General features: G+C 28.8%; 4 protein-coding genes across 4 annotated transcripts in view; 3 read left to right on the forward strand and 1 right to left on the reverse strand.

Moving 5' to 3' along the window:
• The first annotated feature begins 734 nt into the window (after window positions 1-734).
• Aos1 (SUMO1 activating enzyme subunit 1) lies at window positions 735-17,278 on the forward strand. Its single transcript, XM_016075412.4, has 9 exons — window positions 735-996; window positions 4,338-4,449; window positions 5,892-5,951; window positions 7,392-7,648; window positions 9,379-9,418; window positions 12,270-12,363; window positions 15,209-15,353; window positions 16,941-17,010; window positions 17,087-17,278. The coding sequence occupies exons 1-9, from the start codon at window positions 881-883 to the stop codon at window positions 17,180-17,182; spliced, it is 990 nt and encodes a 329-aa protein (XP_015930898.2). The 5' UTR covers window positions 735-880; the 3' UTR covers window positions 17,183-17,278.
• Window positions 17,279-17,823: 545 nt separating this feature from the next.
• Window positions 17,824-61,951, reverse strand: LOC107457268 (Golgi resident protein GCP60). The gene is made up of 8 exons (XM_016075398.4): window positions 61,736-61,951; window positions 56,102-56,243; window positions 53,045-53,185; window positions 50,147-50,281; window positions 30,695-30,782; window positions 29,586-29,775; window positions 20,766-21,050; window positions 17,824-20,173 (listed from the first exon to the last, which is right to left on the reverse strand). Exons 1-8 carry the CDS (start codon window positions 61,917-61,919, stop codon window positions 19,953-19,955), a joined length of 1,386 nt encoding a protein of 461 aa, XP_015930884.1. The 5' UTR covers window positions 61,920-61,951; the 3' UTR covers window positions 17,824-19,952.
• Window positions 61,952-67,895: 5,944 nt separating this feature from the next.
• LOC122273899 (uncharacterized) lies at window positions 67,896-75,225 on the forward strand. The gene is made up of 5 exons (XM_043057878.3): window positions 67,896-68,006; window positions 70,447-70,552; window positions 72,027-72,157; window positions 73,043-73,124; window positions 74,953-75,225. Exons 1-5 carry the CDS (start codon window positions 67,976-67,978, stop codon window positions 75,083-75,085), a joined length of 483 nt encoding a protein of 160 aa, XP_042913812.2. The 5' UTR covers window positions 67,896-67,975; the 3' UTR covers window positions 75,086-75,225.
• A 17,154-nt stretch (window positions 75,226-92,379) lies between these two features.
• The window catches only part of LOC107448012 (atrial natriuretic peptide receptor 1), a 573,894-nt gene continuing 522,094 nt past the window's right edge, over window positions 92,380-144,179 (forward strand). The window contains exon 1 of the mRNA XM_087159148.1: window positions 92,380-93,934. Within this exon, the coding sequence (XP_087015274.1) occupies window positions 93,208-93,934 (727 nt within the window). The 5' untranslated portion in view covers window positions 92,380-93,207. The remainder of the gene's footprint in view (window positions 93,935-144,179) is intronic.

The following is a 144,179-nucleotide window of genomic DNA, read 5'->3' on the forward strand; positions in this document are numbered from 1 at the left end:
GAGAGGGTTCTGCTATACTCCAAGTGTAGCCATTTCGATAGCCAATACTTACTTATTCTTAAAGACATCCTGTCCCGCAGTGAACTGATCGTTAAGACACAGTTCCCAGCAGATCACCGAAGTTAAGCATCACTGGCTGCGGTCAGTGTGTGGGTTTGTGACCACTTAGATCAGTCTGAGTAGGGACCGAGGGTGTGCGGTATTGGTTCTCGTTAAACTGTTCTTTCGTGAAGTGCTCGACTTTGCTCACACGTCGTCAGGCTACCGAAGCGGAGGTGCCATCCTTGCAGAGGATCATAATTGTGATGGTATGTCTTCGGATCATACTCCGGGATGTTTCCCAGACCGTTGCCAATAGCCCATTGTGCAGCTCTAGTGCGACGTAAATTAACAACAACATCATCATTTCTTGCAGTGATTTGTCAAATTTTCATAAATTTTATATTCAATACTCACTTAAATACTCAGTTTACGAGTCCAAAAAATTCTAAAAATCTATATTAAGTACAGTAATGATGGAAAATACTTCCACCATTTACGAATGTTGTGTTTGCAAACTTTAAAGGTATAGAACTCAGTTAAAAAAAAAGGGATCCTTCCCAGACCGTCTCCAATAGCCCATTATGCAGCTCTAGTGCGACTACAACAACAACAGCATCAGATGCTCATTCCTGATTTCTAGTGAGTTAGGTCAAAGTGTACAATGAGATTGTAATTTCTAGTGAGTTAGGTCGAAGCGTGATATAAGATGGAAGAATCTGTTTGAAGAATTTGAGCATTAATGGAATCAAATTTGTTTTGTTGTGCCGGTCTTAAAGTACAAATACAAGTTTGTTGAATAAAAAAGATTATTCCCCTTTACTTAGTTATCTTTTAAATAATGGGTGTAAAGCGTGGCTTAGATTCTAATGAAAATCTAAATGAAAGAATAACTGAAGATGAAGCAGCTTTGTATGATCGACAAATTCGTTTGTGGGGTTTGGACTGTCAAAAACGGTGAGATATTTAAACTTAACTTAAAGTTCGTCAAATGAACAATTAATATTTACCAAAGTAAATGTTTTATAAATAGTGTCACTAATTTTTATGATTCTTATTATATGCGTTGTTGCTATTTTGTATTTGCAATTGTAGGTTCTCTGATTTATTTCTTATTAGAATTTCATTTACTTATTAGAATTTATTTCTTAATAGAGTACCGTCAAATGAGGTCAAGGCCTGATTTACTGATTTATCATAATCCCCTCTTTGTAATTAAGGAAGATGTAAATTTGGTTTAAAGTAGCAACTAGGGGGCTCCTGACTGTTCTGCGTCTAGGGCCCTCGTTTTTCTAGATCAGGCCCTGCATGAGGTTACTTTTACCAGTTTTTAAATTCAAGTAAAAGTGTCGGTGATATTTCTGTATCGTAATCTGTCACGCAAACTACAATTGCCAAAACGTTCATTATTTTGTCCCCAATTGCTTTATATTCAAATGTTCACTTCCATTCTTTTACATTCATGTCTCCCATCAAAATTGGAATATAGTGCTCAGGGACTTTGTCTAATGTTTTTACTTCCAAATCAGCAGCATTACTTGGTGCATCCATCTGTTTAATTGTTATAGATAAGTTTACTACTACTACTCCTTTTTTGTTTGCTACTCCTTTTTCGTAATTTGTTTCATTACCTGAAATGATTATATGGCAATTGGCATTTGTTTTTATTTCACTATAGCCAATTCATCTCAACTCTGCAACTCCCATTATTTCAATGCAATAGTTGCTTATTTCATTTTTGACCTATCTTGTCTTTCCATTAGGAACTTCGTGTACACATTCCATGTTCCAATGTTAATTTGATTTTGGGCCTGATGAGTGTCCTCAACCGTGAGTGAAGGTTCTTATAATTTTTTCTTACTGATATCATAGATTCCTCTACAAGGTCAATAGAGTAGTTGTCTGCAGAGGCATCACAGATTACTGCATCTTGACCTGATGAGGATAGGGCTTTACTTGTGGTTTCAGTAAGTGATGCTTTTGCTGCGTGGATGGGTGTTATGCCCATTGCACAAGTTTTCTCTTTTACCTTTGCTGACAGGGCGCAGGCCAAAGACTTATTATTAGCCAGATATCAAAAGTATAAGCTAATTTTAAAAAGCCTTAACCAAATGCAGATCTTCACAATTTTATATGATAAATTTTTTCCCTTAGAAATAACTTAAAATCAGAATACAAATTTGCTGTAAATTGAACTATTTTATAAAATGAGATTCGCTGGCCAGATGGTCGAGTGGTTAGCGTGCCTGACTGCAACGCCAATGGCTGCGAGTTCGAATCCCGCCCTGGGCATGGATGTTTTTCTCTGTGTGCTGTTCGCTATTGTGTGAATGTGGCCCACCCTATAAAACGGGTATCTGTGGCAGTGTGGCGTGGGTAATGTTGCTCGCTTCCGTGACTTAGGTTCCCACTAGGTCATGTTAAGTGAGTAGCACTTTCGGCATCTTCCTAGGCTAAGAATGAAAGTTCAGCGCCTGCCGTTAAAATAAAATAAAAAATGAAATGAGGTTCAAATCATGATTCAGTTTATAGTTGGGGAGAAGAAAATGAGCAATAAATTAGAAAGAGGGTGATAAATGTAAATATTTTTATTTTTATTTTATCGTTTTTCAAAGGAAATAGGAATGGGTTGGGATTAATTTTTGATAACTTCTTAGACTAGATCAGTAGTAGTATAAGGATAAACTTAAAGAGACATTTCAGATTTTTTTTTAGAGTTTGCCTATTTTTTAAATAAAAATATTTCATTTTAAACAATCTGTTGCATTCTTTAAATTTTATTTTTTAAAAAAATAATTTTTACTGTCTTACTTATTTTTTACTATTGCAATCGGATTGTTATCATTCAGAAAAAAAAAAGGATCGCAGTAGAATATAAGTTATTTAATTCTACTTTATTATGTTTAACACTAGATTGCCTAAGGAAGTCATTTTGACTGCTTTTAATTTCAATTAGAAAAAAAAATTATATATTAATATATAATGACATTATTTTTTAGGCTTTTGTGACTTTTTGTACAACATATTATTTTTTTTATTGTTAATATTTACTAATAACTTGTTAGATAACTGTAAATAATATAAAAAATGTTAAAAATTAATTTTAAACAAGTTTATTTACGCATTCACAATCCAGTCATTTTGACTGCTTTTGGGCAATATAGGTATCAGGGGTCTGTCTAGGTTTTTCTGAGAGGTACCTATTTTGTGAAAATTTAGACATAATTTGTGAAAAATTAAAAATTATATTTAAAAATCAATACAAAAATATGGTAAAAATGTGGATTTATCATTTCTTAAGGGATACAAAAATAAAATTTTAAGAAAAAGTATTTTGTGAAACTACCGTTTTTCTTAAAATTGAATTTGTGAAACTACCGTTTTTCCTAAAGTTGAATTTGTGAAGGTACCGCTAAACGGTAGTAAATTCGGCCTGGACAGACCCCTGGGTATATACTTATTTTCCGTCTTTCTAGTGTTAATTGTCTTTTTTACTTCCCATAGTGTCTCAATTTAGGTGGGGGCTTAACATGTTAACTGAATGCAGGGAGGTTATACTATATATCTTTGTAGATTAATGATCTATAAAGTTAAATATAAAGATATTGATAAACAAAGAACCACATTTTCTACAATAATAATAGGATGTTATTATGCATCTTGCTACACTATCTGTTTTATTGACACAAAGGAGGGAAAAGAATTTCATCACTAGATATCGCGTGATCCGGCAATGAATGTGTTAATCTTTATTTTACGATAGTTTGTATCATGTTTAAATGATCTCTTGTTGCTTACATTATCTGGAGTTAATATAATTTTAATTGGTTAGTAACATATCTAATGTAAAGGGCTGTAGTCGAATTAAAAATATAGAATTTATCCAGAAAAAGTCGTTTTGGCACAATTATTAGAATTTAAGGGAATTTCTTATCAATAGGAAAAATTGTTTACGAATAAATGCATCAGAACACATTTTTAATTTTTTTTCTTTCTTCTTCGTATTTACGATTTTATCGCATTTGTTTTTTAATAACTGTTTCTAGATCAGCTTACTGAGAAAAGCATTTTATCATTTAATCTGTTTTCTCCTGAATATCTACAAATAGTTTTTGTACTTGGTCCATAAACCACCTACCAAATATTTGTACATTTTCCTGATGATCCAATGAAGTCAATTTTATTGTGGGGCAATCTAATTTGAAATTAAAGTTCATTATAGTATGATATGACTCATGATATTATGTCTCATAAGTGTAATTTTGATTACAATTTATTTATTTGTTTTCTTTTTTTAGTTTACGAGAAGCTAGAATTCTTATTATTGGTCTCAATGGCTTAGGTGTTGAAGTAGTGAAGAATTTAACTTTAAGTGGGGTGAAATCAGTTACTATTATGGATGAAACACCTGTAAGTTTTTTTCATAAAATTTTTTTTTGATTGCTTTTGAAATACTGTAACTTTCTATCAATATAAGTTTCTTTGGTTTTTGACTTAATTATCCATTATTTTTTTTTGGTTCTGTGTTGAAATAAAAATAAATGGTTCAAATTCTTAACAGATTATTTTAGACACTAGTTTAAAATACTATTGTCAGATATAGGAATTTTTTAGAGGTTTAAAAAAAATTAAGATTTTTGAAAAGTTTTTTTTTTAACACTGCTTTTAAATGCTATTTTTTGTGAAAACATCGATGTTTCTACTATAAATTTTTTTAAGAATGCTAATGAATCTGGGTTGGGTTTTTGCCATCAAAAACTGGTTTTTGACATGGCAGTGGTAAAAAACCATGTTTTTACCGGTAAAAACAGTCTAAAACCCACTGTTTTCTTTAATTTATGGCATATAGCAGACAATATATTATTTTCACATAATTGCTTTTATAAATGAATGTTGTAAATGATTACTATTGATTTTGCAACTATATACATGTATTCTTATAGAAGGATATACATTCATACAGAAATTGAAAATAGTGATACTAACTTTTATCATTATAGCTTGATTTGCAAAGGATTAAAAACTTTGCACTTCTTAATTGCTAGAAGTAAGCAAACAAGCAAAAAAGCTTGGAACAAGATTCAAGAACTAAAAAGAAGAATTTAAAATTTGGCATTTCTTAAATATTAGAAATAGGCTAAACAAAACTTTCAAAACCTGTAACTACTAACAAACTCTAAGTCAAGAATTACTGCTATTTTGTCAAGTTAAAAACTTTTATTCAGTTGAAAAATCACATTAACCAAAACTTAATTACAAACAAAATTACATGTTCAGTAGTTGGGGTCGCTGTGCCGAAGCATACGATAGCAAGTGACTAATTTTGCGCATTTTTCATTGCCCAGTCGATTTCTGTTCCCAGTCAAGAATCTGTTCTTAAATATCTTTTAACAACTTTTTTTCTAATTTTATTGCCCCAAAATGAATTAATTTTTAATTATAAGCTGTTAAACTCAAATAAAAATACAGTTTTACCAAAACTACGGGTTTTTGACGGAGGTTTTTTTGACATGACGGTAAAAACCGTCACGGGTCAAAAACTTGCCAACCCTGTAATGAACAGTAGTAAAATTAAACTAGTTAATGTTAGATTCTACAAAACTTTTCTTCTGACCATAAAATATTATGACTGGTTGAAGTTATTGTAATGTTGGATATTTTTATCAACTTGGTTTGCTAGTTCCTCCCTTAATTCTGTTTTGTAAGATGTAATAAATGTAACAGTTATAACAGTTTTTTTTTTTAAAATTTAAGTTAATTATGCAGTTTTCAGTATTAATTGAAATCTGAAATTGTTAGTAATATTTGTGCTGGTTTTTTATTTTTCATTTAAAGAATTTTTATTCGTATAGGTGTCTGAATTAGATTACTCAGCTCAATATTTTGTTGTTGGCAGTGCACCTGGCAGTACAGTAAGTATGAAACAGATATCTGTTTGAGTCAATATTAATTTCGCTGTGTTTTTTTAAAGATTTTTTTTATTTTATTAATTCCATAATTACTTATATATAAGCAGTTTTTATGTTATTGAGGTTAATTTTTTCGGGTGTAGATGGGCATTTCATTTTTTTAATAACCTGTGCAAAGTGATTTTAATTGCTTTTTGTTGTGAATTTTAACTAAAACATTTTTATATAAAATGTAATGAAATTAAATTTCTGTCTTTGTATATAAATAAAATGATTGCATTAACAGTTTATCTGTCAGCTATTGTAATTTTATTGTGTTCCATTTTCTTTTGTTAGATTTAAAAAAAATTTCTTCAAATAGATATGGTATGTAGTAGATTTTGGTGTAAATTTAGATAATAAACATATACCCAGGGAAAAGTTATTGATGATGTTCCTATGTCAAATAAAGTACCTATGTTATAAACTTATCTATAACAAAAAAAAATTATGCATTGTGCATCTATCTTGGATTAAATCTTATATTCTGTTTGAGCTCCTCTGGGCGAGTTACCTTCTCCTAGGTAAATACAAGTTTCCTGCCTATGGATGCTTAGTAGTTTTTTCTTCTTCATCAAACTTGACTTGAACAGCCTACCCAGTGTACATAATATTTTATTACATAATACATGTTGTGGTACACATTAAAATTATTAATTGCCATCTATAACACCCTAAAACTAATTAGGCTCATTATCCCATAATGATTGAAAATTAGTATTTATTAAAATTATGTGAAGAGAAACTAAAATCATATTAGTAAATAGATGCAACATACAAATTAAAATTCTGAGACCAAATAAGTAAATAAATGAGGAAAACATAGAATGTAAGAACCAACAAAATATTATGTTAAAAATTAATCAAAAAATTCTAAATAAAGTCAAATTTAAAAGAGCAAAAATTATTTAATTGATTAACAATTATACAGTTAGTACATGAAGGATAAGCACAGTATCATCTTTGACATCACAAGAGGGGGAGTTTTAGAAGAAACTTTACTGACTTCGGTGGCTCTGAACCTGTTCTGTAGGCATGGGGGAAAAACTTCTATGCTTATTTTTTTTATTGTACATTGTTGCTACATAAAACTCTCATGTGTGTAGAACAGTAAAATTAGTATAACATTTTTTTTTAAATGCATGAAATTTCAATGCAAAAAACTATTTTTCCTTACCATTTTGTAAATTACGAGCATATTTCAAGACAAATTTGTCAACATGCATATGATTTTAAAATGATATTTGCAGAACACTTGGGGACAATTGCTATGTTAATAATAGCATGAACCCTATGGATGAGTGACGCTTGATTATGACATAACATTTAAATATGAAAGAGTTTTGAAAAAATTTGTTAATTTTATAATTTTGTTCCTTATACAGTATTTCTTTATTTTTATAGAGAGCTGAGGCATCGAAATCAGCAATTCAAGAACTTAACCCTAATGTGACTATTGTTATTGACAAAGACCCATTAGAATCCAAGGATGCTAAATTTTTTGCTGAATTTTCAGTAGTTTTTGCTACTGGTATTCCTCTAAAAAGCCTTACTAAAGTTAACGAAATTTGTCATAAAGAAGATGTTCTCTTTTTCTGTGGTGAAACGTGGGGCTTTTATGGATATGGTTTTCTAGACTTGCTGAGTCATAACTACTCTAAGTATGTTTGAAAAGTTTTCTCAGAATTTTTTGTTGTTGTTCTCCTTAGTACATGACCAAGAGCTTTGCAGATTATGGATTATTAATTATTTAATTTATTATAGTTTATTGGATTAATTGACAATTCATTTACATATTAAGGAATTTCAATTTATATATATACTCCAAATAAAATTTAAAAAGTATAAAATATATTTATCTAATTCATAAAGATTAGTGCATTTTGTTTATTAATTTAATTTGTCCTTCATCTTTCGAGTTTCTTTAGTTTAAATAAGATAGTCATATCATTGCAAATTATTGTTGCTGTTTTCGCTTGATCATTTTTTTTTTTTAAGTGTGAATATAGTAGTTTAGAGATTTTCAGTATATCTTAGAAGATTGTTGTCCATAATATTGCTCTGTTCAGTATTGGGCTTTATCAGAAAATATTTTGTTGAGACTTTAGTTGTAATGCCACTGAGCATTCCTTAAAATTCTTTCCACCTTTTTCATTTGCATTCCTATTAAGAATCAGATTTTTTCTCTTTAGTATGAGTTCAAATCTTAGCAGTTTATTAATGACATTTTATGTTTTGCATTTTTCCATTTTTGCTGTTATTTTGTATGAAGAATTTAGGATATATTTTTTTCTGAATATTTATTTCACGAACATATTTACATGTTCTAATAAAGGATGTAAAGCATTAAATGTAGGCTATATACAAAGCTACTCATATTCTGTGAAAAAACTATAACAGAAAGTGATAAATATAACTGCAGTTCCTTAATTTTCACTTTCCTTAAATTTCAGTTCAATAATTACGTTTAAATAATAAGATGTGATGCTAAATGCTCACTTGTCAGTTTATTTCTAATTAAAAAAAAAAATTGTTTTTTTTTACAGATTTTTTTTTAGTCAGAGACACTTATTCAAATATATTGAAACAAATAGAGCCCTTGTTTTTTAGATATTTATTTTTAGAAACCTGTTTTTGATAATTTGTAAAACTCTAAACTTGGAACAGTAGGAAACCACTACTTGACATGCAAAGCCCGTTTGACTATTTCATAATCTAATCTGCTTTTCTATGTAATTTAATCTGCTTTTCTATGGGAGAAATAGAAGGTATTTTGCTGAGTAATAAAATTGCTATCATATCAAGAATTTTTTTTTTTTTTTAAGTTTTGCCTTTTTTTTAAAAAAAAATTTTTTGTTGCAAAATGCACCTGTTTTCTTCAAAACGCTGGAGGTTGAAAAATAAATAATGTAACAAATATTATATTATTAACTTGGACTTACAGGCCTGCCCAAACTGTTTTATTGGCCAACTTTAGTTGGTCACTATTCTAATTGAGTGTTACTGTTAACTAAATGTAGTTCATTCTTAATAATGCATGAGTGGAAATATGACTGAAACCAGAAAGTTTAAATTTTCAGAAGGCAGCCTCTGAACAAGGGACCTGTTTAATTACATGAGGTCAACTAATTTTAAACACAGATAATTGATAAATAGATAAGTTCAATAGATACATTTTCAGAAGGCAGCCTCTGAACAACAACCTATTTCATTACATGAGGTCAACCTATATTGTTCCAAATTTTGTTACTGGTACAGTGTTTATTGTGTACTGGTACAGTTTTGTTACTGGTTAAAAATTCAGTGTTTCTTAACAGAATTTCAAGATTCTAATGCATGTATAATTCTTTATTGTGGGCTTTTCATAATTTGAATGTTTTCTTCCTCTTAGGAAATTGAAGAGAGATGATACTGAGGCAACAGTATTTGGAGTAAATATAACTTTTTGTTTTCTATTTTTCAGTATATTGTAATATTTGTAATGAGTTTATCCTATATTATGCCTATTTTTCAGTATATTGTATAAAGTTGATTACAAGATATTTGAAACTATTTGACTTGAATTTGTTATAGCAAGAATGTTGGCTAATTCTATCATCATGATAAATTTCACAATATATCTGATATAAAATGATAATGGTAGCTTAAATAAAGCCTCTAAAATTATATTATTCAGAGTTCATAATTGTCCTGTTATTCTTAATAGAAAAATATTTTGTCTTGATGTTTAACTTGTTGTCTTGATATTCCTGATTTTTTGTGTCTATTCAGAACATTTTCCAAGAATACAAATGTGGATTTTTAAAAATAAACAGATTTGAAGAATCAAAAAATTTAAACTTTTGTTCCAACATATTTTTATTTTAATAATGCGTGTAAAAATAGCAAAATTCAAGCATTCCAATTTAAAGAATATCTACTAATAATATAAATATTCAAGCATATAACCTTACAATATTGTTTCAACCTTTTTCAGTCTTTCATATATGCTTATATACATTATAAAAAAATGCGATCATTTAACACTTTTTAATAATTAAATTTTTATGGTGATGAATTCAGGGATTATATACTCATTTATTATTTTAAGCCAGTGCAGTAACAAATCTTGTAGTTTAAATTTATGCAGTTTTACAATTATTGATTTGTCTTTTTATTTCTATTTTAAAAATAATAGATTCCAAATCACATAATCATATGGTATAATATTCAAACATTAAATTCTGAAATCTTTCACTAAATTAAGTTTTGTACAAAATATTAAGCAGTTTATTGTGCTTTCATTTTGAGATTTTTGAAACAATGCTTTAAAATTATTTGATTAAGTAAAGATTAAGCTTTTATACAAATTTTAATTGTAAGTTTGTGTAAGGAAATATTTACTAATTGATACTAATCATCTTTTTTTTTAATGAAACAGCAGAGTTCTCCCTAGGATTAAAAAAGGGCAGGGGGTTTGCTCACTGAAAAGAGGCATTCCCTTAAAGCTTGCTTCCCCCCCCCACCCTAAAAAATAAATTCAAATGTTTCTTGAAAAAACAAATAATTATAAATAAAAAACTTCAATGTCTAAAGCTGTTGAGTAGGAAAAGAAATCTCACTTAAAATCAACAATAAATAAACAAAAAAAAATAAAATAAAATAAACAAAATGCATATTAATTTGAATGAATATTAAACACTTTTAGCTTATAAAACTGCTGGTAAATATTTCCTCAGAAGATAGAATAACAAAAAAGAAAACTAAGCATTTTCGTTAAGAATATTAATGTTAGTTACAATGCGTTATAATGTGCTTCATTAATAAAATCTATTTCATTCTGTATTGAATATGGCGAATAAAAATTTAAAAGAAAGAAAGGCACTAAAAAAATGTTATTTTAGAAACAAAAGTAATTTTCCGTATAATAGTAATTAAAAATTCATATTATTTTGGTCATAAAAAGTACAGAAAAAACCACTTAGGGAGAACACTAAAAATAGTACTATAAACGTTTCCTATTTATTGATTTGAAAGTAATTAATTATTGATAAATTTATACTGATTACCGTTAAAAACTTTCTGTTCTAAGCAAAGTAATTTTGGTATTTAAAAAAATATATTTTATTATTCTTTTGCCACAAAATTTGCTTTTATTACTCTTAATTAAAGCAAGTTATGTATATTTTTTTCATTTGCCTTTTCTAAAAGAAGTCTGCTGTATGTATACTATTCTAAAAAATATCCTGATTTTGTCTTGAATTTATTTTAAAGCATCCTATTTACTTTCATTATATTATCTTAAAGAATTACATTGAGTATCGCATTGAAAGAATAAAATTATGCTATTGAATAAAAGAAAAAGTATTAAAAAATATCTATTTGAAAATTGGTTAATTTTTAAATTTTTTTTTTAAAAATCACATAACAATCATAGAGATATTATGTATGTATTTAATGCTTACCTTTTGCTGACTATTTCTGAAATTTTTTTTCTGCGTTTGTATTTCTAACCAATCTTCCTGTGTATTTTTAATTTTATAACCTTGGATAGTTCTATAGTGATTAAACAGGATTTAATTATCTTTTAATTAATAAGTATTTCAGATTACCATACATTTATCTCAATGTAATATTTAAAAAAATAACTTGATATGCATAAGCGTTTTTTTTATATAACAATGTTTTTTATAATCATAATTATATTAGTAAAGATTAAATATTGGTGATTTATGCATTTAATAACAGTTAAGATGATATTAACATGATTTTTAAGGTATGTTTTGGTGAGAAATTTGAAATATTTATTTAAATATATTATAAAGCATATTTGCACAGATTAAATATGTTTTAGTTAATAAATATCACATTTAATAATATAGTTTTAATGACATCATTATAAATTTGATATGTTTATTGTAATGTTTATAGCAACATACGTTATCCTGTTAATATGGTTCTTAATTTCTGCATTTAAAGATTATTATAGCATCTTGCTAAAATTTTTGACCTTGATCTTTTCTGCATAAAATTTCCTTGTAATGTTGTTTTCATTAAGGTAGCTGTTGATATTATTTTGTTATTAATCTTTATATTTCAAGCTATATCAAAAAGTACAAAACACTTATGACAAATCTTTCACTTAAACTTTTATCTTTGATTAATATCTTTTAAATCAAATTTATGAATATCATGAAATATTAATTTGCTTTATTTTTTCACGAATCCTTTATTTCACTGATTGAAAAAAAAAATTGTTTTACTTTTTTTTTTTTTAATTTGACTTTTTTTATTCACATTTAGAAATTTGATTATTGTACTCTTGATTCTACTCTCACCCTTAAATTTGGTTCAGGATTAGGTAAAAGAACCAGCAAGATTTTTGTTTTATTTCATTGTAAGTAAAATTTTGTTTTTAGTTTTGCCTATATTTTTAGTTTTAATTTAATTGCTACATAAAATTTAAACTCAAACATTTGTTAAGTTTATTTTAATATAAAAGAAGTAATGTATTAGTGTTTTTCTTAATAATAATAATAATAAAAAAAAAAAAAACAAGCTTGCTCTTAAAAGTAAAATTTTAATTATCACTTTTAGTTTATATTTTTGGATTAACATCAATCATTGACGTTTTGATGAGTTAACTTTATCAAATTGTACTATTCATGTCCATGCAGTACTTTTTATATATAACTAGCTAAGTATTTTGATGTGTTAACTTTTACTTCATCAAATTGTACTATTCATGTTCATGTAGTGCTTTTTATATATAACTAGCTAAATACCTGTTCTTCATATGGGGAGAATTTAAAAGGAAAATAATCAATATTTAATATTTCCAAACCATGGACAAAACTGAAAGATATATACTGACAAAAATAATAAAAATAAATATAATAACAATTATTTATCATTATTTTTTGCCTTTCCTGGTGCCTTTACACCCAGTTCATTCCATCAGAATAAAGATTAATTGTATTCATTATCACTTGCCATGATGCTATTCTTCATGGTTTACTCATAATCGTCAAAATTTACCTAAATCCAGTTATTTTCTTCTATATTTATCTCTTTCCTGGGGCCGTAATACTCCTAATACATTCTAATTCCACATTATTGCCATAATACATTCTAATTCCACATTATTGCCATAATACATTCTAATTCCACATTATTGCCATAATACATTCTAATTCCACATTATTTGTCTTGAAACTGCTCACGATTGGTGCAGTTTTACTAATTACTGTGTCATAATACTTTGTATCTATATTGGTATATTTTTGGTACTGATTACATAACCTTCAACATTTGAATTTTTTTGTGAAATATTTTTATCAGTAATAGCTACCTAATGCTGAAATTTTAGAAACGAATAGAATTCTTATAAGAATTCGATAAGGACTTAAGAGTCATCTCTCTGTTTAATTTTAATATACTGTTTAAAATAGTTTTAAGTAATGGTAGAATTTTTTATATTTTTTAAATTTATATTAATATACTATCTTTGCTACGACTGGAAAAAATATTTTCGGAAGCTACTTAAATTTTTTTGTAGAATTCTTATTAAAATTACACCAATTACTATAATATCAGTAGTACATATTACCAAAATTAATTAAGCCTCATTTGTGTATGGAGATTTTTTAAGATTCCCCAAGATGAATAAGTATCTTTTCTCCATTAACTTTACTTTTTATTGCAAAGCTTATTTTTTATTTCAATTAATTCAGATTATTAGTATTAATAAGCACCTATGTCAATAATGTGTTTTTTTACGGTTTTCCATAATGAATAATTATCTTTTCTCCATTAACTTAGTTTTTTAATTCATAGCTTATTTCTTTTATTTCAGTATGCATCTATTACTTAAATTAATGAAGCATTATTGGTGTGAATAATAGAGTATGGCGATTTTTCTAAAGGAATTAGTACCACTTTCCCATTAATTTTCTCTTTCAATGTATACCAATTTTTTTTTTCATTTCAATCACTGTTATATTAAATTACTTAGTTTTATAGAAACATGTTTTTAAGAATTTAATTTCTATGAATAAAGTAATTTAAGAAATACTAATTTGGTGGTAAGCAAATGCTTCAATATTTTTAAATATTTTTGTTTACATTTTAGAAAAAAATCCAGTTTTTAATTCTTTTAAAACTCTTTTTGTACTCACTTTAGAAAGTATACTCAATATTGTCAGATAATATCTTAAATCATTTAACATGTGGAAAGTTTGAGTGGTTACTTTTTAGGATTAATTGGAGAACTTCTGTTTGCCTATGTATTTTTTTTTCTAAATAAAATTATATTGTTATAATCAATGTCTAAAATGTTAAAAAAAAAAAGCTTCAAGATTAGATACCTTTTTGCCATATTCATTGAGCACTGAGCTAAATTTTAGTTATTGAGCTTATTTTCAAGCTATTGCGTGAAGTAGTAATGCAAAAGTAGAATATCTTTCTTCTTAGTAAAAAGTGTTAGTTCTAGTTAGTGAAGTTTACCTCAATGGAAGTATTAAAAAAAATTTAAAACTAAGATATTTTGTTAACTATGATAAAATTAAATAGATAATACTGCTATTAAAAATTAATTGATTTTCATTCTTTAAATGATGAACCTGTGACAAGAACCTTTTGGCAGTCAAAAATAGATTGAAAGTGTTATCTTAAATAATTACAAATAAAATACCAATAAAATTAATATGACCTGATAATTCAGTTCATCATAACATTTTATTGGTACTTGCAATAAGTTATATTCGTATTTTGTGAATTTTTATAATCAATAGCTAAATTGGAACAAATTTGAAAGCTACCAAAATGACTATGGTGCAGTGTTGGCGAAAATTGTCAATGGGATAATGCGCAAGTTCATTTTCATTCATGTTGTTGTTACATGTTTATTTTTATTCACGCTGTTGTCATATTCGTGTTGTTAAACTTTAAACAATATAAAGCTTTATTTTAAATAATTATTTATTAAATAAAAACTTGTGCATTAAAAAAAGTTTTTGATTTTCAATTATCTCAGTTTAAGGAAATTTATTTAAAATTATATTTTAGTTAGGTATAATCTGTAGTTTTTCTATATTTAATTATATTTAACTTAATATTGAATGATAATCAATAATTCATGCAGAATATTCATGAATATTTTTATTGTTAGATCTAAATTTCCTATGTTCATTTAATTTGTGAAAATTCATTTTTATTATAATTTTGATGTTTCCTCCCTCTAGTGATAAATCATTTCTTTGATGTAAATCAACGATTTCCATCTCCTTTATCTCGTGAAGAAGACTTAAATTTACTGAGAGAGTATAGAGATGAATGTGTACGTAATTTAAATTGTGATGCTGATAAAATTCCAGATTCATTATTAAGGTAAGTAGCTTTTTAATTGTAAATGTTAAAGTCATTTTATAAAAATTTATATATATGTGTGTATACACTCAATCCTTTAAGGTTATTAAAATTTAATTTTTTGTAGTTCTAAATTTCCTTTTGTAAATAATAAGCAAATTCATTTTTATTTCTTTTAATACTTTTCCATTATTTTTCTACCAATTTTAAATTTTATTCTATAATTAAACAAGACTAAATATTTTTAGCATGCATTTTCGGACTGTTTTCTTATTTAATTTTTATATTTTAAGAACTTTTATTTAATTTTTCTGTATTGAAAATTTTATATATCCTTTTATATGCACCAATGTTTGATGAATTCTCAGAAAATTCCTAAAATAGGTTTTAAAAAAAATCCTTAGTTGCCTTCTAGGCCTTTAATTCTTAAAACTGTTTATTTTTAACCTTTCAGACTATGATTTCTATTCACTGTGAATAGAATTTAAACTCCTATTGAATGGAAAGATATTTGATTGAAAATTGTTTGAGTTTTGTGCAACACAACCCTGTAAACTTTCTAAAGTTTAAATGCCATAAACTTTTTTTTGTATATTTAATGTTCTGATAGATTTTATATTAGTTAAATTAGTTTTTAGAGCTTGTAATTTCTTGAACATCTATCTGAAAATTAAATATTTATGATTGTTATAAACATTTAACTAAGACAGTGATTCTCAACCTTTTTTTTGTTGCTGCACACTTTTAACGATTTCGAAATTTGACGGCACACAAAGAAAAAAATTAGATTAAAAGTTGTTTAATTACCTATTTTACACTGTGTTAAATAGTTTGTGATAACAATTTTGAATGTGAAATAAAATAATATGTACTTCAAAAGCACATTTATTAAGGGATTAATTATTTCTTTCGACCAATTTTTTATTAGTTAGTAGCAGTTATTCATTTTTTTGCTAGTTTTCAATTGTTAGCTTTTTTGCTATAGTTATTAACTGTTAGTTTTTTTGTGATTTCTTGTTAACTAGTTTTTTTGCTAATTATTAATTGTTAGCTTAATTTTTGTTAGTTATCCTTTGTTAATTTGTTTTTTATGTATTTGTTTTTTTAGTTATCCCTTGTTAATTTGTTTATTAATTGCATAGCTTATTTTAATGATTAGCTCTTGCAACATTTTTTAAAATTGTGTGTCATATACAATTTAAACACTTCCATCTTATTTTAAGATTGATCAGAGACAATACAATTGCCGACAAAGATGTTCAAGCGGTTAAAGCTCGGAAAAATTATTAAAAGTATATATACACTGTTCTTTAATTTAAACTTTATTCATAATAAAAAAAGCATTATAATTTCTATTGTATCATTTCTAATATTTGGCGGCACACAAAAGTGCCACGGCACAGTGGTTGAGAATCACTGAACTAAGACATTAAAAACTTTGAACTTTTTACTATTATTTGTATACATTTCGATTTCTGGATTCAAATCTTGTTTTACTTTGAATTTTTATTTTCATGTGATAGGACTATATTTTTGTTATAAATAAAATAGAATGCATCTTAGAGTATAATATGAATCTCATAAATATTTTTACACTTCAAAATTTAGTTGTGTATTTGGAGAACTGGCTCCCATATGTGCAGCTGTTGGAGGCATTTTAGCTAATGAAATTATTAAGGTATATGAATTTTATGTATATTTTAGTTTTTCATACGGTGCAATAGAATATGAATGTTAAATATAATATTTTGCAGGGTATTTCAAAACAAGGTGAGCCTTTGTGCAATTTCCTATTCTTTGATGGAGATGAGTGTACAGGAGCGGTTGAACGAATTATGCCAAAACCTTGATGTACCATTTTTTTTTATTAACTTTAAATTATTTCACTTTATAAAAATCATGCATCATTATTATTTTTTCATTAATAAAATGAAACTGTCATTTGATTTTATTATTACTCTAATCTTATACTTAAAAAAATTAATGATAGAAGATTTAGTTTTTGTGGTAGTTTTATTATAATTAAGACTGACAACAATTTTAATACCTAGTTTGAACTCTTAGCATATTTTTGCCCTCCCATATTTTCTTTTATTTTCTATTCTAACAGTTTTGAATAAATAACAATTTAAAATAATGTCTCTTTATAATAGCTATCCTTTTAATGGTTTCTTTAAAATGCTATATATCTTGGAAAATTTACAAGCGAAAAGTAGCTTAATTCTCCCTGGAAATTTGTAAGTTGAGTTTCCAATATTTATACCAATTTTGATGAGATTTTTTTTTTATTTAATTAGAAAAACATCAAAATGTTGCAAAATCTTTATTTTAATAAATTTCACTTTTGCCTAAAGTGATTAATTAACTTTTCACCTTTAACACTATTTGTTGAAACTAGGTTTTGACTTGTATAATAGAAATGTGCAAGAATACCACTTAAACTAAAACTCATTTCTTAAATCTTCTCTATACAGTAAAATAAACAAGAATATATAAATGATACTTTTATTCTTTTTAAAAAGAATCAGCTTAACCAATTGTTCTTCATCTGCACAGCAGATAAAGATGACACAAAATTACATGAAACAAAAATTCCTTACTTGTGCATTTTTTTTTAAACCAAAGATAATATTCCTTCATTTTTTACATATGTATTGGAGTTGTTTTTTATAACAGGCAAATATTAGGTACAAATTTATTAAGGGCATATGTTTTCACACAGATAGTAATACATAAGGTATATAGACTTAAAATACATATTTATTATTTTTGCATTTGTAGTGCCAATTCGATTTTATTTATTAAATTAAAAAAAAAAAAATTCTCGGAACAATATTTAATAATTACAAATAGCACATCAATATTTGACATCTTGTAATAAATACAAAAAAAAATTTAAACAATGATAACATGTACAAGATGTTATATTAGATTTTGCTGAAAAAGTTGTTGCATTTTTTTCCATCACAAATGTCATATAAAGAAATAGTAGTTCAAATACTGTCCACAACATATTTTATGCTTCCAAAGGGGAAAAATAACATTAATGCCACACCTTTTTTTAAGAATTATAATACATGTAAACACATTAATGCATTAAACTAATAACAAACTTAACAAAATGTAAACTAAAATTATATGCCAAATAAATCAACGCAAACAAAACAAGGTTATAGCTGAAACAATTCTGTATGTATAATTTTTTTGTTATAAAAAATGATTTACTTGGATTTAAAGTAGACATATATACAATCACTATTGCAAAATATCGCACACTATGACTATGAACTAAAATGTTAGGATTTACAATTTTACTATGAAATAAAGAATTTACTATAATAAAAATACAAAAATGAATATTAATATTCATTATTTGGTGTAACTAATAAAAATACCATTAAGATTTTTCAGATTGCACTTAGAAGCATGTAGAACTTAATTTTTAATAAAAAGAAAGTAATACCAAAAATATATTTGAACAAAAAGTCAAACAACTGCTTGTCTCAAACTTATTAGATTATATATTCATTGTTGTATCAACAGAAATTGGAGGGAAAAAAAAGAACAAGATAAATAAAAATATAAATAAAAGTAATAATAAATAAAAGTAAGCAAACTGTAGCGTATGCATTTTTAAATTCTTCAGGAGTATTAAAACTACAAAAAATAAAATCTTGGACTGGAATTTAAGGTAACTATAGTAAATAAATAATTATTAGTTTAGTTATAACATCTTTAAAAAAATTGAATTTTTTAAAGACTTTGTACATTTAAATTAAGCATCCTTTTATAAAAAATAAGTACTGAATACCTATGTTTAAGATATTTTTATTTTTTTACCAAGTGGCATAGTATAACATTAGTAGAAAGTAGTAAACATTATACTCAAGAAACACTGTTACAAATCTACACAAATTTGAAATATTTAGGCTATAAAATGATGAATAATATTAATGCTAAGTAGGCTTTTTTGTTCAGATTGATTTTGCACTTAAGGTATTTTAAACAAAAAATAAATATTTTGTTTTGCTGAAAAGGAATTATATATATAAGGTTCACAAAAATAAAAAAATATATTTTATCTTGAATATTCTTAGTTCTATGATATTAGAGGGGAAAAAAAGAATAGACATAAATTACAAATTTTCTATTCATTTAAAATCTCTAAATTATTTAAGGCTTACATATTAATATTTAGTATAGAGTATTTAAAAAGTAATTAGTTTATCTGAAAAGAAACAAATTTTTCATAAACTTAAAATGAATAAAACAATTTGAAATATTTGAGAATTACAATAAATCGAGACTTAGTTTTAAATATTCTAAGTAAGCTTTTATAACCCAAATCAGTAGTATTTTAAAAATATCTGATCTATTTAGGTAATTCATCCATAAATTACGTTATTTTGTTTAAAGCTTAAAAAATATTAAACACACAGAAATATTTCATGATTAATAAGTCTATTATTTCCAAACTATGCAAACTTATTTGATATAAAGCTTTTTATAAAGATAAAATATCTTACAGTGCAACAAAGAAATGCTTCAATCACCATTCAGCAACAAGTAAAAGTGAGATGCTCTGATGATGAAACTAAACATCAATTAGGCAAGTATGTTTCATCGGGTATAGTAAACTCTATAATATAAGGTTTTTGATCTCCATAGAGAATACGAATTATCAAATTTTAAAAGATAGACACCTTGACCTGGATAGTTATGGCTTCCAGCATATACTTCTTCATGGCAGTCCCTTCGATACACTGGTATTATCACACTAAGCGGGGGTTTGTCTTGTAAAGTCACACCTTTTTCTATATCACTTCGAACTTGCTCTAGCTCTAGAAAAGAAACAGAGAGATAATGAACACAACAACTTTCTTTTAATATTTTTTAATTATATTTCTTAACATTACAGTTCTTAATGTATTGCTGTTTTGTAAGTAAAATATTTTAAATGTAAAAAGGAGTGTGGGTAAAGTACTAAAACTAGTAACTAAAAAACAAGTTTTGAATTTTTAAAAAAAAATGTTTTCTTTTACCATGTTGTTTAATTCTAATACCTACGTCCAGGCGTCACATATATGGTTAATAATAGTTTTCATATTGCCTAATTATAAAAAAAAAAAAAACACAAAATGGAAAAATGTGAGTTATCTAGTTTTAGCATTATGATATACTTACATGACTTGTGAATAACTGTATTTAAGCTAAACTTAATCGAACAATAGTGAGACGATCAAAATGAACTTAATTCCTAAACTTGGATAAATGGGAGCAGCACTTATCTTTAAATCATATAGAGAACACAATAGAAAAAAAATATACAAAATTATTAAAATTATTTCGATATGCTTTATTACAGACTGCTTAGTTGCAGAACAAAAATGCATATAAAAATATGTATATAAAAATTAAAAAAAAAAAACATACCATCATCATCATCCTCTTCATCTTCACTCTCACTTATATGAACCGTAACTTGGGCATCTGGACTCCTGGTCCATTCAAAATAAACACCAAATCCTAAATCAAAGCTGTCAGTTGCAAATTCCCAAAATAGGCATGAACCATCATCGTGGGTAGGAACTCTAACAGTAACTGTCTCACCGTGGCCAACTTTAATGATACCATCACCACCTTCTTTACGAATGGCTTCTTTGAACTGTGTTATGTCTTTTCTAGTCCACATATGAGCCGCAGCAACCGGTAGAGGATCTGAAGTAAATTAAATACAAACATTTTATAAACACACTTCAGTTCTTGTATAGAATTAGGTAATTTATATGACTTTTAATAAGCAAACAATCCTGAATGCCCATAAGCAGAATATTTTCAAATGTTCTGCAACAGGACTTATTAATTTATACAAATGTTCTGCAAGCATTTCACAGCGAAAAAAAAAATTAAACTTTACGTTAAAATACTATATTTTCACCTATTAAAATACAAGATCAAAAACAGATACACTACAATATTTTTTAAACCAAGGCAAACATTCTTCATTTGGTACTTTATCAATTATTTTTGAAGTACAAAATTTTGTTAATGACAATGATGAGTTATTAATAGAATAATTTAGCTGCCTTAAAGATCTTTCGAAGGGACAAGTGCCCAGGTGGTGCACCATTTGCAAACACAAACGTTCGGTGGTCTGAGGGCGGGTTCGCAGGAAAACGCTGTCACTTATTCAAGATACAAATTGTTCTGCAGGACTTCGTTTGTTTTGCAGCGTACTTCATAGTTTTAGGCACTTTCTGCTTCTGGGCCTGTATGTACAGATAGCTTTTAGTAATGAAATAATAAATTTTTTCTAAGGTCATGAAATAGTATAAAAATTCTTTTACAAAAGTTTTTAAAAAAAATTAAAATCTTATGTAGAATTTCTTTTTTAAATTGCTGCTAATGTTACCCTAGTGCAGTTGTGTCGCCATGCACAATAAGTGTGCACTAACTCAAATAATGCTGCACACAACCAGTGGCATAGTTTTGATGCATGTTTTCAGGGGGTTATCTTCTGATTTATTATATATATAATTTATTTTTCTCTAAATGATTAAATTACAAAAAAAAAAAAAATCAATAATGAAATTGTTTTTAAAACTACATCCTATTTACTGCACAAAAGCTCATTAATCAAGTAATGTATAATTTTGGAGGGGTTTTTATGACAACGTGCAAAATTTGATCATGTGACATACAACAATTGAACCATCTAGTAGTATTTAAAAAAATATTTTAGAAGTATGGTTATAAAAATAGTATATTTTGAGTTATGCTATTGTTAATAATAATAATAAAAATTGAATATTTTTCCAACAATATACCTTTCTATATAATATAATTTTATATTAAATATTATGGAGTTCTCTACATAGCATAATAAAAAGTTCAGTTTTCCTGCAGATAATAATTAATAATCATAATACTATCTACAAATGTTATAAGTAAAGTAATAAGTTGGCCTCAGAAATTTATCTATCTAAAATATTTTGGTGCAAAAAAATAATTAATATTTAATCTAATTAAATTTAACCTTGCTAAGATAAATTATATTAAATTTAGAATATAGCTCAAGATCCCTTAATCAGGCTAAAGTTAAACCTGACTAAAGTGTACCACCACACGTGGTGGTCAGTCTTAAAGAAAATTTAGTAGTTAGTACATTGTCTCAAAAATTATCTCTGGAAAAGAACAATTAAGATTTTGAATAAGGAAGCTAGAATCAAAATCAAAAAATAATATATTCAACAAAGGAGAAACAACAAATAAAAATTAACTTACACAATCATTTATTTCGTGAAAAACATGTTGAAGGTTCAAATGGTGATCCAAAAATAAAAAAATAAATGGACGGTATAAAAAATACAATTAGAATAATATCTGTTAAACAGATACTTCATTTAAAGGGGAGATTAAAAGGATGTAGTAAGATAGCCATTCCAGCAAATTTTTCATTCCAACAAAACGTTCTTTCAACACACACACCGGAGGCCTAAGCCCTGGTCACCACTTCTCCAGCTAACAGACCCACCTCTGCTTCTCAAATTACTTGCCGAGACGCTACAACAATCGTCGCCATCTTCACTCACAAACGTAAAGTACGGGCCTGTCCTCTCCCACTTGAAATTCTGTAGGTGGCGCTCTCTAAAACTCGTCGTCCAGTCTCTTCTCGGCTGGGATTCAGCACCTTCAGCAGATTTTATCTCTACCATGTATTTCGTGGCAAGTGGTGAAAGAATAATGTTCAAAGTTCATGTAAGTTGAAGAATAACACTACACTAACAAATTGTTGTAAAATGCATTGAAAAAAAATGCAATGTTACTAGTGTAACATAAAGCATGTAATCATAGGGAAACAAATTATCATGCTATGTTTATAGAAATCAAAGAAAATATAAATTATGAATTCATATCCTTAAATAATAAAATAATGCACAATTATTTTTTTAAAAAGATACTATAAAGTCTAAGCTAAATGCAGGATTTCCAACCAATGAGGCTTATGTTAATAGCCTCTGTTGAGGGGGTCGATATGCGGACTGTATATTACGATTGATTAAGTACAAAAGATAACTATTTAACAATTTATTAACGAAACGATGAATGACGCCATTTGAAGACGTCCGACGATATCAAAAGCAAAAACAACAAGAGCTCTTCTTTTCGCCAAATGAAAAGATAAACGAAGCCAAAGCCGATAGAGGCGCCAACATACCGCCCGGCTTTGAAATATCCATTTCAAACAAATACATACACAACAATAAATGACAATTTATAATGCAAATGATAAAAAAAAAGTTCTAAAAATTTATGACTAAATAACCAAATAACATAATATTTTTCAAAAGCAAACTAAATGCATACAATCACATTCTTTATGACAACAATGAAAAAAAAATAAACATGTAAACTAATTACTAGTAGGCTCATTGATAGGTAAAACGCATATATTTGATATGCTGCGTTTAAAGAAACCTTGTGCAGTTTTTACAATAACAACTCGAATTTTTCCATCATTTCCTGGGATAACCTCATGGATACGACCAATAATCCATGAACAAAGGGGTAGATTATCTTCTTTAATTAAAACTAGCGTTCCTGGTTTAACATTGTTTTTTTCGAATAACCATTTACTTCTTTGCTGTAAATTATTTAGATAATCTCTTGACCATTTTTTCCAAATAGTTTGATTGATTTTTTGTATCCTTTGCCACCGAGAGAGTCGATTATCAGGAATGTCTACAACAGGAAATTCCGGAATACTGTTTATGGGTCGCCCAATTAAAAAATGACTGGGAGTTAGGGTCTCAAAATCATTGGGGTCCGAAGAAAGGGGAAAAAGTGGTCTACTGTTTAATACACCTTCAATTTGGTTTATAACCGTTAAAAATTCCTCTAATGTTAATTTAGAGTTTCCAATAGTTCTTTTCAAATGGTGCTTAAAAGATTTAACTCCCGCCTCCCAAATGCCACCAAAATTTGGCGATCTGGGAGGAATAAATTTCCAAACAACGAATTCATGGGATAAATAAGAAGCAAGATTTTCTGAATTTTTAACAAGATCATGCAATTTTCTCAATTCAGATTGAGCACCAGTATAATTTGTGGCATTATCGGAAAATATAATAGAAGGCAAACCTCTTCTCGCAAAAAACCTTTTAAGGGTGGCAATTAATGCTTCTGCTGTCAAATCACTTACTATTTCCAAATGAATGGAACGAGTAATTAAACATACAAAAATTACAACATAGATTTTGTTTAAGATTCCCTTCCGCTGATTTTTATATTTAATAAGAAAGGGACCGCATAAGTCGGTGCCAGTTTTTGAAAAAGGGGGGCTTATGGTAACTCTTTCTTTCGGTAAAGAAGCCATAATTTGCTGTTCTATTTTAGGTTTGGCTTTGAAACATGTTATGCAATCGTGAACGATTTTTCGAGCAGTGTTCCTACCATTCAGGGGCCAAAACTCTTGTCTAACACAATGAAGCAAAGTTTGCGCACCAACGTGCAAATTTTTTAAATGAAAATACTGGAAAATTAAAGTAGTTATTTTATGATCTCTTGGAATTAGCAATGGGTGCTTTTGATCATAAGATAAATTCGAATTGTTGATTCTGCCTCCTACTCTAACTAAACCATTAGAATCAAGAAAAGGATTTAAATTACTTACGTGGCTGTCCTTCAATCTTTTTTTATTTTTTAATGCATGTATCTCCTTCCTAAATACAATTACCTGTACTAACTTTACTAGAGAAAGCTTTGCATGCTGAAGTTCCTCTCTAGTGATGAGACCAAACATCCTTTCCTGTTTCCGACAATTAGAAATGAACCTATAAATGTAACTCAAAATACGAATTAGTTTTACAAAATTATTACTTAAAGTGAGAAAACTATTAACAAAGTCTGAGTTGGAAGACAAAGTAAGAGTTATATTCGATGATTTTTTAAGTTCACGCTCATAAAGTTCACTGTTCAAAATTTCAATGGATTGTTGATCTGTTGGTTGAATGTCTAAATTCGATGGTCCAGAGAACCACAAGTCCAGTGACACCAATTCGGAAGGATCGATTCCTCGCGAAATCAAGTCAGCAGGATTCTCCTCAGATGGTATATGTCTCCAGTGAAAATTATTTGAAAGTGTTTGAATTTTGGATACACCATTTCCAACAAATGTTTTTAATTGGTGCGGAGAAGAGTTAATCCAAGCCAAGGCGATGGTAGAGTCTGAAAATAAAGTGACCTCTTTGATATCCATTCTTAAAGCAGCTATAACTTTTTTAACTAACTTAGCAAGTAAAAGGCATGCACATAACTCCAAACGAGGTACGGATATTGTTTTTAGAGGTGCAATTCTAGATTTACTGGCTAGGATTTTAAAGGCAGAGTTAGAGCTGTCAGGATGAAGATATATCACAGCTCCGTAAGCCAAAGTGGAAGCATCAGCAAATCCAACGAGAGCAATTTTCTTAACTTTAGAGGTTAGAACATATCTGTCGATTCGAATGTTCTCTAAAGCTTTCAGGTTACTGACGAAACGATTCCATTCTCGAGCAATGTGCTCCGGCAAATTATCATCCCAATTAAGGTTTTGAGTCCAAAGTTTTTGAAGCATTATCTTAGCTCTACTGATGACGGGTCCAAGAAAGCCAATTGGATCATACAACCTAGCAATGACAGACAATACATCTCGTTTGGTATAGGTTGATTGCTGGGACACGCATACTTTGAAAGTGAACTTATCTTGTCCCGGTTGCCAAATTATACCTAGTGTTTTTGTAGATTCTTCAGTCTCGAAAGAGAATTCTTCGTTAAAGTTGCTGTCATTGATCAAGTCCCTGGAATTCGAGTTCCATTTGTGCAAGGCCATGCCACAACTATCAAACATTTTTACCAATTGAGTCTTTAACTCTAAAGCCGATTCAAGATCTGTTGATCCAGTAACTACATCGTCCATGTATAAATCAGAAAGAACAACTTCTGAAGCAAGAGGGTAATTCAACTGTTCATCCATTGCTAACTGCTTCAATGTTCTAATGGCCAGAAATGGAGCGTTTTTTGTTCCATACGTAATTGTTTTCATTCTGAATACTGTAGGCACTTCGTCTTCTTGAGTTTTCCACAAAATTCTCAATAAATCTCTTTGAGACGGATCGATTAATATTTGACGAAACATCTTCCTAATATCAGCTGTTAAGGCAATCTTGTGTTTTCGAAATCGAACAATCAAATCAAAAACGTTTTCTCTCACTTCTCCGGTTAACAATATGTCATTTAAGCTTTGTCCTGTCGATGTAGGCGTAGAGGCATTAAATACGACTCTTAGTTTTGTAGAAGTTTTGTCCGGGCGAAAAATGCCATGATGTGGCATATAATATGATAAAGAAGGTGAAACATCATCTACAACCTTTTCCATGTGATTTAAATTTTCGTATTCATTTATGAATTCACAATAAAGTTTCTTCATTTCAGGATTGGTGTTCAATCTTCTCACGGTCTGATTCAAGCGTTTCTGAGCTATATAACGAGATTCACCGATAGTTTCCAGCGCTTCCTCACGAATAGGCATTTTGACCATGTAACGACCGCTTTCTGCTCTTTTATGATTCTTTTGAAAGTGACTTTCGCAAAATGCTTCTTCATCACTCAAAATTCGGGAATTATCTATTTCTTCAATTTCCCAAAATTTCTTAATGCTATTTTCAATGTTTTCTGCACGATAAACTAAATTACAATAATGTTTTGGATTTTTTGATTCATATGATCCACCAGCAATAAAACCAAAAACAGAATCTTGAAATGTTAAGTTTTCTGAATTGCGATATTTATTTTCTTTAATGATTTCAAAAAAATGTTCAGCACCTAAGATCATATCAATTTTTCCAGTCTTAGCGAAAGAGGGATCAGCTAATATTAAATGATTGGGAATAATAATGTTCTGTAAATTCAAAGTGTTAGATGGAATTAAATCCGTAATTTTATTGACTACTAAAAATTCAGTGCGAAGCGAAAACGATGAATCTTTATTAGAAACAAGAGCATTCAATTTATATTTAACATTTGTTTCATTTCCTCCTAACCCACTAATTGGAATATTTATTCTTTCTTTTTTCAATTCGATTTTGTTTGCGAAATCCGAAGTCATAATATTTACCATACTTCCACTATCCAACAATAAATGTCCTTGAACGAAACAGTTACTCACAGGATTCCAAATCCAAGCTAGAGCCGTTGCGAGAATTATGTTTTTATTTCTACAAGTGTTTGTAGTAGCGAACACATGAGATATTAAATAATCATTTGAAACATTATTTATGTCCTGAGAAGTTGGATTACAGACTGGCGCCTGCGATTTTTGCTCTATTAGAGATTCCGAATGAATCTCCGTTTGGCGAAAATTATTTTCCTTGCGATGCAATAAGGAATTATGCTTAGCTTGACAGAATTTGCATGTAAATTTCGATGGACAGGAATTCAGTTTATGTGATGCATTTAAACAATTAATGCACAGATTATTTTTCTTAACAACATCAAATCTGAGTATTGGCGACATTTTTAAAAAAGAGGGACAGTTGTATATTAAATGGTCCTTTGAACACAAATGGCATTTATTGCAATTCGATTTCACAACAAAGTTGCGTGCTTTGTTTTGATGTTGAATATTCTTAGCTTTGTTCACAAAAAAGTTTCCCTGAAGATTTTCTAATGTTTGACATCTTTTTTGAATAAATTCCATAAATGTATTGAATTTTGGAAGTTCAGTAGAAGTTAAACTCATTTCATACTGTTTGCGACTTTCCTTATCCAATTTTTGAACAGTTATGTTAATTATTAATTGTTCAACAAGATCATTACTTTCCAATTTCATTAATTTTAAACCTCTTAAACTTTTATTTAAAGTATCAATTAAATGTCTCAAATCTTTATAAGATTCTACAGAAGTTTTTTCAAAATTCAAAATGTTCGAGATATAATTGTTTACAATTAAACGAGTATTTTCAAATCTTTCTTTTAGGATTTTCATCAATGATTCAAAAGTATCTTCTGGTGTTTCAATATATTTAGCGTCACCTTTTAAAGCTGAACGCAAATAAAACAATTTCTGCATGTTATTTAAAGACTGATTTTCAGTTATCAAATTGAAGCTTAAAGTTATTCCAATTTTCGATTTTTCCATCAAAACAAGGCAAGCAAATATCTGGCAATTTGACATTTATTTTACTAGTACTTAATTGTTCATTGTTATGCAAATGAGAAATATTAGAACTTCTTGAATGAAAAAGTCTTTGTAAGCTTACCTTGCAAGATTCTATCTGTTCTTCCATTTCATCAAAATGGGATTGATAAGCTTCTAATTCTTCATCCTTCAAAATTGAATAATAATCCAGTTTTAAAACTTCAATTTCTTGAAGAATTAATCCTATGCTATCGATACGAGATTGCAGTTCGAGACAATCAGCCTCATTTCCATTTGTAGAAATAAAGCTTTCCAACCTAGTTATTTTGCTTTTAGAGCTACCACGACGACGATTCAATTGTTTTAAGCTCTTTTCATATTGTTCCTCAGTGTCAGTCATTTTTGCAAATCAAAAATGTATCAAACGAAATCCAAAAACGAAGTTATGACGAAACGAAAACGAAAGTTGATCAAAATTGTTATTTTCAAATTATATCAGGTTTGAATTCCGGGTAGACAGGAACATGTTGAGGGGGTCGATATGCGGACTGTATATTACGATTGATTAAGTACAAAAGATAACTATTTAACAATTTATTAACGAAACGATGAATGACGCCATTTGAAGACGTCCGACGATATCAAAAGCAAAAACAACAAGAGCTCTTCTTTTCGCCAAATGAAAAGATAAACGAAGCCAAAGCCGACAGAGGCGCCAACAGCCTCATTTGTCCAGATTTTATAATTAAGTTTAGCAAGAAATATGCAAAACAAGAAAAATATTTTAACAAATGAGGAATTTATTCTTTGTAAAATATTGCATGTTTTCTACTATAAGTGTTGGTTTTATTTTTTATTCATCAAAAAATAAGAAAGATTTAGTTTCAATGTAATTTTTACCAATGTATTGTTTTCTTGAACGGTTATTAAAGTTAGATCAAGTATGTGAAGAAAAGTTTGCATCACTAACTTACTCATGAGCATATTAGATCCAAAGAATTGAACTAAAATTTTCATACAATAGGAAAAGATAAACAAATACATTTTAAAATATTCTTAGTGAAATAATGACCAACCTGCTATTTCATCCTCTGAAGGTTCTGGTGAACTTTCTCTTGTTGGCTGCAGTCCATTGTCTTGTGGCACCTGTGTCATTTTTACCTCACTCTTGTGACTTAATACAGGTGGGGAAAGTTGTTCTTGAAGTACTTGCTGCATGTATTGTTGGTAGTGCTGCTCTTGCAGTTGTCTCACTAAAACAGCTTGCTAGAATAAGCACACAATACAAATAAAGAATCCAAAAACTGTATAGGAAAGATTGCCCAAACATTTCCCCCTCCCCATTAACCCTTTGATGCAAACGGGACAAAGGTGTCCCTTTTATATATTTATATATATATATTTCTGTCACTCGAATTACAAGTAAAAATGTATTTGGGTATTTTTTAATTATAAAAAACAGTCTACTAGTTAACTAAAAAAATCTGTTAGATTATCAATAAAATAAAAAAGAAGAAGCTTGAAAAAAAATTGTTTCATTCACATTCAAAAAATTATAAATAATTAATTTTGTAAAGTTAAGACGTTTCAATTATGAATAACTTTCTCTTATCATCTAAATATCTTCAAATAAGTGCAAATATAAAAGAAAATATTGTTTGGTTAAATGAGCCTACATTTCATAGCCATAAATCATTGCGAAATATACTTTTTTCACATTGACCTAAATTAATACCAAATAAGAAAAAAAGTATGAAAAAATATGTTTAATAAAAATTTAGTGTCAAAGGGTTAGGAATTACATTTAAAATTATAATTTATATCCTACATCTGTGCATTTAAAATTAACCTGAACTTCCATTCAAAGAAAATACTTTTTTTAAAAATAATTTAAATTTGCTTAGTAAAATAATTTTATTGCATCATCAATGCCTCAAAAAAAAAAAAAAAAAAAAAAAAAAAAAAAAACGAAAATATTTAAATAATAGACACATAATAATCAACATGTAACTCACATTCCTCTTTAAAATTTATTTATGAGCAAATAAGTGCAAAAATGAGAAAGATAGTAATAGGAAAAGCAGGAAAACACTATTTTTTATTTACTTGTACAGCTATCATAGAAATAAAAAAAAAAAAAGTCAAATTAAGCATAAAGAACAAAGAAGTAAAAATAAAATATTACTTGTTCTGGATCACCAGGGAATTGTTTCTCAGCATATGCTTTGAATTGTTGAAATGTTTGCCTATTTAAAGCTTCTTGGATAGCTCGTCTAAAAATTAAAAAAAAGTAAACATTAAATAAATGTTTTTAAGCTAAGTTTAAATAAAAAAAAAAAAAAAAAAAAAAAAAAAAAAACAGACTACAGAATATAACTGACCTTGATTAAAAAGAAAAATTAATTTAAAACTGAATTAAAAATATATCGTAAACATTTAGAAGAAAAAGATAAGAAAAAAAGCATACCAGCTATTTTTTATGGATATTTCATTTGCTAAATTGATTAACTCCAGCTTCGGATTTCTAAATCTTTATATTATAAAAACATAAACAATTTTAAAAACACTTAACTCTTATACAGTATTAAAAAAAAAAATTATTCTTAATAATAAGTTATAATATAACTAAATAATAGTTATATTACTAATAATAGTTATAATAATAATATTACTAAATAAAAATTTTTTTAGGCCATTGAATAATAAATAAATTATTTTAGGAATATTTATAAAAGTATTAAGATTTTTTTTTTCTTTCGATGTTCGTTTAATGAAGTTAAATCTATTTCTTAAGTCAAGACGTTCATCATAAACAGCAATCTCTTCCATTTGTAATAGGGAAAGCTCCAGAACATTGGATATGAAATTAAAATATTTTATTCAAAATGAACAAGTAGAATATAATCGAAAACAAAAACAATGATAGTTAGTTGCAGGAGCTAAAACAGATAAAAGGAACCTTTACCTAGTTCGTACGATTCTTTTTTATTTGATATGATTGCGGCAGACACTCCAAAAAATTGAGCATATTGAATCCACGGGAAAAAAAGGGGTCACAAAAGAGCCTTTGTTTATCAAGGCAGTACACTTGTGGGAGCGACTCACAACATTCTCTTTCTTCAGCCAGGGAGAGATCGATATGCAGTTGCGCGGATCAGCTGCTAAGCAAGGTCAGAGTTGTTTTGGGGACTATTAGCAAAATAAAATTATTAATTTAAGAAATGTGTAAGATTTGGGTTGGTTTCAACGTTTTCACTCTTTTTTCTTCCAAGGGACTTAAAAAAAAAAAAAAAAAAAGAACGATGAACAATTGCAATTAAATCTAACGTAAAGCATTTGTATAAATTCATAACATAATGTAATAATTATGAGAAAAGTTTACATTATACTAACTATACTAGAGTTTCTTTTTTCTCTTTTCCTTTAATTAGTAGGAGAATAAAAAATATTTACTAAGTTTGCAAGCGTGACCAATCCAATTAATAGGCCTTCTCTTACCCTATAGTCGAAAAGAAGAAAAAAAAAACAAAAAGAACACTTATAAAACTTAAGAATGGCAGAAAAATGTAAATATTTTTTCTCTTTCAACGGTTTTTGACCCTAAAAATATGGTAGATTGCCGCTACTAGTTTGGTGGTTGAGGAGTGTCTTTTGATCCATTGCTTTGTTTGTAATAATCTGACTATTTGAACTTAAGTTCTTTTTTTCTGAGTGCACAACTATTTTTTTTTTCTGACTGACATGAAACTGACTAAAAAGCGCAATTTACAATCATGCAATGCAGCACATTTGGAACATGGTCTACCTTTCAAGTCTTCTTTCTTTCCGCAAGTTGTTTTAATATGGTATTGTCATTCAATTCAAAATGAGCTGAAGATTTTTTTTTCACCGACTGTATAAGCTTTAAAAATTTGAAAAGATGTTTTGTTAAAAACTCGATGCCCAATTTTTAAGGCATAACGAAATTTTATGGAAAATGAAGAAAGAAAATTTGGTCATTATATAACAGTGGTTACCAACTGGCGGCCCGCGAACTAAACGTTCGCAAGGGGAAAGTTGTTTGGTGGACAATTTCCCTAAAAAATCTAAATAATTTTAAGTTTTATATCTTAACAATTTGATATCTTTTGCACATTAATTGTTTAATACATAGAGTGCACATTAAAGTTATTGTAGCTAGAATTTTAAAATAGGCATTTAAATATTTTTAAAAATCTACTTCTGATTTTAATTTGCAATTCAATACTTTTGTTTTTTACAACTTAATAAAAATCTGACTGTAATATTTAATGTTCCTTCAAACATAAAAAAGTCCTATATAAAATTTTGATAAAATTGCGACCTGCCATTTGACTGGTGTTTTTAATTGCGGCCCCCGCCCTCACGTAAGTTGGAAACCCCTGTTACATAACAATATTGGGGATAATCTTAGAACATTTGAACTGCGTTTTTCGATCGATTAAGATCGCATCTTTGTATGCCATACTCCAGAAATTTGAATAATTCTTTTTATTTATTAATGGCGATAAAAACACCGACAACTTGCTAACTAGCTAGAGAACTCAAACTTTCTGTGCCGGAGGAAAGTACGATTTTCAACTGTTTCTCAGCCTCTACAATTAGAATTTATCGCCATATTATGATATGAAAGAGAATCTATAGTCATTAAATGTTTTAACCACTTTCGGACTAGCTAGCGTGCTTAAATTTCAGCAGGAGCTCTGTGTTGTATGCTTATGCATGTCAAAATTGTTTCATGATAGTTCCCAGTTAAATATATCGTCATATTATCCACAAACGGTTTAAAAGAAAATTTTGATCGACCATAATTTAGATTATCGCTAAAATTCGACCACTTTCCGACTAACTAGGGTGCTCACATTTTCAACTAGAGTTCTGTGCCAAGATGCTAATGTAAGTTAAAAATGCTTCTGAAATAGAGTGAGCAAAATATACCGTCACACATTTTATCTTAAAGAATAAAATAATATCTAAAAAGGATAAAATTAAATAAAAAATTTAGAAATTATGTTTTTAATGAAGACTAAAATCTAGAAAATAGTTTTATTTTAGTTGTACTTGGAAATAAAATAAATAAATAAAAACGTTGGCTATGTTCAATCATAATTCGTCTGATAAAAGGTTAATGTTATTTTTCTCCTTTTTAGCCTCGCGCTCTTTAATCCCTTTTGGTCTGATATTTTTACTTTATTATTATAGTTATCACTTTTATGGTACGAGATCTCATAACATGGAATGGTTTTCGGACCCTATAATGCAACATTACAGCCCAAATACGACCGAAGATAATTGATTCAATTGATCTTCAGAATCAATTAAATCAATAATCTTAAGAAACTGAAGTGGTGAGATATTACTAGACGAACGTTTCCTAATTTTTTACAACTACGGAACCCTTAATGAACTAAACCCTAAATATGTAAATACAATTTATAAGCAGCCGTGAACATATTTAGCAGAAAAAAAGACTTAATTATTTTGATAATATTTAATGAGAAAAATAAAACATTTTTCAATGATGGTATTATCAATAAAACTCTTAAAATATTGTGACTGAGTTGAATTCGTAGGCTTGGAGTGATATCTAGTTTAGTTCTGAATTTGTTTTTGGTGCATACATTAGTTGAAAATGAATAAAATAAGCCGAATTATAGTTTTCAAAAAATAACTTTTATAATTTTTCAGATTAGTTATCAAAGAACATTATTCGTTATCCTTGATTTAACGCAATTTGTTTTGAATTGAAAAGTTCCACGAGAAAAACTGATGTAATTTTTTAAATAAATTTTGCGATTTCTTTTTCTACTGGCATTTTATTTTAATATTTTCATAAAAATAACCAAACTATTAAAGAAATTATGGTTTATTGCTTTGATATAAAGATAATAACAAGTTTCAAAAATCATTACGATTTCAAAAATTTCAACTCTCGAAACACTTGTGACCCTTTTCACGGAACTCCAGGGTCCGGCGGAACACCATATGGTGTACTACACTACTGTTGAATGAAATTTTTAGTCTAGAAATATCAGAACCGATCAGATTTTCCCCGGCAAAAATTTATAATAGAAACAAAACCTTTTACAAAAAAATTACTCTAATAAAACGTTAATTGATTTTGTTATCTATTGTTTGTTGTTTTGTTTTTGATTATTGATTTTTAACAGAATTTAATTGAGAAGAAAGCAATCGATCGTGTATTACATTATCAGAAGAAAATAATGCTAATTTAAAAGTCGCTTATATGTAGTCTAAGTAATGTTTTGTAAATCGTATCTCGGAAACGGTCACCATGCAATTAATATAAGGACTTTTCAAAGAAATAAATATTGATTGAAAGTGATTTCTATAATAAAAGAGGACATTTTTAATAAAAGTGCGCAATCTTAAAAAATACTGGTCAACTGAGATAAGAAAGATTTAAAAGAACTAAAAATGATTTTTGAAGGGACACTTTTGAAATTATAAAAGATTTTTTTGTTGTTGTATTTTAATGTCTTAATTGAGGAAAAAAAAATACTATATAATAAAACTTAACAAGATAACATATAATAGGATAACACATATATATTTCTTTTAATAGTACACTTTTGAAAATATTTTCAAATTAGTACATATAATAAAAAAAATTCTTTTGAGTAAAGTTTGATGTACCAAAAAAATTATAATTATTGATACATACCAAAATTTTTTTCAGATAAGCTGCTGTACAAGCACAGTTTCGAATGACGAAAAATCGTTGCTTATTATACATTGAAGTTAATTATTGATTATTAAAAGAAATCCGGAATTTGATAAATGTCGGGACAAATATTGCCAGGCGGACGTGTTAACCTCCCTGATTATATAGAGTTGGGGAAAAAAATGAATTGGTTTTTTCTCTAGGATTTCCTTTTTTCAGATAAACACTGGTCCCACGACCCCAAAGTGTCCCAGTCACCCTTTTCTATAAATTCCGTTTGTTAGACTTATTTTATTTCACCAGTTGATCAGCTTCGACGATTTAGTTTCGCTCGCAATAGTAAATTTTGGTGCTTGTGGGGAATGGGGGGGGGGGAGACTTACAGCACGATTTTCAGATCAAATTATTATAGCAAAATCAAGAAAAATAAAAATAATATACCAATTAATAGCAACTCAGTCTTAATCAGGGACTTCACAAACGGTAAAAAAAGTCGGGGTAGAGGTGGGACTCTGACTTTTCTTCAGACTAATTTTATCAAAATCCACAGATTTTTGAAACTGCTGTTATAAATTCTACTGTTGATTTTCCAGTTGTGTTATATTCATGCACAAGTATGCGAATTACTTTAAAAAAAAACACTTTCACTGAGGATGAAAATGTGCTACAAATATTTCTTTTAAATTATTATCAGAATTAGTTTAAAAAAGAAAAAAATTTACATAAAGGTATTAACGTAAATAGGAACGAAGAGATATAGGGACAGACAAATTTCTTTTAATATTTATGGGAAATTAAAGTTAGCTGTAAGAGTTCTAGGTAGTTTCACGATTGTATTGGTTAGCTGCTAGCATAATTATCTATGTTCAAATATTGTTTTATTAAAATTGTGGAGAAATATCTGTGATCGTGTTATATTTTCTAGTAAATATTAAATCAAGTGTTAGCTTCAAAATAAATATAATTTTATATGATTTTATGAATTAATATGATTTAAAAAAAATGCATTAACGAGGCAAAAAAGGATTTATACAGTAGAGATACCAATAAATTGAATACTTGAATTGAATTATTGAAACTAATTTATCAAGAATTGCGATGCTGGATTTCAAAATCGGGAGAATATGGATTGCGATATTGTATTTTAAAATCGTATAATATGAACCGTTATATTGGATTTTAAAAACACGGGAATACGAATCCCACTGCGTAGCTTTTAAATTATGTAAAAATGCGAAAATCGATGTTTAATATTGCAAACGCGTAAATACAAATCGCAATAATGGACTTGGAAAACGAGTGAATATGAATTGTGACAATGGATTTTAAAAACGAAATGCAAAATTGATTTTAAAAAAGCATAAATGTAAATCGCGACATTGGATTTCTAAATCAGGTGAATACGAATTGCAATATGTAACTTTCATATTAGATAAATACGAAAATCGATGATTGATATTCAAACTGCATGAATAATGATCGCGATATTAACTGATTCCCGCGCAGTTCCAAAAATTCAAAATGGCGAAAATCCGCCAAATCAGAAGAATCAAATTGGATTTCTGCCCATTGGCCGAAGAATCATGGGTATATAGCGTCTCGCAAACGGGAATTAGGCAAAGTTTCAAAATTTGAATTTTAGATTGCGGAATTTCGGGAAAATTTCGTCGGATCCTAAGTTTTTAAATACCGAAAGTTCGAGAACCAGTGGTCTTCAGAAACGCGGAATTCCGTGATATTCGCAGAAAAATCATATGTCCTGCTCCTAATTTTTAGATCTGGAAGGATAATACGAAAAACTCGGAGTTTTGTACAATAACTCCTGATATGCTTTTGTTCTTGGCAAAATAACTTCAATCAATACAAAACCAAGTTGAAGACGCAATATTTTTAAAAATTTTTTTATAAATTTCACATTATTTTATTCTTCTTCTTGTTGCAATTAAAAAATATTTGTTAGTAATTACTAAAGCGAAAAATGAAATTATTCCATATTCGCGTTTTTCTGATTTCGTAACTTTATTTGAGTATGTGATTTTTGAATTTTTTTTTTATTTTTTTAAATCTTGTAATCAAATTTTTATTTTTGTTAATTTTAAAAATATTTAAACAAAATAAACTGATGGCTATTAGATTATATACAAACAGTAAAACAAACAACGTTAGGTCAAGAGTTTTTTACCTGTCAAAAGTTGCCATAGATTTCACTTCAATCTTATATAGTTAAAGAGAACATATTTTATTACGGCCAACAGCGAAACGCGAAAGTAAATATGAAAAAGTAATTTATTTATCATTATTTTTAGATAAACACGAATTTACATCGATTTTATAAAGTAATTGCAGTTGCAATAAATAGATGATCAGGCACGCACTTCAGAGGTCTTATATCGCGTGACATGAACGGTTCGCCTGATTAATATTAAACTATTGCTCACAGTATTATCAAACATAATAATAAACTTAAAATTATTCATATACAAAGCAAGATACTATGTCAAGGTAATAATGTAAGCGATTTTAAACAAATCTAATAGCCTTATCGACAATGCGAAATTATATAATGCATATTATTTTTTCTTTGAATTTTAGTTTATCTAAATAAAAACCACTCTAAAAAATTATCGATAGAGAAAATGTTTTTCGTTATAAATGAAATCTCGGAAGATAGGGATTTGACTAAACAGGTGATCAGACATAACAATTAAGAATAAAATAATTAACAATAAAATAATCTAGAGATGTAACACTGTTAAATATATTAAGTCTTCAATATTAATATCGTTTTAAAAATATTGAAAACAAATATTTTTGATCCAATTTCCAGTTAACATGTGGTATATTTTGTTACATTGCTCCTACATTTTTTATGACCTCGATCAAGGTTCACCGATTTTAATCAGCAATTTGAATTCCCATGAATTTCTTTTTTTTTAAAAAAATGACCGATTTAAGAAAAATATTTTTTTCTAGTATATAACTAGCTATCATTTTTTTTTCTTCGTAAAATTTCATACCACTTAAACCTATTTATCATTCACATAAAATCTGTCTCTAAAAGTTTACATATTTTTTGGGGAGAAGGAAAACTATTTTCAAATTTTCTACTTTCCTTCTTTCCTATCCATTCTATTTTAGTATCTATTTATTTATTATTCTCTGAGCATAGTTTAGTAACACTCAAAAATTAGAAATAAATTAGTAAATGATAGACCCAGTAAAATAACATCTTCACATTACTTTACTGCATAACTTCCAGAATGATAGAATCTGGCTTGCAGATACTCCAAGCAACTAGGCAATTGTTGAACATTTGTCAAAATCCGAAGTCGTTCATGGTCTAGGCCGGAATTTGTGCAAGCGGCAAAACACCTCTAGTTTTTGTGGATGAGGGAGTTAAAATAGATTAAAAAGTGTACCAGCGGGACATTTTAGAAGCTGGTGTACTTCCATGGGATATAAAGCACTCTGGTAATTTATACCAAGTGCTTCAATTCACAAGGCAAAAGTGACAAAAGTGGTGCAAGGCGCATTATCCGAATATGATGTCCTCTAAAGAATGGCCACCCTACTCGCTAGATCTCAATCCCGTGAATCACAGTGCATGGTCTATTTTTAAAATTAGGGCTACACAACAACGGGCTTCCTCTATTTGTACTTCAGGTCTATCAAGAAAAAAATTTAAAAAAATTGTCTTATATTATTGATGCCAATGATGCTTAATTAATTTTAAGGTACAAATAGTATTCCCTAGTAACAATTTTACATTGGCCCCAAAATTGGAAAATATGGGTCCCATAAGAACGTGCACCAAGGGACCTATATTGTGATGTCTAGATTTTTCAATATTGGTCCTAGAATGACTTTCAATATTGGAACAAGATTCATTTCTATCTAGGACCAATATTGAAAAATCTAGACAAACCAATGCCTACCCAACATTATAAATCTATAAAGGACCTTCATAGAAAATGATATTGGTTCATCATTGAAAGTCATTCTAGGACCAATATTGAAAAATCTAGACATCTCAATGTATACCCAATATTATAAGTTAATTAAGGTGCAACATGGAAAATAATATTGGTTAATTCTTGAAAGCCATTCTAGGACCAATATTGCAAAATATACATACCCCAATATTTGCTTAGAGATTGAGGCACGCGTGTTCAAATCGCACCCATATGGGGCTAGAGGCTAAAGGACCCCCGTTGAGTCAACACCTCCTAGAAGTAGAAAGGCCTCAGCGCGGATCAATTTAGTACCGATGTGACGAAGTTAACTGCGCAGTAGACGAAAAATAAGAAAGATGTCATTACGTTAGGGGTACTAAGCTGCGCAATGGTTGGAAATACAAAATATGTCATTACGTTTGGACTACTAAGGGATATTTATGGTAACCTGTGCTGAGGCCAGGGTTGGGTTTTTGACGTCAAAAAGTGGTTTTTGACATGACAAGGGTATAATACTGGTTTAAACCGTCAAAAATGTCAAAAACTAAAGTTTGCCAAAAAAATATATAAACTTCAAAACTACCAACAGTTGCCATGCATTATATTGAAATTTAATTATACTATAGGTAATCAGCAGGTTTTAAAATATTTTTTAATTAAAATTAAGGTAAAATAACAGATTTAAAATCTCAGAAATTTATATTCAAATGCATGTGCAGAAAAATTTTGCACAAAATTTTTTTAAATATTTATATTTTGAAAAAAAAATTTTTTTTTTTGATACTTAAGAAAATTATAAGTTTATTACTATGCATTTTTGACATATAAGGAACATATAACTAATATTTATAAGGAACTTACAAGTTATGTTGTATAAATACTAACTTGATACAAGTGTTTGAAAAAATTTTTTAATGTTATACCGAATATCTTTATTATCCAGTATGTTAATTTGAATTTAAAAGTAGTTATATTTGTGAATAATGATAAATATAATTCATATTGTTTATTATATTTATTTATAATTATTACACTTATCATTTTAAAACAATTTTCACCTCTTAATTTTTTTCCCCCACTTGTATTAAGAATACAAATAATGCATATCTTGAAAGCAAGAAGTAATTATTCAACAGCTGAATATTTAGATATTCAACAAAACTATGTATATAGTATTCAGCAAATTGAAATTCACAAGTATTTGGATAAACTAAATTTTCAGCATAGTAAATGAATAGGCTGAATATACTGTAAATCGACACTAACTACTCTGTGTATTTAACAGAAAGCACTTAAATTTGTATTGTCCTATGTTAAAAAGATTATTAAGAAGATTTAAAAAAATATTAAAAAGATTTTTCTTTAAAAGATGTCTAATGTACAAAATTGCTAATGTTTATCTTTAAAAATGTCTAATTTTTAGTATAATCTATACTATACACTAAATTTGGTTATAAATAAATTTCTTAATAATATCACTGCAGATTTTCAATAACACATGAAAATGAATACATAATATTACAAAAGATGTGAGCTTTCAAAAGTACAAGATTTTGGTTACTATTCAAAATATAAGTGCTTCTTCAAAATTTTAAATTTATTTTTTCTAGAACATATTTAGAAACACTATCCTTTATAAAAAATATATAAATTTTATGTATTAATTAAATTTCACATATGAATATAGGTTTTTGACATTTTCGACATTTTTGACAGTGAGGTTTTTGACGTGACGGTTTAAACCATGGTTTAAACTGTCAAAAACTGTCACATGTCAAAAACCTGCCAACCCTGGCTGAGGCCTGTTCTTTCTAGGAGGTGTTGGTTGAGTCTGATCTAAATTGAGTAGCAACAGCATGAAGGGGTCAATGTCGTAATCACAAATTGCAAATCAATTGTTCAACTGTGTTCCATTTATCAAAGTACGCGAATTCCTATCGAGGTCGTCATTTCTGTTGAGATACATGTTCAGATCACGTAAGAAAAGCACTTATGTAGAGTGTTTGTTAAAACAAGCTTGCCTGCGAGCAGCCATTATAGAGCTAATATATCGACAATGTCAACCTTCATCTATTAGGAGATAACTCAAGGTAAAATCAAGTTAACATATCTTATATACTAGGGAACTGGAATTTAAACCTACACAGGTCCTATATAAAAATAAATATTTGACCAGAATATAAAGCCATTCTAGGACCTATGACAACACTTATAAACCTTAATCTCGGTCCAATATCGAAAGCCATCCTAAGACCATTGTCGAGAAATGTATAAGATCATTATAGACTTGTAATTAAGGAACAGTCTTGAATTTACATCTATTGAACTTGGAAAGACTTACAATATTTTAATAATATCTATTTCTATATCTAGTTCCATAAGTGATTTACAATACAAACAAAACTACCTGTAACAGATTTTTCTTTTTTGCTCATGAGACATTTTTGCTCATTTTACAATATTCCAAGTACAATATAAACATTCACCTTTTGAAAATAAATATTTTTTCTTTGTTTGTCTATTAAACTTCTTATAGTTCATACAAAATTTTGGTAAAAGTTTATAGGATTGAAAGAAAATTTTTGTTCAGGATTATTTATTGTAAAATAAGTAAACCACTGCGCAATGCTTTGTCTTAAAACTCTCAGCTGATCAAAATATCTTGAAAATTAATTAATAGAACAATCAAACACACATAATTTTAAAAATGAAAAATTGCTTTCACTCATTATACAGCTTTTGGGAGTAATATGGTGCGATTTCGTGTAGAAAATTAAGCGATGTACGGGGCCTTGTTCTTAATATTGCAGGATGTTAAAAAATAGATTGAGAAAAGCGTTTATAATTTACTTTTTAGGTTTTATTTAACAGCTATAAAATATCGGGTTAATCAGTCAATTTTAAATAAGGTCTACATTGGATGAATAACGTCCTTAAAATATCGGGTGAATAGTACAATTCTATATATGGCCTATATTGGTTGAACAACGGCTATAAAATATCAGGTCAATTGGACAATTTTAAGTAGGGGTTTATATTAGCTAAATAACGGTTATAAAACATCAGTTGAGTCGGACACCTCTATATCGAACCGACATATGCTGAATAACTGCGATAAAATATCGTTTGAACTTAAGAAATCTGTATAGGACATACTAAGTATGTCCTATACAGATTTCTACTGAAGTACTGAACATACTAAGTATACATGAATAAAATATTGGCATCAAGACAATTACTATAAGTAGTGTGAAAATAAGTTCTTACGGCCCAACAGAAAGGATAAATATCAGAGAAAAAAGTTGATAATGGTCATTTTTTACTATCCAAGAGTTGACCAGGAGGAATGGCATTATGCCAAATGATACCGCATATAATTAGTTTTCATTTTGTTGCCATAAAAAACAGGTTTTCTTTAATTTGATAATGCAAAGCAACTGGAAAGATCAACAAATAGTTATAGAAAAAAATAGGAATTGTTTTAGCTTAATTGTGTCGGTAAATGACTTTTAGTTTTTTGCATGATTTCATCTACTGATTTATTGATTATTTACTTTTCATCCTGTAGGAAGATCAGGTATTCTGCTAGAGTTGATAATAAAAAATACATAATATATTTAATTTATAGTACTTACATTTACTAGATAATAAGTATGACCTAATATCATGGAAATTCACTTAACAAAAAAAAAAAAAATAAAAAATATAAAAAAAACTTCAATTAATCGCCTTTAGCTTCAAGATTTTAGTTTTCACCAGTAAACAAAATTCAAAAATAACAAAAAATAATATTACAGAAAATAAAAATCCATGTATTTAAAAGAATATTAAATGATTACAATTGGAGCTTACCTCGTGAATTACTTGTCCAATGAGCATGTTTGGATTTGTCATAATTTTCATTCGATTTTAATGCATACCAATACTCAAGAGTCAAACCTTAGAACTCAAGAGTCAAATTAAAGCTTCTCAATACTTATTTACAGAAACCAAGTCTTGTTGTCTAAACACATTGTATCCAATTGTGATATGGCATTGTGTATAAGTGTTTAATGTTATTAAAATTGTTCCCATGAGATTTGGTTCTCGATTTTAATCAGAATTTAATGACTAAATATAATCAATCTATGGTACTAGATTTTTTAGGTAAACAAATAAATGCTTTATGAAGAACGGATCTCATTTCTGAAATGCCAGTTTCCCAGAATCACATTAAAAACAAAAATTCAATAGTTAATTATCTTAATGCTTTAACATATTTTTCAAATATTTGGATAGCATTTAAATTTACTTTATTTTAAACTTTAACTGTCAATTTAATATTGTTACACTTTAACTGTTCAATTATCGTAACTAGTGCGACATAACTTTCGTGGAATTATTTTATCTCTGTTCCACCATTTGTCCTACTGATGACCTGTACCTGCGTTAACGAAAAGCATCTAGGTTTTTAAAAAATATTTTACTACTTCTGATTTTTAAATGTTGTTTTTAATCCATTTCTATCCAAAATTGCTTGTTTTCATTTATGTATTTAACACTCATTTATTTATTTTTTTAATTTAGCAAGTATCATTTTTTTAAGTTAAAGATATGTAGGCTATGATCATCTGGGCTTTGCACACACATAATTAACACACTTGATTAAATTATAAAATACATATATTGAAATATAAAGCTAATAATAATATAAAGCAAAAAATCTAATAATAACTTTACAAATAAATATCTATATGTTGTAGATTTTAATTGTTTTAATAAATCAATCAGAAAAGAATAGAGAAAAGTATGCATATGAAATTGGTGTGAGAAGAGAAATTGGTCAATCAGATTTAAGCCATAAAATATTTATTTAAATTAAAATTTATAAATTATCATATCCTTTGAAAGATCACTCCAAAGATAACTATATTTAGATTAAAATGCTTAAAAAAAAAAAAAAATTCTCTTGGTCAAACACAAAAATTCCACTTAATTGTCTTTTTCCAACCTAAACTAAGTTGCTAGCATTATGTGATGGATAAACTTTGAACAATGGTTTTAATATAAGAGGTTTGAGATATCTTAGATACTAAACTCTTCAATATTTCTTGATAGTGGATTGAGACGATAATCTAAATTGTAGAATGAGAAGGCTAGACGACATGAAGAAATAATTAGATTTTTGGTTAACTTGCATGCTCCCCAAGCACTTAAAAGTATGCCATGTTTCAAATGCAGAAATATCTTCAAACAATTCCCCAGTTCACGAAAGCGGTTGTGGGATGAAGCTAAAGTAAAAGAGCAATTTTCAGTTTGTTGCCTTCTCATATTCCAAGCTTCGTTTACACCTTTTGATGAGGAACAAACGAACCAAAGACCATGTAAAGAATAATTTTCAATTTTATAGCGTAAACATTTCTGTTCATTGTACCAAAGAATATTGCTGATGAAATTAAAGAATGGCAAGAAATGACATCCTATCAACCAGAATACAGATAAAAACATAATAATCTTCACTTCAATAATAAAAAAAAAAATCTTTGAACAAGAGTGGTGCATTGTTGAACAAAATTTTTCACTTGATGTTATGTTATTTTCACTTCTAAAGATGGAGAAAATGTATGTATGTACATCTACATCTAATATTTCAATTTCCAATAAAAATAACTAGTTTTAAAATAAGACTGATAGTATAAAGATCCAAGAACAAGTGTAACTAAAACTGCAAATAAAAAAAAAAAAAAAAAAAAAAAACTTTGAAATTAGTTTTCTCACTCTCATGGAAAAACAAGTTCAAATTGTACATGGAAGTGAGATTCTTATCATAGTACTGATATGAAAATATTAAAAGCTTATTCAGAAATTAGTACACATTATTTAATTAAATTTGAAAAAATACATTATTTTTGAGAAATTAATATAAATTTTTAGATCATCATTGCCTACTACTGCTAGTATTGAACTTCAGAACATTATTATTCTAGTATTTCTTTAAAGTAGTTGTTTTTTTTTATTTAAAAATAAATAAATAAATAAATAAAAAAAAAGTATAAAATTAAGTTAGATATAGGGCTAAAAAAAACTCAGAAATTTTACCCGTCCCCGAGGACGGCTTGTCCAACAATGTACCCGTCCTCCTTCGAAACTAACCCGTCGCTTCTAAATAAATAAAAATATTATTTTTTCTTATTTATTACAAACATTTATATAAATTACATAATAAATTAGTAGCTACTAGGATTACATTATACAGTAATAAAAGAAATACTAAGTTACTAATAGTAAAACCTAGTATTTCTTTTATGAAATAATTTATTTCTCTTATGAAATAATTTAAATGACGAAGGTCAAGTTATCTGGAATGTCAGTTTATCCAAGGGTACTGCGTTTTTTAAAATGAAACAAATATGACGTTTGCCAGTTCCACAATCAAGCCTATAATTTGCAGAGGTTTTTGCACAGAAATCTGAAAGGGGTTTTATATTTAGGTGGATGTTCATAATTGCGTTTAACGCTTACGTAATGTGTTTTTTTGTAAGTTCATTGTTGAAAAGTCCCTTTCAACTGCTGCAGTACTCCCAGACGGAAAAAACATCAATCCACCATGCGCAGTATGTTGCTGTACGGGATTTCTAGATTAGAGGATCATTTCAGAAGTGAGGCCCTAGACTCTTTTAAGATAACAAAAAGTGAAAGCGCATCATGAACATTAACGGGAAAATTGCCATCCGCGCGGACGTCTGATTCGAGAAATTCGTTGTCCGCGGGAAATTTTTGACTGCCGAGGACGGGCAGATATAAAATAAATTTTTGCTTTAACTTTACAAAAGTGAATTTTTTAAAGCACTTGTTATGTTTACAATGATAGTATTTCAACAAATCATTGCAAATGTAGGTCTTATTTGATTAGATGACTTTATCCTTCATAGTTCATATTAAGATACAAGATATTAAAGTCTAGTGAACATATTGTTTTTCCTATATTGTCAGATTGTAATGCACTCTGTTTGGGATCAGAAATAAATAGGTGTACTAGTTTTAACCATTGATAACAAAATATTCCTCAAATAGACTAACAACACACATTCTTAAAACACTTTCACTTGCTACTTGATATAAAAAAAAATTCATTTTTTCGAAAATTAACTATTTAAATCCTAAAAATCTATTAAAAATAGTATATTACATCTCCAAAATGCAAAATATACTTTAAACCCTAACAATTAAGTATTGGAAATTCAACAACTTTGTTCAAAACTAAAAGCAGTTCAATAGATAGTTGTGAATTGGTTAACGGAACAGTAAGCAAAAGTGCAATGAACTGCAATGAGTAGTAGCACAGGGCCAGAATCATAAACTTTAATGTGTAATTTTCTTTATATTCATGTTTTATAATAACCACATAATATGTTTCACTACTTCTGTTATCTTAAAAAGAACTGGGCAGAGAAAATCTGTCACTATTATCTTAAAAAGGACACTATACCATTGAGAAAAAAAACCAAAAAAAAAAACCCTTCAGTTAAAATGAACATAGAAAAACAGAGCTTCACACAAAACTTGATAATAAAGTGTTGTTCGCTGCAGGGTGGCTGGAAGGAGAGATAAAAATGTTCTTATTCATTAGAGTGGAAGTTGATTGAATGACCACACATGTGAAAACTGACAGCCCCCATTACAGATTAAACATGGTCTGAGTGAACCGAAATGCCTATAAGCTTCACAAAAAAATCGGTGACATTACTTTTCAGACACATCCTATAATGTTTATGGATATAGAGTGATAGCTTTAGACGAAATAATTTTTACAAGATTCAAAAATTATTCTATAACAATACCAAAAATAAAACCATAGAAAAGAAATTCTGGATTGATCCTTTATATAATTACTTGAACAATAAATTAGCTAAAAATTTCTAATCTAGTTTATTTGGAGAATTAAAAATAAATAAAAAATAAAGAAAGAAAAATAAAAAAGCAGGGCACCTGTAAGCATCGGCAATTTAAAAATATTTAATAATTTTAACATCTAAACAAGGCTTTGGATCTAAATTTTGAATTTTTAACCGAAAAGTTGAATATTAGAAGGAAATTTTAAATTTAGTGGATGAGTCATGGAAGATGAATCAAATACATGATCAATATCTATATAACTAACAATGCATGCTAAGTTCACAAAATTAAATGTAAATACAGATCTAGATGAGCAGAAAATCAGGAGCATCTTTTAATAAAGACTAATTAAAATTTTTGATGGCATAGACTATTTATACTAAACTTTTAATTTCCCCTCAATGCATTAACCTTTGAGTGAACTTAAAATTGTTTGTGCTTAAAAAATTTAATAAATTATTCAGGAATACACAAGAAAACAGTAAAGAGCAATATGATGATTCAAAAAGAAAAAAATATTAATTCGAAATAATTTACCTTTGCAAGCAGAACATAGAAAAGGGCCAAAGAAAAAGATTGTATCACAAACAAAAATAAATGATGCAACTGACATGCAGATTATTTAATGCTGTTGTAAAAGTTCTAACTTCTTCTGCTGTTATAAACTAACCATACCATAATATATATATATATATATATATATAGACACACAGCAAAATAAATAAATACAAAAAAATATGAAGAAAATTAAGATTGAGTTTCATTTCTGTAATTTTCCTTTGTTTTATCTTCAATTCGAACTTAAAATTAGTCACAAAGAGCTTTTTGAAAGCTGCTATAAATATACTGACATAAAATTTTTGATAAGAATTAAAGAATAACAAAAAATTGCAAATTACACAACAGTCACATATTAAAAGATCAGATTAAATCATTAAACCTCCAAATATTTATTTAAATTGTATTCAAATTTCTCTGCAAATCACTACTTTTTCGTTGGATAATATGGGTGAAACCAGTTTTTTTGGTAGAATACATACTGTGCATACATATAGTTTTATGACATTTAAATATTAGATTCATGCTCAAACTATTAAGCAAGAAAGAAAAGAACTAATTTTAATAGCCACTAATCAGTTTTTCTGTACAGTCATTCTTTGATAAAAATGAAGGGGAAAAAAGGCTACAGTACTAATTGATTAGATTCTTAAAACTCTCATTTGATTGAAGTAAAAACATGAAAATTCAAAATACATAAGAAAATTTATTTCTAAATAAAGGAAAGTTTAAAAATAAAAATGAAGAAATATTTTAAAAAGCACACTGACTGTGTTTTAAATTCAACAACTTTACTTTTAAAAAAGACACACAGGCAAAGATTTCAATGAAACATGAAATTAAAAATTAAATAAATAATCAATGTAATGTATCAGAAAAACTGAGAAGGTAAAAGAATAGCAAATTGATAAACCAACAGTATCTTTTAAACACTGATTCACGGGGTTAAAAATATCAAATTTAATACAATGATTCATTATTTCACCATAATTTCTTTACATGGTGAAAATTATGGCGGTTTTTATTGCAAGAATTCTTAATGTAAATGAATCTTATAATAAGGGAGTGCAGGTTATATAGAGTTTTTATTAGATAAATTTAAACTACCAAATAAAATTAAACTTATTAATTTGGAAGATTTGGATTGAAAAATTGACTTAAATAGAAATCACAATTTAACTGACAAAACTTTGTGAAAATTAATAAGAGAATGATCCATTAAGAAACTACCTTGAAAAAATTGCCAATACCTAATTTCAATCTTTATCAATCAATATATGTAAAGTTTTATTTCATTAGTTTTTAAAAATTTTGAGAAGAGTACCATACATAAGTTTTGACAGTGTAGTTATTTTTAACAACCTTTACCTTTTTTGTTACTATAGCAAAAAAATAAAAAAAAAATGATATAAAAACTGCAGTTGCCATCAACAAATTAGGTTAAAGTATAGAAGAAAATGATTCACTGGAAAAACAATTTTGTTATGTCAGAAGTTTGTGGAAATAACACAGAATAAAATTAGTTCTTTCGCAGGGCTTTTAGGATGGCCCCGCCCTGTCTGCCCTTTGATGCGCCTCTTTGCCATTTTCGTAAAAATAAGCCACCATCCACTGTCAATACACTGGCTTTTTATTCTTAGTCCACTTGATAATTATACTGTTTACTGTCAAAAATATTGATTTAGTTAGGATAATTCTCACGTAGTAGAATTTTTATAAGTTTTTTTTTTTGGGGGGGGGGGGGGAGGTGTATATAATTAATAAATTTTTAAAGAGATTTTAAATTTTTTAAATACATTTTTTTTAAAAGCACCGTTAAAAGTTTATTTTTCATAATTTTCAGCTTAAATTATAGAATACATTGTTTAGTTTATCAATTGATAATTTTTTTAGTTAACTTTTTCGAGATAAAAATTAGACACAGTGATTTTCGTTTATCTTTAATTATTTTTTATAAACTACAAATTCTCTTATTTTGTTAAGGAGTGAGAATAAATGTTTGAAATACACATAGAATAATATAAGAGGGTTATTTAAAACTGTTGAAAATTCAATTATTACAAACTTTGATTAATTTCATCAGTGGTAAGTAAGTGCTCTTTCAAAACTTAAAATGTCATTTTCTATGAGGAAGCACTCAGCCCCTTTTTATTCAAAGGAAGAAATATGTGCTGGTCTTTAATTTTTTTTATCCATATATTTATTCCATGCACTCTTTGGAGAACTTATTATGCCAAATAGAAATGTATGAAAATGGGAATAAAAGTTAAATAATATAAAACCTTTACATAGCATACAATTTTTTTTCAAACTTAGTTAAGGCAACAAATGATAGATTATTATTTATGGTGTGCAAGACTTATTTTTGTATTGATTTAAAATTTCAGTAGCTTATTGGGATTATCATTTTATTTAGTCTTGAATAAACTTTGCATAAAAATATAATGAAATAATAAATTAGCTATATGTAATTACTACAGACATGAAGATACAAAATTCTAATTTTGAAAGACATTTTAAGAAAATGCTGATAGCTGATATAACTTACTTTTGATTGTTTTGCTTTTGCCTTTCTTTTTCTTCTCGTAACCTCTCTTCTTCAAGTCTTTCTTCTTCTTCCTCTTCTAATCTTAATCGTTCTTCCTCCTCAGCTTCTAATCTTCTTTTTTCTTCTTCTTCAATCCTTAAATATATATAATAATCAAATTAAAATTTGTTACATGATATAGGAAATTATGATTGATAATGTCTGTATTGGTATAGAATTATAAATATCTTTAGTCAGAAAACGAATATTAACAAAAACTTAATATCAGAAATTGTATTATTACTTATAACTTAATTTTTATATATATATATATATATATAAAAAAAAATCTTTTTATACATCTTATAGGGACCATGAGAATTTGTAAACACAACTTTATTAATGCAAAAGCAAGTTTGTATTAGATTCAGCACAAAATTCTAAGAATTTGATACTGCTGAGCTGCATTTCTACTTGTGAAGATGAGTGGAGCTAAAAGTTTTCTAAAATTACATTAGGAAATACTTTGGCTTACTTTTCTCTGATGAATGCTTACAAAGCCACTAAAACAGTTCATTTTTTAGTATAACAAAATTAGAATTTGAATAATTTTTTGGATACAGTTAAAAAGTTAGAAGACTCTTGGAAAGGATGTGTGAATAAGAAACCAAAACAGCGAGCTATTACCGATTATTTTGTAAGTAGTCCTCTCTAATTTGTGCAATAAATTAGTTTAATCCTTATAAGTTAGTAACTTTTCAGAATTTTTTTTTTTATTTAGAGTTAAAAAGAAAGAAAAAAACTGCCTGAAAGTAAGTACACTTTTTCAATTTCGTCTAAACTATAGTACTTTTTACTTTGTTTATAACTTTATTTTTTAAGTTAATGGTTGTATTTATTATGAAATGTATAGTTATTAATTTAATATAAAGCATAAAAAGCATTTATTGATATTTATAACAGATAATAATTTACAAATTTATAATAGATAATAGATATAGGTAATAAACACAGACAATAAATAATAGAAAATGTCTGTGTAACATACAATTTTAATGAAAAAAAAAATTCTTAAATGATAAGATGAACAAATTGTCTGCCTCCCTTCGAGTTAACAATAACAGGTTTGACAGGAAATTTTTTTTATATCTTATGACTCAAATATTTTTCAACCATTATTCAATTATAAAATAAATATAATCCTGATATTCTTAAATAGCTCCAGACATAGCTCATTATAAATCAGCTAAGAAATGCAAAATTTTACAAATTTACACGATTTTGTTGCTTAACAAAGATAAATATTTTATCAAAGTAAAGGAAATCATTGTAGTAGATTTTATAAATATATGATTTAGACTTGAAATATAAGGTGGTTAAAAAACGAATAAAAACTTATGAGCAGTCAACAAAGTGATTTTGACCAAAATTTTCAAGATAGCAGTTATTTTTAATATATCAAGAGTTTAGATAAAAAATCTATTTAAAGCGTATTAATGAACAGAGAAAGTACATTTGTGTCTGATTTTGTAGCTTAACATATTTAAGGATAGACTCTATAAAGGTCCTTGGATCGAGGACAACAACTGTGCCCAACAATTGGATGTTACTAGTAAAAATTCCTGCATTTTGTTTACACATGGGGTTTTTACTTACACCCATTTGAGCAAAAGTGTGGTCTGCCACTGTGAGGTTATCAATGCTGTGTCATATTGCATCTTTTTACATCGTGGTTTAACTTTGTCAAGGTGTTTGGCATTGACATGATGTGATTGTTTAAATACAGCTGTCATTATTATTTCAGTGCTAATGCTAGAGTTTGCTTCTGATTTTTGTTTTCTTCACAAAATATGTATAGTTTATGTGTTACCATTTTAGTATTTATCATGCACAGCATGATATTTATCATTAAAATCATGTTTGAAACATCTTGTACACGTCTGAAGTTTTAATTTATGTAAGTTAATCCATTCTCCAGCAAAATGAACTACATGTTCTTCTTTTAGTTAGTGCTTTATCCTGGTCCTAAATTATTTTCCTGCTTTTGAATAAAGCATGTGGCAAGCCAAAAACTTAAGTGAAATAAGTGCATGGCAATTCCAAAACCATGAAGAATAAATCTTAGTGCGTGAAAATCCAATAATTAAATTACAAGTAATTCAGATGTTCTGTTTTTTACTTTGCACATGTTTACATATCACAAAAAAAAATGAATAAAAACATGAGTAGCAAAATGTTGAGAGAGAGAGAGAGAGAGAGAGAGAGAGAGAGAGAGTTAAGCTTTATAACCCTTTTGTAAAACATATTTTATAATTTATATAAAAAAAAAAAATAATTAACTTCAGAAATTTAAATTATCATTCAAATCAAGCAATTATTTATCTTAAGAAAACAATCTTTTAAATCAAAAGACACATATTTAGAAATAAAAGGAAAGAATAAATGTCGCTCATTTAAAACTGAAACCTTGAAATGAAGATACATAAAAGAATAAATATCAGTCATTCCAAATTTAAATTTATAAACCTTTTGAAATAATTTGTTTTGAAATTTATTGTTTAATCTTTTGTACAAATACATAATTATCTATGCCCCATTATTTTGCACAAGGTGATGATTCACAAAAGTACAATTATCCTTGAAATTTTATTTATCATATACTGGATAAATAAAATTCTGAAATTTTAAATTTTTGCACTCTTAGTAGACATTTAGTATAAGACAAAAAATTAAAAAAAAGGTAGTAATTTTAAAAGAAAAAACTATTTAGAAGAATTTACATATTCTACAATCCAATCGCGATGAATTAAAATAGTTTAATATCAGTTATTTTAGGTTAGAATATTGGTCAGTTTAATAAATTATTTATTTAAAAGCACTCAAACCTAAATTGCAATAAACATAATATCTTAAATATACCTTTTTCTTTCCTTTTCTTCAAGATCACATTTATGTGCTAGAACAAAAGGACGGAAGAGATGGCACACTTCATTCAAAAGTTTTATATAATGGGCTTTACCATCTTTTTTTGACATATCACCTAAAGACTGCCATGCTAGTCTAAAAAGAGTAAACAAATATTTTCACTAACAAGTATAAAACATTATTTTCTCATTTAAATATCATAAATAAAGCATGCCGAATTCTTAAACAATTATTAAAAAAATATATATTAAACAATCTTAGCAGGTTCTAGTGATAGGTATTAGTTGACTTATTTTCGATAGAATATTGATAGAAAGAAAACTCACCCAAAAGCGATTTAAATCACTTGTTGGTATTATAAATTGCTTTTAATTGTAAATGTTATTTAAAAAAATATTTCAAGTGAAAAAATCAAGATGTTCATGAAAATTCAAATATTTAATTTCAGACACTTTACATGATTTTTTAGGGGTAAAAAAAAATTAAAGATAAATTAAATCTCATACATGGGAATATATTGCTTTTAATTGTAGAAGCAACATGGAATTTTTAATATTACTTTTTTAAAGTGTTATATTTTGTTTAAATACCTGTAGCTATCTTATATATAGGAGAGATTGGGGTAAGGCAGGAAACTTCAATTATGTCAAAATTAGTTCTGTTTTTAGTGGACAAACTCTGAATTACACTTCAGTAGTCATGAAGAACCTACCATATTAGCGTGTTGTTGATCAATTCATGACGTCTGTGTTGATTTTTTGCTTAACTATGTCAACTCTTCAAAGTTCTTTCATTTTTAGCTTTATTTATTGGTCCTACAGTTTTAAAAATTATTTTCCTTTAACCAATTATACGTTTATTAAAGATTCATACCCTAACAAACAATAAGAATTTAGTCCAATAACAGCACTGTTCCATTTCGATAACCTCCGTTCGTGGGGTCAGACCGAGTACTAATTGGTTTTTCTCACACGCCCGCGATTTGTCTTTCTGCTGGGCCCACCAAAGCTGCAGTTCAACGGAAGGCGAAGATAACTACATAGCAGGTCGAAAAAGGGGTATATGAGCCCCAGGACAAAATTTATTGTGCCCCTTCCTCAAAGAACAAAAAGCCTTATTTTCATATTTTGTAGAATTTTTGAAGACCCTATATGCAAAATTGTAATTTTTATGTAGATTATAAAGAATTGCATTGTGATTTAAGAAAAAAATCAATAAACGCTATAATTTTTGTGAAAAGTTTTGGTCAGGCCCTCAGTAGGCTTGGGTCTCTCCTTCCTTATTTACGGCCTTGACAACATCACATGTAAATTACATGCATAATTTTCTTAAATTATAACATAAAATAAATGTCTGCTACTTAATACCAACAGGCATTCGAATCGTAGCCACCCAGTCTTAACCCACTTTCCATATCTATTTCATAAGTAATAATACTATACATATAACATATGTAATCAATATCATATAAGTATGAAAAATATAATTTTATATCTTTTTTTCTTTTTTTACTTATTCAACACACAAATTACACATTTTCTTCCATGAGGAACACAAGCATACATAGATTGGGCAGCCTGGTGTAATTCCTGATTCGCTCATTTCTAGAGTAAACAATCATAACCAAAATATTATTATTTAAAAAAAAAAAAAAAAGAAGTCCTGAAATTAAAGACAGAGATCTCAGAACATTTTACTGAAGAACAACTCAATTTTCTTAGAACTGCAATTTGTTGTTTTGTACTATATAAGATAAAACACTTTTTAATCTGCTAACAATACTTGACATTTCAAAGATGGAGTCCAAAATATGTACATTTTACAAGATTCTCTTCCCTCTCTTAATAAGCAATAAATTGAGCCGCTTTCTTTCTATTTTATCTAAAATAGTGCAAGCTTCAGGTTACTTGCGTCACAGCTATGGAAAACTTTAAAATTAACAGTGAAGTATATCAGATGTTGATCCCGAAGGGTGCACTAAATATTGATCACTGAGAAATTTCTTGATCATTAATATTTCAAACTATAAATACAATTGGAAATAGAAAATAAATACGTAGTTTTAGCTATTAATATTATTTGTTATTATATTTGTATTATTTATAATATTATATTTATATTATTTGTAATATTTGTATACATAATTTTAGTTATTAATTTATAAATATGTAATTTTAGTTGTTTTAAGTGTCAATTTATATTCATTAATTATACAATTTATTTTTACTGTAATTGCAAGATTTTATTTTTTAAAACTGTATCCAAACAAGAAAAGAAATGTATTCTAATTTGCATTGTTTCTATTTTGTCTGACTTTACTAGTATCTTAATTCTATTTTTATAGAATTTTTTTAAATAATAATTTTAAAGCATGTTATGTTATCCTGATCTAAAGAAACTGTAATCTTAAGGGGGGAGGGATAAGCATTTAGAATCAAAAATTAATGAAGTTGTTTGAAAGAATGTAAAGGAATATTTAAGTGCTAGATCTAATGTTCAAGTTTAATGTTCTTATGACTCACAAAGAATCATAGAAACATAATCCAAGTAAACTATTTCATCTGCAACTTCAGCATTGTGATCTTTGAAAAAACTTTAATTTGAAATTATAACATGATTTGTTAATTACTATTGTAATATAACCATTTAAAAATGCATTTTTACTAAAAAAATCTAGGTTATCACTAATTTTTCCAAAAGTGATCAAATCCAGAAGCAATTCTTGATCACCTAAAATGTAAAATATTTTAATTTCAAGGAAAAGAAGGTCACACATCACTATCTCATAAGTCAAACTTTCCTCAAAAATGAAATTTTGAGTTTAAGTTGTTTTTTGCTTTTACAAACAGAATACTTGCATTTTTTAAGCATAGGAATTACCCCGGGTCATCCTATATATCTTTCATTTCAAATCTGTACTAACAAGTACAGCATAATAATAAAGCTTTAGACTATATTTTAACTACATATCCTTTTTAAAAATGCTAAATTTTAAGCAGTGAAATAAAAATTCAAAGAAAAGTGCCAAAATGCAGAATTTGTAAAACATACTTGCGATCTCTTCCAATTACATCTAAATAACCAACAGCTGGATATTTCTCCTCAATAAACTTTCCATGCAAAACTTGTTGGGTATAGGCAACTAGAGATAACTTATCTTTGTAAGACAATGGAAAGGCCTTGCCTTCTTTTTCTGGAGAAAAAAAAGAATAAATATTACACTTTACTGCTTGTAATAGAAATTTGAAGTAAGTAAAATAAACTTTCATTGAAATTATTCTGAAAGTAATTCTGTTTAATTGAACAATGAAAAGTCCTTTCAACCAAGCGTAAAATATTCATTGTCCAATAAGTATGGAAACAGTAAAATATTTTGGGAAATAAAATATCAGATTAAATATTTAAGCTTCAAATACTTTAAAAAGATAGAGCTTATTGATACCTAATTTGACTCCTCAAAACTCAACCCTATTCTGATATGGTGGGGAAAACTTCAAAATCTCCAATTTTTTTGTTTTAATTGCAGACTTTGATTATCCAGGATACAAAAAAACCCCACCCAAATTTGATCAACAGGAATTTACATTTTAGTTTAATAATGATGATGCTGTTAATCAACAAAAATGAAAATTTGATACAAATTGTTTAAAATTGAGATCACTAATGAAATAAAAGTCAGATCAAAGATATAAATCTTGAACTATTTATTATTTCAAAAATCTATACCTAAAGATATCAACCCGTACTCTCAACTTGGTGTAATTAACAATTCAATATTAAAATTTCAGAAATTTTTTTAAATTACCACATCTAAAATGAAAATATAGAGAATTTTTATCTCTCAAAACTGGATATCTAGACTAGAGGTTATTAAACTTTTTATGCTCTGGAGCAACTTTAAAATTGGAAATTTAATGTAAACATTAATATAATATAAATGAAGCATTAATTACTATATACAATATTAATGTAAACAAAAATTTTATTTCCCAAAGCAATGTAAAATACTTTAATTGAACCACAAAATGGTGTTAACAAAGTACGGTGATTGCGTTATCTAACAATTAGACTTAAGATTTCTCTTATAAATTTGTTTTCACTGATTTTTAATTACAGAAAGTGAAAATACACATGGAAAAATGAATAAAAATCAGGGTTGGCAAGATTTTTCTGCAGGTGGAAAAAACCATGGTAATAACCGGTAAAAACAGGTTTTTGCCAAGCAAAGTGGCAAAAACCTATATTTTCCAAGATGAGAGGACAAAAACACATTTTTGATATAAAATTATTCCTAAAATTGAAATACACTGGTTATCATAAATTAAGGAAAATTCACAAAAATCGCGATAACTCAAGAAATTACACATGGAATTTTATGAAACTTACCCACAATATACAACACATAGTAAGGTATTAAACAACATAAAAAGAAATTATCAGACATTAATAGTAGTATAGAAATTAGCACATGTATAAAATAAACAAATTGGAAGTATCGGTTTGCAATAGAAAAAGTACCTTTAATATGGAATATGATTGCCTCTAGAAGCAATACAGCACAAACAGCGATGTGTGATGCTTTCAATTATGCGGTCTATCAGTTCAATAGGAAGTGAGAGCCATTGCTCTTGTAAAGCAGTTGCAAGCGTGGCAAGGGTCTGAGGGGGCGGATTGATGGCAGATACACGCCTCCCTAGAGCATCCCAAACGTGCTCGATAGGATTCAAGTCCGGGGATCGAGCTGGCCACTCCATGCGAGTAATTGTTTCCTGTTGAAGATAATCATCAACAATGCGAGCTCTGTGTGGTCTTGCATTATCGTCCTGTAACAGGAAGCAATCACCAATTGCCCCGGCATATGGGCGCACATAAGCATCAAGGATGTTGTCTCGATAAACCTGAGCATTCACGGTTCCCCTTGGAAAGACATGGAGGTATGTGCGCCCTCCTAAGGATATGCCTCCCCAAACACAGACACTGCCTCTTCCGTATGCATCTCTTTCACGGATGTTTGATGGATGATAACGGGTCCCAGGTTCTCTCCATATCAAATAACGTCTACTGTCACTTTCTAGACTAAACCTGGACTCATCCGTAAAGAGAACAGGCCTCCATTGATCTGACGTCCAGTGGACATGTTGTCGGGCCCACTGCAAACGGTCTCTCCTATGGCGTGATGTGAGCGGCACGCAAATGGCTGGTCGCCTCGCATACAGACCACCTTCGTGGAGCCTTCTGCGCACAGTTGACGTTGACACCAACCTTCCGGTGGCTGCAGCAAGAGAGGATCTAAGATGTGTCGGAGTAGCGGTTCTATTCCTGCGTGCACTTAATGTCAAATATCGGTCATCGGCACTGGTCGTAACAGTTGGCCGTCCTTGACTGAACCTCCTAGATGCCGAATCTGTGGTTTGAAATTGCCTCCAAAGTCTATGAACCACAGATGGACTCACATTTAGCCATCTGGCCACTTCTGATTGACTCTGCCCTGCCTCTAGTCTCCCGATGGCTCTCCATCGTAGTTCTTCAGGCAAATGATGCCTAGAGGTCATTATTACGAATTGGCTATCTCAGATTTTCAATGTCGCAATCACAGTAAAATTTGTGTGCTTTCTCTCAAACTTGGACTTTTATGCTCCAGGCAGATGACGTAAGCCGAGTGCAGCGCCACTAATTTGCATATTGCAATTTTACTCAGCTACTCTTAGTGGACAACATATGCAAATTTTGCACGGTTTGGCTTACTTTTGAAAGAGTTATCGCTATTTTTGTGATTTTTCCTTAATTTATGATAACCAGTGTATATATTATAAATACGTATATATAATTAAAAAAAAAATTAACAAAATTGATGATTTATTATTCCATAATTAAATCATAATGTATTAATATATCATTTTAGTAGTTTAAAGCATTATTGATCAGAAAATTGGTGATTATTCTCTTTTTTCCAGTGAAATGAACTTATTTAAAATTAATATAACTATAATTTAAAGCATAAAATATCTATTAACATGTGTGGTTAATTAAAATATACAAGTATCAATGTAATTTTCAAATTTGCGCAAATTCAATACTTCATTCATCATCACAATATAATTTGTGCTGTCTCAGCATAGCATAACAGAACACTAGTTTTGAAACATTATTTACAGTCAACCTATTCCGAATTTTAGAATGTACAAATAAAAATATTCGAAAACAATCTTTCAATGGCAGCACTACTAGAAGGACATGAGTGTAAATGAGATTCACAAGATTCATCAATTCACAAAATTCTCTGGAAATATCACAAGAATTTTGTACACTCCACCATTTGCTAGCATCAATTGTGGCTATAACTTTGCTCTGAGAATAATGTTTTATTGAATGGTTTTTCTTGTAATTCAAAATTCAAGAGATATAAAACAAATGGATTTATTCCTGCAAGAAATTCTCCGGCCTTCTCTTTCTGTACATTGCTGAGAAGCTGCCCTTTATATTGTGGGTGTAATAAATAAGCAAGAAGGTGCCAAGGTAAAATTGAATGCACAAATCTTTTTTTTACTTGTATTTCATAAGACTGTAAATTGTCATCTTCTAACAATTTACACCATATATGGATATGTAAGAGTGATATAATGTAAAATAATGCATACCAAAAGTTATTATGAAGAAGTAAAAAAAAATACAATTTGTAAAAAAAAAACAAAACATTTATTTAAGGATTCTAAAATGAAAAGAGGTCAAATACTTTTAATCTTTTTAAAAAAATTTTCTCATGTAATGTATCAAAATTATTATTCCTTATGATTGATTTAAGTTTTTTTCAAGTATTTTGTAATAATATTTAATCAGCAATTTTGATAATTTGGTTTTTGTCGGTTTTTACCACTGTCCTGGCAAAAACCCCTTTTTGCCGGCAAAAACTCCAACCCTGATAAAAATAAATTCAAAGTAAATGGTACAAATCTACAATGTGTTACTCTATTTTGGCATAATTAAACTAGATTTTTAAATATTTTTTTTTTACCTGGTTTGAATAACGCATGAATTTTATGAAAGTGACAAGATTGTTTTGATCTATTTGGTTAACATTCGAACAGTTAATTAACTGGCTGTTAATTACATATTTTTTACACAAATTGGTTTTGGAGAATAACACAAAACTGATACATTAATGGTGATATTTTTATTATACTGCTAAATGTTTCCCTGGAACGGTGATGAACAAAATCATCACAGTTCCAGGGATTTTTTTTAACACACCAAGAGTGATACCAATGAAACATTTTTAACATTTTTCCGATTCTTTACAATAAAAACATTTTTTATTTAAAGCTTTAAAATATATTTGCTATTTCCTATACTTTGAACATGCTCTGCTCATCTTGTAGCACTGGGAAATGCTTCGCAGAACAAAGAGCTCCAGTTAAGGACAGTTACAGAGAGCTGCTTCTTGTTATAAGCTTCTGACATTAAAATAGAACAAATTTTTAATATTAAGCACAACAATATCATGATATATTGTAGTTATTCATTCACATTTACTAAGAAAAAAATATTTAAGTAATGAACAAATGTTTCATAACAGGAATTTAGAGGTTTCCTTATACTGAGTTTTTCAAAACTATTATGTGTCATTATTATTATACATTTTCAAGTAGAAGAAGATCAATTGAACTTAGTATGACTGCAAGCAATAATTCTACAAAGAGTAAATGAAACACATATCTGCAAATATCTTCTTCTGATAATGACAAATCAACTTGTAAACAAGCGAGTTAATCATTTGGCAGATTTATTTTTTGGCATGAAAAACTGAAAGCTAATAATCAAAGATAAAAGTGGTACTATTTCAAAAGTTTTTTGTGCATTACAAATAATCATAAGAATGATTAGACAACTGATAAATTTAATTAATATATCTTGAGCATTTAGAAAAAGTTTTAGATTAGAGCAGTAACATATTTATCAGAAATTTGTATGGATGATTATAGCTGTAATATGTTTACCAGAGATTTGGATGGATTCAAGCGCATTTATAGTTTGTCTAGGATAAGAACTCTCCCCGCCACAAAATCTGAGGCCGTCCGCTGTTATGGAAACAAGAATAGTGCATTTCAAGGAGGGTAGCTTCTCTTCACTCTCGGACTGACACAATAGATCGAAGAGAAAGATTCCCTTTCTTTCGCAGACCCGAGCCAATACCTGTCACCCCACACCCCTACTTGAAATAGTTAAACCTTATTACCCTAGTCACCGACATGGGTCCAGACGAATGGCTAGGGGAGTTCTTACCTTTAGACAAACTATACTACATACAATACGGCATAACATTTTACTGTTTACTTCTCTCATAATGAAATAGTTTGCAGGCAATAATAAAAGAACTTGAAACAAATTCTACATTGAGAATTACATTTAAATATATGACAGTGGTAATAAACAAGCCTTCTTTTAAAGCAATTAATATAAAATTATGTTTCACACAGAACTAATTTTTCAGTGATAAAATACTTATTAATTACAATTTTTATACATAAATAATTCAGAAGAAATATCGCATGCAAAATTAAAACAAGCACCAATACCGGAATTTATTAAACTATTTATTAGACTTAATGCAAGTTAAATTATTAATTAAGAAACAAGCTACACTGAAAAATAAAAAACTCCACATCACAGTTAATAATGTAAACAAACCTTTTAGAAATTTAGTAGCTAATGAATACAATTCATCAGTATTAAAACCCCATGTCTCTAAGAATTCGTCAGAGCTTTCGCTGTCATTTGAGGGTGAAATAGAATTTAATGTATCTTTTTCAATGGAATTTATATTATTTTGAACACAGACATTAACAGGATCTCCATTTACGGAGGCATCCATTTTTTCTTTAACTGTTTGTGTTTTGTTGCCATCAAGGGAATTTTTCAATGTAATCATTAGGACACATTTTTTAAAACTCTGCTAGCATAATTTATAGATGGCGCTTAATTTCATTAGTTTAAGTATGTCAACGCATGTGGATTATAGGAATGGATAGAGAACTGAAGATAAATAATAGCACACTATTATAAATAATTGTCATTTAATATCTGGTAACTTAATATTTCTTTAGTTTCGATATGTATTAAAATTAGGGCTCCATATGAGTCCTCAGCCCTAGACTCCGACCCCACAAGTGCCATGAGTAAAGTTAATTGTTGATTTCCACAGATTCTCAATCATGTTTAGGTTGGGAATATTTGATGGCTATAGGAATACGGTAAACTCATCCTGGTGTTCTTCAAACTACTCACATATACTGTGAGCTGCACGATACGTCATATTCGCGATCGCAACGCTCGAGTACGCCCTCTAGCGGGAGCCTGTAAATATCAGACATTAATTTATCACGTTTTCATTTAGTTCCATCAAAATCATTGGTAGAGTCAGACGCCATCTTCTTAGCAGTAAATAAAAATCAAAATTTCCCTAAGGAAACGCCGAAGAACTTGAAAAAAATCTCCAGAATATTGAGATATCTTTCACACCCAGAACACGCCGAACATTTGAAGAAAAATTTCTCAATAATTTTAAACTTCTATTATCAACAAACTTGCAACTGATAACTTCCGATTTCTCTATTGCATACTGTTGCAGATGTGTGTATTAAGGCAAAATGCAGTTCTTCTGTCTTCAATTCATTACAAATTAAAGTGACGTCAACATTGCTTTCGTTATTCCGATAAATAATTGTGAATTCAGAACGTACAAAACTGTAATAGTTATAGAGTATTCTTCTTCGTTATAGAATAGTATATATTTTTGTATCCATATAATTCGGAAAACAACAATAAAAATTATCCAAATTACTTGAAATAGTGCCATTTGTGCTGATTCTTAATTAATTTTTATCGTTTTCTTGGTAAGTATTTTTTAGTTTTGAAAGAATAATTTCAATTAGAATTCAGTTATTCTGTTTTTAGCTACTTATTCAAATTCATATCAAGATCTTACAATTATAAAATTTTGCTGTGTAGTATATGTTATCTAAAAGTAATGAAGGGATAATCTAGGCATGTATTATTTGAAAATAACATTTTCAAAAGAAGAACATTTTATCTGGAATTCCACGGATTTATAAAAGAAGTGAGTGTTGTAATTTTTATAATAAAAAATTTGCTTGTAAATATTTTTTTTTTCTTATTTGATGATAGTTCTCTACAGAATGGTTTTTTACGTCTGATTAAGAACTATAGGAATAATAAAAAAATAAACAATATGAAAGTTTTTATTTCAATGTGAAGAATTCTTAGAATTGTTTTTTATCCTAAGAATTCTTTATTTTCCGTTTTTTAGTTTATAATTTTTTGATAAAAAGTATTGTCAAGAAACTTTCTTTGAAGAATTAAATGATATAACATTATGTGTTTATGTATACTTTTTATATATTCTAATGTTTCAAGTAATATGATTCAGAAAAGTATGGAATACGAATTCGGTACTTACGTATTAACGCCACCGCCGCTACAGATTTGGCGGTTTTTAAGTGCCGCCAATCTATGCTTAAAATTTTTGCGACAAATCATAAAATAAAACACTTTATTTAAAATCGAAATAGTCAATCGGATTTCGATAAAAAATGAGCCGATATAGAGTTTAGCATAGATTCAAAACAATCATATCGCCATATGAACTCTGATAAATAAGATTCCAAATGAAATAACATTTCCGAAACGGACGTTTACCAAGATAAAGTTTCATGTCGTGGGAATTAATGCATTTTCATTTTTGCGGTAAAATATTTCGCTCCTTTAAAATTAAAATTGCTTCTTGTTTTGTTTTTGGCAAATCCCAAAGATGAATTTTCGTAGCACTAAGAAATGGCGACAAAAAAGAATTGTTTTTCTTTGTTTTTGTTTCGTCAGAATTCCTTATTTTACGTTTTTTAGTTTCTAAATAATGATTTTTATTGAAACTTGAAATTTTTTGATAAAAATTGCTGTCAAGAAACTCTTTTTACAAAATTAAATCTCATAATATTATGAGGCTTTTGTATACTTTTTGTTCATTTTAATTTTTGAAGTAATATGATTCTTAAAACTATGGAATGTAAAACTTAAATGGGCCTTTCATGTTATATCATTAAATTCAGTAAAATTATTTCTCGGGCATTAGGTTTCAACTCTTATAAGAATGTACATATTTTTTTCTGTTTATGTACAAATATTTTTCCGATGTGTTTTGGATATTCCTTCTCTAATAAAAGGAGATACCATTTTGTTTTCGTTTGCATAAGAAAGGATATCAAACATTTTTCTTTTTTTAATTTAATAAGCCACGATAAAGAAGGAACGTTACAATCTTACACGCTACGTTAAAGACGTCTCCAGAGTAAATGAATGACTGTTCATATCGAAATCGCAGGTATTAGTCTCATACAACAACGCCTTCTATAGTTCGTTGCGATTGCGAATTGTCCTGCTGGTAGATGTCATTATTGTAAAATATCATATGCTTATGTCCATCGTAATTTTTGTTAAATGGTTTATTTATTATATATCAGTTTATAGATGGTAACGAGAAGAGTTTTGTGGTTGCTATGGTGCCTATTTAGAATGTAAATAGTTTTTGAGTAAGAGATTTGTCTTTCGGAGCGGCGATGCTATAATTTTGTTGTTGAGATAATAAATCTTCCTTCTACTAAACGTAATAGTAGAGTTTTCTTAATTATTTGATTCGAAGTCCTTTGAGTTTTATTTGAGGTCAGTTTTTATTCTGTATCTTTTGACAATTATTCTGAGGGGAAAAAATTTCATGTAGAGGTTGACATGGCCCAAAGGAACAAAAACGTACTTGTCTTTGTGAGTAGCGCCTTCTAGAATGATCACTGCATCCAGAGAATGCGACGAAACATATTCCTCAAATCATAAGGCCCCCTTCTCTAGATTGAACTCTTTAGGCAATCATTGCAGGGTATTTGCATTCAAACTTTTCATGCTGTGGAAACGAACGCTCACCTATTCGATGGAGCATAAAACGTGATTCAGCAGTAAAAGCCACTTGTTATCACTCAGTGGACATCAGAATGTAATACTGGCATGAAAATTCCAGCCTTCGTCCTCGATGAACAGCAACAGAGGTGCATAAACCAGGCGTCTGCTATTGAGCCCCATGTGCAGCGATGCTCGCTGAACCGCCCTTGAGGAAACCAAGTTTTGATAGTTCTAGGTTCATCTGGGTGATCATTTGGTTGTACATTTATTCGTTGTTCACCTCTACCATCTATAACCCGTGGTACTAGTGCTCCACATTTGCTGCATCACTGATGTTGGATAGGGCCATTTTGCCAAACACGGTATACTTATACCATGGCGACACGCGAATAGTTTTCAAAATTAACTGTTTCAAAAATGTTTACATCAATAACAGGAAATACAATGATCATGTTCTTTCTCATGTCGTATAAATTGCTTCGTTTCCACATTATGCCAACGATTACAATGTTCATCGATTCCCTATCGGGCACTTTTTATATATATGCTTCTTTGCCATGCTTTCTGTGATTGGTTACTACACGTTGATGTTAAATTTGGTGATGTTTATATACACTACTAGCCGTTAAAACTGCTACAAAAGGAAGGAATGCAAATAACAGAATGATATTTTTTGGGCACATACATTATAGTTGGACGTAAGTGATTAAATTTTCAGGATATTTGGAGGAATAGATCCTGAGGAATCAGTACTCTGAGCAGCCTCCCCTGGCAGTAATAACAGCAGTTATTTTCCTGGGCATTGAGCCGAACAGAGATTGGATGGCATGGACGGGTAGAGCATTCCATGCAGTTTTAACATTATGCCACAATTCATCGACCGTAGTGACTGATGAGTGGTGGAGTGCCAGTTGTTCAGCAATCATTGACCAGATGTTTTCAATTGGTGAGAGATCAAGAGAACGTGCTGCTCAGGGCAATACGCGAACATGTTCTGTGTCAAGCAAGGTCAGGACAGTGCGGGCAATATGCGGTCATGCATTGTCCTGCTCAATTCAGCGTTACGGAGGCCACGAATATAAGGCAGAGCAACTGGCACTAACACATCAGAAATTTAACGACTGCTGTTCAAAGCGCCGGCAATGCGAAAAAGAGGTGATCGAGACATGTATCCAATGGCATCCCATACAATTACTCCAGGTGATGGGCCAGTATGACGATGTCGAATGAAAGCTGCCAATGGGCGTTCTCCGCGATGTCACCAAACACGGATGCGACCATCATGATGCTGTATACAGAACCTGGATTCGTCTGAAAAGACGACATCATGCCATTCCTGCGTCCAGGTTCGTCGTTGATCGCACTTTTGGAGGTGCTCCTGCCTGTGATGCAGCGCCAAGGGTAGCCAAAGCCATGGTCGCAGTGCTGGCAGTCCATGCTGCTGCAAACGTAGTCAAACTGTTCGTGTAAACACTTGTTGTACTGCAAATGGCATCATTTGTTGACTCAGGGTTCATGACGTAGCTGTACGATCCCTTAAGACTATGTGAATAACATGCCTGCCTTCTCGGTTGTGATGGGGGGCCGCTGAGATTCTGCTCGGCGTTTCATATGACCGGTATGAATTCATCGATTCCATATTCTGCAAACAATCATGGGATCTCGACTAACGCTCTCAGCAATATTTCGGTATGATAAACCGCAATCCCCGGTAGCCGATCAACAGCCCATTGGTTGGAGACCACTTCTCTAAGGTATCATGATAAAATTACCAAATTTGGCCACATAATTTAAAATCGTGTCTCACTGTTAATTTTGACAAAATAATTACCAAAGTACTTTGCGAAAAATTGCCAAACTTTTTGGTGCTTTTATGGAGCTAGAAGAACAGTTAACTGTAACATACTCTTGTAGTTTTGACCATACTTTCTTTCTCAGTGTGAAGATGAAAATCTTGAATGGTTAGCCTAATTGCAACAGCTTTATTTATCAATCATCATCACTCCTCTCACTCCTTTTAAACACTTTGCAACTCAACGGTAACACTATATTTAAGTTTAGTACATACACTTAACATTAACAGGAATAATTCAAATATTAGTTCACTCAAAATTCAAGATATTATAAATTTTTTAATTTTTTTTAATTTTATTTTATTTTTAATGAGCTGCACAATCAGTCTTGCCGATAAACAGACCTAGTGCATTCTCCAGAGGTGGTATCCACTCTTTCAGGACCACCACAATGGGTGAGATACCGTTGGTCATGTTAATTTGGACGTCTAGTTTCTGTCACACTAGATGGCAGCACCGAGACTCTATTTGGATGCTAAAGTGCACTAGGAATTTAATTTTGCCGGAAATGCCAAGAGCCAATAAGGCACTCCAGGGATCTTTTACATGCCGCATAATCATACGACATGGCCGCTGAGGACTTTCTGCATCCCGAAAATCCGGTGTCTGGGCCGGGGACCGAACCCGCAGACTTGGGCTCAGAAGGCCGACGACAAACCAACTGCGCCACCCAGCCATAATTCAAGATATTATGTTCGATGAAAGAAACAGCATTTAAGTAATTAATTTTTGAATGGCTTTTAAGCACATTTTTCAAATAAATACTAAAACATTTCAGATCATTGACTTTAAATAAATATTAGGAACACTAGAAATTTTCCTGTTTGTTTAGGAGTCAGAACGTTAAACACCGGAAACGACGAAACGAAAACAGGGAATTTCAATTCTCTGTTTGCTTACGCAATATTATTTATCATTTCGTGTTTTTTTCGTCATTTTGATAAAAATATAACTTTTTAATAACCTTGAAAATTTCTTTATTTACTGCAAATATTTAAAAAATATATCACCTGTTTGATATATTTCTGATAACACCTGATTACTTCCCACGCGATCTTACTTAAAATGAGTCAAGTTAGTAAAATCAATACCATAACTAAAGTGGAATAACATGAAGCTCACTAGTGCAATTATTTTATGCTGTAAGTATATTTGTTTTTAAATCTTTAAATTACAAAGGGTATCACTTTCAATTTAAGCGGTATGATTTTTCCTGCGTTTTAATGATACTTAACTAAAAAAAAAAAAAAAATCAGTTAATTGTAGATACACTGCGAAGAAAGAAAAATTCAAGAAACAATTATCGTATTGCATGGTAATGATATTTCTGAGGAAAAAGAAACTTAAATTAGGCATTAAAAACCAAAATATACGTTATTTGAACCAATTCCGTTAATATAAACTGCTGTTTGTAGAAAATGCAACACCATGAAAGAATCATCAGAATCAAATGAAATTTAATGCAGAAACGACTTGTACTGATACAAATAAATGATGAAATTTTCAAAACAAAAGAAACAAATTAAGCGTCCGAAATCAGTATTTGGTGCAGCCACCACGCGCTGCAATAAGTGCTGCTATACGACGTGGCATGGAGTCAAACAGATGTTGAATATCTGCTTGAGGAAGAGAATTCCATATCGCTTGTATGCGCAACCAAAGTTCGTCTTTGGAAACTGCAGGACGCGGATCACGAGTGAGACGCCGACCAACCATATCCCACACGTGCTCAATAGGCGACATATCCGGCGAATAAGCAGGCCAAGGAAGAAGTTGCATGCGTTGTGCTGAACAGAAGTCTCTAACAGTCCGCGCAACATGTGGGCGTGCATTATCCTGCTGAAAGATAGCTCCAGGGATGCCTTGAAGGAAAGGAACGACTTCGGGCTGTAGCACTTCACGGACGTATCTGTTGCTATTGAGATTACCCTCAATTCGTATCAAATTGGATCGTCCATGATACGAAATCGCACCCCAGACCATAACTCCGGGTGTTCGACCACTATGTCGTTCAATAATACACTCAGGAAGGCAGCGTTGACCGGCATAACGTCTAACACGAACACGGCCATCATGGGTCCACAAATTGAAGCGTGATTCATCTGAAAAGACAACTTGGTGCCAATCAGCTCGCCAGTCTCTGTGCTCAAGAGCCCACTGCCGACGCAGCCGTCGATGATCCGCCGTGAGGGGAATCCTGTATAATGGCACCCTTGCACGCAATCCACGGCGCAGCAGACGACGACGAATTGACGAAGCCGACAATTGTACACCTGTAGCAGTAGACCAATGTGCTGCCAGCTGCCTGGAGGAAGCTGTGCGATCATTCACCGCCATGCGGAGCAGGTGTCGATCATCGCGCTCTGACGTCACCTTCTGTCGTCCTGTGCCTGTTTTTCGAGTTGTTCGGTGCTCGTCGGTCCACTGCTTCCAAACTCGCATCACTGTGGAACTGTTCCGCTGCATACGAGCTGCTATTGCGCGATAGGAAAATCCTCCTTCTCGAAGGCCGATTATCCTCCCTCGTTCAAACTCCGTAAGTTGCTTGAATTTCTTATTCTTCCGTCGTGGAGGCATACTCAGGTCTCACTAAACGTTTGCCACTAACAAATAATCATAGACTATTTTCAACGTCCCGCTACAGCACTTTATTTATACGCTTTCAGCATCAATTCAGAGGGCGCTGCGCGCGTCACGCACGCGCGATGGCTCTGAAACTTTATTAATTTGCATAATATCCTATAATTGACATTTGCTGCGAATTTCATTTGATTCTGATGATTCCTTCATGGTGTTGCATTTTCTACAAACAGCAGTTTAGTAACGGTTTACTTAAAATTCTGCTTTGTAAATTATAGTTCGTATTCTCACATATGCAGTAAACAATACAAACTGAAACGTAAATTTGATCGAATGTTTTTATATAATGCTCTAATGTGTCATAATAAAATTACAAAACTTTACCACATTTTATCACATATAATGAAACCAAATTCTATTATTAATTTTACCAAAATCATAAACAAAGAGCTTTAGTAAAAATTACCAAGCATTTTGGTGTTCTCTGCCATACAGCTAGAAACACGGTAAATTCTCCGTGTATAACATCGATTTCCGCGTTTATTGAAAACAATTATATTTTTATGAACATTTTTGCTAAAATGTTTTCAATCTTCAGTTTAAAGGATGTTTAATGCTCATATTCATTGCTACAAACCATTAGATTGGCAAGCGAGAGATTAACGTAACTTGAAACATTTATACTCACTACCCACCTTCTTCATATCTTGCAAAACAAATAGTTCTATATAATGATATTGTATGTAGTAATGTTATGCATGGAAATTTTTTACCTAATACGCTAAATAACTCAAAAATGTTAAAGCCATAAATTACATTCCTGAGAGTAAAACAGACACTTTTATTTAAGTTTAATTGGACTGAATTCAAACTTAATTATACCTGTGTGTTAACAATGTTGACATTGAAAACAAATTAATGTCTGTGCAATTATATTTTAAAGTAATATTTTATGTAACAAAAATTCATTATTATTTAATACACTTTTCAATATACTTTTAGTTTTAGCTAGCTTAGCTACATGTGATTTTAAGTGCTTTGATGATTCCAGAAACGCTTGTTATTCCGAATGGTTTAAACATAATGACGGAGACTACGAATATTGTTAGTAAGTGAAACATTATTATAAATTTATTAGGTAGCTACCACCCCTGCTCAACATGTTCGCCAACCCTCAGAACTGTTTTCGCAGTTCTTTTCATTCTACCAAAGTTAATCTAGAGATGAGCTAGACTATCATTGATTAACTGGAGTACATTTTGATGCAAATATGTTGGAGCACCATCTTGCTATAAAATGAAGAACCGAGAATCACTTCCTTCCAATTAGGGAACAACCACTATGATAGCGTAGGTCGATAATTGCGACAACTAAATAATTTTCTCACGAAGAAAGAGAGTCCAAATAATTGACTATATTTGCAAAATTGATTTTTTTCACCTAAAATCAACAACAGAACTTTCTTTTTGATTAATCCAATATGAAACACTTTTGTATTGTTAATTTTCCTGGCCTAAAAGAGAAGAGTCTTTATGCTTTGAATGATAATCCAGGTAGTTACCTGAATTATCTTTAAATAATTTAAACTGCAACCGTGTGAAGTAATTCCTCAAAATCTAGCACCTTTAGCTTACGATGCATCCCATTGCTGATATGTCGCTTACCCATCCTTATTTGTTTTTGTGGAGAACTTCATTGTATGAAGGCAATAAGTTATTTTTGTTCATTGTGCTACCATCTAAAAGGAATTTTAAATACTTGTAAAGTAATCATATGTATGGGAACAACACAAAAAATACAATTTGATGTGAAAGTGGGGGCTGATTTGTTTCGATAAAAAGAGGGGGTTCTAAAGATATTTTCTCAAAGTCTCTTATAAATAGGTTTATAAATACGGCCTTAAAATTACATAGGGCTAACAGGGAAATTTTAAACCAATTAACATATAATTTAACACTTAAATAGTCATAACGTAAATGGTTTAGAGCTTAAGCGGACAGAGAAATTTTAATTCAAACTAATGAAATTCTAATGCTCTTTATTACATTTACTTGGATTTTGTCACTTATAACGAAAACCATTAACATAGTGTTAACTAAATAATTCCAAGAAACTGAAGCAATAAAATATTACCTGATAAGAAGCTTTATTCCCTTTAAAAATTAACTCGTGCCTTATTAATCATTAACATAATGATTAATAAGGCGCCATCTATTACTAAAATTCGGAATTATTTTTTTCTTTTGCGATATTTTTTTTCTTATTTCGTAAAAGCTCATGTTCCGCAAAAACAAGATGTGATATCGAAGCTGCTTTGGTTTGCCATACTGGATTTTCTGAAATAGCGGTAAAAGCCTTAGCCACAGAAATTGATGTTTGTACAGAGGGTACAGCAGCCACTCTGACAAATGATAATTTTTTTTTTTAGATTTTTAAATGTCAAATTATAATCACCCTCTAGACGTTTTGCATCAATAATGGATGATACAGAATTACAGTACAGTATTAATGATGCAGTACAGTATTAATAAATCAAAAGAATTTCAAATTTTGGAGGAATGATTCAATCTATACATTTGTAGTACCACTCCAAATATGACAAAATGTGATCTCAAAGCTTCAATGGTTTGCCATACCGGATTTGCCGAAATAGCGTTAAAAGAATTTGTCATAGAAATTGATCTTTGTACAGAAGGCTCAGCAGCTAATGAAGGTAAATTTTTTTAGAGTTCATCAGAAAATGTTCATCATTTCTTATCAATATTTGAGTTTATTACAAATTTGTATTATTTTTTATTCTTTTAGATTTATTAAAAATTGCCATCACCAAAGTCAATAAATTTAAAATTTGTGATACTTTAACGTTTGTTGCTGAAGTCAATAGTTTGATTGAATAGAACAAACGCTGTTTTAACGACAAATAAAATTTTTGAATGCAAAAAATTCTCAGTCCATAATAGTTTTAAAGCATTAATATACAGTAGGTAAAAGATCTCGAAGTGAAATTCGGTTAAATTGACAAAAATATACATAGATTATTGTAAATGCATGTAATAAACTTTTTTATGTAACATTTTAATATATTTTAAGAAATATACTGGTTGAATTCGGACGTAGAAAAATTGCATCCTTGATTTAAATGAATGTTGCGTTTTTTTTAAATGTAAGTTTAAAAAAAACTTAGAACGTAAACTCAATGTTTTTAAAAATATGTTTTAAACACGTTTAAATTGCGTCAAGAAGAAAGGACTTTTACCTGTTTATCAATAACTACTCTATTGATTATACCTAGTTTTTAAACAGGTTATTAATCTGTTTTGTTCTATGTTTTTATCGAGAATTTTGTGCTTTTTTGAAAAACAAGTAGCTTTTCATAAACGCATCATCTTTCATAGTTTATTTTAAACTAAACTCCGGTATAAGAATTTGCAATAATTTAACTGGAAAAAGATAAAAAGTTTATTTTAAAATGAATATTGCATTTTAAAAAGTTACAATATTTCGTTAATTTTCAATAAATGCTATTTTTATTTATTAGATTTATTTGTTTTAATTTATTTTTTAATTTAATTATTTTGTTTATTTGTTTTCCATTTAGCCGTGAAAAAAGATAAAAATTGTAGCTTCGATACATGGTTAGAATTAAAACATTGTGACGTAGAGGAAGCTACTATATGCCAGTAAGTTGTTTTTGTGCAATATTGTTTAAATCAATTTACATTTCAGTGTCTAGTACATTTTCAGGATAGTTTAAATTTATTCAAGATAGGTAGTTTCATTAGTTAACTATCTTTTAAACATGTTAATTAAAATAATTTCATTTTTGTCAATATGGCATAAAAATATTTGAATCAAATTCAACAGGTCTGTTGCAGATGGTAATAGAGTGCGTAGATAAATATTCATAAGTTTTTCAAAACTTGTTAAAAATATTTTTCACCACAGATTTATATGAATGGTGTTACTTTCTTCACGCTATGAGATTTGAACTGCAGGATTCAAAAGTATTGAAACTTACATATCAAAACATATGCTTTAAATTATGAAAATTGTTTAGTAAAATTCAAATTGGTTGCATGCAAGTTGATTTTGTAGCTAGGGTTAAATATAACGACAGCTCAAAATAAACTGAATCAATTCTCCCAGATGATTCGAATAAATGTTTGGAATTATCAGTTGCATCTTTTTCTAAAGAGGTAATTCATTCGAAATATTTTAAACAAAAGCAAACAATCCTGATTTTTTTTTTTTTTACAAAAGGGCAGAGTAGTTAATAAGTATATGTGACCTATCAGAAGACTTAATACAGACCTGAAGATTTTAGACAAATTAAAACAATCAAGAGATACAGGCCATCAATTAAAGCGATATTTAAATACGTAATTCATTGAAATCGGGAACAATTTTGCAATTACTTAAGATTGAATCACCATCAAAAATATACCTATTCAAATCATTGATAATCATAAACTTTAGAGACGTCTATCATTTATTTATATCAGCAATACAGGATACATTTTTTCTAATTTTCTGTTAAGTGCTAATTTTCTTTCAAGTTATTAACTTTGAAGAAAACCAAGTTATTAACCTTTGTTAAAAAACATTAAAAATGCGTAAGCGAAGACTAAATTTGTTCCCGAAATAAGTTCAATTAAATATTTGCAACTTTTAATAACACACAGAGAATTTGATACAGACCAATGGATGCTGTGATTGAATACTAATAAACCTATTTGTGTGTATTGACCAATTCAAATCCATTATCAGTATTTGAATCAGATTCTAAACTATGTTTAATATTTGAAATCAACTTATAATCGTAATCATTATTTATTAAAATCATAAGCGATAGTCAACTATCAGATAACCAATTTTCATATTCCTTAATTACGTTATTAATTTAAATAAAATAATTTGTATAAGATTTAAAACTATGCTTAAAATTTAAAAATAACTATTTTTAATAATAAGCGATGTTAATTAAAATCAGTGATTGAGTGTTCAAGTTTCATAATTTTTCGTTAGGTATCAAATTTTTTTCCAACATTCCTTCACAGTAATTTCGCTGTAGCTCATAGTAACTCAAGGTACAACATCATTAAGAAATATGGCGGCAATAGAATAAGAAATTAGAATCAGGGGACTGAGTGTCCTTAAAATGCTTCAGAGACATATTTAAAAAACATTTCATAATAAAAATATAAGTTTAATTTTAAGACAGAGGAGCAAATGAAACAGACAAATAATACACAGGAATAAATATATAGGTCTGATTTTATTTAAATAAATTGATACGTATAAAAAATAGAAAAGTTCTTTATTATTCGAATCACTAATTTTAATCAAATTCAAAATTGTGTTTAAGATTAAAGCAAACTTCAAGAGTAATCGTAAGAAATTTATATCGTTGATTTAAATCAAAGGTTCAATATGAAATTTGAATTATTCCGCAATTAGCGTAAATCTTGTTTGTAATTTTTCTCCTTTATTTCTTGTTGTCTTTCATAGAACCTTTGACATAGCACAAAAATGTGTAGACAAGATTTTCTCAAAATGCTCTCGAGACACTGAGAGAGCATTTCAAGATGCTTATAAAGCTTCTGCAGAACTACGAAAGAAAGTGTGTGAATTCCAAGAATAAGTAGATCTTGGATTGACAACGGAAAGAGAAGATTGAAATCGAATTACATTTGTAATTTTCATCACGAAATCTATCAAAAATATGTTTATTTTGATATCTTGATTAGATGTATTATAATAAAAAACAATAAGTTGAAGTTATATAAGACTCATCATTCAGCGCTATTGGTCCACCATAATCATCTCGCTTAATGTATTTTTTTTAATCCTTGAAAGGAATGAAAATCAAAAGATGAGGAAACGTTACCAAAATCAAGTGAATGTTATTGAAGACGATGGGAAAACATTTTTATTGCTGGGTAAAAATTTGACGTTTTTTCTCATTATCGCTCTTTACCGTTTTTTTTTTAATGTTTCTGGCAATCAAATATGTTTTAATGTAATTAATCCCGATTTCTTTAATAATCTTCGTCAATGTTTTATAAAAAGGTTTTCTTTTCTTTTCGGCTATTTTTTTCCCTATTGTATAAAAGTAAATCTCCTCCGCATAGTTCCTCTGTTAAATCAGGGGTATCAGGAAGATTAAGGCTCCATAGTTTCGTGGCTGATAGTATGATAGGAAAAATGCCATCAGCTTGCGAACTGGCGTTCTTTAAATTTCTGACAAGATGGTCTGAGCTGAACTGAAGCTGAGTAGCTGTGCAAGTTTTCACCGGAGATAGTAGGCCCAGCGATAGCATTTATTCCTTAATCACTTATTCCTCAATGACATCAAAATTGACATTTAATAAAAAAAAAATTGAAAATGCCATGTTTTTAAACTTTAACTTGTTTCCTAAATGACGCTAGTAGATTTATCATAATTCGAAATTTTGTGAAAAATAACAACTATGAATCAAAATTTCCAACAAAAACAATCACAAAACTAAAAAAAAAAAATGATAAATACAAAAAAAAAAAAAAAAAAAAGAAATTTAGTTACTACATTTTGCATGTTGACTACACGGAGAAGAAATTTGTGGGGAATATACCGTAATGTATGGTAATCACATTTATGGTAAAATAAAAATTAAAGGGAAAATAATTCTGGTAATGAAATCAAAGTCCATTTATTTGGTAACTTTTTCCCTTTACATGCTTATAGTTAGCTGGAAATTCTAGTTTTCAAAAGTATAATTCTTATTACCACACTTTCAGTAAAATATTTAACAAAAAAATAAGCTACATGCTTAAAAATTTTCCATGAAAACATTATAGAGACTTTTCTCTTATAGTAATAATTAGATAATAAAACACAATGATATGGCAGCAATAGCAATCTTTCTCTGGGTCATTCTCACGAAAACTGTCATTTTTCAGTTCATAAAATCCCAAAAAAGTAAAGTGAATAAAAAGCTCTGAAACTTTTTATATTAATAGAAATATGTAATGGCATTATAAAGAAAGTATATATCCTATAAATTATACTTAATATTTAAATTAATTAATTTTTTAAATAATTTATGTATCATTAATTAATTTATAATAATTAATAAATTAATTTAATAAATTAATTTAATAAATTAATTTAATTAATTAATTTAATAAATAAATTAATTAATTTAATAAATTAATTTATTAATTTTTTAATTTATTTTTCAAATTAATTAATAAGTAAATTAATTATTTTCACTATTTAAAAAGTGAGGGAATGATATGTTATTTTAATGCTTGTTTTTATCTAAGTTACATCTACCTAAAGTTTGAAAATGATAGCATACTAAGTATATCTAATATTTATTATAATTTAGTATATTTAATAGTTTTTACAGGTTTGGGAAATGAAATTGGCTGGCACGATTGAACAAAAAAAAATTTGATAATATATTCATCTTGAATCATTCCCTCACTTCAGCGTCATTCCCTCACTTTATACACTAGTGAGGGAATGACGAATTCAATAAAATTTAAAAATAACAGTTAGGCCTAATTAATTTCTGAAGTCAATCACATACAATTATATTCATACAAGAAAGCAACATATAATTATCCACTTTCTCGATGAAGTTGTATTTTATTTTACTCTAAAAAATGACATGAGGAAATGACAAATGTAAAAAATTTTACCTGGTTTGATTCATTCAAACTTATTCCACAGCAAAGCTTCTTTAAGTTGAAGATGGAAACATACTGCAATTTTATTCTATGATGCCAGTTGTTAACTTCTGAAGTTTTTATTGAAATATTTTTATTCTAAGAAGATTGCAGGTGATAAGAACATTGTTGTGAGGGAATGACGCGAAACACTGGGGACAAAGTTTAAAACAGTGCTGTGTTAATATTTTTATCAGAAATTAAATTTAAAATTGATTTTCTGAATTCTATATCTCAGTATTCTGAAATAAAGAACACGAATTTGTAAAAATTTTTTTATTTATTTCAGAAACAATTTTTTTCTTTTTTTAAATCAGCAGTGGGGACAAGTGAGGGAATGACATATTGGTATATTTTAATTACCTAAAATAAATAAAAAATAAAAATTGATAATTTTATTTTTATTCTTTTGTTAGCTTGCATTCTGAAGGACACTTTCCCTGAATTTTTTTTTCTTCGTAAGCTGTAAAACAAACATAAAATATACTGGGGACGTGAAAATGACTGTTTTTGTGAGAATGACCCCTCTATTGTGGCTAATGTTCATTTCCCTTATTTTTGTTACAATATTCTTCATACTGATTAAAATTTAGCTGCAGAATATGGCTTAAAGTAGTTTAGACCTTAATATGGTGCTAAGTATATAATCTCCTTCCTCTTAAACAATTTTAGAATCAATTTTAACGGAAGCGTGGTTTAATTTATTACAATTATTTTACAGCAAGGTTGCACGTTATTATGATTAAGATGCCAATATTAGACGAAACAAATTCTGCTAAAATTACCTTACTGTATGGGATGAAGAATTCTAGTAAGAAAAAAAATCATAATTCTGATATTTAAAACCAAAATATACCGTACAAAAATAATTAATTTGGTAAGGGTTTCCATTCATATTGTAATGCTTTACCAGAAATTCTGGTTTTCAAAACTACAGTTCTTATTACCACACATTTCTCAAAAAATTCAAAACTGAAAAGTTAACTTAATTGAAAAAATAGGTCCTGTGACACGCTCTAAGACACCAGGATAAAATTATCGTATGTTACCACACTTACCAAATGTTATTACCAAAAGTAATGTTAAATGTTATAAAACCATATTTTATTGCTAATTTTACCAAAATCGTAACCAAAGCACTCCGCTAAAATTACCAAGCGTTTTAGTGTTCCCATGGAGGCAGAAACATGGCGACTTTTACCATATTCCAGTACTTTCTCCCATACTTTTTTCTCCGTGTAAAAAGAAAAATACAGCGACTTCTCCGCCTTAGTTCACTGAAAAAACACAGCTTTCAAATTTTTACTACTAAACTAAGATGAACTAAGCAGCAGTATTAACTGAAAAAAACTTAACATCAATAGTACTATTATTATTAATAAAAGGCTACTTATAAAAGACTTAAAATTAAACCAAATAATATTAACAACCATTTTTTTCTTTTTGCTTATTCAAAATTCCATACAATCCAACTAAGTTCAGATTTATTGTTTGTGGCGTCAATAGTGAAATGAAAAAAAAATGAACAATTATTTCAAAAATGTCTTTAAATGGTATATAAAAATAAATAAGCATACTAAAATAATAATCACCTCAATTTGAATTTCAAAAATAGCACAGAATTTAAAAAATCTCTGAAAACGGTCTGATTACGGTTAAATAATTAGGTGTTTTGATTTCGAAAAAAACTAATGTACCAACCTTCCATCTCAAACAATTCTTGATGACCCACTTACCTGCTTAAACTTCATAACCTATTTAATCTTAATGATATAACTGATGGTTAAAGCTGGTAATTATTGTTTATTAATCGCTGGCAATTTATCGTATTACTGAACCTAAACAATAATTATATTCTATTTAATGACTTTCTTTCTAAACTAATTAATGGTATCCCTAAGAGTAAACGTACTAACATTTGCAATATTTTTCTTTTCGCCAAGAATATAGTTTCGCTTAGTCATTAGATAACCAAAATGTTTTATAAATTCTTCCTTTTTCAGATTTATTCATGATCTTTTGGTTAATAATTTTGATGGTTTTGAAATTTTAGCTAAGTAAATTTGTCCAAATTAAATAATTCATAAAGAGACTAATTTTGAAATTTTTCAGTTAATTTGCTAGATTTAACTCTTAAAATTAATGAAGATAGATAAATTTCCTTAACACTATTCGACAAAAGAAATGATTTCAACTTTTCACTTAAAAAGTGTATTGATTTTAGTTCCAAATTAGCCTATAATGTTTTCTACACTATAATTATCTATCAAATTGTTAAATTTTACAGAAATAATTTCAGTTATAATTTTTTTTAAAAAGAGACTGATAATTTTATAAAAAGTTTAATTAGTAGCAATTTTCTTAATTCATTCTTTCAATTTCGTTTCAACAAAACTGTATCCTAATTTCAATCAATTTTATCCTTAGTACAATCAAGTACAAGGGTTTTTAGTAAAATTCTGGCGGTAATTATAATTTTAATATAATTACCGATAAAAGGGGCTGCGGCATACCGGAATTAAACGCATATGATCTGAAACTAAGACAAAAAGAAGTTATCTTTCCTGATGCTGAGTTCAGTGTTATAAATCAAATTAGAAGCAAATTATTATTTTGTGTAGTCTATTGGTTCACAGGTGCTCGCAGGGTAACGTGAAATGAGTGACACCTCTGGCATCTTCTAAGGCGAAACGAATAAAGTTCAGTGCCTGCCATTCGAAAAAAAAACATAAAAAAAACTTTTACTCATTTTTTCCCTTTGTATTATGTATTTCTTAGAAATTTTCACGTTTGAGCTGTTATTAACTGCAATTTGACAGACTTATACATTTTAATCAATCGAAGCATCATGAAAAATAAAACTTCTTCCCTAAGGTAAAAACTAACATGAATCTATATTTTTCCTTTCATGTTCCTTCATTTATTTCTCTGTATATTTTTTCCATATTTCTTTGTCTATATTTCTCCATCTGAGAAACGTACTTATTAAAGTTTAATACCTATTACTTCACATTCCAAAAAAAAAAAAATTATTTTGCAAAATATATTTTTAACTCATATATGATATGGTCTCGTATCTTTATGGCTATAACATATTGTTTAAAAGTAGATAGTACAGACGTATCTCCACGACAAATGATGGGGTTAATATCTGAGTTATGCCAGAAAAAAAGAAACTCTAAATAAATAGTTGTTTCTCAAAAATGTTGGTTTATAAGAAGGTGAACTAAGTAAGATGGAATCTTACCCAGAATCTTAGTTATGAGTACTACTTAATATTTAGGAAATCTTGATCCTGTTGTTTGAAACTTTAAATTTGTGTTTTAGTAACTATATAGAAATCTAATTATTCGAATAAAAGTTATATTTATTATTTTATTACTATTATTATTTTTGCGTTTCCGTCTAAGAAATTTCGTTTTTCATAAAATTGTAGATTATAAAGTTTACCTTCTAAATTTAATAAAGAGGAGCATGATGTTTATTTTTAGACAAACAAGCGCAACACATTTGAAAGAAATGCTTAATTTGATTTCTTTTTATGAGAAGAAAATTGCTCTCTTCAACTCGAATAAAATTTTGCTAGTTGGACATTTCCTTTTTTCAGAAAAATAGCTAAATTAAGAATAACACACGAAAAGACGATTTACAAACTCAAAATGATATTTTCTCCTCTGGCAACATTTTGAACAACTAGAAAAACTTTTACTGTGAAAACAACATTTGGGTATAGGAAAAAAAATGAATGAAAAAACCCCCATCAAAACAGTTGTTTCATTTGAACTGTAAAATGAGTTTTTATTACTTTTTAGGGTAAACAAGCATGACATAAATATTCATTTTGATGGTGAAAACATAATAAATGGAATCCTTTTGCTCTAAAAGTGCTCATTAAAAATACGAATAATATTTGAGAATTGTTTTATTATATAGTTAATGTCTGGAATATGGTAATAAAAATATTTAAAGAGAGTTTCCTTTTTAATGTTTTAGAACTAACGTTCGAAATTAAATAAATTTAAAAGAATTTATTCTTTCTTGAAATAAGAATACTGAAGAAACTGATGGCCAAAATAGGCATTTGATATTCATGTTTGCTCAGAAAATGAAATGATTATTCATATATTGTCGAAGAAATGTTACAACCATGTGCGGTATTCTTGTTTTAAAATTACTACTCATAAAAAAATAAATGGCTACTTTAAATTCAAAGATGAATTTTTTCTCTCTTTTTTTAATGTTGAATTTTTGTCATAAATTTATCAGAAATGGAAGTTTTTACTCTGATTTTTATCGACTCAAGGAGAAAAAAATTGAAGTAAAATAATCGCACTATATGGTAAGGATATTTTTGGCAAAAGAAACATAATTCTGGTATTAAAAACCAAAATATACGGTATTTAACCCATTTATTTAGTAATTTTCCCATTTATATGGTATCGGTTTCTGGTTTTAAAATTGTTCCAGTTTTTAAGATCGCACATTCAGTAAAAAATAAAAAACTGAAAACTAAATTTAACCTAATAAATGGTTTTTATGCTTTGCTCTAAGGTATCATGATAAAATTACCAAATTTTAACCCATTTACCAAAATTTATCACATATTATATAACCATATTTTTGTGTTAATTTTACTAAAATCATTACCAAAGCGCTTCGGTAAAATTTACCAAGCTTCTTGCTGTGTCTCCATGGGACCAGAAACATGGTAAGTTTTACCATATCCTGGCAGTTTTGACCATGGTTTTTCCTGATTGTAGGTCCTCGCTGAGTTTTTAAATTTGAATACTTATCAGACGATATTTTTAACGCTTTCTTTTATTATTTTTAACTGCATTTATTTTAGTTTAATTTTATGAAACGTTTGGAATTTTTTTTCTGATGATATAAGGAAGGAAGGAAGTCATAAAATATTTTCCTTTAGCTTCTGAAATAAATTACGATTTGATTTAAATATTCTTTACTTTTCTTTATACTCTTTGTCCTTACTAAATGTATTTCTATCTATAAATACAAAAAAAAAAAAGGAATATCGGTCTCAATGTGTGTGTTTCCTCTACAGACTCCCGAACCACCTGATCAAACGCGATGGAATTCGGCATAGCGATTGTTCGAAGCACGAGTAAGGTCACTGTCGACATTAAAACATTCTACGACGAACCGTTCAAGCAGGAGGAGTGAAAAACGGAATGAAATTTTCTGATTGATTAAGCGTGTCAGAGACTGTTTTAAATTTAACTAAGGCCGATTCAATTTTCGAATATTTTAAAGATAACATTAGTGATATTTGCTAGCTTATCGCTCTATTTAGTCAAAAAAATTTATTTCACGTACTTTAATATTGTTTTTAATTCGCTATGTCAGATAAATTCTGGGAACAACATTCGTGGACTACGCCACCAAATTAATATTTCTAAAGTTATATGCTATACATATTTATTTTGCTTATTGTAATTCTTCTTAAATGTGTTTCTATAAAAGTAGATAATTTAAAACTAACTGTTATTAAAATGAAAAAAAAAATCATTTGTGCATTAAAAGGCAAAATTAACAGTAAAGTACTACTAATTCGCTTAGAAACGTAAAAAGTGGCTACATTATTATTAACGCCAATAATTCTTAATTGTTTTAGTAATATATGCATTTTGAAATACAAGAAATAAACTATGCACTAAAAGGTAAAATAATTGGAATCAAGGTACTTATTTGTTCAGAGGAATCATAAAAAATTGCCATTCTATTAATGACGACAATAATGAATTATTAATGTTGTTAAATTAAAATATGAAAATAACCTATCTAGTAAAAAGCGAAATTAATGATAAAAAAATACTTATTCGTTTTGTGGATATTATTATTTATCAAATTACTGATACCAATCTTAATTATTATTTGCAATATGTTCTAACTAAAAGAAAAAAAAAGCTATAAGAGAATAACCTATGTACTAAAAGCAAAATTTATATGAAGAAAGATACTTATTCACTTTATGGATATTATTATTCCCCATATAATTGATACTAATCTTAATTATTCTGTGCAATATGTTCTAATTGAAAAAAAATAAGCCATGTGCTAAAAGGAAAAATTAATGGAGAAAAGGTTAATTGGAATTTCGTTTAAGGGAACCATAGACAATCTTCACACGCAGATGGCGCTTAATTAGTTTTGGTAACATCAACTACAGGTATTACGGTAATTGGTGCAGTTTTAATAAGAATTCTACAACGAGTTTGCCGTAGTTGCAGAGCAGATTTTTTCCCCAGTTGTATCAAAGATAGTACATTAATGTTTAATGAATAGAATTTAATTTACAATTAAAGGAGAGCTTTTTCCACCACTACTTATAAATATTTTAAACAGTAAATTAAAGGTCGATAGAAATGGTCACGCCTCAAAGTCCTTATCAATGTCTCATAATTCTATTGGTTTTTAAAATTTCGACTTTCGTTTGCCGCCATTGATGAATGTATTTCACACAAAACTCAAATATTGAAGATATAAAATAAGTACCAAATATAGTAATGTAAGTATTATATTGATATATTTGGGAAGTGTTAAAATTGCACCATTACTAAGCAATTTTAAAACAGATACTGTGGAAATAAGTGTCTTACGTCCCATATAAAGGGATTTGCATCGGAAAAAAATACTTCATAGTGGTAAATTTTGACTATCATGAGTTGGCCGCGAGCAGTATTATCACGCCAAGTGATATTACCTGTAGTTAATCTCTGTTCTGCTGAGATGAACTACAAAAAGCATGTATTTTTTAAAATAATAACGCAAAGCCCCAAGAAAGGGTAACAGATAATAATAAATTTAAAAAACATGAAATTGTTTAAACTTTTAATTGAAGAGCTTAGTGGAAAAACCAGGGAAGTGACATTTTTAGAGAGGCGTTCATCAGGATAAGAAAAAAAGTTGTCTTCGAACTATTTTATTACCAATTTATTAGAAAGCGGACTGATAATTCTTTTGCCTTATTTTAATCTTTTCCTAATTTGAAAATAAGAATCATTCATGTATATTAAAAACTAATGTTGATGAGTTATGTTAAGATTAAAGTGAAACCAAGAACAATTCTGTTACATTAAGCATATCCATACTGATGTAGCCACTTAATGTTATTTTCCCTGACTCATAAATGCCCCTAAAAATGTCACTTATATGGTTCTTCCACTAAGCACTTTAATTGTGGCGGAAACTGTTTTTTAGTTTTGTGCATGATTTCGTAGTCTTGTTAAATATTGTTTAACTGATTTTCTTTTATTCACCCCGTGTGGAGAACAGGTATTCAGCTAGTGCAGTTTATAATGTATATTTATATGATCTTAATGTACCATTTTTACTTTTAAACTAATATAATATAATCTAGTGTGATTCCTTATACTGATTGCAAAAAGCTTTTTGATAGATTTTCAAAATAAACGTATCATTTTTTTTATTATCGAACAATTTATCACATAACAAAATTAAATAAAGAAAGTTTTATTATTTTTTTTTATTTATATCTGCTATATGATAATTAAAAATAAAACTACTATTCTATTATTCTATCTATTATCTATTATTCTATATATCTATTATCTATCTATCTATCTATCTATCTATCTATATCTATATATATATATATATATATATATATATATATATATATATATATATATATATATATATATTATTCTATCTATCTATCTATCTATTATCTATATCTATTATCAATATCTATCTATCTATCTATCTATTATCTATATCTATTATCTATATCTATTATCTATATCTATTATCTATATCTATTATCTATATCTATTATCTATATCTATTATCTATATCTATTATCTATATCTATTATCTATATCTATTATCTATATCTATTATCTATATCTATTATCTATATCTATTATAAATACATCCCGAATGTCAAAACTGTGTCGAATGTGATAATTTGAAGTGAAAGCAAACTAATACCAAATATTTTTGCAGATTCCTTTACTTCGTAATCTCTGTTTGTAGATCTATTTTAAAAGTGAAAAATTTTAAATAATAAAAAATAAAGATTTTTTATGACGGTTTAAATAATGCAGAATGTGGAAATTTCTAAAGAATATTTAACAATATTTTCTATTTTTCGTGTTTAAATTTTCATCAGAATGTTCCATAAAACATTTAAACTTGAATAAAACATAAATGTATAGATTTTATCTGTTTCGTAGAATAATAAAAGATGTGATATCTTTAAAGGCCCAGGAGAGCTAAAACAGATAGAAGCCACCAGAATTTCATTTTAGTTATAAATCCTTAAACTCAGTTGAAAACAAAGCATAATTGCTAAGATAAAGTACTTGGCTAAAAGACGATAAATTCTTGACAGTTTCTTTATATTTTTCATGTTTTAATCCCCAAATGATTTGCATAAAATAATGCTACAATTTATTATATCGCAAAATTTCTGGGAAAGAATGCTGTTTTATGGGAAATAAAATGTTTTAGTCGACTTATTTCCTTAACTTCCTTAATTTTCTGTCTAATTCTATTATATAGAACAATTATTTTCACTTTGTTATTTACGTCTTGTAATTAAGTAAAGTAAAAAGCTATATTAGGGAAAATTATGAAATGTAACTAATAAAAAAGTTGAAAAAAATAGAATTTTTTAAAATTATTTTAAGACCTCAAACAAAAAAGCAGAGTATATTACTTTCGAAAGGTTTTCTGAGAGGAGGGAGAATTTCTTGCAAGTTCCTACATGTGTGTTGTATTTTGATTCTAAAATAAATTGCATTAAATTATATTGCAATTTATTGTTTTAATTGGAATTAAATTATACTGCAATTTATTACAGTGTAAAATTCTTTTACTAAAAGAAAACATTGCTTTCAATTTAAAGTTCTATTGACCGGTTTCTTTTTTTCTCTAATCACATAGAAGATAACACAAAAGATTTACCCATCTAATTTACGTCACGTTATTCATAGAAGTAAGAAATGATATTAAAAATTAATTAAAGTTAATACAATAGAAAAAAAGAAAACAATAAACTAAAACAAACAGTTTTAAGCTTTATTTTTGTCACTCCAGCAACAAAAATGTAGGGCACTTCACATTAGAAAGACGTGGTTGAGGATGGGATTGATTTTTCGGTGGGAATAGAAGTTTATTTAAATAGTGATGCACTATACGTTTCTCACTATTAGTCTTTTGTTTTAGATATGACAAAAATAAAATTATTCTTATAATTTTTTTTAGTCTATTTGAAAAACAAAGCGTTTCAGATTTTAATTTTATCACTTTCTTTTATTTAGTTTTAAGTCTGATAGTTTGTTTAAAGTGGAAAGTGATGGTGCCTTTGATTGGCAATAATTTTTTTTGCATCATTTACCATTTAAAAGAGTTGTAACTTATATTTGCATCAGTCACAGATCTCCAGTTGAATTGTAAGCATTCTAGCTTGTCGGAAAATGGACGAAATTTCGAAACTTATGATAAAATTATGATATAAATTAAATTTATATGGGTCATTCTCACAAAAACAGTCATTTTCATGTCCCCAGTATATTTTATGTTTGTTTTACAACTTACGAAAAAAAAACATTTCAGGGAAAGTGTCCTTCAGAATGCAGGCTAACAAAAGAATAAAAATAAAATTATCAATTTTTATTTTTTATTCATTTTAGGTAATTAAAATATACCAATATGTCATTCCCTCACTTGTCCCCACTGCTGATTTAAAAAAAGAAAAAAATTGTTTCCGAAATTAAGATAAAAAAATTTACAAATTCGTGTTTTTTATTTCAGACTATTGAAATATAGAATTCAGAAAATCAATTTTAAATTTAATTTCTGAAAAAAAAATATTAACTCAGTACTATTTTAAACTTTGTCCCTAGTGTTTCACGTCATTCTCTCACAACAATGTTCTTATCACCTGCAATCTTATTAGAATAAAAATATTTTAATAAAAATTTTAGCAGTTAACAACTGGCATCATAGAACGAAATTGCAGTATGTTTCCATCTTCAACTTAAAGAAGCTTTGCTGTGGAATAAATTTGAATGAATCAAACCAGGTAAAATTTTTTACATTTGCCATTCCCTCATGTCGTTTTGTAGAGTAAAATAAAATGCAACTTCATCGAGAAAGTGGATAATTATATGTTGCTTTCTTGCATGAATATAATGGTATGTGATTGATTTCAGAAATTAATTAGGCCTAACTGTTATTTTTAAATTTCATTAAATTTGTCATTCCCTCACTAGTGTATAAAGTGAGGGAATGATTCAAGATGAGAATATTATAAAAATGTTTTTTGTTCTATCGTGCCAGCCAGTTTTATTTCCCAAACCTTTAAAAACTATTAAGTATATAAAACTAAATTATAATAAATGTTAGATATACTTAGTATGTTATCATTTTCAAACTTGAGGTAGCTGTAACTTAGAGAAAAACATGTATTAAAATAAAATATCATTCCCTCACTTTTTAAACAGTGAAATTAATTAATTTATTTAAATATTAAGTATAATTTATAGGATATATACTTTCTTTATAATGCCATTACATATTTCTATTAATATAAAAAGTTTCTGAGCTTTTCATTCACTTTACTTTTTTGAGATTTTATGAACTGAAAAATGACAGTTTTCGTGAGAATGACCCATATATGGTTATAATATTTTGTATAATAGTTATAATGGTTATATTAAGTTAATGTATCGATAAGAAAATGATTAGAACTTGTATTGTTATACAATACAAAGCTTCAGATAAAATTTAAGCCCCTTCATTTTCTTCGAAAATGATCGGAATTTCTATTGAAGATGAACTTTATTTGGGAGTATTATGGCAGATTATTCTGCTGCGGTTAGGAAATGATTGAAATTTATATTATCATCACTTTCCGGTATGCACTTTAGTTCCTAAGATGGTCTGAAAAGAGTTGAAATTTTAACTGTAAGATTTCAATTTCTCAAACAAGAAAGCGAGTTAATAAAAATGCGACAAAATAGGCGAATGTAAATTAAATTAGTGGCTTTATTTTCTATTATTTAATTTAGATACTTTTTCTTACTTGCATAGTAAAAATATATTGAAGGCGATATATTTCATTTTTCAATAAATTTGCTAAGATATTTATACGAAGAAATCATTCGAGTAACAAAATCATCAATTATGGTGTTCTTAAATTGATTTCAAAGTCAAGTAAAATAATAATAAAAAAGTTAACAAAAAAAAACGATAATCGCAAATATTGATTTAAACAGACAATAATCAATTATCACTATTGGGCATTTTCTGTTTTAAAATATTTTGGTCAGCTTGTCCTTAAAAAAGTATATTAGATGTATTATCAGCATATCATTCCCAAGCCATTTAAAAATGGCTAACATACGTTTAGTTGATCGCAAAAATGCGCAGAAGGAAAAAAGTGTAAGAAGTGATAATTGTAATTTTACCTCTAACGGACAACAAACTTCACTTAAAGTCGCAGGCTTTTTTTCTAGTATCTTTTGGAAATTAAACAGTTTTGTCAGTAAGCCCTTACTTACCAATACACATGTGTTAAATCGTAACTGTACGATTAAGAAATGCACACGAGGTATAATTTAGATCACTTTGTAACGTTTTGATCAAAATGTTGCTCCAGCTTCAAACAGTTATCTTTCAAAGAAACAAGCAGAACATAACAGAAGAAGTTGCTTAGCAATTATATGATGCATTGAATAATCTGTATATTGATGTATTTCGGTTACATCTTTTCACAGGAAGTTCAAAAATTGAATTGAAAATTTGTAAAATAGATTAACTTCAATAAAAAATTAAGGCAAATACTTGACGACTGTATTCTTCCACATGGATCATCATGTGAAAAATTTTATAATTTATCAGCTGCACAAGAGCGTTCTTGATATAATTTTTCTTAAAAAATCAGAGGTGGTACAATTTAAGAGAATCTCGATTTAGAGACCACCAACTATTAGTACCATATTTTCCAGTAAGCGGCTATCCCTCATAACTTGAGGGTTATAGGAATCCGAATCTGTCTAGAAAAAGACATGTTTATTCTGAGAATATATGTTGAGTCTGGTTTCGTATTCGTATCGTCTGCACTACTTGATTTAAAACTTCTTTTGCTTCAAAAATATACAGATTAAAAATAACAGACGGCATGTTTTAAGAGCTCAAAAGCAGGCATCCATTTTCAAGACACGTAAGACATGAATGAGAAGAAACGAAAGTGATTTGAAATATGAAACGCAAAGATACTAACAAAAAATGGAAAAATAAAGGTGATAAACAAAGCTAGACAAACCACAGTAGATAAGAGAGTAAAAAATGATGAAAAATAGAACACGAAAAACTCCAGTGGCCTGCATTTCCCCCTGATTTTCCCTTCTCATCAACTGTTTTTTTTTCTTGTCCTGTTTCATACTGTACACGAATATTATAATACCTGAATTTGTACTGTACTGATATATTATAATTACTTCTATTCATTATTTGTATTTGTTAGATTATAATTTAGAGCTAATCGTAATTATTTGCAATTGCAAATTTTTATTAGTTGTCATAAATGGTTCCACGTAATCACAATAATATGAAATTATGATTATCTGATATCACACATTTTGATTACACGCAATCATGATCACCAGTAATCGTTTCTTGTTGCTACTACAATTAATCGTGACCACATCGATTTGGAGATCCTGGTGCTTGAAGTCGTGACTACATGTACACAATCAATTACAGATGTTATTGATTGCTGCAATCAGCGTTCAACTCTGTAAAGGCTGCTGAAAACGATGTCTCATATAAGTACTTCAAACTGTTACAATTTAGGTCACTCAAAAAATTTGGCTCAAAATGTGACAGTTATTTTACAACTTCTCTAGATCTAATAATGGTGATCCTTTCCTGTTTTTTTCTTGTAGAAAATTGAAAAGATGCTCAAGGCAGTGCTGTGGACAAGGCTGTATCATCTGTGACGTCTACTCCTGGATAGTGACCTCCATTTTGAAAAAAAAAAAAAAAAACATCGCATGTTGGGGGAGCTTGAAAATAAGCAATAAAATTGCAACAAGAAATCACCCGTTAAAATGTTAAATATGGTGAAACGAATTGAGATGTGCTACAGAGAGGCGAAATTTTCAATGAATCGCATTTATGGATGATTCTTAAATTAGAATTTGAAGTTATTGAACAATAAAGTATGTCGCATTTAGGGAACGTCACACTTAGAATATTTTTTATAAGTGAGGGCACCCGCAGAAATATTCTGAGGCTTCAAAAAGGAAATATGTTCATCAAACTGTTTCAAATATCATGCATAATTTTTTCTAAAGTTATTTTTCATGAGAGCATCAGAAAGTTTTGCAAATAATTTCAATAAATTATTTAAAATCAACTAAACCAACGAATTTTGACAAAAATTTACATTTACAACATTTCAATCTTTAACAAAAAAATCATACTGTATTATTATGTTAATTAAATATATCATGCGAGACAAAGAAAAAGCAATGAATATTAGTGTTCTATAATTTTTCAGGTTTTTTAATTTACATATTATGTGTTTTTTTATTAGATCTGCTGATTTATCACAAAATATTTGTTAATTATAACATTACATTGAAAAATTCATCATGCACGCCCATTTTATGAATCGGAGTAGATTCATTGCTTTTTTAATAATTATTTCAAATTGAAAAAATTTATTGCAAACTACAGTTTTTATTTCATTTCCAGGGAGGGGATTGAAAGTGATATGCTCAAAATAAATTGACAAAATTTCACTTTACAATGTATCATTAAATCCAAGAATCACTGATTCGTTTAGTTACTGCTGTAGTGATTCATTCGTTTACTGATTTAATGGTTCGTTGACCAGCTGATTCCTTCATTGATTCACTGATTAGTAGGCTAATTATTGTGATGATTTGCCTTTGCATATATTTATTGGTTCGTTGACCCGTTGATTTGCTGATCCACTCATTCTTTGCAATATTCAATTAATAATTTTATGGTTCAGCAATTCTTTCATTTCTTGACACACTAATTCATTCATTCGTTAATCTATTGTTACGTAATTCATTGATTCTTTGATACCTTTGCGAATGTCATTGTCGTATTGCATACTGAAAAGGAATATAGATTTCTGCTTTAATATTTTATGGTTCTGATGATTCTTAAAATCAAATATAATTCTCAGAATGCATGATCAGGTTTTTTTTTTTATTCCTGCACTTTTCTCGTTCATAAGTCTCACATTAATTTACTAGAAATTTTCATAAAAAAATGTTATCATTCAAGTTAATTATACTAAAAAACTTTTAATAAAATTTTTTTAACGAAATAAATTGATAAGATTTCACTCTACAATGTATCATCAAATCCAAGAATCATTGATTCGTTTAGTTACTGCTGTAGTGATTCACTCGTTTGCTGATTTAACGATTCGTTTACCAGCTGATTCCTTTATTGATTCACTGATTAGTAGGTTCATTATTGTGATAATTTGCTTTTACGTTTATTTATTGGTCAATTGATCCGCAGATTTGCTGATCCGCTCATTCATAGAAATACTCAATTATAAATTTTTTGGGTTCATCAATTCATTCATTTTCCGATACACTAATTCATTGATCCGTTGATCTATTGTTACGTAATTCACTGATTTTTTGATGTATTAATACGTCATTTATTGGCTCATTTTTAGACTTGGTTATGCAGTTTGGCTCTCTACTGTTATTCGTGTAATAAATACGAGCTTTAACTGAAACTGCAGTAAATTGCTGGATTTACCTTATGATCTTTCTTAACCTCAGTAGTAAGAACGCAAAGGGACTAGTGAGAACTCGATATTATGAATGCTTCAAGACGTTGCGTACTTATTTAGTATCTACGTGTAAAAACGAATTTCGGCCATTTACGATAACTTGTCTGTTAAAAAAATCAATTCTCTCTCATTAAATAAAGTTAAATTTAACCTCACAAATAATATATTTTTTCACAAAATATGCAGAAAAAAAGCATTTTGAACGTTACTTTTCGTAAATGAAGGAGGAATGCTATAAATAATCTTTGTATTCTTTTTATTCCGATGCAAATTACTTCTGTCTTTGTATTTTATTCTATTTTCTAAAAAAGGAAGTATTCATAAGAAGAGCGGAAGGAGGACGTCAAGGCAGCCGAGGAAACGGAAATAACGTTTTCTTTCTTACATTCCAAAATTTAGGATTTGACAGTTCTGAATTTCAAAGCAATCCTTCGTATTTCAGTCGGAAAAGCTTTTAGATTCGTAAGATGGATAGGTAATGTTTTTCAAAAATTTTGCCTAGTTGAATGGGACTATTTACCGAATTTCATAAAGTATTTCCTAACCTTTAGTTTCAAAAACACTTCAGAGATACTAGTGATGCTCAAAGGGTTATGATATTATTTATTATGTTTGCGGTTTATTGCTCAAAATTTATCATGTGGAGAAAACAATGATCACACTTAATTCAAAAGTTAATTTTGATATCATTTGTGTTCTGCTTTTTATTTTAACCAATCATTACAGTTATTGATGCTAATTGCTGCATTCTTAAATTTTACAGAAAAGAAGAACATTTTTAATCTGTGTTTATGTTTAGAAGTTTAAATGCTCTGGTAATTCCTTAAAATAGCTGTTTAAACAAATACATAAATTTACGTTTATCAATATATTAATTATTTTAAAACAGTATTCTGGTTTTTATCATTCTTTTTGAAAATGATCAATGATAATTAATGTATCTATAATTCTTGCTACAAAAAGAGCATTTTAATTCTACCATTTGAAAAATATTCAAATAAATTGTTTGATGTTTGAGATATTATTTTTGAATATTACTGAAAAATAGAGCAGAAAATATTATTGTAGTTAAATATTAGTAAATAAAAGCAGGCAATTGCTTAAGAAGAGAGACTTGCAGATTTGCTTTTTAAATTCAATACTCCTGTTAATATTTAAAGTTTCTTATATGAGTACTTTTATAATAATCTGAAGATGAACTTTAATGAAGAATGTTAGTTAAATTTTTAATAGTGCTGCTTTTCTTGGGAATAAGTGATGGTTTACGCCGCAATTCTTGCAGTCAAAACTATGCTGATCCAACAAAGATCATTGTTGTCCTTCTTCTACCCAAAGACAACTTATACTTGGCATCTTACTACAAAGTGGCTCCAGCAATTAAGTGGGCAATTGACCGAATCCGAGAAAAAGGCGTATTGCCAGGTTTAGAGCTTGTTTTAATGGAAAGAGACACCGCTTGCGATCCGGCTAAAGGTACATGGGAAGCAATGAGAGCCTTTATTGAATATCCACTGAATTTATTCTTGGGACCTTCATGTGATTACGTTGCAGCTCCAGTAGCAAGATTGTTGAAGTTCATACACATACCAATGATAACAGCTGGTGCTTTAGCGTATGATTTCGGCATAGAAGATCGAAGAAACAATGAATCAGAGTATCATATGTTAGTACGGACAGGCTGGTCTTTTTATGGAATGTCTCATGCAATTCAAAAATTTTTTGAGAAATTTAAGTGGCGAAAAATGGCGTTTTTGTATCAAATAGATGGAAGGCCCGAAGTGATAAAAGATCATTATTGCTACTTGGCAATACAGGCTGTTTATGATACTTTGTTTTTAGAGAAAAATTGCACTATAAAACAACATAAACTTATGCCAGACATGAAGAAAGAGCATTTATTGGATATAGTTAAAAGAGAAGTTGGCACAGAATATGCGAGTAAGTAAATTTTTGAAAAATTAAATTCTGGAATAAAATAAACGAACAATGGCATAGTAACGCAAATATATTTTTTTTAAATCGTTGAAATTTTCGAATGAAATAAGCAAATAATAACATGGCACCGTAAATAATTTTTAGATTTAGTTTTAATTCTTAACACTAGAAAAACGGAGGAGGTTCGTTTGACCTTTCTCGATTTTTGTTGTTTCGTAATTCAAAAACTGGGTTTGATCCTCAGTGGCGGCTTGACGACAACCCAGCTTCAGGTCACTGGGTAGCAGCTTGTCTGGGAAGTAAAGGTGGCCTGTGAGCAGCTCTGACTATAATGCCGCAATCTTGCCGTTGGTCATGAAAATGTGAAACCTTAACCTCCAGGACCTAAGGAGCATCTACCACTGTAAATATTAAACACCAAATCACTAGTATATAAAACATGTTTACTTGATTCCATCTTGAGGTACCTTTTGATAGATGAAGGTTAACATAGTCGATAGACAATTCCAATATTGGTGACCCGGTCGACAAATAATTCCCCAATAAACAGTATCAAAGAAGAAAAAAGATCCGGTGATGTAAATAAAGTCTCCTGGTAATAAACAATATAGAAAAAAAATGAGCGAAATGCTATGAACAAAAAAAAAAGGAGCAAAATGCTATAAATAAAAAAAAAATGAAGAAAAAAAAATGAGCGAAATGCTATAAACAAAAAGAAGAAGAAAAAATATAATGAGCAAAATTGACATATAAACAGCATGAATCAACTAGTGGTATTCGTTCATCGAATTTTATCATAGATAAAATTCTGGAAGGGGAGTATTGTGGCGTAACTACCACTATAAATATTAAATACCAATTCACTAGTATATAAGACATGTTAACTTGATTCCACCTTGAGGTACCTTTTGATAGATGAAGGTTGACATAGTCGATATATAGTTCCCACAGATCCCTCTGATCCACAACGGGCAGTTGCGAATCGGCTTTTTGTTCGAAATTCCCCCCCCCCCCAAAAAAAAAGTTACTGAAAGTTTTGAGCATTTCTGACTTTTCATAATTTGATAAAATTTTAGTGTTTATTTAATCATTCATGTGCTAGCCTTATAGGAGCGAATAGATAGAACCTTATACCTAGAATGACACGAGGGGCTAAAGTACTCCTTTATGTATTTCTGTAGGTACCCCTTAACCACAGGTCGATTTGAGCAAAAGGTACCTTTTGGTAGATAAAAGGAACTCCAGTTTCATTAAAAAACAAGAGTATTTCAACACAAAATTACTATTTACAAAGGAAAGGAGACTCATTTGTCTTAGAAACTAATATATTAATTTAACTAGAAAAGTTAGAGCTCCGTTTAATTAAATATTTTCCTTGACCAAATTGAAAAAAAAAACAGCATATAATTTATGATCAAGTCTCTAATATATTTTTTATTAAATTAATTATTATTTCATTTTAAGATTTTTAAAATTTAGTTTATCTTGACGCAAATACTCTGGGAAGGGCAACACTGGTCGCTTTAGATTTTCTTGGTACAGCAGCGTTAAGTTTTTCTAGTGTTAAAATCGTATTGCGTTGTGATTCACGTAGCTGCATGTTAAAGCATCTTTATCTTGAGGTTTTGATAAAATTATCCGTCATTATTCTCTTCATTTTTTGTTATGTAAGGAGTTTTATAGTCACCACCTTTCTATATATTTTTAGAATCCTTTTCGAAAATTAAATAACAAAGTATACACATTGGGAGATGCAAATCAATATATCTAAGCAGAAAAAACAAACAAACAATCCTTTAGAAATCTGATGGATCATTAGCGAGGAAGGCGATATGAAAATCATCCAAATTAGTTTGATTTTCTGATGCAATTTAGGGTTCGAATAATTGTCTTTGAACTTTTCTATGAAACCTCCTGCAGTCAAATAGTTGATATTTTCATTCTCGTCTTCCTCAATAGTGATTTGTTAGAGTTTTTTCCTGCATTTAAATTTTAGACCCTTAATGTGTGTTTTTTTGGCTTCATTTTTTCAAGGACTTAAAATGTATAAATATAAAGAGTGGTTAATCGGGAATACCTAATAAAAGGGGAAAACTACGATGATTCTCTACTTAAATTTGATTACTGTTTCTGGGTAATCATAAAATAATTTAAGTTTTGAAAATATTAATATAATGCTTTGAAAAATTTATCGAAAATAGTATTTGACGATGAAAACATTTTTCTATGATTTCGAGCATAAATTACTATTTAGAATTTAAATTATCATTTCATAAGCGAACTTATTGTGCTTTCTAACTTCTGATAGTAAAAAAAAAATTCCTCGTTCATTGTTATTGTTGTTACACAGCGTGATACATAATTATGATGTGAATAGGAATAAGTAAAGCATATGCATAAATATATTTTTAATTTTGAATGTCATTGAACTAGAAAAAGAAAAGCTTCTTATATGAATGACGAACGGTCAAAGCTACTTTTCTTTTATATATGTATTAATTTTAAAAGCAAGGAAATTAAATTAGGACTTTTTCTTTTAAACTCTTTTCATTTTTAGTGAATTTAACTTTCTTCCTTTATTATGTTCGGTCAGTTATAGCAGTTTTTTTCCTATCATACTGGTGGCAACAATAGAAGTTTTATCCATGAACGGGAAGTAAAATTGTGTGACGTGTATTTTGCGGCTTAGTTTCCTCTTTCTTTAATGGGAATTATTTTATGTTATCTTTTTCTTCCCTAAAGAAATCCTGTAACTTTGACCTTGACATCTGTCATTATTTGTTGGCCAGTAGGTTTTTGTCTACTGACCGTGAAAGTAAATACATTGAAGTTTCTTTTTTTTACTTTTTCATTAGCGTCTCCCTTTCATTCTTAACACTGTAATTTATCTTTTCTTGATGTTATTATAATTCTTTTACTATATTCTTTTATTATAATTTCCTAACTATATTCCTTTATTATAATTCTTTTATTATAATTCTTTTGTTATAATTCTTTTATTTAAATTCTTCTGTTATAATTCTTTTATTATATTCTTTGATTATTCTTTTATTGTAATTCTTTTATCATAATACTTTTATTATAATTCTTTTATTATAATTCTTTTCTTATAATTCTTTTATTATAATTCTTTATCATATTCTTTTATTATAATTCTTTTGTTATAATTCTTTTGCTATAATTCTTTTATTATATTCTTTGATTATTCTCTAATTGTAATTTTTTATAATACTTTTATTATAATTCTCTTATTATAATTTTCTTATTATAATTGCTTTATTATAATTCTTTTATTATAATTCTTTTGCGATAATTTATAAAGCTAACTTATCTTTTATGTTGTTATTGGAAAACTTATCGAGACAAATTTTTTTTTATTGATTTGCTTTAACTTGTTAAAATTAAATATGTTTATCGTCATCCCGGGACAATTAAGCTATTTGTGGTAACTTCACTTAATTCGAATCCTGAGTTTAGCAAAACTATTTTGATTGTTGATTTATTTGTGTTGTTTTAGTTACAATTGAGATAAATACATAATCTACACTTTTCACAACTTTAATTGCAAATCTCTTAATGTTATGTTCAACTCTCGATAAATAATTTTAAGTGTAATCTTAAACAGTCCTTTAATAGTTTGTCTACTTTATTGTTTATATTAATAGTTTGGATTTTCTATATTAGTAAATTCCTTTATGAGTGCAGGAAGTTGAAGGTCAACAAACTTGTGCTTGCAAAACTAGGGATGTGAATTATGCAGGCATTGTCGCTATTGTACGGTTTGTAACAATAAATAGAGGACATTATACTTTTTCTATTTGATTTTGTTAACTGATTTTCAATCATTAAATTAAACAACCTGAACTTCCTAATGTGATTTAAATATTTAAAACACGATAAAAAGTTTAAAAAAAGTGCTTTCCGCGTTTTTATTTTTATTAATAAATGTTTTCTGCTTCATACGTAAATTTAAATTAGTCTTTTGTTACTCCATCACTAACACGAGCCAAATATTGTATTTTTTTTGCTTGCTTCAGTTACTCCATATTTAGGGGTAACTTAAGACGAATAAGCAAATGATAAAGACAAAAAAAATAACATGAAAGCAACCATGTTAATTTTTGTTTGTCTTATGCTTTAGAGAAGTTTCATGCATGCAAATATAAATTGCAACAAACTGTAAACTAAATAATGAATGCAATGTGTCCGCTATTTGTATGTGTGCTCTTCATTGCATTAATATTTTTTTTCTTCTTATTTTTGAGATTTTCTATCTTTTATTTAGTTAATATGCTATTTCCTTTCTTAGTATAGATAGCAATTTTCTTATTTTAATATGAAATTAATTTAGATAAAATTGAAAAAAATAATTAAATTTATTTTTGATTTGTATTTATGTTAATTAAACTTCAAGTACGTTAAAATAGCAAATGAATAGCTTGTATACATTTTATTTTGGAGTACTGTAATTAATATAATGCTACATTTTGGAGTACAAAAAATTTAGCATACATCATATTGTAATTGATTTATTCATTTTGTAGCGGAATGATAATTTTGTAGCGGAATTGTTAATTTTAATCTCTATTTTTAAAAAGAAAACATTAAAATACTACATCAAAGTTAACTTTATGCTTCATTAAAATATTTTAAAGTTCTCTCATTATCCATGTAAATCTCAATTCGACATGTCCCCCAATATTTTAAAGACACCTCCTCTCTCCTTTTTTATAGTTATCTTTATAATTTTATAACCATCGTTCAATAGCCAACCCAGTTTTCGGGTTTACGACTACTAATTTTCAAATTCGCTTTACAATTTTGAACCCAATCCAGAAGGCAAGGGAACTCCTGCATCAAGTATTGGAAGAAATTTGTCTTCGAGGATGACTTTTTGATAAAATTAACCCGAATTTTCGTTACATGGGGAGGAAAACCACAAAAATCTCCCGCGGTTAGCGTGACGGCAAGAGGACTCCAACCCGTGATCCGTCTACCATTGAGGATATTTTACGTCAGCACAGTGGTCGGTATGAGAAGAGTGCGGATTTCGTATCAACCAGCCATCGCTGGGATTCGGACCCGGTTCACCTCATCTGAGGGAGAACGCTTTATCCGCTGAGAAACTACGGCTCTGTCTTAAATATTATAACAAAAATACGTATGAGAACGAAATGCTCATATATTTATTAGTTTTTAGAGCACGAAGAAAGAAAAATTCAGGTAAAATTACCGCACTGTATGATAACGACATTTCTAGTAAAAAAAAACAAACAATATTATTCTGGAATTAAGAACTATTAAAAACAATCATTTGGTTAATCTTCCGCAATAAAATTATTTTTGAAAAAGCAAAGAAATTTTTTTTTACAATATTTCAGTCAAAGTTTATCTAGAAGACGTTTACTTTGAAAACGTTTACCTTGAAAGTTTTCATTAAAAAATTTTATAGTTTTCTCATTACTAATCTAAATTTCTTGTCTACATTTTCCTTTCGTAATATTTTCAAAACATCTCTCGCTTTTTATAGTTATCTTAAATATTATAAAAAATGTGAATACGAACGAGTTGTGTACATTAGTTTTCAGAGCATGGAGCATGGAGAAAAATATCCTGGTAAAATCATGGTACTGTATTATAATGACATTTCTCGTAAAAAATGCTGGTAAAATTATGGTACTGTATTATAATGACATTACTCGTAAAAAATGCATTTTGGCATTAATAAATAAAATACACGATATTTTATATCATTCATTTGGTAATTCTTCCATTTATATGATAACGGTTTACCAGTGATTCTGGTTTTTAAAATTTTAGTTCTTATTACCACATATTTAGTAAAAATTCAAAAGTGAAAAGTAAATCTTACCGTAAAAACAGTTTTCACGCCATGCTTTTAGCTATCCTGATAAAATTACCAAATTTTACCTCATTTAGCAAATTTTATCACATATTATAAAACAAATTTTTGTTGTTCATTTCATCAAAATTTTTAGTAAAGCGTTTCGGAAAAAATTACTAAGCTCTTTGTTGCTCACAAAGCTTGTATTTTACAACTATAGCTTACGCCTGATAAATTATATAATAATGTTAAGTCAGTCCTGAATGCTTACTTTTTTATTAACAATTCGAACTTAAATGCATTTGTTTCATAATTAAATTATTCCTATTTTTTTCTCATGCTCTTCTTGAGTCTCTTTTGTTAAAAACAATTTTTTTTCGTTTCTATTGGTAGAGAAATACAGAAAGACTTCCAAGTAAAGTCATTCAAAATCTATTGTTTTGCTGAGTTTAAAATTTTTTTCCCCAAGTAGTGAATGCGTTGATGAAATTGCATTTGGTGTTGAAAAGTTTCTTTTGTATTTTCGTTTTTATTTATGTACACACTTTTTATGAATTGCAATGAATATTTTTTAGCAAATAAAGAATGAATGGTTTTAAATATATTTGGATAAACAATGAAAAAAAAAATCAAAATTATTAAAAAAGTTCCAAAATGTGAAAATTGATTGAAATATTTGTACATAAATTTAAATAAATTGAATCTATATCTTTCTAATATGTTTATTGAGCATTTATAAGATAATCAATACAATAAAGTATCTAAGAATATTTTCTAGTTTTTTTATAAGGTACTTTTTGCTATTCATATACTGAACGATGATACCTAGCAGAGATACCAATTTTTAATTATGTAACAAATTATTAAAGCTAAATTATAAATATTAATAAAACATTAATATTAATAAGAATATTAATAAAAATAAACTACAAATAAAATCTTAACTTTTTTGTTACAACATACAATAAAATACTATTAACCCTTTTGAAGGCCGTGGTAATTATACTTACCACCACGTTTTACCACTTTCAATTTAGGTTTCCGATTTTCAATAACTTCAGCTTTCTTGAAGTGAGTTTGAATAAAATTGGTAACCATTTGTCACTTTTAAAAAACGTATAAAAGTTATAAAATGCATAATTCCTTTTGAAGTTTGCAGCATTTAAGGAATTTATTTTATAAATAAAGAAAAATAAAAGTCAGTAAGTTCCTAATAGGTCATGTTAAATATATTTACCACCAAGAAAATGTCATTTTAATAAACTAAATGAGTTTTTTCTTTTTTATATCAATTACTGTCCTTAAAACAATTTCAATTCCAAAAATACTTTAATTTACCTTTACTAGAAATAAAGGGCCCGTTAAAGGGTTAATACAGATAAACTTATTGCATAGATACTAATACAAATAAAATTCTACCTTATTGTCATGAATTTTCTGATATTTATAAAAATATAACAAATCGTCGCAAATACTAATACCAATAAAACCTTAACTTATATTTACACACATTAACATTTACTAATAAAAACAAAAAATAATGTTTGAACTATAGACGTATGAAATTAAAAAAATGAAATAAAAATAAAATAAAGTTTCTTTAATGTAATTTAAATAAACTTAAAAACAAGCGTGCTCGGATATTTCTAGAACTAAGCAAAGAAGTTTAAAAAAGTTCATTATGAAGAATTGGCATTACGTGTAGTTAATAATTTATAAACCATGAAGTAATATAATTCATATGAGCTAAGAATGATGTAAAAAACATATTTTTCAAGGTAACATAATATTTCGTAAGATTTTATAATTGTTAATATAATAATTTTTCATAAATTTTTATAAAATTTTGGAAAATTTATCTAAGCTTTGTTTTGTTGAAAGCCAACTTTTTCCTACTTTGAGAAGCTTTTAATAGATAATGTTAGTAATCAATACTTCAATGTCTTCTTCATCGTCTATAGATATCGGCACTCTAAGTAATAAAAAAACCATTGTTCCTAGTTTTAAGGATCTAATTCTCAAAACTGAAAGTTTAGATTTAAAATATTTCGGAAAAAAGATAATGAGTAAAAATAATTTGTTTTAGAAACTCCGGATGTTAAGATCAGGAGGATAGTTTTTTAACATAACAAATTGAAGTCTAAAATAAAAACATAATACTCAAATTATCGTTAACAAGTTTTTAGCGATATTATAACTCGGCTTTGAAGTATTTTCTCGAAGAACATGTTACATTTTTAAAAATGTGCTGTTCGCCATCTGTCACTTTTGTGGAATATAAGTTACTTAAGAGAGTTTAACATATTTGCAGTAGTTGAAATGTTTTTGAATGTAGGGATCGCATTTAATGCTCCTTGCAAAAAAATCAAACATAAAATTATAGAAAAAAAGCTTACATTTTATAAAATATTGTCTAAAATGAAATAGTTCAAGAAACACACAAAATTTGCATACCATATTTTAAACTAAACCCTATAGCACACTTTTTTAGAGTTTCTCAGTAATTGATTAAGAAAATTAAGTAGATTTTGTAGCTTCACAAAATATTAATCATTAAGAAAACTAAGTTTTAATTACTTTGCCCGAATCTTAAACATTCAAGTTAAAACATTTCAAAATAGTTCTGCTTATTTTTTTTCAAATTAATCTTTAAATAGTATGAAAGGATGTACTTGACGAGCTGTATGATGACAAATACTTAGAAAATTGAAAATTTGACGTGTGATGTCATAACTTTTCCGTTATCGTGATAATATCATAAAATACCTGTCGTTAAATGAAAAGTGTGTGAAGAAATCAATAAATAAATGTTAAATTTGTTTTTGTTAAATTTATGTACGAAATGTAATATTTATATACTGAAATATTTATTTCGAACATAAATTTTTTAATTTATTTATGCACGAAATAAAATATTGTAGAATTGTGAATTACTTACAAAATTAAATATTGGTGAGAAATTGACTTTTTTGATGCGAATCAAATGTATATGTTTGATTTCAAAACACATTTGAATTTAAGAAAATTCAAAGTATCATCTCAATTCTTTTTGTTTTACTCTTAAACATATTTTGCAATGAAATATTGAGTTTTGTGAATTTTTAATTTTTTCTAAACAGTTTTGGAATTGATTTAGAAATAATCTTTGGTGTTTGGTTTTCAAAATGCATTTTTATACTTTCATTAATTTTAAAATAAAAAAATAATGTTTTCCGGAGTTTTTCCAAAAAAATTTTTCAATCATTAATTTACAAAGATTTTTCAATTCCGTTAGAAATTGTATTCTTACCTCCTAACAGTGCTGTTTTTTTAAAACATTAGAAATATTTATAGTTTCAAAAGAAACATTAGAAAAGAACAGTTGTCGAACAAACTATTCTGCGTCTTATTTTACAGAATTCTTGGTGGAGGGAAGTTTTATTTGTAGCTTGAAACATCTTCTTTTCTAACTCCTTCATTTTTTCCTTCACGAAACAATGTTCTCCTTTTGCTTTTCTGAAAGCTACTTTCAAGCTTATAGTGAATGAGTGACCATTTCTTTTGTGAAGGGTACCATTCATATTTGATGTTAGAAGGAGGTTTTGAACTTTTTCTATAGATACATGGTTTTTTATTGTTTGAAGTACATGTCAAAATAAAAATATCGGTGTCAAATTTCTTAGCAGTTTTTCTTGCTTTTGAGAACTATTACGTTTTCTTTTCAAATGAGTTCCCACTTAAAATGAATTCTAGTTTTTGATGGATGTTTGACTGGTTATTTAGAGAACATTTTAGTAATTTTTGTAAAATGTATTATCGGGAGTGTTATTGTTATAAGTAAGTATTGTGTAAAAAAAATTTCGATAATAAGAATTGATTTTCCGCAAGGGACCTATTACAAACTCACCGAAATTTATTCCGCTCTAAAACGATTCCGCTCGGAAAATAGCTTTCCCCGGATTGCCAATTTCATAAAATCCACTTTACCGTAACATGAGCATACCGGAATCCGGAATCGAAATAGCCGGTGAAATTGAAATTTGATGGAGGGACTAATTTTGACCAATTAGAAAATTACTATAATTCTAATTTATTAATTTGGCAGCGATATGTTTGTTTTCTCTTCTTCTGTGCGAGCTAAAATCGCATTAACTTAGAACTGAAAGCTTAAAAATTCATACATTTTCAATAACTTTGTGTGTTCTAGACCGAGCTTATGTTCATTTGAAGTATAGAGAGTAGTATAGAGTAAAATTACAACGTATTATTTTCCAATGGCTTCACGTACAAAAATTAATATTCACCAGCAAACAATGATTGTGGAATACCTAGAAAACAATCCAGATTTAAATAAAGGAATCAATCGGAATTAGATTCCGTGAAGCTGGTTATAGGGCCTCAGGTGGCCGAGCAGTTAGCGTGCCAGACTGTGAAGGCAATGGTTGTGGGTTCAAATCTCGCTCAAGGCATGTAAGCTCCTGTTTGTGAAAATTGCAACACCATGATGGAATCGTTATAATTGAATGAAATTTACTACACAGTTGAGTGGTAGTGGTACAAATAAATGATTAAACTTTCAAAGCAAACAAACAATAACAAGAGATCGAAATCAGTATTTTGTGTAGCCACCACGCACCGCAATAAGCGCAGCTACACGACGTGGCATGGAGTCAAGCAAATTTTGAATGTCTGTTTGAGAAAGAGCATTCCATATAGTTTGTATGCGTACCCAAAGTTCGTCTGTAGAAGCAACAGGACGAGGATCACGAGCGATGCACCGACTAACGAAATGACACACATGTTCAATCGGTGACGTATCTGGGATATACGCAGGCCAAGGAAGAAACTGTACCTGCCGCAATGAAAGAAAGGATTGAACAGTCCTAGCAATATGAGGGCGGGCATTGTCTTGTTGAAATACAGCGCCTGGCAAGGCTTGAAGGAAGGGAACAGCTTGGGACTGTAAAACTTCACTGATGTACCGGTTGTTGTTCAGATTACTCACAATTCGTAGCAATTGAGATCGTCCATGATATGCTATGGCACCCCAGACCATAACTCAGGGTGTTCGTCCACTGTGGCGTTCGATAATGCACTCCGGAAGGTGGCGTTCACAAGCATAGCGTCTGACACGAATGCGGCCATCATGGTACCACAAATTAAAGCGGGATTCATCAGAAAACACGACATGCTGCCAATCAACACGCCAGTCCTTATGCTGATTGGCCCATTGTAGCCGCAGGCGTTTACGGTTTAGCGTGATTGTGATCCTGTATAAAGGAGTCCTTGCGCGCAGTCCACGCTGCAGTTGACGTCTACGAATTAATGAAGCACACAATGTAACACCTGTAACTATTGACCACTGTGCTGCCAGTTGTCTAGAGGGAGCTGTACGGCCTGTCAGAGGCCATGCGGACCATCGCGAGCTGACGTGAAATTTCGGGGTCCACTCCCGGATTTCCGAGTTGTCTGACACTCGTCCGTCCACTGCTTCCAAACACGCATCACTGTGTTGCTGTTACGCTGCACACGAGCGGCTACTGCACGATGAGACAATCCAGCTTCACGAAGGCTGATGATTCTCCCCCTTTCAAACTCCGTAAGTTGTTGAAATCTCGCTCTCTTCGTCGAAGAGGCATAAGTAGCGCCTGAGCTAACGTTTACCACTAGCAGATAACCACCGATAACCATTCACGCCTCGCTACAGCCGTCTATTTATTCGGATTCATCCGCCGTTCAGAGGGCGCTGCTCAGCATACGCATGCGCTACGGATCTGAAATTCTAATTATTTGCATATTATGCTCTACTTTGCATTTCCTGAAAATTTAAACTCACTCGCATAAGTCCTTCATGGTGTTGCAATTTTCACAAACATGAGTTTATATTCTCTCTTTTGCGTGAATGTGGTACACGGGTGTCTGTGACAGTGTGGGGCTGTAGCCACCATGACTTAAATTCACAGGTGACCATCTGGTATCTTTAAGGAACCGCACTTCTGGTGTCTTTCGATGTGAAGAATGCGTTTTCAATGGCTACGATCAAAAAAAGAAAAAAATTTGATTATGAAATGAAATATTATGAATGTTGGCCTTTTATATAGTTATGTTATGTTGAAATATGCATAACATATTTCCATACATTTAAAAACTAAATAATATCTTGCTTAATCCCATCTCTTTCTCAATGAATAAAATTCATTAATATAATTGGTAATCTTTTAATACCACAAAGTGGAATTAACTGCAGAATAAAAGCTATTTTTAGAGATTTTTCTAATATCTATCTATTAAATTAGCATAGAATTCGAAAGCCGTTGAAAGGTTGCTAATTGATTTGATTTTATTAAAATCAAACTTCAAATATTGGGACCATATTTCCCAGATCGTAGCTATCCCCTAAAGTCTGGGGGTTGGAAATCTGAATCGATCGAAAAAAAGGTATGTTTATTCAGAGAAAGTATGCTTTTGTGTCTGATTTCGTAACTTAAAATATAGTCTGCACTTACTAATTAGCATATTTGAGGTCACCCCTTCGAACCATTAAGATTGAGTTCTAGAACGTGCAGGATCAAAAGGTTCAAAAGATTATTAGATCAAAGCTGTTCAGGTCCGTTTTTTTGGAGGACTGTATAGCCATATGTATGGTTGAAAACCATTTTTTCTGTGTGGGATTACCAACATAAAACTAACTAACTTTATTAATGGTTCTAATTTTTGATATTTTTGATCTCAAAGTATAAAATAAATGTCACAATAAAAAATATTTAGTTTATGTAGTTCTGAGTTTCAACTTTTTGAAACCAAAATATTTTGTGTTACTGTGAGAATTTAAAATTATGTATAAGTTTTTTTTAATTGATGTGAACATTTAAAATATTCAAGTAACATTAGCTCTGAACCGCATTCGCAACCAATTATTTTAAAAATTGAAAATATTTTTTTAAATATTGTAGAATAAAGAACTATTTAAATTAGGTGAAATTTAAAAATCTTTTAAATAATGTCTCCATTATTTAAAATTCATTCTTACGTTTTATATCTTCTACAAGGAAACCTGATGAATAAAAAAATTAATTACTACCATCAAAAAAGAAAAAAAATCTATTTAAATTTTCCATTTCTCCCTTTTATAAGAATTTATTCATAAATACTACAGCATATTGTATCTTTAAATTGGATATTATTTTCTTTTTATATTTTAAAACAAGTCTTTCATATATTTTTAAAAATATGCATAAAGAATATTTTTTATATGTTTCTCAAATGACATTTTTTTTTAATATTTAGTAAAGACTTTTAAATTGTTTTTAACTGATTTATTGTACTCCAATTTTTTTTAAACAGAACTAATTATTTTTGAGTGAGATTTCCATCTTGCCCTTTCAACAAAGCAAATCGATTGAATAAATATTGACTTCTAAAGGCAAGATAACAGTTTGGAGTCTGATACAAACCTCCAGAGGCATAAATATATCTTCAGGGATAGGACATAGAATTTTATTTTCCTCAAGGGGGTGTTTTTCAGTTATTGAATCGTAGAAATTGGTCCACGATGAACCAGTAAAATTTGATGCATTGGTTTTGAAAGGCACTTAAATTTTTATGGATAAATTCTAAAAGCATGAAAAAAAAATATTTTTTAAAATATTTTTTAGTACGGTGGCAATGAATGATTGAATTTTATCTAAATAAACGTATAGAAAAGAATATGCTTGAATATTCTTTTTTTTATATAAGATTTCGATCTAGTTTTGAACGAAATAATTAGCAAGAAAAACTTGAAAGATACCAAATGTTGCGATAAAAGTTGCACATTAATAATTTGTCAAACAGAATTTTAAATAAAGTTATTTTTTAAGGGTTCAAATGCTGTTCTTAACCAGAATTCCAATACAAAATAGAATTAAATCAAGAGGAAAAGAAGCCATCGATATTTGTTTTAATTTCACAAGGCATGGCATAATTTATTTGTACATAGTTTTATTCTTCCCACTGTCCATTTGAGTCCACTTAAGAAAACTACAGTTTCTTTAGAATGTTAATATATTAATTAATATGTTCTTTCTTTGAATTTAGAGCCTGTTTCTTTCATTTTGGCATATTTTTTTTTTTGGCTTTTGTAGTTTCCGACAACTTTTTTACCCCAATACAATACCAAAATTAATAAAAAATGAGACTATTTTTTGCTTTGTAATCCATATTTGAAAAAAATTAAATGTTGTTTACTATGGTTTCTCGATTAAGATCCAACGAGTTTCCTGATCACTCTCAAAGAGCCACTATATTTCCTACAAAATGTTCGTTAATATTTTTTGAAATTTTTTGACAGAGTTATCTCTTACTGAAAAAATTCCATTCTGATAAAATGATTCCATAAAATGATTTATTTATTATTGGCTTATTTATAATTTTAAATATATTTAAAAATGTTTTCCTTTTATCTTTATATTTCATTCGATTCAAAAAATTTCCCTTTCTTAAATCCCTTTCTCTCTGAAATGCGGTAACTTCTAGATAAACGTAAGCTACTGTTGTAGAATTTGATATTCAAACACATGCTCCGTTTTTACTCATGCCTGTTTCAAATAAGCTTTGAATAAGCTTTTTTCGTGTTATTGATGTTTCACTTAACTCTATTTGTTCCTTACAGATAAGTTATTTCTTCCAAAAAACGGAATATTGATTCCAAGCTCCATATATCTTCCTTCACATTATTTTAAGATAACTTAAAGAAATGATGCATTTCCCCTAAACTCTCTTTTTTAATCTATTTATCTTCGATATTCCAAAATAATGCCAGAATCTTCAGAATTGAAACAAACTTAATCTTGAAAGCCAATTTTTTTAAGGAAAACGTCGGTTACTCTAATTGATTTCTTAAAATATTTAGAAAAAATATTTAAGCATTTAAATTTTAAAATTTTTGACAACAATTTCGTAGAACTAACTATGAATCACAAGACATAAAGTAATCGCAATGAAAATAGTCACATTAAAATGAGAAATAACTGCAAAAACTGTTAAATTAAAAATTGATCGCCATGAAATAAAAATTAGTGTAGGCAAATTTAATCGAAAATGTAGATTAGCACTTGCATCAATTATTTAACTGTAACGAAATTAGTGTAATAAATTATGTAACAAAATAGTTTTGTTTTATAATACTGAATTGTAGAGAAAGTAACAACATATAAAAAACCTCACCGAGAGTAAGAAGTATGTCCAAAACTACCAGAATCTAGTAAACTTTAACATAAATTTCTGTCTTTATGGAAAAACCAAAAATTGCAGTAATTTTTACGTTATGGTTTTGGTAGCGTCTTTCGGTAAATTTTCAAACAAAATATAGTTTTATTGTGATGGTGGTCGGTATGTTTAGTTAAAGAATGAACATACATGTCCATTTAGAGAAGCAGAATGAGAGAAACAGAGACAATTTTGAGAAACATACATTTTATATAGAGAAATAAACATACATGTTGAATCAGAGAAAGTGCGCTTTTGTGTGTGATTTTGTAATTTAAATCATAGTTTGCACTGAAGCATATTTAAGGTGAGTTCTTGAATTGTTTACACTGTTAGAAATTTCTTGAAAAAAATGGCTAAATAACAATCTATCTAATTGTTATTTTACCCTATTTAAACGAAACAGTCAAATAACCATAAATAAGATGGTAATGAAACTATTAACAGTGAGAAAAATCGTTTATTAGCTATATTTTACCTAAAACTGTTAAATAACAAGAATTTTATGGCACCAACTCAGCCCACCTAATGAAGCAACTTAGTTCCCTGCAACTGTGTACATATTATAGCCGAGAAAGCTAATCTGTCTATCTCGTGACTGACAGAACGGGGGTTCGATTCCCATCTTTGACACTTCCATTCCCTTTAACACACATGAAGAATTTTCAGTGTCCTGCACTCTCCAATGCCCATTAACTAACGAGAAACCTATCTAACCAGTTAAATTTCTTTTTCTACGGCATTGAAACCATGGTAGCTGTAAATTTAAAAACAAACAAACCCGTATAGTTTTGTATTAATGATTTTATAACCATACTAGTTGTAAACGGTTTTAAAATCGTAAATATGAAAAATCTTTTTCACCGTAAACTTTCCAGTTAATCAGATGGACTGACTGCTGCCGGTTATTCCACCATTGTTTTAGAATGAAAATTCTAACAGTGAGTCCTAACATGAGTCCTACCTAGTACGTGAAACTCAGATCATTAAGTTTAAAGTAATTCAGTGTATTCATGTTTTTATTTTGTGGACTGTACATTTTGTCCGGTATATGATCAAAATATTTTGATTTAGGTATAAAAGAATTTGAATCAAAAAATGTAACTTTCTAGAAAGTAATTAAACGATTTAAAATTCTTTATACCAAATGCCGAGTATTTTGCTCCTGTTTACACAAAGTTGTCTCATGGATACGCTATGTAGCATCTTGTTATTTTTGTCTTAGAATTAAATCTAACTACGCTGAGAAAATATTATTTTTGAATATGTGTTATTCCTGGGCTATATTTCTTAGGTGCTATATTATGTTAATGTGTCTTAAAAAAACGTATGCATTCTCCAGTAAAGTGCATATTTTCAATACTTTTTGAATAATCGAAGAAAAAAGTTTTTTAAAAGTAAGAAAGTATTTTAGATTGGGAAAAGTCTTACTTTTTCAGTAAAACGAAATGCTTGAAAAAAAGAATATTTTCTTGCACAAAGTATAAGTTCTTTGAAGTTTTTGTTAGATAAGTGAAGATGAAAGAAACATATACATCAAAGCTAATCCTCTTTGTTCTTTAGTAGCTTTTCCCCGAAATGTTGTGGTCATAAAAAAGTTAAAAGGTAAACTTAGTGAATTTTATTTTTAAGAATTTGCACATTAAAAAAACTTATCAACAAATAATTGCTTGCTTTGGATTTCTTTCACTATTTTTTAACCAAAATAAGGTATGCTTTTAGTTTATACGTATTTTATTTTAATATTTCTGGATTCCCAACGACTATTAGCTTTATATTATAAAATGTTTCTGTTTTGTGACTGAACCTTAAATAATTTGCACATTGGAGTATTTTAAAACATACACACATGAAAACGTGTAAATTAATATTGATAACAAATTTAATTTATATTCTAATGTGTCAGGAGGAAGTTTCCATAAAAAAAAATCTTGAATTGGTTGGACGTTTTTAAAATGTTCAGAACATTTTAAAAGAACTTCTATGGTTAGAAACATTTCAATTGTATTGTAAACAATAAGACGTTTTGGTGTATTTTGCTGTTATAAATGTGAAAAGTTCTAAAATTTAAAAACTATCAAGCTGGTTAATTTAATGACTACATGGGATCACAAGTTTAATCGAATCAAACTTATAGGTAAAACACGTTAATAGTTAATGTTTTGTTTATTGAGTAATATTTTAACACAATGAGGAAAATAGCATTATAATTAACAATAAAGGATGTTTTAATAAGACGTTAGGCGTAGGATCTATGCCTGTAAAGTTCACTTTAAAACTCGAAATTTTTCTGTCGCCATTAGCAGGGTTGGTTGGCGTTCTGAGCAACTAAATCAGCCCTTTTTCATTCATAAAACGCGAATAGTTTTATACAGTAGCGTAAGTAATTTATTCTGAATGATTACAAAAAACTGCTGTTTATCATTTGACCAATGCTGTCTAACATGGGACCGAAACGGTAATCAGTCTTCGTAGTTCTTTAACTCTAACAATAGCTAGGTTGATTTTGTACTACTAATCATTTAATCAACGTCAGTATCGACACTTATTTGGTGGAGGTAGCTCATTATTGATCATGTAGGCATACGTAATAAACTGAAAGACGATAAACCCGAAGTCTCTAAACTGAAGGACTATGTTAAGTTAAACAGAAAATAGAGAAGAAAGTAATAGTTACCTTAATTAGTATTTACTGATAATCAACAATTTGTGACACAAACGTTAGAATTAAAATGCGGTTAAATTCAATAAAATTATTTAAATTCTCCAGATTGTTCTTTAAAAACTTACAGAAGATAAAGTAACAGACCAATAAAAAAATTACCTGTAAAAAATAAATTCGAATAAAATTTACCTTAGCCAATGAGGAACATAAATAATTCCAAAAAGCCAAAACAAAAAGAATGCGGCAGCTCTATTCAAACGAAAATGCCGACGATTTGGATGACAGATGAAGCAATCGAAGTAACAGCGAGAATAAGTTTGTTAATAACTGTGAGTATAGAAGAACTGACAAAAAAATAATTAAAGAAGCGTATATTTGTTCCTTTTCAGATATTTTTTTCAAAGATGTGTGTAAACTCAACAAATATCCAAACGTTTTAGAAAATTGCAACCGTAATGTTACATCAAACATTTTCCTCAAAATAAGAATAAAGCGAAATTTATTGAAGGTGAAATCGTTTCTATGTTACTACAAAAAATACAAATCAAGGGAATAGCTGCTACTTTCAATAAATAGTATTTTAAAGGTATTATCAGTAATTTGAATTTATTTCTTTTATTTACATTCCTATGGACAATAGTAAAATTGCAACACTTTAGGCATTCTGAGGTATGACATAGAAGGAAAATACATTTTTTTCGCCATAAAAACATTTTAATGCTTCTTTTGAAAGCATGAATCTAACAGACTTCGTAATGCAGGATTGACATTTAATAGTTCATGATATACTTAAAAACACTAAAACTAAAGTTAGTTTCAGTCTTTTGGAATAGCTGCTGCTAAAACAGTTATTACCTTGCCTTTCAAGGATTCCATGGTCCGTTTTTAAATAGGAAAAAATTAATGTACAGTATATTAAATAGTACTAACAATAATATGATTTTTATCTCTGTAGATAATAGTAAAGTTGTCAACAAATTTTGTATTTTTAAGGGCAGTTATTACCTTATATTTAAGCAGTTATTACCTTGCATTTCAAGGATTCCACAGTCCGTTTTTAAATAGGAAAACAATTAATGTACAGTATATTAAATAGTACTAACAATAATATGATTTTTATCTCTGTAGATAATGGTAAAGTTGTCACCAAATTTTGTATTTTTAGAGATGCATAACAATGAAATCATTCATTTAGCTTTAAAAGCGTTGAATTATTTATTAAAGAGTATGACTGAAATAGATTTCGCATCGTGGAACTGACATTTAGTAGTTTATCGTATACTGAATAATACTAAATCTAAATTTGTTCTTATTCCTTTTTTATAGAACCATTATAATAAATATTACACTGCATTTTCTGCATTTTAATTACACTGCATTTTCTGCATTTAGATTAATGTAAATTACTATCATTGGTTTGATTATTAAATATTATTAAAATATAATAGCAGAAAAAAAATAATCATCACTAGGAAATTGGAGGAATTCTTACGATTTGTTAGAAGTTAGCTTTGCTACTCCTACGTTTTTCGTTTTAGATTAGACAAAAATAAAGTTATTTTCTCCTTTTTAGTTCCACTTGAAAAACGTAGTTGTTTCAAGGAACATTTTGTAATTTATTATTTTCAATATTTTAGGTTAGCGTTAGTTGTTTCTCAGAAATTGGTTGAAATTTCTGTATCGATAAATTCTCTTTGGTAATATGCAATGGTAATATCAACTTGAAGCTCTCAAGAAACAATTATAAATCTTATTTGTACCCAGTTCAAAAGACCAGCTGAAATTTGAGCACTATTGAAAGAGGCGACCACTAAAAGTTCATCAAGTGTAGATCTTTAATTGAGCTCTCTAATTTATAACTTACGACAAAATTACTATTAAGTTTGCCCGTAAAGATTGGTAAACGAATTAAACTTGCTTTGTCATTTTCAGTTCCATTTGAAATTCAAGTACTCTAGCTAGTCAGAAAAAGTTCAAAATTTTAATTGATAATAATTACGATAACGGTGATTTCTGGCTTACTTCTAAAGGTTAGGTAATGATACAAATTCGTATTGTATATTGTATTTGTATATTGAGTTATAGAGTTTCAACTGAGACTTGCTCAAGTTAGACCTATACACTACACTGTAAAAAGTGCAGCATCAAATTACACTAAAAAGTATCGGCACTCAAGGAGCAGCTACATTTTACCGTTAAATCCATTTTTATCAGAACATGTTTTGGAACAAAAAATCTGATATACCGTAACTTTTGCAGTAGTAATTATCGTAATATCACTTAATCTCTCTAATTAAATAAATAATGCTGTAAAAGGTATAGTATGATATTTAACGGTAAAATTGAATTTCAGGGTAAAATGGATTTTACAAATGATGCACTATATACTGAAATTAGATCAGGGATTTTTCACAGTGTATATAATCAGACCCATAACGATTGAATGATATAAAAATTTTAAGTAGCCTCTATTTTAGTCATGGAGAACAACTATTTTAATTTAGGTTCTTTTAATATATCTGAAATCTTAATAATTTTTAATTTCAGATCAATATTTTTTTTAAATTTCAGCTTAAAAGATTTTTAAGTTTTGGTTCGATAATATTTAATTTAATAATCTTTAATTTAGTCCAATAATTTTTAATTTTATTTTAATAGTAATTTTTTTTAATTATAAAAGGAGCTATTTGGTAGTAATTTATGATTTTTCAGCAAGTTAATAGTATTTCGTTGTGCATACAAGTTATTAACTTTTAACTTAGAAGTGGTTAATTAAATTAATTTGATATTTCATTTAATTATTTTTGAAGACAAAACATGAAATACATAATATAATCAAAGCCTTTAGTCCTTGAATTTTATATTTTTTTAACTTTTAAAATAGGTTTCACTTTGATTACTTTCGAATAAGTATTTAACAGCTAGTAAAAAATTTATTATTGTATTCATTTAAATATTATTGTGTTATTCTCAGCGCCTATACTAATTATTCACTTTTCAATTTAGTAAGAAGTGGAAAATGAGTTTCTAATTTCCTGTACAAAGTCTTTAAGAAAGTAAAAATATAACGAATAGAAGAAGAATCAGAGCATAGTTTGCAAAAGGAAAATTATATCGTTTATTTAATTGAACTTCTGAAGAATAATTTTTTATTACATCGTAAAAATATATTTGTTAAAAATATATAAATAGTTTATTACATCGTATAAGTATTCTTTTACTTCTTTTCAGAACACTTTCTGGAGCTATAAACACGCTGTTTTACGTGTACATGTTATTGAATTTTTGTTTTTCACAGAGAATTCTTTGATTTAATCCAAAGAGTAAATATATTCGATTGAACAAACAGAATGGAATTTAATAACTGGTGTTTCCATAATGCCTCTGTAATTACAGTGTAAGGAATAAACATATTAGATGGAAGATAAATTTTTCCATGTATATTTTCTCTATAATTTAAATATAAAAAAATAAATTTATAAAGATTCTTAATTTCAGAAAGAAAACATTGACTTTGTTTTAAAATAATCATTCGTTAGCGAATTTTATTTTTACGAAATTGTCTCTAGTTAAGAAGAAAATTAAATATGAGTCGCATGGTTTTTTAAGGTGCTTAATTTTACGTATAAGGAGAGAGAGTTAAAAAAAATCATAAATTTCATGTGTATTTAATTAAAATTTTTAAACTAAATTTAGCGAAGAATTTTCATGTAAAATTAAATAAGATAAGCAGCAGAAGAGCACATTAGATGCATATTAAAATTAAAAACCATATTCAGTTGCCGAATATTTTTTTGTAGACTGATTTCTAAAATGAAATTAATTCATATTAATATTTTTAAGAAAAGGAAATTGACTTTTTTTAAATATTTAGAAAAATATAACAGTGTTTATTTATGAAGAGGGAGTTTCATCAGTGAATTTTACGATCGTATATTAAAAAAGGAAAAAAAAAATACACGTAGTCATGTTTTAAAATTTTGCAAATATTAGAAGATAAGTTTAATCTAGTAAATGAAATTAATAATGAGAAATAACATTTGCATGAGTGGCAGTGCAAGACTTGCATTTAAAATATCTGAAAATATAAAACACGATAAAAATTATCAATTTTTATCCATTTTGCTTGCACAGTGAAACCTCCCGGGAGCGACCACTCACTGTTCCTCAGTAAAATAGTCGTTAATGGAGGTTGGTTATTCTTAGGGGTTATTTCCATTTACTCAAATTGTTATCGAAGGTACATCATTTTTCGCAAGCGACTTCAATTTTATTTAGTGTCATTTTCTTGATGCGGAAAGGCCATTTTCTTGATGCGGAAGTGCCATTTTCTTGTTGCGGAAGGGCCACTTTCTTGATGCGGAAGTGCCATTTGTGTAGGCTTCATTCACGGGTCGAGGAATAAAACTTAGCCTCAATAAAAATCACCCCTAACTATTAGTAAAAAGAAATTTACCAGTTATGAATGATAGAACTATCTGAAATAAATAAACAACTATGTTTTTCATTAAAGTTTGCATTCCATTTTTCACCATGGTAATTAGTTATCTTCTAAAAGTGAAAAGATGTTTGTTTGCTTAAGATGCCATTTAAAATATTTTTTTTTGTCTAATTAAACTTTCAACTCTAAAAACTTATAGCATCATCTTTAGTGTTCTGTGACTTAAACATGAGGTTGTCATTCTCTTACAGAGATCGCCAAAAAGAGCTCACTAAATAAGAGCCACTCACAAATATTTGGAATTTTAGTCTATTTGTTTGTTTTGATATTTTTTCGTGTTTCACTATTTGACCTTTTCCGCATTTGGTGCGGAGGTTTGCCTGATCGCTGATAAGAGGCTTTGATTGTCTATTTTATAGTATTTTTCCAACACAAAGTCTATGTACAAAATTCCATGCCTTCCAAAAGTGGTCGCAAATAGAGGAAGTCGCTACCCAGAGGTGATCCTTCTTGAAGGTTTCTCTGTACAATATGTATGTACAAATCATTTGCATATACAATAGGTATAGCATATACAAAAAGGTTTCACTGTACAATATGTATGTAAGCAAATCATTTGCATCAATTGTTTAATATTGTAAGTGCTTTTAACTAAGTTTAATTTTGCTATTAAAACTAATTTTGTGTAAAAATGGATCAGCATGACTTAGAATTCAATAATTCTATTTCAAATATTAGAAAATAATGATGAGTTTTTTTAATATTTACCGATTTTTCCTTTTTTGAATGAATTTGGGGAATTATGATGAAAAAAAAAAAGGAAAATAAATGAATAAATTCAAAGTGAGACGAGGGCTAAAAATTGTTTATACATGCTGTGAAGTTTTTAAGTAAGTTTGAAGAAAATAATTTAGAAAATATTTAGAGAAAAAGATTTAAAAAATGCTATTCAAAGTTTTCTTGTTGTTGTTGTAGTTCATTTACGTCGCACTAGATCTGCACAATGGGCTATTGGCGACGGTCTGGGAAGCATCCCCGAGGATAATCCGAAGACATGCCATCACAATTTTGATCCTCTGCAGAGGGGATGGTGCTCCCGCATCGGTAGCCCGACGACCTACACGCGAAGTCGAGCACTTTACGGTAGAACAGTTTAACGAGGATAAATACCGCATACCCTCGGCCCCTAAGTAGACTAATCCAAGTGGTCACCCACCCGCACACTGACTGCTGCCAGTGATTCTTGACTTTGGTGATCTAATGGGAACCGTGTCTTAACGATAAGTCCACTGCGGGATCATTAAAAGTTTTCTAAAGCTTATTTAATGCAAACGTTTTAATGACAAAAAATTCTTATGTGTCTTTCTAAATTAACATGGGTTCAAACTTACATTTTAACGACAATATTTTCATTCGTTTCTTCTAATAGATTCCGTGAAATTAAATTAAAGAAAAAAAAGACAGCGTTTACTCCTTAAGAAATGTGGTAAAAATAATCCTATCAAGTAAATAATTAAAAAAAAAACCAGGTAGTTTTTATAAGGTCTGAAAGGGCCTAAGAGCTTATAGGCAAACTCGATCACTCTAACACGATAGTTGATTTAAAATTCTTACATAATAATTCTCTTCTCTAACAATCTTTTGCTCTTACTTAACAATCTTAGAAGGATTGAAGATCATGTTTGCGATGTATAATTTCGTTAAAATATAAAGCCCCTGTTTAAGTCATATCCTATATTAAAAATGTGTTTTGAACAAGCATTTTCAAATGAATGCAGCAATATTTAATGCTCAGTTATTGAAGAAAGAGTAATAAAAATGAAGCATGAATAAATTTCGGAAATTCTTATAAAGTTTGAGATACTTTTAGTCATAATTGATGGCATTTCTGTTGGGTATAATATTAAAATTATTACGAGAGCACAAAATGTATTTAAAGGTAAAAAATATTTTTAACTACATTCCTGGAACAGAAAGTTTAATATATCTCTAATTAAAAATGTGCTATTAAACTTCAGAAACTACTTTTGGGGACTTTTAAATTGAATTTTAAGTTCCTTGAAAATTTGTGTCCAAAGTTATTTGATTTTATGAAGTTCGCAGAATCTTTTTCTCTGGAATTTTCTCCTCTCAAACTGTTACTTCTCCAAAAACTTGCTACGATATTGTTAAAAAAGAAAAATCGAATATGGTGTTTTCTTCTTGCAAAATATTTATACCCGACAAAAGTTAAGAAAGTTTCTCTCCCTCAGTAACACCAGCAGTGTATTTTGTTTCTTGCTTTATGTTGTCATATTACGTTATTAGTTTTGAAAGTGAAAATTCGATTTTTCAACAAGTTATTGTCCCTCCTTATTCTGTTATTAAAAATAAAATGGAAATATTTCAATCCAGAGGTTTTAGTACCGTTTTTAAAATGAGAAATGGTGCATGCCAAGACAAGAAGATAATTTTTCTTCTATTCGTTTTCTGTGTAATTAAAAGCATATAGAATAGAACTTTCGATTCTTTTTTAGTTGAATACCTCTTTTAATATAGCTTGATTAAGTGATTTTATTCCTTTTTTCTCTTTTTGTTACACACACGCCATGATCCGTCTACCATTGAGAATATTTTAAGCCAGCACTGTGGTCGGTGCGTACCGAGTGCGGAACTCGTATTGACTAGCCATCGCTGGAATTTTAACCAGGTTTACCTCATAGGAAGGCGAATGCTCTGTTCCCTTAGCCACCACGGCTCAAAACAAATCCATTAGAGTTCCAGGAGTTGCCCGAAGTGTTATTTACTTATCATAAGAAAAGTTCTAATTCTAAAAAGAAATTATCTATACATTACGCCATGCAATATTATTTGATGGCTAGGTTTTTTTTTCTGAGTTGTTAAATTTTTTTACTTTAATTACAAATCCTTTCAGTTTCTCAGTCTATCCTTTCAGTTTCTCCCCAAATTTGACAGTTGGAGAACTTTCAGAATATCTGTTTTGGTAGAGATTAAAAATTCCTTGATTGGTAAAGTTTTATTTGACCAGGTGTAGAGAATCAAAAGTTTATATGAGAAAAAAACGGCTCTATTTATTTTTTCAAGACGACGCAAACAATAATAATAAGGGAAACAAAAATAATTTTTATTATTAACAAAACGGAATTTTTCTTAGAATTATTATTTTTTGAAGAATTACCAAGGAGTGTTTGACTCAGAACATTTGAAAATTCAAATTAACCATGATTTTTTTTTTAGACTGATTACTATGAATTTTCACCAGAATACATTTTCTACTATTGCAAGAAATGTTTTCATATAACATCACGATAAATTACGCTGCAATGCATTTTAATTAAAACACTTAAAAATTTCTCATCAAGGATCAACATAAATGAAAAATTTTCTTTATCGTTATGCGCTCACGTAATAGCTTAATCATAAAAATAATTAAAATTTTTTTATTTCATCTAATTAGCATGAACATTAAAAAATCATTTGAAATGAATGAAAAATAATAAAAAGTTATATAACACAAAACACAAGTTGAATTATTTTTGAGTTACGAATGATTTAGAAACACATTTTCAAAATTTAAGTCAAAATGGGTCACGCAAACTTTTGCCTTTTCATTACTTTACGAGTACCACATGCTTATATTCCCAAAGCATTTCGAACATATTTTTTTGCTCAAATATTAAGCTTAACGTTTTTCAATCAGCGTGAGATTAAAAAGTTTAAATTGTTAATGTGAGAAACATCCCAAATTTTCCTTTCTATCTCTGTTTCATTTTATATAGTATTCAGTAGTAAATTTAAAAAAAAAACTTATTTTAGTAGTTAAAGTTTCTATAAAGTTTCCCGTTTATAAAAATAATTTTATTTAGACCTTTTTTCCTTGAAGGAAAAATTAAATAAATTATGTGTATGCTACTCTCAATGTGAATAATCGGTTATTATTAATACTAACCAGTCAATACTTATAACAACCAAATAAGACGGTTAAAGTGAATAATTTAAGCGGATTTATCACATTAACCGATTATTGTTAATAATAAAGTTTGGCGTGATCTGCCACGCCAACTGCAATCACCAAGGCGCCAAGTAGATTTTAAACTGGAAAAATTTAAAAAAAAAAACAAAAACATGTAGATGCCCGGAAGTTGCCAAGACTTCGCGAACATTCTACCCAGATCACGATACTGAAATCTCTCCTTTTTATTTCTCAATTTGACCAAAAGAAGCGATTATTATAAATTTGACCAGATAGTACTAATAATAAACCAGATTTACCACTTTAACAGTAAGACATATGCAAAGAGGCACACCCATGTCCCAATGCTATATAAACCGTTTTATCACATTGGCTAAACTTCATTCGTCAATAATAACCAGTTAAAGTGAATAATTTGCGATATTTCTCATTTTGACCACAATAAGCGGTTATTATTAATATTGATTAGTTAGTACTAGTGATAGATGGATTTATTCCTTTAACCGTAACATATAAATTGTTAGAAAATTTTGACGGTATTGTATTTGGTCGGTATTATGTAATTCAAGTTAGCGCAAACTAAATATAATGAAAAGTTGAATCACGTATTATTGGACTTCTTAAGCTTGATAACGCGATATTATCTTTAAATATGAGGGGAAAATATGATTCAGTTCAACATCTTATTTAGTTCAACATGTTTCAGTTCAACATCGTATTGCTGCAAATTTGTACCGTATTATTTTTTAAGGTATAGATTTTATGGCTTATCACTGAACCAATTGTTGAGTGTGTTTAACCATATTGTAATACAAAAAATTCAATATTTCGTGCTAACACAACATCTGAGAAAAATCGATTCATTGTTGAATCATTATATCGGTACATTGAATCATTATACGATTCAAATTTGCTTCAAACTCATCAAAGGTATTCAATTGAACTATGTTTCCGTTAAAGTATCATCGTAATTCCGGAAAATATAAAACAGTTCAACTTGCATTTTGATGTGGTGAAATTTCACTCCATGTTTAGGTTGAATTACAGAATTAGAATTATATTTTGATTTAACACGATGCAAATTTTTTAATAGTGCTAGGACTATTAAATAAATAATAGCAAGAAACCAAAGCGGGAAGATAGTACTTGTTTAAAAACTTCATTCGCTTTAAAATATTTTTTAAATCGCTTTTGTTTTTTCTCACTCACATCTTGCAAGTCTTGAAAATGAGCTCCTTGTTTACAAAGCTTGAAATATCCGGACTGTTATTTCCGATTTGTGTATTTTTGGAGCGAATGAAGTTTTTAAACACGAAATGTAAGGACCAGTTATAGGACCATTTATGGTCAGTGTTAATTTCTTACAACAATTTTTGGCCAATTCAAAATATGTATTCACATTACCATTGTTTTTATCAAATAATTAAAATCTTTAAAACTTAATTTATCAAGAAATTTATACAACTTTTATGCTTATGTTTGAATAATAATTTTAATAATTTCATATTGTAAAAACCACAATATATTAAAATTTTTATTATAAAGATGAATGTTAATTTTGTATAAAATCTAGGGAATGAAATAAAATATCTTTGGTTTGACTATTGATAATTTTTAAGTTGAATTAATAATGCCATGTTTAGAGCTGTAGAGATTCACAATTAATGTAATGCAATTGATAAAATTAATTTAATTTGCTCTGCATAAAGCTTTTTGTATGCGGCTTAATTAAATCAAAGAAATTTACAAAGATATATGAAGTAATAATTTTGCCTTTTATTTATTCGCAGGATTAAGAAGAAATGGGACAAAAAGGAAGGATATTCTGATTTAAAAAATTAAAATTATCATTTAAAGTCGAGAATTCTTGATTAAATAGAATTAAAATGCTTAAACGGTTTAAGAAAAAATATTAATGTAGTTAAGGAAGCATATAGATGATTTGCTTTACTTTTATTTATTTAAAAATTAATTTCGTTGACCAAAAAGTAGATGATATTCAATTTCTTTCTTCCTTTATTCTATTATTTTTCCCATTATCTTACATTAGGAGCTTTTTTCTATATTTCATTTTAAACTAATGAAAGTGTTTCACTCGTTCGCGTATTCTAACTACATCTGTACTTAATAGGATTAATTAAATAATAGAAAACGGTAATAACATTCATTTTTTCATTAGATATAGTATTAAGAAGTGAGATAAGATAACTTTTGCTGATAAAATATACGCTTTTTTCATTGTCAATAACGAGTTTATTCCTTAGGGCGAGACAGCAATCTATAGATTAAGTTTACTGCCGTTGCTCATTCTCTACAATGCTGTTAATGTTATTACTATTACTGCGCAGTAAATCCAGGGAAAGCTATAATGGTTTGTGAAAAAAATACAATGAAATAGTTTAAGATATAATATAGTTCTTTCAGTAAAGTTTAAGCATAAGATGAAAATTAGACTGATTACACACTGGGGAAAAAGTATTGTCAAAACTACAAGTATATTATAAAATTTGTCTCGTTTCTGGCTTTGGGAACACTAAAATGCTCGCTAGTTCTTACAGAAGTGTTTTAGTAATGATTTTTGATAAAATTTATCATAAAATATGACTTTATTACCATGGTGTTTGGTAGTAAATTTTGTAATTTTATCATGCTAAATTAAACCATAGCATAAACACCATTTATTTGACTAAATTTATTTTCCAGTTTTGTATTTTTACAAAATGTGCGGTAACAAGAATTAAAATTTTGAAAACCAATACTTACACGCAACAATTACTATACGATCGGAAAAATGACTAAATGAATGGTTTAAATAACGAATATTTTGATTTATTATCAGAATTATGTTTTTTTTTTTAACCAGAAATATACCTACCTTAGAAGTACGGTAATTTTACCAGATGTGTTTTCTTCGCGTGCGAAATAAGATTTAATATCTGAGATAATAAATTATTACCAATTTACAACAGAAAGATACGACAGATATAAGAGTTCAACATCATGAAAATTTCAGTATTATAATTTGATTTTAGTTATTTAGATGAAACTGTATATTTGAATCTTTAGCCCAAGAATCTGAATCATTCAAGTTTTACATAAACGCATCATAAAAATTAATATAAGTATACAAAATAATACAGTACATTTATTAATCTTTTAAGTAAGAAATTATAGTTTTATCGAAATATTTCTCAGTATTATTAATTTATTATTTTAATAAAAGAGATGCCCTGGTGATTTGTGTATCTTTACAATAAAAAAATGAAAAATAATACAAAATTTCCAAATTGTAAACCAAGAGAAACCTCAGACTAAAGTAGCTGCCTCAATTTTTGGTATTCAGAAACACAAATATTTATAATAACATTAAGATATGAAACACATAAATGTCAGTAAAGTACATATAAAATTTATACGTAAGATACTCATAAACTTTTTACGAGACGATATAAAATAAGAGTCATCAATTTAGGATGCCTACATACACTAATGTTTTAAATAAAATTAGTTTGTAAATCAAACTTGCTCGTCGAAAGAATAGAGCGATTATTGAAAGGAATTTGAACTGGACTTAACAGAATTAAAGTGGATGGAAATTATACAATATAAAATTATTTAATTCAATTTTCAGTGACTTAACTAAATAAAATAGAAATAAAATTAGTTTGAAACAAAATAATAAAAATAAAATAATAGAATGCAAATAATAAAAGAAATAAAATTAGTTTGTCAATCAAACATGAGCGTAGAAGACGCAGAGAGAACATTAAGATGAATTCGAACGAACCAAGCTTATCAGAGCAAAGAGGACGGAAGTTATGCATTATAAAATTATTTAATACAACTTACAGCGATTTAAAACTAAATAAAATTAACAGAAATAAATAATAGTACAGAAATAAAATAATAGAATTAATAGAAATAAAATAATAGAATTAATAGAAATAAAATAATAGCATTAATGGAAACAAAATAATAGAATTAATAGAAATAAAATAATAGAAATAGAATTAGTTTGTAAATCAAACATGCGTTTGGAAAGAACAGAGCGAACATTAAGATGAATTCGAATTAGGCTTAACAGAACCAAAGCGTATATAAATTATATATCATACAATTATTTAATACAATTTACAGAGACTTAAAACTAAAATATAAATATCCTTATTACACAACTAAAAACATGCAAGCTACACATTTCACCTGCGAAATTTTGCTTCACTTATTGCATGGCAGCATTGAAGACAGCAACAAACTTGTATTACGATGTAAACTATCTACAGACGATATCTAAAGCGAGCAAACATTTGTGTTTTTGGAAGCAAAGGTATTTTATGTATGGCATGAAAACATGTGAGATTGGTGTAAGAGTTTCAGATTTATTTACTTTTACATTCTTTAAACTGCATATGAAAACTCGATTTGATGTTCACTTAAATAAAAGTATTCAATCGCAATTTTTTGCGTCGCTCAAGATCGAAATTAATTGTTCAAAATCGAATAAATACACCACAGGTTTTACATTATAGTGTCTTGTTTTGGAGACGCTTCGATAAATGCAGTATAAACTAATGGGAAAGTTTTGTACGAAATAAATGTGACATAAATTACTAGAAATTCTGTCATCAGTAAGAGATGATAATATAAAAATTAAAACTTTCAACTTTTTAAAATGAAACTGCTTGTATCAAGCATTTGGTTGATCTAAGGACTTTTATTTTTTTAAGTTAGCCTTAAAAGTTTTTTTAAGTATAAAAAAGAAAAGAAAAGCTACCTGAGAATTATTGTTATAAATAAAAATTTTTTAAATTTTGCAAACATTTTTGAACATAAAGCTGTAAACATACTTTTCAAATTCACTTTCTTGCAACTTTACTTTGTTTCAGATTTTTATTGTACTTTTTGGTATTCTCTCTAAGTTGTGAGCATTTTCATATAAATCAAAAATTTTAAAGGCAGGTATCTTACAAATAATTTATTCTGCAGCAGATTTTTTGGCACTAAATATTTTTTTTTTACAAAATGCTATTGAAGAATTGTAATATTATGTGTAACATGTGTTACCAATGTGACATATTTGTGACTACTGTGAAAAGCTAGGTGAAAAAGGGTCGACGATATTTAATTTTTATTTGTAATATAGTAAAAAAATAAATATCTCAATTTTTCTAATCATCTCAATCATCTCGATTTGTGAAGTATTCAACTATTTTCTTATTTTTCATAACACTCCCTTCGTACTTTTTTCCTGTATAGTTATAAGGAAACTAAAGAATTGTATTTAATTATTTTTAGGTCTCTTAAAAATAAATTTTATTTAGAGATAAAATTTAAAAAAAAAATTACGTGGATAAATAAATAAACCAATTTTAAACTATTGCTTATAAACTGAAAAATATATATATCGAAACAAAACTTGACTACTTCATTCAATAAATTTATAGGGTTAAATTTTACATATATTTTCTATGATAAATAGCTAAACAAATAAGATGCATTTCAATCGATTTTCAACCTATATCATTGTGGTCTTTTACACCATTTACAATAGTAAATTGTAATGGGTAGTCTTTCCAGCTGTGCATTAAGTATCTGCGTGTGTCAATCAATCAAGGTGACAGAGTCCTTTACGTGATTGTCTCCCGTATAGATTAGAACGATAAATAGAACGAATAGCTATCAAATGCATTTAGAATTCAATCAGAATATTTAAACGTAAATTCTTGTGCCCATTTTGGATTACTAATTTGGAATTCGAATGGAAGTTTTAACTAAATTGAGAAATTCCTGGAATTACAGGTATCACATGTCGCTTTTGTCTTAAGCAAGGCCTTTTGTGAGAAGTGTGAAATTTAAAATGATACGGAAATATTTTAATTTTCAAATTCCTATTCATTAACATACATATCCATAAAGTAATCAAAATGTACAGTGAAAAAAAACTATCATTACTTTAAATCTCATAATCAAAGTTTTCAAATGCAAAATAGGTAGATGATATTGTAACTTACGAAATCAGAAGAACTATTTTTCTCTGAAGTAACATACTTTTTCTTCCATGGGTTTTCCACTTTCAAAAATTAGGGATAGCTGCAATTTGGAAGATATGGTTTTAACAGTTTAGGTAGAAGAGCGGTCGAAAATTTAGTCTCTTAATGTTAATTTAAATTGACGAATTTTAAATTTCCTTCTTTGGGTTAATTTTTCGCTGGAATTATTTAATTGAAAATGCTGAGAGTTGACGTTTAAGCCCGTGTATCCTAAGGTAATTTTTTAAAAATATTTTTTATTTTCTTCATTATTAAATTATTTTATTATTTATTTCTTAATATTGAGATTTTAAAATTGTAAGACATGCAAATTTATGTTTCATTTTAATTTAGGCATTTTTAATATAAGTCGTTAAAGTAATTAATTTTATACTAGATCAAAACCGGCAAAAAGATTTTAAATTTAAATTTCCTAAGAGCCTTTAAAATTCAGTTTAAAGTATGGATTAATTATAAAGCTATTGAAGTTAAATAATCAAAAAATAATAAAAAAATAATAAATATATAACGAATAAATATAAAAAATTATCTCTTACATTGAATTATCTTTGGATGAACAAAATTTGAAATGGTATTCAAATATGTTTAGATTATCATATATAGTTCCTGAGATACGGCAATACACTCGGTAATTTTGATTTATATTAAGAAGTAAAAGCAGTTGAACCCTCTTCTGTTTAAACTATTATTGGGGCCACATTTTCCAGATTGCGGTTACCTTTTTGCTTAGAGATTCAAGAATCCGGAAAAGAGCTATATTTATTCTAAGAAAGTACATTTTTGTGTCAATTTTAGTAACTTAAAATCCCGTTCTGCAAAGAAAAAAAAACATAAATGAATAAAATAATAATAACATTTGCTTTTTATGCCTGTATAATCTTTTTTATGTTATAAAATAACGTTTAAGTTGCAAATACATTTAAGACATAATACAGACGAACCTCGCTAACTCGAACCTCAATTTCACGAATTTTTCGATATCTCGAAGGAAAAAAAATTCCCTTCAAATTCAATGTTGAAAAAAACTTGATTTTACGAATTTTTTTTTTCTAATCCCTCGATAACTTGAATTTTTTTTCATAAATAGAGTAGATTTTTTTTTTAAAATTAAAAAAATAAAAAAATTTGGCTTCAAGAAGTCTGGATTCATTAAAGATCACAAAAGTAGTCAAACAATCAATATCGTTTATTCTGCTGAAAACTACACCGAAAATGATTGGAACAGATTGACCGGACTCATGAAGCTTGATGACATGGAATTTCATAACTTTGTAAACGCAGATGATGCAGTAACAGTGATGCAGTCAGTGGGATGACAATATCATCGCTCAAACGAAAGCTTCTTGTGAACTATCAGAAGAAGAGGATGAGGAAATCGAAGATTTACCGCTCAATGTTACTAACAAACAAATACTTTCTGCAGTGGACACTGTAAGGAGATTTATTGAGAGGCAGCCGAATATGTCAGAGGAGACATTTAAAGCTATAGTCCACTTAGAAAGTGTTATAGACAAACTTTCTTACACATCTCTAAAGCAAGCAACAATTGAATCTTTTTTTAAGTGAAAGTGTAAAAAGTGTTTTTAGAATAAATATGGAATAGTAGATAAGGTATATAAAGAGCATTTTTTTTAATTCTACCATCGATAACATGTGATTTTCGATAATTCGAAAATTTTTTCTCCTGTTCATTCAAGTTCGAGATATCGAGGTTCGACTGTAGTTACTTCTTTTAATCTTTACAGAGGATTAAAACAAGTTACGTAACTCTCGTTTCACAACTTTCCCATTTATTCTTCAATTGAAGTTGATTCTTGGGAAATAATCATCCGCATACCAATTACGTCTAAAAAACTTTTTTGTATAGACGCTAGACAGAAATTACTTCATAATATATTATCACAAAAAGAACTAGAATAAAAAATGTCAGTATGAGAGAAAATAAGTTTAAAATAATAATAAAAATATAGAGCAAACCTCTATTACATAAAAACCAAACATTGAAATGAAACAAAAATGAAAAAACAAAACAATTATCATTATTGAATAAATAAATAAATTAGAGATATAAGAGTTATTATATTTTTTTAAGTTAATATGCCTGAAGTCACTCTTAATAAATTATTTTAGAGTTTTGTAGCCGAATCCAATATTGTTTTCTCGGTATTAAAGGATTTAGAGGCTTTATCGGGGATAAACTTAATGGTATTTTAAAGAGGTTTCCTGAGGTAATTGGACAGGAGAAAAGACTTTGGTCAGGATCCTCAAAATCACATCATCAATAATTTTGGGATGTTCGATTTCCTGGAAGGCTGAAAATTCATCGGGAAAAGTTTAGGTTCCTTAATTAAATCTTTTGTGAATTGAACTGGAGAAAGCTTTTAATTGACTAAATGTGGAAAAAAAGAGGTTCCATTTCAGACTTTCTCTACCTCATTCAAGCTTCTTTAAGTTCAGTGGCAATCAATATGAAGTTTGATTTTTCTTCCAAAAATGTTAGTTAATGCTTCTGAGAAATATTATCCGGCGTATTTAATATACTTAAAAAATTTCCAGATCAAATTACTGAAAAAAGTACAGACAACTTAGGTGCATCATCCGTAAAATTAATTTTATCTTAAAATCTATTTTTACCGTAAAATTTATTCTTCCCACACGTTTTATATTAATAATTATTTAACTACAGTGTTTCAGGGACTTTATAAATTTTACAGTAAAATATCAGAATTTTTTTCTCGAAATTTTATGATAAAAAGTACCAACTGCCTGAGTGGTCGAATTTGTTCTTCCTCCGTGTTAGATGTTGAAAATGTAGGCTCTTGTCTAGAAAATTTTAATATACTTGCACCGATATTATCAACTATAACCTTCATGCTTTTGAGAAAGACTGCTTTTAAGAAAATTTATGAATTCATTTTCTTCTAGCTTAGACAATGAAACATATAAATGAAAATATAGGGATCATTTCTTTTCTTCAATGTAGGATTTTAAGACTCAATGCTCATAAAATTTCCTTCTTATAGACATTGATGACGTTGGATCTATTTTTCTTTTAAATGAGTAAAAAAGAACAAACGAGTAATTAATTTTTTTATCATCGTTTACGATAACAGTATAACATTTGTGAGAGAATTTATAGTTGGTTAGAGAGTATTAAGTCCTTAAAAGCTCTCCTGAATACACTGTAAAAAAATTCAGGATAAAATTTCGCAATAAAGTACCGGAACTTGTCGGAACCGGAACAGAGTCTGTAAAATCCATTTTACCGTAAAATCCATTTTTACCGAAAAATATTATATCGCAATTTATACAGTGGTATTTATTTAATTGGAATGATTCAAAGATTTTTTCGGCAATTATTACTGAAAAATTATAGTATATCGGATATTTTTGTTCCGTAACATGCTTCAGAATGCCGTAAAACTGGGTTTTACGGCATTCTGAAGGCCGGTATTTTTTTATCGTATTTCGATCAGGAATTTTTTAAAGTGCAGTTTGAAAAAATGACTTATTGGCTAATATTTCAAGGACTTTAAATTCTGACTACTCAGTTTTCCTTAATTTTAAAAATAATTACTAAATGAAAACATTTACTTTCCTGATTTATTTTAATAAAATAAAAGTTATAGATAAGAAAAAAATAGAAAATAAAGATATTTTTTTAACAGCTCCAATCCCTTTTATCTCTGTTTTCCTTCGATTAGTTTTCGTCTGATTTACTTATATCTTGCGCACCTCTTGGTTGTTCATCTACTTGACCAGAGAATCAACTGGAATTGGCACCAATAAATCATATATAAGCGTTTTAGTGTTATCCGAACAGTTGTTAGAAACTGTCGTGGTTTTCATTTCCCGAAAACGTAAATATAAGCTCATATCACTTCAAAACTATTCTACAAATATGAGTTAGTTATGAAAGTTTAATTTGAAGCTTTCTTGTGCTTAGACGTGGTATCAAAATTAAAATGTTGCACAACTGAAGTGTTTATAATAATTTTATTATGCTGTTCTATCCATAAATTTAAGAGAAATCTTCATAAATTTTTTTTCACTTTTATGATTTATTTTTTTCATATAAATTTTCAGGCTGCGGTAAAAGTATATCAAATTCATCTCTTTTGAAACAAAAATTGAGTGCAATAAAATGAAGATGCTTCTAGTTTCCAGTGGAAAAAATAATGAAACTACGTGAACGATTTGAACAATATTCTAATAATCGAAATTTTATATTTCCTTGGATTTTACAGCACTAAAACTGCTTCTCCAAGCTTTATTTAAAGGCTAATAGAATATCCGAAACTAAATTAAATAAAACGCGTACCGCTCTAAAATTTCAAAAAAGAAAATGGAGAATAAATGTGTTCTCGAAAAAGAAATATTAAAAAAAAATAGTGAAACCGTGATAAAAATAGATAAAATTTTAAAACGTGGCCTACTTTGCATATATATTTGTTAAGATCTTATCCAATTTTCCTCAGAGTTATAGATTTTGAGGCAAGGCGTGTATCTTTCATGAACTCAATACCCTGCGGAATGTTTAAAAAGGGGTATTTTTTTGTGATTTTATTATCGGTATTCCCTATACCTTGAAAAACTTATCTTTTTGCCTCTAATTCTTTACGGAAAAAATCGCTAAACTTTCGATTTATCAAAAGAGCAAAATTTTATAAATATGTGAGACGGTTTGAGCGAGAGCGAGAGTGTTTTTTAAAAATCTATTTAAAATAATTTAAGAAGATTTCACTATTTTGACAGCCTTAAAAACTGTCTTCCCCCCCTTTTTTTTCCTTTTTTTTTTAACTTTAAGATAAAAAATATCATCGATTTTAGTAGTGCGCATTCTCATGTAAGCATTTCTTAAATTCATATTTATAAAAATATATGAAACAAGTTTATAAAGAAAGCATTAATTTTTGGAATATAAGAGGCAGTTGTCGATTCAGTTTGTGGTGATCATCTTGTTCGTGACTTGGGGATTTGTACCTTGAGTTCGCCTATCGCTTGCTTCTTGTGCTGTTTGTGGACGTGTCTCTTGAATTATGCAAATGGGCTCTTCGATTTCGGGGAGCCGTGACTTATAAAATTGTATTAATTCTTATAGCTGGTAATTAACCGATGAAAAAGCACTAAGATGCAGTGTTTTGATAGCACTACAAAAAATAAATGAGGAAGCTCTCTTACATTTATATGCTTATTCTTTGAGATAGATCAGTTCAATTACTGACATATGCCGATGACATCAATGTCATAGGAAGGTCAGAGGGAGCTGTGTGAGAGGCCTTTCTGGCTCTTGAAACTTCTGCCACAAATATGGGCCTTCCCATCAATGAAGATAAAACTAAATTTATGGAATCACCAGCCACAACTGTAAATCATGATATTTTATTCATAAATGGTAACACCTTTGAAAAGGTTAATTAATTCAAACACCTTGAAACAATGATCAATGACCAAAACAGCATAAAAACAGAAGTAGACAGCAGAATTAGAATGGCAAATAAGTGTTTCTTTGGACTAAGAAAGCAACTAAGATCAAGCCTAATCAGTCGAAAAATTAAAATAAAAATTTATAAGACTCTTATTCTACCTGTATTGCTCTATGCAAGTGAAACACTGACACTAAATGCAGACACTCAGCGTACTCTTGGTGTTTTTAAAAGGAAAATCCTTAGAAATATTTTTGGCCCAGTACAGGAAAGAGGCTGTTGGCGAATCAGATACAACTTTGAATTATATAGACTCTATGGACAGTCACAGATAGTGCAGGTCATCCGAAGCAATAGATTAAGATGGCTTGGCCATAACTGGAGAGGTCCAGAAAATAATGCAGTCCGAATTGCCACCTTTAAAAATCTTTCGGGATCTCGGGCTAGAGGAAGACCTCCAACTAGATGGCTGGATGACACTGCTAAAGATCTAAAAGTATTGAAGATAAACAACTGGAAAAAAGTCGCCATGGATAGGAGGCGTTGGAGGCTACGTGTGGTCGAGGCAGCCTGTAAGGGGCTGTCGTGCTGAAGAAGAAGATTCTTTGAGATTGATTTTTTTTGCAGAACAGATTTCGTGCTGATGGATTTAATACATTAATAGTTTAATAGCACAAGAGCCAATAATGTAGCTATGCTGCTCCAAACTCAAAGAAAAAAAATTAAATATTTGCTTGAGGGAACATCAAATGATACCAGAAACTATGTCCGACGAAAACATGAAACTTTTTTTCTGACGAGCAACATTTTCTTTTAAATCAAACTACGTAAACTAATGTTACTGTATAATTTAAACTAATTTCAAATTTTTTTTTCGAACTACCCTTCTATTAAAACCATTCATTTCTATATTTTGTTTTTAAAGAAGAGATGAAGTGTGTATAACAACTTCACGAGCAGAAAGTTCAACTTTTAAGAAGTCGATTTAAACTAGCAAGACCGTAAGGCGTATACGCAAGCAGTTGAAGACTCCTCGTTACGACAGCGCCCTGACACTTGAGGGTGCCATAAAATTTATGAACAAGTTGACATTATGTCCCGAGTCACGAAAGATTAAAAGTGCCATAATTGAGCTGATAAGTAAAGGAGATTGCTAACTAGCAGAGGACTCGGATTCAAATCCACAGGGTAGTGAAAAATCTAATTCGTAGACGACCTGAGCAAAAGCAGATGCTCGCAGCGAAAACAAACTCTATTGGACTGACCTCTTCCAAGCCAGTTAGACCGACCTCTGGTTGGATGGAAAACGAACCGGACTTTACTTAAAAAATCACAGAATCACGAAGAATTCAAAACATACAGAAATTTCAAATTTACAAAAGAAAGATTAAAAAGATAAAGAAAAGATTGCAAAAGAAAAGATTGCAAACTGATTTAAATTTTAATTTACAAAGGAGTACAAAGCTGGTTGAATGTCAAATCCGCAGAAGCTTGTCATTTTTCTTCTTATTTTAGTTAACGGTTTAAGTCTGTACGGCAGGATTGGGCATTATATGGACATTTTCAGAAAATTTGACGCACATATTTTAACATGAAACCAGTTTTAAGAGATTTACTTTTTTCAAAAAATGTGAAAAAAATTCACTAAGTTTCCGGTCAAATGCTTCTTTAATATGGAACGTGGAAATATCATGTCTTGGTAAAAAAAAAGTCTCATTTAAGGAAACTCTTTGGACACTTTTATGCAAACATGGACATTTTCAGAAAATTTACCGAACATATTTTAACATGAAACCTGTTTGTTTTTCAAACAATTTTAAAAAATTCACAAAGTGTCCCGTCTATTGCTTTTTTAAATAAAGAAAATTGGAGGAATAAATATTGATTTTCAAAGAAGCTGTTTTTTGTTTTATTTTTCCCTTGTGACTTGTTTCATTTGTGTAGACAGAAAAGAGACTTTATGATTTCCCGAGGAAATGTTTTCATAAATTTAGTGAAGTATATGTTTTAAACCGTAAAATTAAACAATTCCCAGAGTAATTACATTACACTCGTTTCAATAAATTTGCTCAAATTTAGAAAAATAAATCATTTATGAATATGTTGTTTTATTAAAAATTATTTAAAAGAGAACTGTATTGCAACGATATAAAAAACAAGAAGTTATTTCTGAACTCTCAAAAGTATACCACAAGAGATTTCTGCAACGATGCACATTCTAGCTTTTTACGAATTTCCTTTCTTTTCAAGTTTGCAAAGCGCTTCAGAATTAAATAATAAATTTTTTTTAAGTAACTCCTTTACATATGAAGTGTGTTTTAGCAGCTAATATAAATCGTAGTTGAGTAGATAAAACCACCGAATCGGCGATTTGTTTTCCCAGCTTCTGTCCTTAGAAAGAGTCACGTGTAAATCTAAGTAAACTAAGGTTTTTTTCGAAGAATTAAATTTTAAATGTACGATTTTTTAAGAATTTTTTAACTCAGAAGTTATTTGACCGATTGCACTAAAATTTTGTAATTTGAAATTTAAAAATACATGTTGTTGTTGTTGTTTGCTGGTCCGCACGGTTAGCGGAGCTAAACCAAGTCCATGACTCCAGAGACTCTGAGTAAGTCTGTAACAAAAAGTGGATCTGAAAAGAGGTCCACTTTAGAGATATTTAGGCATTGAAGTATATGTTCAGGAGAGTTCTTAGGTGACCACTTCGAAATCTTGATATAACCGTCTGATCCCGCCTACTGCACTGAAGAGTCAGGCTGCCACCTGGGTGGTTGCACTGATACCAATGATGAACAGGAGGGGCCACAGGATCACGAAGCCTGTTAAAACGGGAGTGGAGCTCCGTGAAAGTCAGAGATGCCGAAGAATGCAGGGGCAGATCAGTTCCGCTCTTAGCTAAGGAGTCTGCAATCTCATTACCCTCAACATCGACATGAGATGGGATGAGATGGAAAAATACATTCTTAAATGTAACTTTCAAATGTACCTCACTATTCAATTTTTTCGTCTATCATGAATTTTAATAAAAAATAAACAGATTTTAAAGATTATATTTTGCATAGAATTATCTTTGGATAAACGAATTTTATAATGATAATTTTCGCATTTTTTATTTTAGTTAAAATTATTTTAAATTATTTTCATATTATTAACAAAGTTTTCGAGGTTTGGTGAAGTAAGTATAAATAGGAAATAGGTGTGTTACGCTAAGGATCTAAATTTTCAACAGCTTTCCTGACCAATCAATTGAAACTACCTAATCTAGAAAGTGCTACCCCTCATATCTTGAGAGTCAGACGTTTAAATCCGTCGGAAAAAAAACATATTTATTCAGAGAAAATACGTTTTTGTGTCTCATTAAGTAACTTAAAATATCGTCTGTCAGTACTTATTATTTAGCATAACTTAAGATCAGGTTCTCGAACCATTAAGCTTTAGTCTTGGTACGTGTAAGTCTGATCATTGGATCAATAGTTATTTAAGGTGTACCATTTTTTCGCAATACAATAGCAACTTATTAAGTGTAAATTTTGCATGTGAATTGCAAGATATATTGCTTAGAGAAAAAGTTTCAAAATCTTGTTTTGAAGGATATATAGTGGGCAAATAAAAATGAACACCCTGAATAACTCTTGATGCAATGATCGGATTTTCACGTAATAGGGCTCAATCTTAATGATTTGAGGGGCTGATCTTCAATATGGCAATTAACTAGTGTGTTTTATATACTTTTCTTTACATACCTTAATACTTTTTTTTAACATATATCTTCTGAATAAACATACCGGATTCTTGACCATCAAAATATGGGGGAGGAGTATCCACATTCTGGAAAAATGGTCTCAATAGTTTGGTTAAGAGAGTGACTGATAGTTTGGACCTCTTAAAGTTAATTTTACTTTTTGAGTATTTTGTCATATCTCAAAAACATTTTAAGCAGATTAAATAGTTTTGGCACAAGCTTATAAAATTCGTTTTTTCAAAGATAGTTAGAAGAAAAAATATTTCTTAATAATTATTTATTATTTTCTAATATTTTATTTAAAAGAGGTCGAAAATGTTTAGAATTGTAAGGAGTACACTTTCGGACCATATTTTCCAGATAACACCTTCCCATATTTTGAGGGTCACGAACTCGAATCAGTCGTAAAAAATAATTGTTTTTTTTATGAAAGAAACTATGTTTTTGTGTCTGATTTTTTAATTTAAATTATCGTCTGTATTAATTAATTAACACATTTGAGGTCAGGGTCTCGAACCATGAAATCGTGCCCTGGTACATAAAAATCCAATCATTCAATGAAAATTTATTCTGGGTGTCCCCTTTTTTTATTTTGCTTTCTGTGGAACAAAAAGTAACTATGTATACTGTTTTATGATTTGTGATATACCAAATTATGCGTCTTATAATATTTTTGGCAAAGCCATAACGGTGAAAATTAATTGCTAAGCACATGCTTCATCCTGTAATTAGCCTCCTTATTGGTTTACGGAGCATTATCTATCACTATATATCACTTTTCTCAATAATGGTTTCTTAATGTAATATTTATTCAATCGTATTGCTATTATCGGTAAAAATATCAATACTATCCTTATTTAAGAACATTTTGATAGCCATTTATGTAAAATTGATTTTTTATCCGTTGTGAGAGTTTATTTAGGTAATTTATTATTATGCTTATTAAAGGAAACAAATATTTTTGCTACGGAAATAATTTAGTCTTCTTTTTTGAAGTATCGAAGTTCAAAATTCATTTTCATGTGTTTATATCTTAAAGATTGATTTTAAAATCAATTAAAATTCTCTTACTTGAATATTAAAAAAAACCTTTCAGTTGAGTTTTATCGATATAAATAAAACAATTAAGCAATGTTTCATTTTGATTACAGGCTCTAAACTTTTTGCTGCACACCTAGTGTAGAAAATTGTATATCGATTTTCAATGAAATTTTAATGCTTAAAGAAATTCATTTTTTAATATGAAATGATTATAGCGATAATTTTTATTTACAGTTGCCTAATTTTAATGGTACTTACTTTAAGAATGGGATATAATCTTTCAATAGTTTCAAGAATGACTTAATAAACAATTTTGAGAACGAATGTGATTGCTCAAATATAAATAGTAATCTGAAAGTAGTGAAGGCCTAAAAATTTAAGCATAGATATACTTAAAAGCGCAAGAATTGCATAGTACTCAAAATAAAAATGGAATACCCGACCTAACTTGCGATCTTATGAACGTATTTTTACGTAATAAAACTATAAAAAACAATCGTGATGGTTCAAAAGATGGAAGTAACCTATGTTTACGCGGAGAAAAAAATTCTGACAAAATTACTCTGCTGAAAAAAAAACAACAACGTAATTCTGGTATTAAAAACCAAACTTAATCCATTCATTTTTTTTTGCATTCATATGGTAACTGTCAACCGGAAATACGGTTTTCAAAAGTATAGTGATAAAATATAGTGATTATCATGATAAAATTAACAAATTTTACCTCATCTATCAAATTTTATGACACATTAGAAAACACATTTTACATACTTTATTGTTAATTTTACCAAAATCATTACCAATGTGCTTTGGTAAAAATGATCGAACTTTTTGGTGTTCTCATAGAGCGAGACACATGGTAGATTTTGCAATATTCTGGTAGTCTTAACCATATTTTTTTTCTCAGTGTGCAAAGTACTATTGATAATATTCTAGGCTCCGAAATCGGACTCAAGAATATATTGTTTGAAATAATATGGTAATAATAATAATAATAATAATAATAATAATATATATTTGTTTAGACTAATTTGGACTTTTTGTCATTAAAATATCATATCTAATCAGTAATCAATAAAATAATGTCCAATAGTTAATAATAGAGAAAAAAAAACGATTTAGTGATCAGAAACTATTAGAAGAATTTTTTTCAAGTTTCAGATTTTGCTTAATAATGTTACAATAAATTAATAATGACCATGCAGGGATAAAATATAAAAAAGATACTGATTATTGTTTAAATGATGTTTGTGAAACTAAAGAAGATTTGGGAATACTTTTGACAGAAGTATAAAAATTAAAAATCCCATTTCACTATTTGTTATTCTAATTTATTTAAATTCAACTCGAAATAAAAGAAGGAAGCTCTTTTTGATAAGCCTACTGTTCAGTTGGAATTGCTTTTTCATGAAGTTTTTCCTACGAGCTCTATAATTAAATTTAACTTATCTTTTTCCTTATTTTCTAAACTCAAAAGAAGCTTTAGATGTTCCTTTGAGTTGTGTTTCGAATTAAGCTAGTTTTTCATAAATTTAAGAGGAAAATTTAGAGTTTTATTCCAGTTAAAATAATGTAATAATAAGATTATTTAAGCTTACAGAAAATGGTATACATAGTTAAATTATATTTTATAAATTTAATAATATTTGCATTGTTGGTATCTTGACAGATAAAAATTGTCAACAAATGAAGAAAAAAACTTAAGCAAATTATTTTCTATATGAGAAATTAGAGAATCTGTTCACTATAAAAATAAGTGTGAAAATGTTTAGGTGTTGAGGAGAAATAATGGTGAACCGTGTTTTACATCTAACTATTTTGTAACCCGATTAATCATTAACGAGGAATGGTTATGAAATGATTATGACTTTACACTTAGTTGGGCAAACAAACCGTCTTTTATGCTTTTAATTCCCCTTTCCTTAATAATGATTTTGGTTTCAAGGTTCTCACCAGGCAACGCAAAATGAGCATCACCTCCGGCATCTTCCATGGCTAAGAACGATAAGTTCAGGTATTGCCTGTTTCAGGGCCAACTGTTAAGCATGAGTTTGAATTCCACCGGTCAAGGAATCCCCGTATTTAAAATGGTGACTGGTGCTCGTTAAATTTGTCGGGATCACGTAGTCCTCCAAGTTCCCACAACAAACTAATACTTCTGGAAGTTCTGATTTGAATATTGATCGTACTCTGGTTCAGGTCGAAATTACTTATTTACAAAACTACGAAAATGGAGTATGAATGTGTCCTCACTGTAAAACTGGCTGTGACGTGTGGGGCCGAAGTCGTATTCTTGGACATGGATGGCCCCACTGAAAAACAAGGAAAGCACCCTCTGACTTAAATATTCTATTGGATTCTCATATGATGTTGGACAGTGACATTAAAAGCAACAAATAGACCCTCAATCCTACACAAAATAAAATAGAAAAAGAAAATCGTGATTTAAATTTTACTTTAATCATATATAATTGTTGATTATTTGAGTCAAAATGTATTATAATTATTTCAAATTTAATTTAAGAAAAAGCTTATTTTGCGTAATTTTAAGCTTGCAGTATTTTATATATATATATATATATATATATATATATATATATATATATATATATATATATATATATATATATATATATATATATATATATATATATATATATATATATATATATATATATATATATATATATATAATATAAATAACGTAAAATTCTTCTCAATATAAATTTATTTTGCTTTTGGAAAACCATCTATTAAATATTTTAAGCTATTCCTCTGTCATGTACAGTTCTTGTTTCTATCAGAAGAAAAATACAGAAACAGATAAGCTTTTAAGAATATGTTCTGAGACAATGAAATATATATCCTAGAATTTTAGGAACTCTGTAATAGATTCAGCTATACTGAAACCTCATGGCTCCCAAAATGGTTTATCTTAGTTGAAGAAAGTAAGTTGTTTTTGTTGAATAGGGGCTTTATTTTCGTATCTAGAATTTTCACCAGCTTCGCGATCTACTATTTTATTCTACACAGATTCTATCTTTATTTTATTCAACACAGAATGTTTTTACCCATCTAGACTATCATAGAGAAAAAGAAATCGACCTTCTTCTTAATCTTCTTCCCTTTTAGTGATATTTTCTCTAATTCCGATTCAATTTCTAGAGACATTCTGAAACCTTTCTATTGAGAAAAGTAGTGACATTCTATTTCCTTTCTCTTTAATCTTTCTTAGCTTTCCTTCACATTTCGGCAATCATTTTCAAAGTAGGGACTTGTCTTCCATTTCTGTTTTTTTTCCTGGACTTTATTGGGAATTATTCAAATATTTGAAAAGGATAAAAAACAAAGAAGAGTCAGTTTCTTTTTTTGACAATTCCAAGATTATTTTCTCGAAGCTGAATATTTCAGATGTTTCAAGATTTTTTGTAAGATACCAGGAAATTGTGGCCAAATATTTGTCTTGGAAGTAATTTTCTTAAGAACTGTTTTAAGCCGTATCGCTACAACTTCACATTTAGAAAAGAGAAAAAAAATCGTTAAGAACAAAATTTAACGCAGCACTTATCACGATGAAGGTATATATTTAAAATAGTGAATTTACTTAGAGTGCTTTTTAGATCATTATCATGAAAAACTTGTTAAGCGGAAAACTGGCGTAGAAAGTGGCTTACAGAAGAAGTATATCTCTTAATGAGTTCGTATAATTAGCGTCAATATATTTGTGAAATTTATTTGTATTTCAATAACAACTGGTGATGAAAGATGTCACAAGATTTTCTTTAATTATACTATAAAAAGTCCTAAGAATTCTCCAGGTCTAAAATATTAAGTATATTATGCATAGTTACACTGTTAAAAATTTCTTGGCAATAATGGTTAAGTAGCAAATTAATTAATTGTTATTTTGCTATATTCAAACGTATTCACTGAAATAACCATTATTAAGATAGTATTCAACCTGTTAAGTGTGAGAAAAACGTTTATTGACTGTTTTTTCCTAATACGGTTAAACAACCATAATTCTATCTGCATCTATTCCCACGTTTTAAACCTAGTTTTTTTCGTCCAGCTGGCATGACTTGCTGAATAGGGGTTCGCATCCCAGCGTTGATACTGCAGTATTTCTTTCATCCCTTCAGTACATGAAGAGTTTCCATTGTCCTGCCGTTTGCAATCGGTGACCCTGAAATATAAGAATAGGAAACTATGATTCACGCATAAATGCGGCAACATCCATCGAGCTCCAATGTCCAATAAGTTTAATTTTTATGGTTCAGAAAATATACTAGCCGTAAAGGTTACAATACTATTTAGTTTTGTATTCACGGTTTTTTAACTGTATCAGTTATAAACGGTAAAACCATAAAGGTAAAAGATGGTCCTTGCCATAAACTTTATCTTTAATCGGATGCACAGATGGAGATACAATTTGAGAAATAAAGGTCTGAACAGTATACTTATTGTAAAGATTTTGTTTGAAAGGACGCACCTGATCATCCACCGTGTGAAAATAAACATGTTGGTTCATGTCAGTGTTTACCTAAGTGAGCTGGAATGTAACCATGACAAGAAAAATGCTCCCGCCTTCAACAAATATTTACACTCCCACTTCCGATAAGTCATGCTTTTTATGATTTCTTCAGTATTGAATATTTTAAAAAATAATTTTGCTTGAAACTTAAAAGAAAAAAAGCAAAAAAAAAACAAAAAACATAAAAAATAACACATTTATGTTTTTTGTCACATTTCTGAGAATTAAAAGTTAGCTTCAACAATCTCCCAAGTGAAAAGCCATCTATAAGAAAGAGTTTTGAGTAATAAAAGTAACAAAATATATAAAGAAGTAATATTAAAAAAATATTAAAAAAGATTTTTATAATCAAATGTATTTTTAATCTTCTACGGAAATTTAAAATTTAGAAGCTACACTCTCTTAAGTTTTCTTTAATTCAAATATATCACATTAAAAATTAATTAAAAAAAATTCTTTCATTTTAACGGAAAATTGATAAACATCTAAAGAATAGATTTTAACTCATGTAATATGCATAATATTTAATTGTTTATAAAACACTATTTATAACTCTGTTATTCCGATTTAACGCGATATTCCTGCGAATTAAATGTCATTCCGAAAATGCATAACGAAAAAAAAATAGGTTGATAGACTCAACTACATTACTCATAGAACATATTAAGGGATTTTGAGCTTTGCTAACACAATAAATCTATTCTTCACTAAATCCAGCCTTACAAAGAAGGAGTTGATATCTTTTGACTATTTATTCAAAACTGTAATAAAGAGATGAAAGAACTGAATGAAAATAACATTTCTATTCCAAACACAGAATTTATTTTGTTTACGGTTAATTAAAATGTGAACAAAAGGAATTGATGTAATGAAAATAGACATAAAAAGCTGCGAATGCATTTTCTTAGACTAAATGTAAACAGTGCTTGCTTTGTAGCAATCTCTTTTGTCTTTTATATGAATCCAATATTCATAAATTGCTTTTAAAAATATTCAGCAGCAAAATATATTATTAACTTATGTATTTAATTTAATACCTTTTATTATAAAAAATGATATATTTCAAAACCTTTAACAAGCAATTTAGCAAAGTAAGTTTATTTGAATCAATGTTTTTGTTGCCTCTAATGACACCTGAACAAGCCATGCTGTATAGGCATTGAACTTTTTGGCGAATTAAGTTAGGAAGGTGCACCTTTCGTTTGATAAGAGAGCACCGCATAGGGGAAAATACGTCTTAGCTCAGAGTCCTATGGTTAGATGGCAACACCATTCATTCGTGAGGCCTCTTCCCAATTTAGAAATAGATCTGAAGATGAAAAATATTCTCCAGATTTCTGTATCCATGGTACTGTTTAGGGACTGAACACAGAGCTTTCGATTCCACAGCATTTATGAGCATGCATATCGCATGTACTCGGTGGATCTTAGTGGAGTTTAAAATCGAACCTCGGCCCCTCCGGACCGGAGTGCGATTCTCTAAACACTGGACTACTACAGCCCTGAATCAGTGTTTACCACAAAAATCTTGTAATTTTATACCCGATTCAGAAGATACGGGAAAAGTATTGTTATAAAAATCTAATTTTTGTGTAAAATTAGAAAGTCTGTGCTTAGCTAGGCCATGAGAGCCTCGAAAACCTCATATAGTTAGCTCGGCGGCAATTGGATTCTGATCTATTCATGTTGTTAATTGTGTGATAAGCATTGTCAATAATTTGTCTAGGTATTATTACTGGTGTAAATTTGAAGTATTGTTCGTACTAAACAGATACCATTACTGAGATTTTAGCTTTTGTCATTGGTGAAACAAGAGCTCGATTTTAAAAGCGATAAAAAAATAGGCATGTTATTTCTTTAAAAAAAAATTTAAAAACACTTTAAGTATTGACTCTGTATAATATTTATTGTATATTGGCATTTACACATACAAGATCTCAAAACAAGAATTTTTTTAAAACACATTTTTAGATGTACTTTTTCTGCATTTCGCTTTATTCAATGTTTTCTGTTTATGCTATGCCTTGTTAGATCAATACAATTGGTTCTCTTAAAAAAAAAGAGAGTGAAAATAGCACAAAATATGGTAGAAAACCGATGTACTATAGTTTTGGTTTCTTAAACAAGAATCCTCCTCAGTGTTGAAACATAGAATTGAAGGTTCAGTTTCGAAATCAATAGTGACATTGTAGAATTGATTCTGGTTCTGACATTCAGCAAATTTCTTGTTTATAGAACACAGAATTGATCATTCTGTTTCGGTATTGATTATGACAATGTAGAATTGATCCTGCGTACTGTTCATTTTCATGCATCGAGAAAAAAAAAACATTGTGCGAACTATCAGAATATGGTAAAATTTACCGTGTTTCTGGCTCTATGAGAACACCAAAAAGCCCAGTAATTTTTAATTATGAGCTTTGGTAGTAATGTTTGTAAAACTAACAACAAATCAGTGGTTTATGATATATGTTAAATTTAGTAAATGTGGTAAAATTTGATAATTTTATCATGATACCTTAGAGCATGGTATAAAAACCATTTATTCGATTAAATTTACCTTTAAGGCTTGTATTTTTTACCAAATGTGTGGTGTTAAGAACTATAATTTCGAAAATCAGAATTTAATATTTACCTTTACGGTATGAATGGAAAAGTTACCAAATGTATGGTTTAAATACCATGCATTTGGAAACATATTTTGGCTTTTAATATTAAAAATATAGTGTTTTATACCACACATGTCATTACAAAGCAGTACGGTACTTTTAATGGAATATCTTTCTGCGTGTAGAAGCGAAATTGTAGTAAGTTTTCTTTTGCATCTTGTATCATTTCTTGTGTTCTTCAATATACTCTTTCTTTCACGATTTCTGCTGGTTTTTTTATTCATTATCTATAACTTGCATAAATTAAAACTAACGTCATGGTAGTTTAGTTGTAGAGTTTAAAGTCATTCTCAATTTCATAACTTTTGGTACATTGTCTAAAATTAATATTGTTTCACTTCTGTCACTTAGCATTTTTAAAAAAAATTATATAGTTAATCGTAGTTAGTTGCCAGTTTCTCACTATGCTTAAAATTATATTTTACTATTCAATTAATTAAATTCAATCCACTAAACTGCAGAGCAAAAATAACTGTTCCATTTTTTTGATAAATGTTCTGGTTTGAAGAAATCGTCTGATAAAAAATATGTTGCAATAAACAATTCTGGGTGACCAATTGATTAATAGGAAATCAGAAGAGTTGCGAGAAAATCGATAGAGAGATTTTTACTACTACTTAATTCAGAAAAATTG

Source organism: Parasteatoda tepidariorum, chromosome 3, assembly GCF_982258835.1.
Source record: "Parasteatoda tepidariorum strain Cologne lab strain chromosome 3, Ptep-v5.0, whole genome shotgun sequence".
NCBI lineage: Eukaryota > Metazoa > Arthropoda > Arachnida > Araneae > Theridiidae > Parasteatoda > Parasteatoda tepidariorum.

What these genes read in the sequence shown, in the direction of transcription:
- Aos1 (XM_016075412.4), top strand. Translation starts at nt 881, where the DNA reads ATGGGTGTAAAGCGTGGCTTAGATTCTAATGAAAATCTAAATGAAAGA. An exon ending in GCAGTGCACCTGGCAGTACA is followed by an intron (nt 5,952 to 7,391) that starts GTAAGTATGAAA and finishes TTATTTTTATAG; the next exon opens with AGAGCTGAGGCATCGAAATC. An exon ending in TAGCTAATGAAATTATTAAG is followed by an intron (nt 17,011 to 17,086) that starts GTATATGAATTT and finishes AATATTTTGCAG; the next exon opens with GGTATTTCAAAACAAGGTGA.
- LOC107457268 (XM_016075398.4), bottom strand. Translation starts at nt 61,919, where the DNA reads ATGGATGCCTCCGTAAATGGAGATCCTGTTAATGTCTGTGTTCAAAAT. An exon ending in TCCCTGGTGATCCAGAACAA is followed by an intron (nt 29,776 to 30,694) that starts GTAATATTTTAT and finishes TGCTTATTCTAG; the next exon opens with CAAGCTGTTTTAGTGAGACA. An exon ending in TGAAGAGGATGATGATGATG is followed by an intron (nt 20,174 to 20,765) that starts GTATGTTTTTTT and finishes TTTCTTTTCTAG; the next exon opens with AGCTAGAGCAAGTTCGAAGT.
- LOC122273899 (XM_043057878.3), top strand. Translation starts at nt 67,976, where the DNA reads ATGAAGCTCACTAGTGCAATTATTTTATGCT. An exon ending in GGAGACTACGAATATTGTTA is followed by an intron (nt 70,553 to 72,026) that starts GTAAGTGAAACA and finishes ATACATTTGTAG; the next exon opens with TACCACTCCAAATATGACAA. An exon ending in GAGGAAGCTACTATATGCCA is followed by an intron (nt 73,125 to 74,952) that starts GTAAGTTGTTTT and finishes TGTCTTTCATAG; the next exon opens with AACCTTTGACATAGCACAAA.